Source organism: Parus major, chromosome 2 (genome assembly GCF_001522545.3).
Source record: "Parus major isolate Abel chromosome 2, Parus_major1.1, whole genome shotgun sequence".
NCBI classification, from domain to species: Eukaryota; Metazoa; Chordata; class Aves; order Passeriformes; family Paridae; genus Parus; species Parus major.
The window spans coordinates 108,120,592-108,246,876 of NC_031769.1; the positions used below are offsets into that span (position 1 = coordinate 108,120,592).

At 41.2% G+C, this 126,285-nt stretch overlaps 2 protein-coding genes across 2 annotated transcripts in view; one reads left to right on the forward strand and one right to left on the reverse strand.

Moving 5' to 3' along the window:
* MEP1B (meprin A subunit beta) overlaps positions 1 to 6,164 on the forward strand; it is a 26,394-nt gene extending 20,230 nt beyond the window's left edge. Inside the window, exon 15 of the mRNA XM_033519407.1 lies at positions 725 to 6,164. Coding sequence (XP_033375298.1) covers positions 725 to 742 — 18 coding nt within the window. The 3' untranslated portion in view covers positions 743 to 6,164. The remainder of the gene's footprint in view (positions 1 to 724) is intronic.
* Positions 6,165 to 18,539: 12,375 nt separating this feature from the next.
* On the reverse strand, positions 18,540 to 120,532 carry GAREM1 (GRB2 associated regulator of MAPK1 subtype 1). Its single transcript, XM_015618227.2, has 6 exons — positions 120,142 to 120,532; positions 97,353 to 97,493; positions 42,980 to 43,110; positions 32,508 to 33,686; positions 27,401 to 27,567; positions 18,540 to 24,043 (listed from the first exon to the last, which is right to left on the reverse strand). Exons 1-6 carry the CDS (start codon positions 120,260 to 120,262, stop codon positions 23,131 to 23,133), a joined length of 2,652 nt encoding a protein of 883 aa, XP_015473713.1. The 5' UTR covers positions 120,263 to 120,532; the 3' UTR covers positions 18,540 to 23,130.
* Positions 120,533 to 126,285: the final 5,753 nt, after the last annotated feature.

Sequence of the window (126,285 nt, forward strand, 5' to 3'; positions counted from 1 at the left end):
TGACAGCCCATATTGAGTTGGATAATGCGAACAAAGGGGTTCATTTTCAATTTGTAATTAAACCCATATTTTCTGCTTAGTAAACTTGTATTTCATCTTTTACTGCCTATTCTACTAGAGATCTCCCCTTAAAATACCTGGGTATGGTGCTAAAAAATGCATCCCAGGATGTCAAAACAAAAAGCAAATCTAAAAAATAATTTTCCCATTCAAAGGCCATTTTTTATGCAAGGCATGAAGTAGCCGTGGAAATATCGACATAAGGAAAGGTTAAGAAGACAGCAGGTTAAAACTGTCTAGATGACAGGATCAGAAATGCTGTGCACTGAATAGAAGCAGCATTTGGGCATGTTTTCACAGGAAATTTAATTCAGTCTGAGGCACAGGGACTCTTACTTTAAGTAGAGGCTTGTCTTAGAAATAGCAAGCGTGACATAGTTTAAAGGGACTCACAGGCCACAGGAGAAATTTTGTAAACAAACTGAAGAGGAATGTCCTTCCAGAAAACAGAGTTCCATTTTTAATTTTGTACTAATACTATGTGTGTGATACTCCACTGAGTTGCAGTACCTCTGTGCAGTGTCAGATACTTGACACTGCTACTTTATGACCTTCCAATAAATAGTTTTGGTTTCTTTGCAAGTAATGCTCTTACATTATACACATACTTCCTTTCCATATACACTTTTAAGATGTGGGTTTGGTTTTTTTTCCCCCCACTTAGACTAAAACATCCTTCTGAAGATAATGCAAACAAGCATCAAAGACACAAGATGAACATCACTGCAAAACCACAACGACGTCATCATTCTTTCTGTTCCTTTTATCTCAACTATCATGATAAAAGTTTGTGAAGTCTGGAAAATAATTCATCATCTGATAAAATAGTGTGCTAAAGTCAGTGGAGTGTCTGACAGTGCTGTGTATGGTCATGCAATGGAGAAAAATGGAAATACATTGTGTGACGTGTCTGCCTTGCCCTTCAAATCTACATAAACATGAAGAAAACATGAAAATGGCATCCTGAATTTCAGTCAACACAGAAAAGTCTAAGTTTGCTATATTATCATTGTACAGTTGTCAATATTAAAGGGGAACTGGACCCTGTATTCACAGGGTACCCAGCAGTTCTCAGTCCTGCTGCAGCTGTCAGTCAGTAGTGTGAGAGTTTGTGGAGTGTGGGAATGTCTGGTTCATTATGTTATTTGGTTGTGATCTACTCACTATAAAAAAAATAACAAGTAATGAGGAAAGTAATAAATGAACCTCACAGACACACATTAATGAGGAAGTCACAGCAGAGATAATAATGAGGATCCAGAATGCTTCAGCCACTGATTGATGGTCCATTAGAGGAACTACTCAGGCAGAACCCTCAAGAATGTCAGCCTGAATAATTATTAACTGATAGGAAGGGGTAAATATGATTAACATGAGTGTTGTGGAAAAGTTGAAGGTGCTTGAGATATGGGCTATGAGAAAAGGCTTTTTGATTTATGTAAAAATGACTATAGGGTGTTTAGGAGAAGGACCAAAAGATCCAAAGAAAAGTGGGGGAAAATGGGGTCAGAAACTGGAGAGGCCCACCTGCAAAAGAGAGCTGTGTGCCAATGGCCAGGGGAGAACACAGGTCTTAGGGCTTATGGATCTAGGTACTAGCACATGGAGGGACTGTGTGCCAGGAACTGGAGGGACTGTGTGCCACAGGGCTTGTAGATCTAAAGACCAGCCACAGGAAGGACTGGTATATGTGTCATGTGTGTCTTGAAAGGCCAGCAGCAGTTGGAGGGATCAGGTTGTGTGTTGGTGTGTAAAAGGTCTAAGTGCTGGCAGCTGGAGAGATCTGTGTGTGTTAATATTTCTTCAGTGAATTTAATCCTGTGTGTGCGCATAATTCACTAGCAAACTTCAAGCTGGACTAGCTGGAGGGCTGGAGGAAACATTTGCACATCTGGAGGACTCGAAGAGCACACTGTCCTATCTGGCAAGCAATGGTGTGTACCACTGCCAGGACTCCCCAGCTTGGATATTTAACAGGTTTAGAGGCCATGCTAACATTTAAGGGGATTGTCCATGTTCTCTGGTGAAAATGAGGGCACATTTTTTCACCAGAGAACCTGTATTCTGATTTCCTGGAGGGGAGGAAGAGGACAGGGCTGTGTGCCCTTCTCTGGGTTTGGGAAGCATTACAGTGGGGTTGTGCTGCTGCCCTGTGTGTGTGTGTGTGTGTGTGTGTGTGTGTGTGTGTGTCTATGTGTTTGTGTGTGTGATCGTGTCTCAGACACAGCCGTGCTGCCATCCAGACCTGGAAGAGGAGCAGCAGCCACACCCTTAGGACTGGGATGTAGACACCAACTGGGACCATTCCTGGCTGGCCATGTTGGCTGGGGAGCTGGATCCTGAGTCTGGGAGATTTAGTGGCTCCCTTAACACCCCTGACAAACAGAGCTACAATGCAGTAGGATTTAGAGGAAAACATAAGCATGGAAATAAAAGGGCCAGAGAAAGCAAAACGTCCCTCCCCAAGGACACTTCGCAGAGGGAGATGGCAGCCTCCATGGGCAGAAATCATCACATTTGTGGTGTTTTGGAGGGGGACAGTGAGAGACAGGAGTGCCAGTAATGGAAATGTCAGGTCACACCAGATGGTTGGTAGACTGGTATGTGAATGTGTTCACATTTAAAGGTCAGCAACTACTTTGATTGCCTGGGATGGGTGTTGATGATTTTAACATTTGTCATGCAATTTACCCTAACTCTGGGCAAGAGCAGTCCAAATGTGTGGAAATTTGATGAGGGAGCAAGTCTTCCTCTGAATGCTACTGCACAGTACAAAGCAACAAAAGTGTATTCTTCTGTATCAATGCTATATATATAGTCCTTCTCTGATTCATATTCTCTGAAATGTAGTTGTATTTAAAGCATTCATAGCTGGATTTATTAGCTTTTGTTGGAATCCAAAGATTCATGAAAACAGCCAGACAAAATTAACAAAGATTTGTCAGAGCTAACAAACATCCTGGATAGGAAAATACCCTACTATAGCTGTCTTAAAATAACTTTCCTATTTCCACACATCTTCATCAGCAGTTTTCATGCAAATAATCTTCCAAATGCGCCTTCAATTAAGATATGCACATAGATTTACATGGAGTTAAGAAGACACAAATGAGACTGTTCATGAATTCAACCCTGGCTACAACCCTTAATATTTTAAAGTGTGAGCATTTGATAAATTCAGATGTGAGGTACCAGATTTGTGACTGTAGAGATCATTTACATTTTTGAAATCCAGATTACAAGAGATACTTACCTGTACTTTCATCAGAAGAGAGCTTAATACACAGAGTAGTATACACAATATAATACACAATATAATTTCAGTACATTGAGGAAGATACAAATGCCATAGGGTATATCCTGAAATGTTAAACTTTCATGGGAAAGTCTCAAGCTTCTGCTTAGTCCTTTCAAACAGGAATCAATGAAGAATGTGATTTAAAACTGAATCTCCCAGTCAGTGAGTTTTGGCTGTAGGGCCAAAAGAGAGGTTTCTTAATGTCCTTAACTGACTTAAAAATACTCAAGAGGAGTATTTTTTTCAATTTTACAATGCAGAAAAATTACTCAGGAAATGCAGAATGAGAGTCAAGATTCCACTTTATTGTGTGTCATGAAAGTTATGCTTACTGGCTCAAGTTCCTGAACAAATACATTTTTCTTATAAAGCTCTAGCACAAGTGACTTGATGATCTTAATTTTGGAGAGGTATATTTTACACATTTACAGATAATATGGTATTATCCCAGGTCACATACTGTGTTAGCTGGACAGAGAGCAGCCTGGGAGCTTACTTTATTTTCCTGGAGCAAGTTTATTCACAGAAAGTTTTACTAAAAATCTTTACTGTAAAGATCTCTCTGTAAAATCACTGAGATACTAATGTGATAGTAAACACCACCAGTGTTAAATCTGCACCAATCCATTTATTTTTCCTGTCCTTCTCACACTGTAGTGACTCAGGTTGATTTTCAACAAGGATTTACTCTGCCCACATGCCTGCTCAGGCACATTCCACTCTCTACACACCAGGACCAGTGTGAAAACCCTATTACTGTGTTCCCACAGTATGCAGCACAAGGGTTTGGGCTGTGGACATTGGCTCCTTGGGTTGCCTGCACTGCTCCTGTTCCTCATTCAAGAGCATCTCTAGCAAAGACCCTGATCTAAGTGAATGTTTTCTCCTCTGCTCCTCCTTTTCTGGGCTCCAGATTTGCTGTACAGCTGGACCCAGCCGAGTATGTGCACATTGTATCCAGAACTGTGTGCATGACTCATTCCCCACTGCTGAGTCTATCAGGAGTCACAGCATGGGCGTAAAAATAAACTAACTCCAATATTCAAGCCAGTGGCTCAGGTGTGGAATAACAAAACAACGTGGGTCATCATTCTAGCTACTTCTTGGTCTTTCTTCAAGAATCTCAGCCCTGTAGAAAATTTTTTAGTCATGCCACCTACAATCTATATTAAACAGCGTATGCAGCCTCCTATTCCTGATACAGGCAAACCAAGCCATTGCTGTTTGCATCACACAGATCAGCTCTGCTCAGTTTAGCTTTTGCACAAGTTACAAATTACTGAGTCATAATGTCAGTCTGGCAGGCGTAGCATTGTCTAAATGCAAGAAAGGGACTGATCCTAGACACCAGCCCTCCTGCTTCAGCTGAGTGTGTCAGGTGTCTCGTGCCACCCATGCCAGGCAGACACGGTCCCAGGGTGTAGGGCAGGGGTCATGACTTTTCATTTTCTTTAGGCACAATTCAGAACAGAGATGTACCTTTTTTCCTTTTTATTTTCCCCACAGCTCTCCTTATCCACTGCTATTACAGCTCAGGGTCTTTTGCAAAGACACAGATGCTGTCAGCTGAACTACCTTTGACTTTGATAAATAGGATCTTAATTCTCCTCTCTTCTTGGAGTGCATTTTCAAGCTATCTTTGGGGCTGGTAGTACAGATAGTTAATTCTCAAAAGGAAAAGATAACCAAAAATTAAACTGCCTTTTCTGAAACAGCCAGTGCTTTTCTTCAAATCTAGAATTACTGCTTAGAGGCTTTTGTAGTATTGATGCAGTAATGGCACAACATCTGTATTTTGCTCTGTGTTTTGAAATAGTGAAGAAATATATGGTGATGTCATTTTCCAACTTCTTCCAATGACATATACTCTATTACAAAAGACAATTCTAAAGTTGAGATTTAAGGATTTGTTTCATGCAAAAAGATTATGAATTTTTTTGCAGCATACAGATTCATGTGGTTGCTTTCCTTGTCTTCTCCCTTTTTTGAGCATCAACAGAAATATCTGGGAAAAACAATGACCACAACAGCTCAGGCTGATTACTACTTACACCAGATGCACTCTAACTGGTATCATAAAAGCTGCAGACAGGTTTACATTGGAGTTCTTTTGCTCATTAATTCCTAAACTTCTACTGGAGATGAAAATTTCCATGCTTGATCTATGCCTTTGACTTCACCTATGGTGAAAACAAAATGGCATCGAAGAAGTTTAACTGGAATGTCAAGAACTTAAAAGAACAAAACTGAACCTCATTGTTTCCCAAGGCTGCGCTGCTTAATCCTACAATACATAAACATAGTCACTCTTCCAATGCAATACCCATGGGAAAAAAGACCTGTGTGCTCTTTATGAGATTTGAATCTTATCTCTAAACAATTTGGTGGAATATTTTGATTAACTTCTTAATGATAGCCTTTCTACTTCACAATTACTAATATGTAACTAGAACCAGCTACCTTGTTCTGCTAGAGCTCTGTGTATGTGCACTTGCCCTTGATTTTTTATTTTAACTCCATTTGGATCTATGAGGTCTATGCTACAAAAAGCCAGATCAAAACTTCCCAGAGACACATCTCTCTCTTCATCTCTACTTTTTTTTCCCCCATACTTCTCATTGTGTTGTAAACACTTGGCTTTGGAGGCAGCTTTCATTCATGTAAATGATATTTGCTTCTTTAAAACAGAGCATTATAAATGACATAAAAGTATCATTGCAACTCCAGTTTCACTTGTTAATAAAGCTATTAGTTTATTGAATTTGGTAGTTATTAAGTTGTTTAATAAAATTTGTTTATTAACTGTCGAAGAAGTCTCTGTTGCTCCTTAGAAGAGGCAGGTTTCATTTTGGCAGCTACTGTCATGCTTTCATCACTAGAAAAGACTTGTCAGTGTAAGCTGGAGGTAAGAAGAGAAGAAGCAAATTAAAAGGTTGCCTTGACCAATAGAAAAATGATCATGCTTAAGCCTTAACAGGTGCAGCTGGGAGAAATGGGGGGGAAAAAAAGCTGCTGGGATAACATAGTATGAATTTTCTTAGGGGAAAAAAAAGCCCTAAGGAAAAGAAATTAACTTAAACTGAGACAGTGAATACCTACTGTGGGCCACTGTATGATAGTCTGTCTACAGGCCATGTCTCCCAAGCAGATTCCTCCTACTCAGCAGCCCACCCATTTGCTCTGCTTCTCACAGGTTGCCAGCTCACAGCAAGATCAATTGCCACTACATGTGTCCTTGTTGAATGATTTCCATCAGCTTACAGCAATGCCCACGTCTCTCAGAAGCAAGGCCTCCAGCTGCCCAAATCCCAGGGCTGCAAAGCCTCTTCAGGCAGCTCTCTCCCTTGGGAAGGTCTGAGAAGCTGACAGCCAGGAAGATGCAGAGCTGGCATAAGCATCAGACAAAACAGACTTGGAAGCTGGAAGACTGAGGAAAATCCTGGAAATGTAGCCCTTTCCATGGACAAAGCCAGTGGTAGTAGCTTGCTGTGCCAGCTCTGCTGTGTCCGTGTGGAGGGCTCATCCCTGCATAAGCTGCAGCTGGGAGCAATAAATAAAAGTGGTTCTTGCCTTGCAGGATTTGCTGGAGGAACCGGTGGAAACCAAATCTCAGTTTCACACAGACACTGAAGATTGGATTTTGTCCTGCTCCCTTGAGGGGGAAGTCACCATCCCACATCCAGTGGCCCTTGCCAGGAAGCCAGGCTGGCCCTTCCCAGCACTCTGCCCCACACTGGCTTCCCTGGCCAGGTCCCCACAGGGTCACACAGTGGGGGCAACAGCAAATCAATTTGATTAACATCACACCTCCCCCACTGGCAACAGCCTGTCCATGGGAGATCTGTAGAGCTCTGTCTGGCAACAGCCTTCTCCCAGGAGTGTATCTTGAGCTTTGCAAGAAATTTGAGTTTCTGAGAAATACAGATAGCCACAGATGCATCCATTTTGAGTGCAGTCCTAGCAGTCTAAAAGACATTTTTGAAGTGAAATGTGGGGAAGAGAAAAATAGAGGTTTACTTACTATTTTTTCCCCCTGGGGGTTCAAATGAACAAGCCACTCCACCCTTTGTGCTAAGAAAGTAATAAAAACACTTTTCTTTATTTCATAATAATTCCTAGGTGCCTAGATCCGGTTGTGCTACTTCTTTTCCTAAAAGCAAGTCATCTTGGCTTCCACTTGCCTTGATTTATACCCATACTGCACAAACCACTTTGCAGGTGTGTCAGAGTGCTGTCAGATTGGCTGTGCTCAGGCTCACTTGTGTATTTGCTTTCTCACTTATTTCCCACAGCACCTCAATGACCTGGAGGACTAAGACAGGCTAGGTTAAAATTACTTTTTTTCTTTTCCATTCCAGAAATATTCTTCAACTATAAAACACTTTCCTACTTCTTATTAGATGTCTTCAAAACCATTTTGAGGCTTTGTTACTCAAGCCCTCATGGGCTGGGATACAGGAGCTCAGGTACAGTGGGTGCTGGCTGATGAAACATGAGTGCACAATGTGCAACGCCTTGCACCACAGGAGGGTTTTAAAGCTCAGAAGATGGAAAGTTTGATATCTTTGGAATGCAAGGCTGAGCATCAGTTTTTTAATCAGCAGTTACAGCTGCTGTCAACTGCCTTCCTGGCAACCCCCTGCTGGTGGTGGAGGTGGTTTTGGGAATGTTTTGCAATAAAAAGATCACCTCTTAAAGGGGAAAGCAGAGCGCTCTGCCATCTTCCAGCATTTTGCACACTGATTTTAGAACAATGGAAAAAAACTAAACAGCCTAATAAGCATTAGAGAAATCCTGACCTTTCTTTGCTACCATTTAATACAGCATACACGTGAATAATTAAATTGTACTGAATAACTGGTGCAGTATCTGTGAGTGCCCAATTTCCCTTAGTTTATTAAACAGGTGTGCATGAAGCTTTCCTTCCCTACCATATTGTCTTTTGTCACAAGAGGTGCTGAAAGCATTTGAAATTTCAGTAGCTACTGGTGAAGTAAAATTGTATCATTGATAAGACACTCCTTTCCTCTTGGCCCCCAAAGTCCCACAGCTGTTAGCAGACAGACCTCAGCAGCTGGATAAAGGCAGTGGCACCAGGAGTACCAGGAGTCCCTGATGATGTGTCAGGGGATGCTAACCCCCATCTTGATAAATCCAGGGAAGTGTGGGGATGTTGGTGTCAAAAAAATGCAGCTTTCCAGGCAGCTGAATGACATTTACAGCCATCTTTTATGTACTACCACTTGATCTTCATAGTCATTACTTTTTATTCAGTGTTTTCTGAGCTCCTTCACTGTGAAAAGAGGAAGATGCCTTTGACAGTGTTCCAGGAATGTTGAGAAGTGTCAAAGCTTTTCCTGCTTTCAAGTAATGAAGATCAAAACTTAAAAAGTTTAAAACATTCACTTAAGCCTTGTAAATACCTTGAAACATCTTTACTACATATTTATTCCTCCTTTTATTTCGTTTGTTATTCAAAAACACAGCTTCCATATAAATGTCATGAATGTCCCATCTGCTTCAGCTTAATGGAAGAAAATTGTGAGCAAATCAAATCAACATTTTTCGTTATTCCACATACAGGAGCCTGCCACGCTTCACCAGCATCTCCAAAAGCACAGGTCCAGGCAATGGGAAGAAGACAAAGCATTAGAGAAACATGTGCTCAAGCCTTAAAGTTCCCAAAGTTGAAAAAATCTGGTTAAAGGATTTAAATTTGCATTTTATTTTATTATTTTTTCAGCATTTCTTCTGTAGAATGCTACTGAGTCCCTGCAAACTTGGAAACCATGCAACACTAATTAGCTTCTAAACTGCTTAATAATTTGTAAGGTTATACCAGTATTGGTATATATACTGTATATAAATATACAGTATTGGTGTGTATTGTAATTGCAATTTTCATTTCAGTCTCAAACTGAAAGGAAAAAAAACAGAAGCTGGATTTTCTACAGTCAAGACTGTTAAAAAATATACAAAAGAAATAAATATATTTTCTTAAGGAAAGGTTTATATTACTACAGTGTTATTGCATATCTAACACTCCTCTAGACAATAGTGCAACACAGGTGGGTAATGAAGACATCCTCAGAAATTCTACTCTTTCAATAAATGAGATAAAAATGCTCAAAATGTACTTTCCTTTAATTAGAGTTCTTTCTTCAGAATTCTCCCAGAATAAATATTAAAAAAACCACCAAACTTAAAATCTCATTCCGTATTTCAAAGAAACTTGCCTATGTCCCACCTAGCTTTGCATTTCATTAAGGGACCAATTTCTGGCTTTATTAAAGCGTTAATAGACAGTCCTCTGGATTGCAAAGTGGTGCAGATCCATTAGCATGTCATTGAGTGCCATTAGACAACTGCTTTGAACTTTTGTGGCTCTACATTTGGGTACCCAGCAAGGCAATGCAGGTGGTGAGCTTTGGACAAGGGGTTATTGGGCAACAGATCCCATCTGTTCTGACATGGTTAAAATGCCATGGCATGGCCCTGGCATTTCAAGTTGCCCCCTTGAGGAGAGAAATGACATACTAAAAAGATTTGACAAGGATCATTGTTTTAGTCTAATCTATTTTTTAAAGCAAGTTATCAAATATTTGATTGAAACTCTGCAGAGAAACAAAGAGCTTGATTTATGTAAGGAAGATGACATCTCTCTCTGCCAGAAGCTGTTCTGGAGCAGGTTAGAGTTTGCAGCTAATGTAACTTAATTATGGGTACTGAAAACAAAGCATTTAGGAATGAAGTCACAACTGAACAGCTACCATGACTAAAAGTGACAGAAGTAGAATAGTTCCATCAACTTCAGCGATAAAGTGAAGCCCATTCGTGAAATCAGTGGGTGTCTCGCCCGAATGAGCAGCGCAGGATTAGACTCGATTGCACATCATGCCAGCACTAGTTAGAAACATAGAACAGATGTCAAGTAAATAGGGATGTGTGGGACAAAACAGAAATAATTGTAAAAATGTGCCCAAGGATAAAATAAATTGATCCTAAGACACTAACAAACACTCTTGTATAAGGCAAAATGAGTCTTTGTACTGGGTTGGCTTTTATTTTCTTGCTAATATTGCATAACAGAACTACGCTGGCATGATGAGGAGGGGGGATAATAAAATAACTTATCAATGCACTATTAACTCTACATGCTCTTACCTAATAATAAGATATTGATGTTTCCTTTAATGCATGCCCCATTGTTGAGAACTTTCTCATTACCCTGCAGTAGCATACACAAAATGGCTTTTTTAATATACTCATGGCCATGAACGTTAGGTGCTAAAGGCTTGCTTAAATGGTCAAAGATACCCTATTTAAGAAACAGCAAACACTTACATTGCACATTACCAACATTAAATGCAATCTCATTATCCATTAGCCAGTATTAGTGCAATTTATATCTTACTTTGGTTTGAGTTTTGCAGAATTTCTTGATCTTTGCCACATCATCAGTTGAGAATGTGGATGCTATTTCTTTGCTCATCAGTTTGATATTATTAGGAAGCATTATTGTCCTGGGTATTTTCCTGCAGATGCAGAGAAATGTCATGAGATTAACTATTAAATAAATACTGGACCATTGTTTACACAGTACAAAAAAAATATAAAGAAATCATTGGATTTATTCATTTTATTATGGCTTGGCAAGTGAAATCTACACTGTAAGAGGATTCAATGAAGCTCCAACATCAGCCCCTGCAAAGAGGGCTCAAGGAAGAGCAGGGACACAACTCAGGGGACATTGAGTCGTTCCTGGGGAGGGCCCAGGGCCAGGTAAAGGGAGAAAATTTGTCAAAGAGGAGATTGCATTAGGTGGAAAGGGTTGCTGTCAGCTCCAGTGGTGGTGTGGCAGCGATCTCCAGCAGGGAGCGACCCGCAGCAGCTGGCACAGGCCAGGCCAGCTCCTGGCTCTGAAACAGTGCGATCCTTCTACTGGAAGCATGCTGAGAAGAAATTTTTAACTGTTTGGTAAATGCCAGTCCCTGCCACGGGACACCAAGTTCCTACCAAACCAGTGCTGATGGCAGCCTCTCCTGCTGCCATGCCGAGTTTTATGACTGCCTTACTCCTCCTGTGCTCTGGCCAAAAGAAATTGATTTTACTGTAAATACCTTCCACATGATATCTGTAATATGGTAAACAGACCATTTGCTCTTGAGACATAGGGTATTTGGATATTTCCCCACGGAGGAGGAGGAGGATGGATGGCAACTCTGGCAGCTACACAATGGTATGTTGAGGAAAGGAGGATGCAATGGCTCACAAGTTGCCCATATTTTTGTTCCAGTGCCTGCCTCAACCTGAGCTGCAGCCAATACCTTAAAGGTAGGTATGGACACCAGGATCTGAAGAGACATCTGCCTGGGGATGCCTGCTGTCCACTGAGGGACAGCAGCTCCCCACTGCAGCCACAGGACCAGACCAGGCAGTGGGCACCCAGCGAGACCAGTGCTGCCAGCAGAGCAGGGGAAAATGCTGTATTAATTCTTGCCATTAATACTTTCTGGGTAAGGAAACCCAACAACCAGTGCATATTGCCTTTTATACAGTTGAGAGACGAAACACAGACCAAGTTACAACAAAGCTTAAATCCAAAATAATTACATTTTGTCACAATTCCTTCCACACAGTCCAAGCTACCAAGGAAGCCAGCTGCCAGCACCCAAGGAGAGACATGATTTGCTCCACAGCTCCCTTCAATCCCACTGCAAAAACTTCCAAATGTTTGAAACGGGGAGCAAGTAAATCTTTTAATGCTCTCTGAAAAGCAATCAGCTCACCAAACGCATCATTCAGCAGCCTCTAATATAAAGTAATTAAACCATGAAAAGCTGCTGCAGTAATCTTACTTAAAAATCCTAAATTCCTTTACATTTTGAGGATCTGATGGCACTGACTCCCAGTCAGACACATACAGGCAGGGCAGAGACCGCGGGAGCTTCTCAGAGCCTGAACAACCCCTTCCACTCCTTGAGCAGAGGCAGCTTAACTTTATGAAGATTTGTTGTTGCAGCACAACTATCCAAGAGATACAGCTAAATCCAAATTCATTTCATTTCCAGCCAAATTATATTTTGATGCAGGTCACTAGAACCTAATCTTTCATCTCTGGTTTTCATACATGAAAATGAAAAGGAAAAGAATTTCAGATTAAGCAGCATTTATCATACTAAATAGAATTAAATCAAATGGAAAATTGCATAAAGAAATTCAGTTAAAACAATTAAATTAAAAAGCCCTTTACCTGTTTGAATGTAATCTTTGATTTTCTCAGAAGAGAAGAGAACCTTATTATTAAGCAAACTTAAAAGAGATCCTGGATTACCCTTTCCCCACTTCCCTGCTCTTGAACTGTCAGTTTGTCTTCATGAGCAGACTTTGTTTCCTATCTGTCAGGCAAGTTCACTTGCTTGTTCTCACATGCCAGAAAAACTCGAGTTTTCAGTATTGCAGGAGCACTTAAGCTGTATAGTAAGCAGCAGATGAGTCTTTTATTAGTGAATTTTTTGTTAGTTACATGCATATATAGACAGACACACAGGTGCATATCTGCACTCAGGAATATATAACACAGCTTCAGCAGAAACCTGAGCTCACTGCAAACTAGCCTGCATTTAACAACCTTTTATTGATGCTCTGACAGCTCCCATCTGAAATAGCTTGTGGTAAGTACTAAAAATGAAGAAATAGAAAAGCTTTCTAGAAGACACCTATTTAAAATGATCTCACAAGTATTTCAGCTTAACTGAAGAAATTATAATTATTTTTTTTTCCCTCCAAAATCTGCAAGACTTACATTACATCAATTAAAAATACATTTATGATCTTGGCTTATGGCAAAAGGGAGAGCAATAAGCACTTGCTGTTTTGGAGAATAGCTCTCTGGGAAGAATTTTTCTGATATATAACAGAGGCCTAAGAGGCTCAATAATGCCTTGGGTCAAATTTTTGCTGATGAACATTACCTTAGTTTCTTGGCTGGAATCCCCTCTGGCTTCTAAAAAATCCAATTTCATTTCAAGGCAAGTTTTGTCTTAGAAATAAATGCAGAAAACCATGTAATAAGGTTGGTTTCATACAGAACTTGAGAAATGCTGAGATTTGGAGTCCCAGGCACCATTTTCTTCTATGATATGTGGCACTTTTCCTTTAGAACCCCATGAATGAGTTGGTGCAAACTGCATCCCTTGTCAGCTGGGAGGGTTTTCTTAACCAGTCAGAAACAAGCATCCCTAATTCCAAGTGCTCCACACGTTATTGCATGAATGTCAAGCTCTGTGAGTACCAACAGAAAGTTGTAACATCTCAGAAAAACATCCAGTGACAAAAATACCAGAAGCAGAGTCACATACTGTTTACAAAGCACTGGGGTCTTTGAATGCATCTGTTCCTATAACCTAGATTTTTGCTTGGTGCTTCTGAACAAAATCCAACATAAGCCACAGGTAAAAATTTGCATTTTAGCATGAGACTTCAAAACTCATTAGCAAAGTCAGTGACTTTTAAACACAAAATACCACTACTGTCTCTGAAAGCCCCTGAGATGTAAATCATTAGAGGTGGGGAAAGCAGTCACGAAAAACATTCTGGTGTTTCCTGTTCCCATTCCTTTGCCATGCCCTTTGCTTGGGGCTGCTGCAAGGGAGGTGATGCCAGGCTGCAACCTCAGGTTGAGGTGCCGTGGCTCAGCTTACATTTGCTCTTCTTCTGTGTGTTGGTCCTTCATGTTTGGAGATGAAAGGTGCAGTGTGACAGAGAGGCCTCTCCTGTCTCCTTTAGAAGCTGCCTCCTCGTCTCTGGTTTTGCACATTTCAAACGCAAGACTTTGAAAAAGATTTCAAAGCTGCATCTTCTGTATGGAAATTCATGGCTTTGGGCAGGTTCATGATCAGACCTAAAATTTCAAGCTTAAGAACCTGCTGCCTAAATGAAATTAATTTTACTTGTGCCTCGCCTTTCTCTGATTGTTAAACAAGACCGGGGTATTTTATAAGCATTACTTACCTGCTTTTATATGTGAGTATCACTGTACTTGATTCCTTCAGGATTTGCAGGCATGGTGGAAGCCAAGGTCATTGCAGTGGGTGCTCAGAGGTTAAAGATCTCAGAGGAGAAGGAGTGCAGACAGCAGGAACAGGTCAGGAAGAGGATGAGGTTTGCCTGGACATGGCAGTAGGAGTCCATGTGGGACCAGATTTGGGCAGCCACCCACCCCTGCAACCACACCATAATCCATGGCAAGAGGCACCTAGTCAGGCTCTGAAGACCAAAAGGTAGCAAAGGAGGGTGACAAAATGAAAGGGGTTGGGGCTGTAGGTGAAGTTGGGAAACATGGATTTGCACTATTTATTGCTTTTTCAATTTGTATGCTTTTTATCCTTGACCTGCCACATTCCTTCTGGAGCCTCAGTTTCCAAGTCCTAGTTTTTAGCATTGTACAAGGAGCTCAGACTGAACTGTATAAAATTAAAATGAACATTGTGGAATCTGTGAAATGACACTTCATTTTTCAGTGAACCAACTGTAGCAGAGAAGAATCAGAAGAAGAAACAATATGTACCCTTAGAATTTATTTTTTTTTTAATCAGGAAGGAAGGGTTATTGGAAGCCTTACTCAACAGGTAAGATAAAACTTTAAATATCACTGCCTTTTATTAAAGGAATCAGAAGAGAAAAATGTTTCAGCAATCAAGAGTAAGGCAAAAGTAACTGCAAACCTACAAAGATGCAGAGAGAGCACTATGCCCAGTTTCACTGATTTGTTACAAAAGGAGAAATTTCAGAGCCATGGAAATCAAACACCTCTCCTATTAAGACTGAGAGTTGTGGTTTCTTAGCCTGGAGAAGGCTCCAGGGTGACCTTAGTGCTGCCTTTTAACATAAATGTGGCTTACAGGAAAGATAGAGAGAGGCTTTTTATCAGGGTCTGTAGCAAGAGAACAAAAGGCAATGGTTTTAAACTGAAAGACAGTAGATTAAGTTTGGACATAAGGAAGAAATTTCTTATGATGGGACACTGGAACAAGTTGCCCAGAGAAGTTGTGGATCGCTTTAAGTGCGCAAGGCCAGGTTGGATGGGGCTTGCAGCTGCTTCATCTAGTGGGAGGCAGGGAGTTGGATGAGATGATCTTTAAAGGTCCCTTCCAACCCAAATGATTCTATCATTCAAGGAAATACTAATCCAGTGCAATTTTTCAGTCTTTTTTGTGGGATAAAAACACCCATGTTTTTCAGGAGGAAACTGGAGGGCCAGTTACCAGGATGGCCAAGGCTCCATTCACCAGGAGCAGAGGCTACCATCCAGGACTAGCACTTAGGATAGCTTCTAGCTCTCGTATCTTTCTCCCACTTGCAGAGCTGCAGTCAAATAAATAAGATTAGCCAAGATATATGCAGCTCTTCAGGGGTCTGCCAGACATTCTGGCACATCTCACACTGCTGACTTACTAGTTTCCTCCTGCTTTCTGTTTGCACTAATCCACTGGAAACCCAGCTCCAGGGACCTGCCTTGCTGACCCCCATTTTCATTAACAATGATTGTTGATAATGTACAATGGAACAGCACCAGCAGAATCAAAACAGCTCCTTCTCATGACAGAGCTTTTGTGGCACTGGTAGAGAATCCTAATGAGGTCCCTGAACCCATCCATCCCCCACTTTAGCCCCTCCAGCAGGTTCTGTCCTCTGGGGCTGTGTGCCAGTCTGACACTGTGTGGCATGTACAAGTACTACAGCAGCTGCTGCCACACACAGCCAGGGGACATGTTCCTCTGCTTCACTGCCAGCTCTCTAGGCTTGGCACCTTAGAAATGTTTTATCCTTCATCCCTATTTTTTTTCCCCCTTTTATTCTTTTTCCTCCTACCCCAGACTCCCTGCGAGGAGTGGTTTTCATTTATTCCAAGTGTGTTTGGCAAGAGATTCCTTTTGTCCTGCCCAGGAGTCAAGGGCATCTTGAGGTCTCGTTGAGCAATAAATAAATATTTGAGTTGTGTTTCTGTTGTCCCATTGTGGTGGCCTGGTTAACCACCTTGAGCTTTCCACCTCTGGAATCTGATGGAGAGAATGGTGAGAAGACACCTACTTCTCAAAGCCACTCTTCATATCAGCTCTCCATTATGCCAAGTAAGAATGCATATAAAATGATTTATCCTGGGGGGAAAAGAGAAATGCCAGATCCAGGCAAGTGAATAAAAATATAAATACTGCCAGCTTTCAACAAAAATTGATCTTCATTGAGTGTGACAATCACAGGCAAGAGAAAAGGATTCTATATACAGAATACAATTAATAGTGAGTTTTTGTGGAGCTACCAGAGCTGCCAACAGTTGCCCATACAGGCAGAGGTAGTGGCCAGCAAGGGGTGCCAAGGAAAACCTAAAAATAATGCTGCCATGGAAGTGAGGCTGCTAGGGAAATGGTCCAGCAGCACTGAGGGCCTAAGCAAAGTCACCAAGGGCCACTGCCCAAGCAGGACTGATTTTATGTTCATTCTGCAATGGCAAATCCCATCAGGCATCAAATGAGCTCACAGCACAGAAAAAGGGGAGAACATTCAAGCTTCACCCAGGTTTGCAGTCACTCAGTGCACAGGAGGAAGTGGTTACATGTGACGTGTGCATCTGGTGACATAAAATGTGTTTACACCTGGGCAGCAGAGCGTGGTGCAGAGTGCCCCAAGCCAGCGGCGACCTGAGCTAGCGGAGTCCTCTGCAACCAAGGACTTCAGGGACTGATCAGTGGTGACACGAGACAACACATCAGGCTCTGTCAGCACCCCAGGTCCCACACAGCAGCTCAAGGCCAGGAGCCCCAGCGAGAGCGAGGACAGGGGGTGTACACACCTAACAGACCCAGGAGAGCTCTAGCTGATTGTGTCACACCAAGAGGAGGAGCATGTCCAAGAGCATTAAGTTTGCACTTTCCAAAGAGGAGAGAGCTGTGTTTTCAAGTTCCAGCCCTGCCTCTAATCTTTATTCATGTTTATACATAGCCATAGTGACTAATCAGGAGATTTATGTCAGACTTGGTGACTACTATAATGTATATATTATAAATAATATACCTGCCTGGTTTAGAACAGCAGTTTCCTGACCAGGAGATGGACATGTTTTGCTCTGGACTACAGCCCTTCACTCCCCTTGCATGAAGTGAATGCTGTCCTGTAGATCTTTTTGCTCAGGCTGGAGCCAATTAACTGGAGCATTCAAACAATTAAATGTTTTTATTAATAAAATTATTTTTCTTCCCCTTCTTAGGAGAGGGGAGCAGAGATGTGTCCTAGACAGACCTGCTCATGGTGAATCTTTCTTGTGAAAGCAATTCTGCTTCTCTCTGTCCCTCCCCTCACCCCCCTGTGATGCACATCCTGCCTCCAGACACACTACTTTCCTCTCCCAGATGTGAGGGTTGGAGGCAAGTAAAGCCCATCTGTCTCAGATTCAACAGCAACTACTGTGTCAGATTCTGCCCTGCTTCATGTCTCATAAACATATATTAATGGTTCCTTCCATGAAACCCTTCCACAACTACTGTTGTGCTGTAGTAAACTTTCTCTTGGCCTGGTATCAGCGAATGAAGCTTCAGCCCAAAGGAATCTGGCACAGTAGCAACTTGTCTGCATAAGATGTTGGTGGCTGTAGAGTTGACATTTCCCTCCGTTGCCAGTATCGAAGGAAGTGAGAACAGGCAACCTGCAACCTACAGCACAACATTATTTTGTCTCTGATTTCCTCCCCATCCAATAAATGCACACGGTCTTGCACTTAAAAGCATATCCAAATTATAATTGAATGCTTTCCTCCAAAAACAAAGATAATGGGGCTTGGGACAATAGTGTTTTAGGTGAATGTCTGCTAGAGACAGGCAAGCTGCCTGGCAACAAATTCTTTGGGGAAACACAGCTCAATACTCTTGCTGAAGGGGAAGAAGCGAAATTAGAAGTCAGGGAAAAGTAACATGTCTTAAGAGGTTAAATGCAAAAGCCTGATTACTTCTCTCAATTATCCCAATCTTACTTTGCAAAGTTCACTATTTGAGAAGTGCTTATTTCCAAATTATACTGAAATGAGCAAGAGGGTAAGTCAGTGAAATTACCAAATGAAAACCAACCCTTTTATGTAATACATGCAACCCAACCAATTTAGTACAACAAATTCTGTACACATTTGAAGTATCATGAAAATAGTGTCTTTAATATACAGTTTATATACTTACAATACGCGGTTTAAATTTGTTCATATACATTACAGGGATATTTATTTGCACCTGGTTTAAATAACAATCTGCCTTCAGCCTTTTACATAAAAACCCAAAACAGCACAGAATTCCACAAAACCCATGCTTCGTTTTATAACGGAAATGTACTAAGCCAAAGTTTTGGGTCTTTTTCTTTTTTTTTCCCTAAGTGTTACTTTTTTGACATACCCAAAGTGAATCTAAAGAGCTAAGAACAAACATATTTCTAATACAATTCAGAAGATTGTCCAAGTCAAGAGAATCACTCTGCAGATTTTCACACCGAAAATTTGGTTATTACACACAAAAATTGTGAAGTCTGAACAACTCCTGGACTACTAGGAGTTTAAGACATAACAAAATGAAGAGTCATTTATTGCTAGGTCTCAGCAAGGGGCCTGCATTTCCCCACTGCCCTGCCATCCCTGTAAGTAAAAAGGATGATCCCTCTTGCTTATTAGGATTTCATCTGTACCTTCTGGCTTGTATACAGGAATGCTGCAATTTCAGAGCATCAGAAAGAGGAGCCAGGAGAGCTGGGCTAAGCTGTAGTCCTCTCACAGGGCTGATGTTTGGCTGTTAAGTACCACGGTGTAAAACCCTGCCTGGCCTGCAGGCAGGACTTGGCTGGCCTGTGTTACAGGCAGGCAACCCACTGGGAAGCACACAAGAAGCTGGTTCAAGCACAATTTGTTCTGTGGGGGGAACAATCAAGAAGTTGACTCAGGATGCAAACATAACAGAAAACAGTTATTTATAGACAGGTTTGAAACACGGTGCGTTTTCAGGTAGCTTCGCTGTTTATGCTGTTTCCCTTGAAGCTGTTGTTGTGGAACAAAGTTCTTTTAAGTGGCAAGTAAACCTGTTCTATTAAAAAATACACAGTAAATTCTAACCCTTGCTTCTAGCTGAAAAGAACACTTCAAAATGTATTTCCCTTCTAATTTTGCGTGGACCAAATGTTTTCCATCCAAGTTTCTAGCCGTAGGCAATTTTTACAATATGGCAAGAATAAGAATGCAAATATGCACTTTGAGTTGCTGTCAACACAGCTTTGGTTAGCCAGGCAGGCAGCAAGACAAAGAATCTTAATCCTAGGCACAATGAGCATTTGAAAGAAACTAGCATTTCCCCACAAGTTTCCTCTCCATCCCTCCCCTGCCCAATTCGGTGTCCACCTCCAGAACAGCCTCCATTCCAGAACCCAGCTTTCACTGCTGAAGGCAGCATCAGTCCTTGTGCCAACACATGACAGTTGCATAGAAAGGAAGTGTTTCCTGCTGCAGGACAGAGACAGCTCCATACACAATTACACGATGTGTGTTTTGCTACCAAAACCCCCAGACAAACAAAAACCCCAAGGATAACACACAGCTCAGACACCAATAACCAAGTAAGCACCAGAGGCCTTACATTTATTTAATCTGAGGAAAAAAATCCAAGGTTAGGACTGGCTATTTTAGTGGACTGCCTTGAAAATATAAGTGATTTTAGGCCCACTCTGGCACAATGTTCAATGGTTACAGCTCTCAGCCCCCAAAGACAACCAACACAACTCCCATCAGCATGGCTTCACTCCACTACTGTCCAAAACCAGATTGGTTTTCCCCAATGCTGACCTCCATGCTGTGCTTGGGAGTTGCCATAGCCTGGGTACCTATGGAAAGGTAGCCCTTTCCATAACCTAGGATCCAAAGGCTGTGCCACAACATTCCACATGCCCAGTCTGCTCATCATTCTACTGATTTCACCAGAGCAGACACTTCAGTCCAGCTTGTGTACCACAGCAGGTAGATGGACACCAGAGCAACATAATTCACAGAACACAAATGTTAGGAACACCTAAATCCCCCTAAATCTTTGTCTTTTTACAGGACATTAAAAATGGCTTGGAAAGTGAAGGCGATGAGTGGCTAAGGGTGAAGGAAAAAGCTAAATGCTAATACATTATGCATAAAAGTAAGTAAGCAGTGCCAAGGCAGAACGACACAACTGGAAGGTCATCAGAAGCATCATAAGAGGTTTTAGCTGTACTTTGGTGCACAGGCTCAGCTTCTGCAATCAATGCACATTTCTAGGCCTTTCTGTGGGCCAGTTCTATCTTGGCTTATGCACATAGGATGTTAATGCAGCACGGTCATGAATGCAAATTCCACCAGTCTCTTTGCAAGAATAACCACTTCAAGCAGGTAAGCAGAGATAACAGAATAGGTACGAATCCACAGTCAAAGAAAACTCAGGGACGTTAATATTCTGGGGAGTGTTAGTAATATTTAATGCTAATATTACCAAGACTGCAGTATTTTCTTTTTCCTTTTTTTTTTTTTTTGGATATTTTAGTTGTTTTTTTTTTTTACCTAGAATGAACAAGCTGAGTGAAACAAAGGCAAATACATGACATTAAAAATTTGGCCCTTTCGTATTTGAAGACTCATTTGACACAGTGAGGTTTTAAAGGCAGTTGGTTTCAACTTGCATGAGGTCTGCCAACAAGGATACACATCTGAACAGTATCTGAATTTTATCTACTCTTATTTGAAGCTAAAATATTTTAGAATGCTAATTAAAAAGCATCTGGAGAAAGCTATTGATCTGTTGCTTGAAGTCAATACATTACATAAAACAGGATTATGAACTCTTGGGGGTTTTTCTATTGGGATATTGGCTCTATAGTACCCACAACAAGTGGGCTTTGCTTTCTGGTTGGCAACTGGTGGTTTGCATTACTGGAAGACAAATAATGCATCTTGGCTTCAGCATGGTGACATGACATGAAATGTGTCCCAACAACAGAAAGCTCTATTTGCTAATAAATTCTTTTTAATGAGTCAATATGGTTGAGAAAACAGGCAAATCTAGCATTTTTGTCTCTGCTCTATATTTTCTCTTGATGCTCACACCATTGTGCCCTATGATGGAGATATTTTTTAATACATCAAAAAGGTAAGCAAGGCAGGTGATGGTGCTCTCCTGGGCAGGGCTCTTCTCAGCAGTAAGTGAAGGTGAAGTTGCATTCCTAGCTTTGATCACCTGAGGACCTGGGCATGCATTCTTGCTGATGAGGAAGGGATAACAGAGTGTTTTCTGACGACTTCCACAAATCCTCAAATCCTCAAATAAAGGCAGGGGGATCCTGGGGTTATTTAGACACATTTCAGAGAGCTCTGTCAACTACAAGAAATCCACAAAGGACTATCAAAAGTTAATCCTATTCCTAGCCTTTTGAGCAGTTAGCTTTGAGTGGTCTCCAGGGGCAGACTAATGCCCACTCACCATCTCTGTGCTCCCTTTCAACTGCTACTTCCGTGTGACATCTACTGCAGTGAGTTTTTGCAGCTGGGCAACTGAATTAGCACATCCTTTGATGCTACAGCTCCTCCCACTTTGACACCCACATCCTCCTAGCCCACTGCAAACGAGACAGGTGAAGTGAAAAGATCACAAGCATTTCCTGTGGCATGGCCCAAAACCTCCCTCAGCCCATTCTCAGCAGCATGCCATGCTCTGTTTCCGATCCCTCCCACCTTGCCAGCACTTTATTTCAAAGGCATGGCACGGGAGCACTATCACCTTCCCACACAGGTCTAACCACAGGACTAGGAGAGCAGACCAAGCGCATTTTCAGACAATCAGAACAGCAGCAGAAAAAACACAAGGAGTTGTTACCTTCCACCACAGCATGGTTCCTGCAAGGGCTGTGCTAGCAGGCTGCTGCAGCAGGCAGGATCTGCTGAGAAAAGAGCCTGTGCACTGAACTGCTTTTCCCATGAGAAAGCAGCACGACCAGAAGTCATGCTATTTACTCCAGTCATCCGACTACAAAAGCAACTTTTGAAATCTACAGGTCATAAACTTTTAATTGGCCAGGGCAGAGTGGCTCAGTAGAAAATCCCCCTTCTCCCTCCCCTCTGGGCAGCAAGCTAAGCATGACTCTTGGTTTAAAAACATTTAACTCTTTTTGCTCAAAGTAACATGGAAAATGCATCCACGTTACAGATAATCAGGAAGATACTGTTAATAAAAATAATGCTGCAAGAATAGTGTATTAGTGGCACTTCACAGCAATTCTTAACATTTTCAGATGTAGTGTCAAAACCAATGCTTTTGTTTATCTGCAAATCACAGCATGTTACCAAATATTATGTGAACAGAAATAATCCTGTAAGAAATACCTTTTTTTGCAGTTAACACAAAACTGTAAACTGGATTGGTGTGTGTCTTTCAGCATCAAATTGTTCAGTAATAAATATGACCAAGTCTTAACAGACTATGGAGTCAAAGTTCCCTTAGTGTCCAGTTTTTAGCAGCTGTTGAATGTTCAGGGATGCACAAAGGCACACCTCTGCAGATTCTCTATCTTTATTATTGACATAGAAAAAAAAGTCCATTCACCACTGAAAAATGCTTATCTGCATAGTAAGAATTTTTCTACTACTATTTACAAGAAGGACTTTTAGTGCAAAAAACCAGGAAGTGACGTATTAGCTCAAATGTATCGAGTACAGTTTCACTAAAAACTAGCCAGCATCACATCTTGGGCCGCCAGCCATTAATGAACTGTAATATTTTCTTAACCTGCAATTTGCTTAGCTTGAAGTCTTCTGATAGGATTTCTTCTGTAAGCTGAACCAGTAAATTGCCATCAATCTTCTCTGTGACAAAAAATGATATGACATCTTCTGACAGACCAATAAACCTCAACGATTTAGATACCTCCTCTATGGAGAGTCCAGAAAGGTCTGTGGGTGGCTGCCAGGGAGAGCCATCCCCACAAGACCTCGGTGCTAACTGGAGGTGGAGGGGAGATGAGAAGGGGTAAGACACAGAGAATGTATCCTGCATGCCCTTTTTAGTGAGATACTGATCTTCCAAGACGACTGGAGAGCCAGCTTTTGATTCCTCCTCGGCACCATCTATTTTCAGTGGCAAGGGACACGTGTCTGCAAGTGTCTTATCTTCACTTGGCTTCAGTGCCCGAGGAGGTAAGGCAGGACACGAATGGCTCTGCTTTGTGTTGCTGTCTCCCAGAGTTTTCTCATCAGTGCAGTCTAGAGAGTAACTTGCTGACTTTGGACAGCTGGAGATGGTGTTGGTGAACTCTGCTGGGGTCAGTGGGGAGTACCCTGTTGGGAGCTCACACCCATCAAAGTCAAAAGTCAAAGGTGCTGGACAGTTTCTCTTTGGCGTACCTGGAGTCTTCTGTCTGGGGTAACTGTAGCTCCTGCTTGGATCAAGCAGGAAATCACTCCTATTCAGGCCTTCAGCAGTTCCTGAAAAATGGTTTGGCCAAGATAACCTTGAAGGCAGAGCTTCAGCTGAGGGGCTTCCCAAAGGCATTGTGCTCTCAGGCTCTTTGGATTCAGTTTTCATCATGTTACAGGGGTAGCAGGAAACAGGTGTACTCTCAGTCAGGTTGGTGCTGTCGCTCTCTGAGACGTTACTTAAGGAACAAAGCAGAAAGGATGTTGTTAGTAAGAAAAAAAATTGCCATTTCAATAAACCCATATATCATCTGACAGAGTCAGAGGACGACCATCACAAGGAAAGAATTTTCATTCCTCCAGCAGAACTTTTCACATTTGAATTAACATGTTTGAATTAACGCATTGACAGTTCCTTCACCCCTTCTACAAGCCTGACAAGATGCTGATATACCCAAAAGCCTCATGTCTTGTTTTTTCAAGCTCATAAAAAGTAGATGTCTCTATTCAGTTCTGTGTCATCTCACAAATGCTCAGTTTTTCACTGTTGAATTCCTTGGGGATACCACCACAGATAAGAAACAGTCTCACATACACTAGAAAGATGTTCTAATCCAGTGCTTTTCTATATATAAACTACAGATGTGTCATGGTATGCAAAAGCTCATATGAGAGCAGGTCACCACTGCACTAGGGCCAGTGCACCAGGGCTGAGTGCAGAGCATGGAGTTAATGCTCACTGCCAAAGGAAGAGTTTCTGCTGGAAGGGCAAGCAGACCTAGCTGGACATGCTGAAGTGTCAGGCTTTAAGCTTACCCAGAGTAATTTGCTGGTGTGTCTGGGTCTCTAAAATGCTTTGATGTTAAACACTTGATTTAAAAGAGTGAAGAAAATTACCCTGGATCCACTTCCAGGTGGTGAACTAAGCTCAGCCTGTCCAAGGGAACTGATGGTTTACATCCAGAGACAGAGATGACAACAAAAGCATGCAACCTGTTACCAGAAGTAAATGCTTGCTGATTTTATGCCATGTTCTAAAAGAAAATCTGATAGACTATGCTGATCTTTGGAATTTTGGCCAACTAAACCAGAACACGGGAAAAACAATTAGGAGACTTATAAAATCCTTATTCAACACCACAGACAGAGACCAACAGCTGGGAAAAAAAAGGTGTAATCACTCGCCTCTCTCTCCTGAAAACTAACTACTCAAGAAAGAAATTCAATAGTCATCCCATGACAGCTCAGAGAAAACTGCTTGAGAATGGAGCAGCTATCAAAAATCCAGCACAGTTTTCAATGGATTGACACAAAATTACTTCCTTGTGTGCTTACAGTGGATCAGAGAGAAAGCCAATCTGGACTTGCCTAGATCAAATACAAAGTGCAGATGTGTAAAAACAGCCCTAATCTACATCACTGGAAAATATCTGTCCCAACAGATACGGTTTCTACAGTGTCTCTTTCCAACCATCTCTCAGTCTCCATTCTGTGCCTTACAAACTTTTCATCTGTTTATGCCACTAATACAAGTCTGACAGAAAAGCAGCTGGATGTTTACAATAGCAGACATGGGGTTTTTCCCCCTCAACAAGGGTACACCACCAACCAGTCACTTCTGGCTGCTAAAAGGCCAACTGGTGTATTACACACAGCGCAAACCATTTTTCACAAACCAAGCCATCAATCTGAGAAAACAGTCAGTGAGGTGCTGTAAAAAACCAACCATACAGACCAATTAAATTGATTGTTCCCATTTCTGTTCTCTTATTCCATACTAGAATTGGAAGATGTATTGATTTCAAAGATTAATGGAATTTCTGAAAACTGATAAAGTAACATTTTAACATTTTCTAAGTGCATCCTTATTCGTCCTCCACTGAAGTGAGCTGCCTGGGACAGTGTGAAAGGATGCAAGACAAGCCTCAAATACAGCTGAACTCAGGTATCAGGCATTTTTAGAGGCAGATTAGGACAAAATCACACTGACTTTTTTTCTGTTTAAAATATTGTCTGCAACCCTTCATGATCCAGAAAGCAAGATCATTGATATAAATGGCAATTTTCTAGCAGCTTCCTCTGCAACACCAAGTCAGCTCTACCAAAATGGGACATCTGGTCTGGACCCAGCTGGAGATGAATTTCATGCAAATACTGTGAAAGTCACAGCAAATAATAGAATCACAGAATTGTTTAGGTCAGAAGAGATCTCTAATATCATCAATCCAACCATTGATCCAGCACTGCCAAGTCCACACTAAACCCTGTCCCCAAGTGATACTTTTTTTGAACACTTCCAGGCATAATGACTCCAACCTTCCCTGAGCAGCCTGTTCCAATGCTTGATAGCCCTTTCCATGAAGAAATTTTTCTAACATCAAATCTAAACCTCCCCTGGTGCAACTTGGGGCCTTTTCCTCTCATTCTATTGCTTGTTAGTTGGTAGAAAAGACTGACCCCCACCTCACTGCAACCTTTTGCATTCCTGAGAAACTTCACTTCTGTTTTCCTAGGTTTTTTCCCTAGTTTTTTCGGAAGGCAGATGTATTCTTAGCTACAAAGAGAGAAAGCAGCATTTGGTGGGCCTCTAAAGCTGGGAGGTCTTGTGCTCAGCCTCCTGTGGAGTAGACCTTGACAGAACTACCCAACAGGCTTTCATAAAATAAGCAAGCAGCCTTGATCTAGAGTGATCATTGCCAGATTCACAACACTAAGCTGCAAATGTGCAGTACGACTTAGAAAGGCAATTCCAGCATAAGTTATTATACCAACTGCATCCAGGCTGAAATGAACTCAGTGATGTTTCAGATGAATTTGTAATATCCACACAGCTAGGTCTGTATCATTGAAGTGGTACCAAAAATAAATAAATAAAATGGCATGAAGACATCCAAGGCAAAAAGGAGGGGATGCTTCAGAAGGTGTATATACTTTCTGAAGCCAAAGGAAGGACACTGTATCACTAAGAAAAGCTATGCAGCCACATAATTCAGAATTTACTGTCAACTTTCAACTAGCCTGGGTGGATTTTCCAGTTTGTGGTTGGGTTTGTGCTGAAGTGTGTTTGATGTGGAAACTGTCTGGCCGCCTTCTGCTATACCTCACTTCACACTCAGTGGTGTCTGCTGGTCTTTCTGCCCTCCACCACATCTACCCTGTAGGTTCCCATATAGTTAGCATATTTGTAGATTACTACGCCCTTTTTGTGTCCCTGATTATCAGAGCTGGCTGCACGGCATGCAGCACTGAAATCCCACCCAAAAACTAGCTTTGAGGTGGTCTAGTTTGAAGATTCAAGCCTTTCAAGAAACATGATACACAATATTTTAGCTAGACAGCCTATGTCACCCAAGAATGATATTGCCTCTAGCACTGCATGCAGGTGTTGAAGATAAACTGCTACGTCCTATCTAGTAAAACATGGTTTCTGCTGAAGCTTTTCTTCCTTTTGAATCTTTATAAATAACTCGACAGGTTAGCCTGTTTTGCTAAAAGTCAGCAAGTGCCTTAGAAACAAGCGCCTTCAGAAAGAACCATGCTAAATGTAACTTTCTCAGAAAGCACTAGCACAGTGCTCCCACAGCTCAAACACATACATGTTGTGCAGTCCTGAAGAGTAGTAGGACAGAGTGGGGCTGGGAGAGCGGGTCTGCTGTCGAGCAGGTTTCACTGTGCGAGGAGGGATGGAAGGACTGGTGGAGGACGGCTTTGAACTCCGTGGTGGGACCGGGGGAGCGTTGAGGAGCCTGCATTCCTCTTTTACCTGTACAAAAGAAGAACATGTAAGTAAGCAGCAAGAAAATCTGGGCAACAGCAGCCTCAACCAGAGGAAGCACATCTGGTTCTGCCTTATTCTTTGAAAGGAAATAATTAAAAAGGGAGGAGAAGAGAGAAATGAAAAAGTATATACATTTGCTACACTACGTAGCTGTCAAAGAAGTCCAAAAAGAACGCTTTGCCACTGGTAGAACTACCAGCAATCTTTTCTAGGGCACATTTCAGCAGTTTGATATTCACTCATTTAAAAAGTAGCAGCAATGAAACAATGTAAAAGAACCTTTCAGTAGCACAGAAAATCAGACAGACTGTTTCTGATATTACACATTCTGTAAGGATCAATTCATTATGCCTAAATTTCATTAGTGTTGTCTATTTAGATGTAATAAACCAAGCTTATGTAATGAAAAGATCTCAACACACTTTGATGTTTCCTGACTTCACCAGTGATAGTCAGTCATCCAAGTCTAAGATAATTGCCAGCCTCTCTCCCTCAGGAACAGTACATTTATCTGATATATATACCAGCTTCTGGAGTCAAACTTGGAGCTTCAGTCCTTGTGTAGCTGCCAAAGCAGGGCAGGAAAATGCTGTCCAAAATGTACAAGTGGAAAGGTGCACAGAGCCGACAGGTCTGCTCTGTGCAGCCAGACAACCTCACAGCTTAAAACACACAGCTGTAGCCCTGATCACCTGAAATTTAGTGTGGTGTGCCTGTGTAGGAGAAAAATGTCAGGATCCATCCCCACAGAAAATATGATGGAATTAAGGACTTAATCTCATCAAGACCTATTTGGGAGAGCAACTTTATTTAGTAGGGCTAGAGGTGAGAAGGCTGCTGAGAATTTGGCTGCCAGGCAGGATTTTTAACGATTCACCACCTACCCCTGGGCAGGAGGAGACCTCTATGTTCTCCTTGTCTGAAACAGTCTTAGATGCAGCAGAAAAGGGAAATTATTTTTGTGTTTGAAAGTTGAAGTTTATTTTTGTATTTCACAACACTGCAGAGCTAAAAGTTATCTTAGCAATCCTGCAACACATAACTAATAATCAAAGTGATTTAATTTATTTAAAACCAAAATAAATGTGGAACCTTTTGCAATCCACTTTAGTGCTTTCAAAATGCAACAACATATTTAGTACTTTTGTGAAATGGAAAACTGGGGACTAGGACATGGTAGTACATTTTTTCCCTAATTCAAAACAAGTCAAAATTACAGGAAATGCCCGACAGCATAAAACACTGAAATAAATCTTGTTCTAAGGGCTCTTATTTGCTCTTTCAAGGAAAGGGAAAAAAAAAAGAATCAATTTTATTCATGTTTGTTATTGAATTCAGGCATAAAACTCTTCAACCATTTTAGTGCTGTGCCCCAAGGATGCCTGAAGACTTTTTTCCCCCCAAGTCAGAACAGACAAAGTTAATACTGAATGCTACTGAATCATATCCATGGGGTTAGAGAGACCATTCAGGGGAGCTCCTGGAGCACAGCAGATGGTCAAAGGCTTAAAGTGTTTCTTTCCTGGGAAGACTTGGGCATTCAAAGGTGCTGGCATAACAAACTATGCCAAACTCCCTTGCTGACCTAGACTGCAGATCTGAACGAAGCCATAAATAATACCTGTTTGCACTCCCAATTGGTCCCGGTCACAAAACCACAATCAGAGCTGCCACACACAGCCCCCAGGAAACCCAGCAGAGGAATAAAAAGGAGGGATTTTGCAGATTAAACTGACAAGTGCAAGGGGAAGCTTCAGGAAAGCCATGCTCACTAGGTCCAAGAGAATGGCAATGAAATAAATGGAGGAGATGAGCGGAACAGCCATGGTGTGACAGGACAATGAGCTCGCTGGCTGTTGCTCTTAGCTGGAAATACTCTTTGCCCCAGAAGCACTAGGTGTCACATGGCTGTCAGATAGATAAAACACATTTACACTGCACAACCTGAAACTTCTATTTGACACTGAGCTCTCTCATGCTCCAACCCTCCTTCCTGGAACCTAGGAATGGTGGCCCATTTCCAATGGCGTGAGGTGCTACGTTGATTTTCAGACTTCTGTTCCTTTTCCTTGCTGCCATCGCAAGCCCTGCCAGCACCACCTGGGCCCTGGGGTGTCACTGCTGAATCTGGGCATCATTGCAGTGACCAGCTATGAGGCTACCTGGATAAGACCTGCCCTGTTACCAGCTTGACTGCGAGTATAACAGAGAGCAGTCCCACACCCCTTGCTCACAGGAGCCTGAACTTCCAGCACACTCCATTAGGGATGTGTTTTGTATCAATCAGGTAAACAGCCTCTGATTTTACGCAAATTAGCATTTGAGGAATGAAGAAATTACTAATTTACAGGCCTTAATTCAGAGGTTATTCCCCCCTCCTCAGCCTTCACGCTACTTTGATTTTCTGAAAGGTATTTAGAAAATACTGTGTGTTTAGAAATTGCTTCATCCTGCCGGAGAGAAGAAAACCAGAACAGCTTCTGAAATACCCAGATGTCCTTTCCTGTCCTGCAAACAGCTCCTGGACACACATTTTAAATGTAGTGCAAAAATACAATTGCAAGCCAACCTTTACACAGAAATGCTATGGAATATCATTCTAGAGGGAGTGATGACTAAACCGCATGTTCACTGAGCTCCTGAGATCTACTTACTCTATAAATACCTACATGGAAACCCAGCCCACAGATGAATTCTGTAGGTCACTGATACTCACTCCAAAGCTGTTCCAGTAAGTCATAAAAGCAAGTCTAAATTATTAGAATCTATGGAAATGTAGGTTTTTAGTTTTGTTTTATTTTTAATGCCGCTACACCCCCTGCCCACCTCTAAATCCCAGCTAATATCTTTAGCAGAAGTTATTTCTCCAAAATGGCTAGAAAGCAACAGCAAAATTGCTGACAGCACTCACACATTACCTCAGTAATGTAAGACACACATGACAAAATTGCACGCTTTCCAAAATAACTCTAAAGGGCAACACAGACATCTACGCCAAGTGTCACCCTGCCGTCCCCAAAAGGGAGTCATGTGGACTCCCCAGGTATGAGGTCACACTGATGCTGTGTACGTGCTCCACAGCTCTCCCCCACTGCCCACACCTCAGGGATGCTGTAAGACCCTCATGTCTCAGGCATGACCCAGGCACCTAGCACCCCCATGCCACAAGGGCTGCCCTCACCTCGCTGTGGGGGCAGCCTACCTCCCCCACCACTCACTCCCCAACACTCCAGCACTCCTCTGACCCTGTGCAGAAGCAGTTCAGCTCACAGAAATCAGCAGGAAGCTAATAATTTTCCAGATCCAGAGCTGGCTGCCTGCCCAGGCACAGGAGTGCCAGAGCCAGCACAAAAGGGAAGCCAGGACTATGTGTCTGGGAAAGGAGGAGGAGGTGGAGGAGGGTGGGACCAGCCCCACACTGGTTAACGTCAGTGTAGGCTGCCAGGGAGCCTCATCCCGATATGGTGCTGCTGGGCACTTGTCCAAGAGCCTGGACAAAGTGTCAGTGCATACCTGACCTCAGAGGCAAGGAAGTGCTCTTGGGTTCCTGCGCTTAACACTGCACGAAAACACTTCGCTAAGAAGACGTAACGTCTTGCCTTTCCTCGCTTCTTAAACTGCTGCATTTGCTTTTCGGGGAAGTTTTGGTGGCAGAGTCCAAGGGTTGTAGTTGGGCATCCCCACGGAAATCCACTGCAGGCTAACCCAGCATGAATGAACACATCTTAGCTTTCAACCAGTTTGTGTGACCTGACTCACAAGGGCAAGGCTACAGCCAACACTGCTGGACTGTTAGACGGCAATAGGAGAGGTATGGAATCATCATGGTTTACTGCAGCCTGGTCTCAAATTAGTCTTAATTTACTGTGCAGCCATGCTCTTGAAATCACCATAGGGCTTGCAGGCAGAATGGCATTTTATTAATTCCAGAAAAATCCCTGCAAAACAGATTTGATCAATAATGATATACACCAAGATTCATGCCCTATATGTATCATCAACATTTTGCTAAAGACTTCTAGACACTCTTTCCTGGGGGAAACCTTCTTCCTTCCTTTCTTTTATTTATTTTTTTTTTTAAATAATGCTTAGGACTATGTCAGGAGACCACATAATGGATGGATTCTCCAGCTAGTCTACATAAGCTTCTGTTGGTAAAATAGATTTGCATTTTTCCCTCCAAAGTCTCCATGACATTTCAGGTTTAGAGAAGTGATTTCTCCCATGAGTTTTCATTAAAAACCTTAGGCCAGGAAACATGCTCTCTTTACAACTGAGTCCTCTAGAAGGCTCATTTATCAATTCTGCAGAGCTCCTATTTATTTTTTTTCAATACAGAGTGATTAGTTCAGGTCTAGTTTGATAAAGTTTCCTTGAGGACAATGACACAATAGTCTTCAAAATCTGCTATAGGCCCGTAATAGAGAAGACAATCTCCTATTAACAAACACTTCAAATCTGTAAAAATTCTAGCTGTTCTCATTATCAGAGCCTGTTAATTGAAGCCACACTAAGGCAATCTGAGGCATTTCCAAGTAGGGTCATGGCTCATACACTCTGGCCATAGAAAATATGAGAAAAAATGGAGATCACATGGAGAGATGATGTGGAAAGCAAGAGGATGAAGAGAGTCAGCAATTCTTAGACCTCATTGGCGTGAGCAAGGAGCCCCAAATAAATATCACCTGAGAGTATCAGGATTAAGCTGCTAGATCAGTAATATTAAATATACTCCTGTGATTTTTAAGACATGACTTACACATGGTAGGAAACTAGCTGAAGTGGAATATCTTGCAAAGTTTGCCTGTCCCCTTGCCCTGTATGTGCCCTTCCCGCCTCCGCCAACTATTCCCTAGAAAGATCTGCATGCAAACTCTTCACCACCTAAAAAAAGAAAGAAACAAACATAAATAACCCCGACTTACTGCTTCTGATTTGGGAGGCACTGGAGGTGGAGGTAGGGAAACATCTGAAGACTTTGTGGTTGTTCCGACAGTTGCAGGCACAGGAAGAGACGCAGTACCACACTTTGATCGGAAAGATCCTCTGTAGTTATCACACTTGTTCTTCTCACTTAGTGAGCAAGAGAGAAGCTGATCAGCACCCTTTCCAGACCCTTGGTCCAACCAGAGCTCTTCGTAGGGAAGCTCTGGTTTCGTAGGCAGAAACATAGATTCTTCACTAACTTCAGGGAAAAGGTAATCACTGCTACTGTCGCCGGACTCCTGGTACTGAAGAGCATCGTGGGAGAACAGGGCCCACTCGTTACACAAGTCCCTGCAGCCGTGGAGGTTCACCTCGCTATTCCCGTGCAAGTTGTTCCCATAGACGCACACGGAGAGCCGGTGGAAGGACTGCGTGAGCTCGTCCCGCGCGTAGCTGAGGGAGTTTGGCACGTGGCTGTGCCCTGTGCACCGGCTCTTCTTCGGGCTCTTGCAGTCATCGTTCCAGTCAGTCTTTACGTCTCGCACGGCACGGGAATACTCGTCTATGTCAAACTGTTCCTGGCATATACTAAACCAGTGCTGGATGAGGGGTTCGTGCCACAGCTCCCCCTTCACCACACTATCAGGTAGAAGAAATTTAGGAAGCGTCAAGTGCAAGGGAAAATGCATGGGAATGATTTTGTTTCCACGAAGCACGCAACAAACTACCACAGTCTTGGTCTGAATGTTGACAAACTTGTACCTGTGCCCCTCACGGATGAAATGCAGGTCGTAAGGGTTCCTTGGTGTAGGACTCGGCACAGTCACGTTAACGGGCAGCCTGGTTTTTTCTACTATATTGCGAATTGTGTGCTCACCTTCTTGCATCTGCACCTCCAGTGGGCTGCGGGTGCTGAACTTGCCCTTACACTGGAAAGGGAGACTGATGCTCTCATTGGTCCTGTGGTTCATGCAGATGAGGCAGGGCATTTTGCCTCTGCCCAGCTTACTAATTGAATTAAGCTTCCCAATTTTTTTGAAGATGGTGTTGAGCCGTGACTTCTCCTTAGAAGATTTTGCATAAAGGATTTCCGCTTGCCCCATTAAAGTGAGCTCATCCCCAGTACTAAGGGTAATGTTGTAAACTTCAGTATCTTCATTGCATTCACCTGAAGCTACCTGCAAAATAATAATAAAAAATTTGATTTCCCCCCATTGAAGACAATACTTCAAATCGCATCAAATCTCTTGAGACTGAACTTACAAGACTATGTACTGGAAAAAATGAAAGTAGCTTTATTTGAACAGCTGACTGGTCAAGTGCAAAGAGATTAACCTGAAGCTCAGCTAAGTAACCTTTTTAAATTGTTCAGCACTTTCCTGCATCTTACTTGAGAGGAAAGAGCCACCTGAAACTGCCAAAGAAGGCATGAGAACAAACATTACCATTTTTTAAAGAAAGGTTAAAGGGCAAATCCACATAATATCCCAGCAGTTCAAATAGCCGCTTGTGTCATACAGCTACGACAGACTGTGTCTGGATTCCCTTGTGTGTCTTTTCCCCACACCCTTGTTTTTGCTATTTGTTAGAACTTATTTGCCAGGCTCTTGAGAGAAACAAACTTCTTTTACCATCTTCAGCTCCCTGAGGAGCAGAAAAGGTGACTTCATCATTACAGATGAAGCATATCCCTTTGATAGAATCTTTTCCAGGCTAGGGGGAATGACAGATGACATCTATTCCCTGAAGGAGAAATCAAGAATATTGGTCTATCCCATATGCCTAACTCCCCCCCCCTCCTTTGCAATCCTAGTCATAGACTTCCTTCCTCATTTTTTGATCATAATTGCAATTTAAGAGATTAAACAACATATGCACAGCCATGTGTGAGCTTTTCTAGTATGGAAATTGTACTAGGAAAAAAACCCCAACAAAACAGATGTCCAAGGCTCATTTGCTCCCAAAGTTATTTCCTTGTGACTAAAATAACTCTTTATAGACAAGATTGCCTCATATTTGAGTGGTTTAACATGAAAAGCCCTTTTCAGGGACCTAACAGAACCCATCCAATTCTTTGGTGGCAGCAGATTTCTACTTATAAATGAAGGTGCACCAGATAAACACTACTGGTCTGTTATAGACCATTTTATTTGAGAAACTGAACATACTAAAGAAATTGCCAATGAAAACTTATGCTAAAATTGTATATCCCTTTCTCACCTCCAAAACCCCTAAAGACTTCATGGACTTGCATGAAATTCAAACTCCAGGCTTCAAACACTGGCATCATCACACAATAGCCACGGCATGAAATCAAAGCTGTAATTCCAGTAAGCCAATAACTGACAAGTGCTGTGAATAATGCTTCCTCTTGTAAGAGGTGACCTGCAATCCTCTGTATTTGCAGAACTGTGATTATCTTCTGCAAGCCTCTCAGAGCAATTGCACAGGCAGCTCAGGCGAGGTGTGCCGCCTTAGCACTTCAGGCTCGGGGCTTCCGGACAGGAAGTCATTCAAACCCTGAATTATCTACACAAACACTAATTGGTCTAATCCAGGAAACCACTAGGATTTATGGTACATAATACTCATTCACAGCTTGCACCACTGTCCTGGCAGCATTTTGAAACACCACGGTGTGAAAGAAAAGCACTGGGTGTTCTTTTGCTGATAACGCCCGTGTGACGTTCATTGCCGGTTTCTCCTCAGACTGTCACAGTGCTGCATTGGAGCTGCAGCCACATAACCCTGCCTTCGAGGGCTGATAAGGGCTGAGGACACACAGGGCTCTGTGCCATGCAATCTCCCCCTTTTCTTTCTGAGAGGAAGAATATTGGTTTCTAGAATCAGCAAGTCCCCACAAATGTCTGCTTTGACAATGGTGGATTTCTCACTGTTGGACTTTTCACTCGATGCTGCACGATCACAGCTTTTCCTCACTACTTGTGCGACACGGAGTGAGGGAGGCGTCACAACCTACAGCTGTGGGAGCTCCTCCTTGGCCAACTTACAGTTCCCTGGTGAGTCACAAACAAACAAGCCACTGCAGGAGGAAACGGTGGGTCAGATGTGAAACCACAGAGGTAACTAAACGGCCAAGCTTTACAATGAAGGTCTTGTGGAGCAGCTACTTACTGATGTCATCCACTTCAACCAGCCAAAGAGCAAATGGGCTTTTAGGGTCAACGGGCGTGTTCAAAGACAAAATTATTTTCAATTAAAAAACATTGGAAAATATATTTTCATTGTTAAAAAAATATAGTCACAGGATCATTACAGGTGAATTAAGGCTGATTTTAACCCTTGATGTGTGTACAGACTGGGGAACGAGATGCTGGAGAGCAGCAGTGTAGAAAGGGACCTGGGGGTCCTGATTGGTGGCAAGTTGAACATGAGTCAGCAGTGCTCTGGTAGCCAGGACTGACAACTGTCCTGGGGGGCATCAGGCACAGCATGGCCAGCTGGGCAAGGGAGGGGATTGTCCTGCTCTGCTCTGCACTGGGGCAGCCTCAGCTCGAGTGCTGGGGGCAGTTTTGGGCACCACAATTTAAAAAAGGCATTAAACTCTTACAGAACATCCAAAGGAGGGCCTTGAGGATGGTGAAGGGGCCTGGAGAAGAGGAGACTTAGGGGACACCTCATTGCAGGTACAACTTCCTCATGAGGGGTAGAACAGGAGTGGACACTGATCTCTTCTCTGTGTGACCAGTGACAGGACTCAAGGGAATGGTCTGAAGTTGTGTCAGGGGAGGTTTGGGTTGGCTATCAGGAAGGGTTTTTCACCCAGAGGTTAGCTGGGCATTGGAATAGGCTCCCCAGGGAAGTGGTCACAGCAACAAGCCTGACAGAAGTTCAAGAAACACTTGGACATTGCCCTCAGGCACATGGTGTGACTCTTGGGGTGTCCTGTGCAAGGCAAGGAGTTGGACTTGATGTTCCTCATGGGTCCCTTCCAACTCAGTATATTCTATGATATTCTCTGAAAAGAAAGATGATGCTGTAGGTATAGTTTAGTACTCTGAGAAAAATACTGTTCTGCATTCCTCCTTCTAAACAAAAATATAAGGTATTAGTTGCTGTTCAAAATTATAATAAAAACTGAAAACATGAAATTAAAACGTCTAAGACCAGAGAAATTTATCTCTATCCACCAAATTCTACTTGTGGTGATGTTAAGATTTTTGATACATCTCACCAGGCTACTTATATTTTAAAATTGGTAGGTAAATGGTAGGTAAATATGTGTTCCAGAATATTGGCAACAAAGATATACCATACATATCATATATATCTCTCTCAATACACATAACAGTGTCCAAATATTGCTCAGCTTTTGTTCTTCAGATTACAAAGGCTAAGGATCATTAGGCTAAGTGATCCTTATTTGTCCTTGTAGCAATGACATATGAAAATCAGACTTGCTCTGTCTTGTTCACTCAAACATTTCACTTTATCAATGGCCACAAAACCTACAGAAAAATCAACAAAGAGCCGTGGACTTTAGCTCAGCTTTACACTGCCTTTGGTGAGTTTCACAGGGCCTCCAGAAGCCCAAGATTTAGTCATGCAGAGCATTTCCTAAGAATAGATGGGACAAAAGGAAATGGCCTCAAGTTTCACCAGGGGAGGTTTAGACTGGATATCAGGAAAAATTTCTTTACCGAAAGGGCTGTCATTCACTGGAACAAGCTTCCCAGGAAAGTGGTTGTGTCACCATTCCTGGAAGCAGTGAAGACGTGGTACTTAGGGACATGGTTTACTGGTGGACTTGGCAGTGCTGGGTTAATGAATGGACTTGATGATCTCAAAGGTCTTTTCTGACCTAAATGATTCTGTGGTTCTGTGCCAAATAGTACACTTATAGACAACATGAAAGTGCATATCATAAATTATTCCTAGAAGGCAGAATTGGTAGCCCCGCACTAGTCCCATCTCCCTCTACCCTCTAAGCTTTCAGCACCGACCCAGCAGGATTTGCATCTTCACAGCCCTGTTGAGAGCATTCTCTGGGCACTCTCTGCTTCTTGCCATGCAGTTGCTGGTGGGATGTACCAGAGTCCTACACTATTTCAGAAACTTGGACCTGCTAGTGGCAGGTCCTAGCTGGTGAATGTGACACAGCGTATCATGATATATACAGATATATCTGTATATACACAAGACAGCAGCTCAGAGTGGCTGAGTTAAGGTGGTCCAGATCACAGACTAGTGCAGAAATAATCATATATTTTTGTAGTGAAATCCTAAATAAATAACTCATAGTAATTCTGGAAAAGCGGTAATGCTACAGTAGACAGAAAACACGCAAGAAGCTTTCACTCAGCTGTACCACATATCCAAGGAGGGCTGTTTATACATTTTAACAATAATGTTTCATGCACTGTAAGAACAACTCCTGCAGTTTTATTTTGCACTCACCCCTCATTTGCTCTTCCCAGCCAGTTTTCATTGGTAACAGGTGGGAATAACCAGCGCTCCCAGCTTTGTGAATGAGGCAGTGCTTGCCACACTACACTCCAAAGCCATCCAGGAATTGCTAGTAGATATTCAAGCCGAAGAATGAATACCAAAGACCCACAGAACCAGAACTTCCTCCCTGTTGTACTTGCCTTCTCCCTTCTGACTGCCAGCTGTTGATCCAAAGCCCCTGTTCACTACTGATGCCAGGATGCTGACCAGAAAGGATACAAAAATACACACAGCTTACCAAACACACTGCAAAACAGCAGTGGTCTAAGTCACTATAATACTTTATATTTTAAGACTCACACAATTTCAGTAACATTGAAAAGCCAACTGTAAGTCCTGCAGAAGACAAGCATCAGAAAAGCAATGAAGGATCATTTAGGAAAGGTTCCTTTGTAAAAGCTCAGGTATACTCTTCCTTTTGCTTAAGGAAAGGCTAACTTGGAATAATAGATTTTGGTAACACCTGAGTCAATATGCTGTCTTGGACTCCAATTGTTCTAATTTGTTATAGTTTGAAGCACAAATTTTTAATTGGACACATATGAAAACCTTTATAAAAATGATTTGTGGCTTTATATCGGTTGGTATACCTGCTAGATTTATCAGAGTAAAGCAAGCATTGCATTCACTTAAAAATAAAATTAAGATTTTTTTTATATTTTAAAAAAAAATTATTTTAGAGCTCTTGGTAACTGTGAGGTCTGATTCCTAGCTACACATATGGTTTTTACTATTAGAGCCAAGGGACCAATCGTAGATTTACACATATATTTAATAGATCACATATATAAGATATACATTTTTACAGGTCACAAAAATGGGAAAACTTTTTTTTAAATGTAAAACAGTGCCTTTGGAAGAGCTGTTAGCAGAAAAAAAGGAAAGAGCAAACCTTTTCAAGGAAGTTGGCTAAATTTGGTATCCCATTTTACTTTTATAAATGTCTGTTTTCCAAGACAGCATCGGCAAGTAAAAGTCTTCATGCTAGCATACATGTATTTCTCTCTGGGATAAGAGGGGCTTTGCCTAATTGCCACATTAACAGCTGGCTTCTGTGCTCTTTAAGGAGGTCTCAAATAAATCACTAGTCTAAAACTGCCCCAAAATGTGGCAGGTAACACTGCAGAGCTGTAACATGGAGCGTCTCTTTATGCGGGATGTCAGGAGACACCAAGGCAATGGTGCAGGAGCTGGACCCCTCCCACAGGTACCTCAACATAGGCATGTAGCAGCAGCTCTGCCTCCTCTGCTTCTCTCACTCAAGCCATCCACCTTTTTCCAGGAGGAAAAGAGGCTGGACATTGCACAGGACTGCAATGCCAACGCAAGACACCGAGGTGCTGAGCCTGTGTGCACCAGGGGCAAAGGGGACAAAGAAGAAAAAACCCAGACTGCTTGGAGCTGACTCTTGCTGCTTTGTAAGGCTGGCATCAAGCCACAAGGCCACTAAAGTACTAATTTTTGAGGTGAAGTATTATGAATTGCCTCAAAGCCTGGAGCTGAAATCTGCACACCACCTCATTTCAAGAAAGTCACTACTGCAGCACTTAAGAATGTCACTGTAAGTTACTACCTACTATACATGTGCTTTATGGCAACTCAGGGTGAGTTTATCAGAGGCACTAGAATTACAATCAGGAGATCAATTTTGCTCTACTGTACTGCATTAATATCTGCCAAAAAAAAGCAAAGTTTTTACTACAGATTTCTTTCTGCCAGAACGTACATTGTATGGGCCAACACAGTTAAATCACTGTGAAAAGAGGGTTACATTAAAAAAGATGAACAAATCAGGTATCAAAAGTTCCTGCCAGTCATACAATATCTTTGATAGGTAAGAGTAGGCTCTGTCATTATAAGGCTAATTCACTAACCCATTTCTCCATTCTAGAAAGTGTCTGCAAACAGCTTCACAGACTCTCCAGAGAGACCAAGTAATGTCTTCAGAACAAAAATGTCATTCTGGAAGACCTGAAGGGTCCTGCAACACTAAGTGGGCTGTTTTTTAGAGTGAAGGAACTCCTGGCTTGTCTCATGTTCATTCTATCAGACAATACCGTTGTATTTTTTAAGGGAAGATTTTGTGAATTGCCCTCAGAATGACTGGGGGAGGTGGGAGGGAAGGGGTTTTTCCTGGTTTTGTTTTTAAGTCTTAGCACAAATAACTTCCTGGGTGTTTGTACACACTGCCATCTGTATGAGACCAGAGCAGCTGAAAGCAGAAATCTACTCCTGTTGCTTCTGCAAAAGATAGGGTCCCAGGGTAGCTCAACATTCTGAGTATTTTGTTCCTAGCAATAGAGAATTAAAAAATTCTCATCTTTGTAGCATAATGCTGCAACATAAACAAAATCTTCTTCAGTTATGCACAGAATATTAATGCAAATAGGGTTCTTACTTCTCTGTTCAGTGAAGAAAGGACAGAATACCTCTAATTTTCAGGAACAGATTAAACTATTGACTGAGTGAAATTCCCTTATGGCCAGGATGTTGTGCCTGTAGATGCTGCTGGCCATCACTTGAAACAATCAACTGTTCCAAGTGCAGTACATACAGACAAAAAGGTTACTAAGCACTTTTAGCCATTACAAAAGTTTTATTTAATCTATAATTTTTGTTTGCAAAAATAATTAAAAAAATAATTTAATAATTTGCAAAAATACTTTCCAGGAAATTCTCTGAAAAGATACCATCTTTCCCTCCTAGTGGTGCTTGCTGGCATGTGTTACAGCTGTCCTTCAAACAGCCAGCAGGTCCTCAACCCCCTGCCTCAGGACACTGCCCAGAAAGCCTGTCCAGCTCCAAAACCACAGGGAAGGAAGGGAGAACCATCTCCCCTGCCTTGCCAGGATAAGGCGGTTGATTTTTCCCTTTAACAACTATTACAAGAAGCAAAAATAAAGGCAGCCCCCTGGAAATGATCTCGCAGCCCACCACAGCAAGAAAGCAATTTGGTGAACAGCAGCAGTAGCTGTGAAATCCTGCTGGAGCAGCCAAGGATTTACACTCAGGAGCAAGGTTCACACCAAATGGAATCATAACCATGATGTAGTGGCACATGCAGGCACACCTCAACAAGCACAGACAAAAGCACGCAGTGACTGTCTGGTCACCTTGTAACTCTAAGGCTCCTTCTTTAAAAATTATCCACTGAAGACTTGAGTGTTTGGAACAAGAAAGAATTCCCAGACTTCAGAGCTCCTTCTCATCTTAAGAGCTTCATCAGATATTTTAGGCAATTTTTTTTTCGTTTTATATCGGATTAGCTACCTTCTGATACTCTTCTGAATTTAAACAGGCATGCTGCATTGGACAGGAATCAACTGTACTTAGTATTCCTCCCTTTGCTCTAATCAGCTTGACAGAATCTCTCCCCAAATTAAAATTTTAGCGTACATAATTCTCTTGCATGTAAAGGGTTATTAAACACTTTAATAAATCCTGCTAAGTTCATTTATTTTTTGGAAGATGATAACCTTGGAATAGACTTCTATGAAACTGGAAAAACTGCCAAGAGGAATACTGCCAAGATAACTGTATAACTAGGTTAAACCTGGATTATTACTACTGTTATTTACATTAAGGAGTATCACTATAAAACCTTTTTAAAATGGATTTGATATCTAACAGTAAGCTATGCTTATTTCTCAGTTTGCTACATATGAAAAAGAGTTTTAAAAACACATTAAACTCAAGATATGGCATTTTATGTTTAAAGAAGTCTGTAGACAAATACGTTTTGCTCTAGAAAATCAAAGCTGCACATTCTACTGTGTCATTCTCTTGGTTTGGTCATTGATCAAAAGAGAAATAACAGCACAGCTCTGGATAAGGCTAGCAGTCAAGGATTTTTTCTGAGCAGAGATTAAATTTTCTTGTTCCCTTGCCTAAAGATACAGAAGCATTCCAACTTTCTCATGTAGCCTTCATTCATGGAAGCCTCTGTTTTACAGGCTCAGGTTAATGCAGAGCACAAATGAAAGTAACCTACTGTTCTGCAAGGTGTGAGTGTCACTGAGTAAATTAACTGATAAGCTCTTCCACTTACACCTATAAAATTATGAACTAGCTGGTATCTCCCAACTGTAGCAGTGCAAGAAAGAGGAAAGAGCCATTAAAAGGTTGTTATACAAAGCCCACCCTGATACACATGGGACCAGGAAATTCCAGATTGGTTTTGTACCAGCAGTATCAGCCGGTTTCCCCTGCATGGCAAAATGTGTATCTCCACTGTTGCACACCAGCTCTGGGATGTCCTTCTACTGGTCTGAGATGGTGCTGCTGTTCAAACCAACCAGATAAGCCTGAAGACCACTCTGCTCTCATGGCAGAACTGACCTACCTTGTGCAGTGTCTCACATGTAGGTAGGACAAAGAAGAAGTTGTGTCTTCACTCTTTCATGCCACTGCACTGCAGTGTGTTTGGTGATAGCAAACCCTCTTGTGGGATCAGTGACCCTTTCATGAGCCCAAGAGCTGTGCACAAGCAAACACACACATATGCACACAGAGAACAACTGTGTATTTTTTTTTTTTTTTTGTTATTTTATTCACAATGCTATTTAGCTATAGTAATTTTGAGACAAGCAACCCCATCATTTCACCCTGTGTGCTCTCTGAGAAAGAGGCTTTCTGGAGAGGGATTTGAGCAGCTGCTGTTTAGCAGAGAATGAAATTCAGACTGCTGGAGGGGGAGGAGAAAGGGGGCAACAAACAACATTTGTTTAAAATCTGGCAGGAGCATCCTAATTAGATGAATTATTGAATGGATCATCAGGATTGCTCCCCAAAGTGCCATAGGGCAGGAGAGCCCTTAGAGGACATGTTGATTTAAGACTGCAAAAACAATCCCAAAGAGCACCATCACCGAATGTGGAACACTAAAGGCTCGTTTGTCTCAAAAATCACACTTCCCACTCAGCGCCGCTGCTCATTTGCCATGTGTATAAAGGTTGCAACAGTTAATCATTTAGACAGGGATAAATATTTATTCAGGGACTACCTTAACGTTGAATGTTATTTCCTCCATGACGTAAACTCGTTCAGGAAATGCTTTAGCCACCTCCTCCACACTGTTAAAATACTGCACTGGCTCCTTAATATCTCGGTCTTGTTCCAGCAGCTTAAACTGCCCTGAAAACAGATGATAAACAGAAGAATAGTAAGATATTTATATTGGACAACTGTCACTGTGGCAACTGCTGGCTCAACTTCTTCACCATTTTGCTCAGTCAATTTTTCCAGTTATTAGCAACCAAACAAGACAACAAAAGATTGTAGAGTCTCCTGAACCTGCCATGAAAGACACCCACTTTCACTGGCTCTGAATGAAAAGAACATGTGGCAGCCAAAGTGAAATTAAAGCAGATTGGTTTATCACATGATCTTTAGAAATAGTAAATAATTATAGTGGTATTTGCATTTGTGTATTTAATTCAGTGTCACAGTATCTGTACAGATAGCACTTTTGGGCCTTTATTATTAGAAGTTTTACAGAAAGAGACCACACCCATTACTACAAAACCCCCAAACAATAAACATAAGGAGTTTGGGTTTGTTTTTAGCATCATCAAACAGCAGGCTAAAACTAAGCCCTTTTACCCCTGGGCTTCCCTAAGAATGGAACAGCATCTAACTTTCCTCAATGAGAAACTAAGCCCTTTGAGAACTTTAGCTAACATAAGATATTAAACCACGTACATCTAAAACTCTTTTGAAGGTGTCTGCCTTCAGAAGAGCATGAGAAAGAAGTGTTTCTTGCTAACTTTCCCTCCCCCCCAGCATGAAAACTTTGGCTATTTTCTATGTCTTGTAAAAGGCAAGAACTAACAGGGAGGGAGCCACTCCAGGCAGGCCTGCCAGGGACAGCCAGGCACATCAATCACCTGTGTGCACTCTGAACACAAAGTTAAAAAACTTTATTTTATAAATACAGAGATAAGAAAAGCTTAGACAGTTCACTGTTTGCATGACTTAAGCTTAACATCAGTGGCGCGATCTTTCCAAATTTAGATATGGTAACTATTACTAAGTTAAAGGCTGGTCTAAGCAAGACTTGATGTAAGAAATTACTCTAGAAAATGAGAAAAAGGTTGAATAAAATCTATGCTTGGTGCACCTCCTATAATCACATTTTAAAATTTGAAATGCATGCACTGGATTATTATTCCCAAATAATGTTCAACTTCATTAAAATACATCCAGAACATGAGGATGTCAGCCACCTACAGAAATATTTTGTCACTCCTTCAGCATTCTTGTGCTCAACACCCTGCTGCCCCTTTACATCCCATCAGGCTTGAGACTTCTGTGAATTGTTTGGAGAATTCACCCACACTGAACTATTTCAGGCCACACAACAGCAGAGGAGGAAACAAACACAAACTCAGTGAGCCCTCATGCCCATGAGAGCGAGCTGTTCCGCCCCTCTGCCAGGTGTGTGCACATGTGTACCCACCCATCCACTTTCCAGGAGAGCTGCCAGGGCAAGAGGCTCAGTGCTGCTGCCCAACCCCAGCAGGGGATGGGATGCCAGGGGCACGCCCTTTTAATCAGCATGTTCAGAGCTCTGTGGTTGTAACTCTGAATATCAACTTGCAAGGCAGAGGACTTCCTTTAATACCCTTCCATATGTTTTGTCTTTCTAAAGTGATCATGGTAACTTTGAAGTATTATCAGCAGGGTAACTACAGACGCTCATTTCTCATTTCAGAACTATTTTTCCAGTGTTTTAATAACCTTCATCAAGCTTCCAAAATCAGTTGAGTTTTCCCAACTTCACATCTGCTTCAGGATGATTTGACAGTCTATGATTCTATGATGATGCTACGATTTGACATTCAACCAAGGCAATTCACGTACTTTGGAGACCAGCACTGGGATAGAAACCACAGGACTTTTGGTCTGACCTGAGGAAGCCCTTCCTATGCTGCTTTCCACAGCAGCAAGGGCTTTTTTGGGTCAGGGCAAAGGTCTGCCTCGTGCAGCTTTCCACGTTAGACAGGAGTGAGCAACAGCTGTGTAAGGAGGTTGGACTTAATGCACAATTAGCAATACTACCCAGAATCTCCTTCACAGCTCTCAGAGGAACTCATAGCTGAAGGATGCCTAGAGCAGGGAAGAGGTTTTGGGCTTAGCAGCTCCAGAGGTCTTCTTTCCTGTATATTTGTTTAATTGCTTCCTGAAGGTATCTAAAACTTTCATTGTAGACATACATTCTTATCTTGAAAACTTTTGGCAGACTCTTTTTCCACTTAAAGAACCTTTTTAAAGCTTTAAAGAACCTCTGGGATTAAGACTACAAACTGTAGGAGCAATAAAGCTATACCTGGCAGATGTATGAGTAGCCACAGGAAACCTGACAGCAGACAAGCATTTGGAAAAATGCTTCTCATACTTAATAGAAAAATACCAGCATACTAAAGCTGAATTTCTCAGCCTGCCCACTTTGAACACATTTGGGTGCAAAGCAATAGAGAGGCCAAGGAGACAACTTCAGCACCTTTGGGCAAAGGGAATCTGAAAAATTAACAGGAAGGTGCTCAGTTAACTGATGCTGGAAAGTGTGTTATGACTGATGCCAAAGCACGCACATGGAGAGATGAAGAGAGAGCTGTGCTTTTTAATCCCCAGTCTGCCACAGACCATGAAAATCCTTTCTTCAGGATTTCCCTGTCAGCCACAGCCTAACCAAGAGGAAGATGCATTCCCCAACCGTACAGGTCCTTTCTCACAGAGACACTCCACTTTCCTGTAAAAGAAACTGAGGAGTGGGGAAGAGGAGTGAAGTCAGGTGCCCTTGTACATGGAGTCAGGACATGCCAGGACATTGTGCAGCAGCAGAGACTACGAGCTGCACCAGGGAGCATTTGACAGCACAGAAAAACCACCACTCTAAAGCACAGAGCCAGTAAATGGACTTCAGAGAGTCACTAAGGGCAGGATGCTCTTAAATTTAACAGATGTCATACAGTGTTCCTTCACCATGGGCTGACCTGAGGCTGTGCTTATTTTTGGTTGTTATTCTCTTTGACTACCGACACAGCCACTGGGATACAGCCCTGACTGATTGCCCAATTTGGGATCCACGGATCTGATTTGCAGGATTCCTGTCTGTGGCTACCATCTGAGGCAAGCTGTGATTAGAGTTTTTAATAACCAAAAAAACCCAAATTCAAACCACAGCAAGTTTAGGTCATCTCAGACAGATCTAAACTCAGTGGAGTTACTTCTGATTTGATATTCTGTGCTTATGCACAGAATGGAGATGAATAGGATATTGCATGGAAGCTACATAGTTTTTGAAAACTGCAGTATACTGCAGCGATAAAATTTTGCTAGCTCAGAAAGACATTGAGAACTCTCACTTCAGAGTGGGAAATGAGTTGGGCACAGTAACAAAGCATGAATTCACATGAATGAGGAAGGAAAACAAAATACTGAATAGTAATACACAATACGAACAATACTCATCCAGCCCTTTGAATGAGACAGTGGTCTTTAATTCTAGGTTTGCTAGTTACTCTGTTTGGAAGCATAATAATACTATTTTTTCTGTGACTGTTATATATTTAAAAACAGTCAGTCTGGTGGCAAGACAAGGCCACTTACTCCCTGCAACCCAAAGCTCTACAAAGAAAGTCCCAAATTCCTCAGCACAGAACAAACGCTTTAGGCTGTGTGCAACTGGGAGCAGAGTCTGCTCTTTACTGCAGAATTACACATTCCTGGAAAAAAAGAAAAGGGAAAAAAGAAAAAAAAAAACATCATTGGGAGCTTTGGTTTGGTACAAAGCGACGCTCAGAGCTGTCTGTGTCGCTATCTGTGCCATCCTTCTCGTCCTTCAGCTGAGCCTCACAAACACAAAGCCGTCTGTGCCCTCACTGCTAATAAGCAGCAGTTCATGAGGAGGTTGACGACAGAGGAGTACACACAGATCCCAAAGCACAGAATAGAAGGGCAGCATTAATCTCTGCCTGTTACGAAATCAAGAAGTATGCTGGGCATGGGAGCTGTCAGGGCTAGATGTTAAAATGCCTCTTCCTTGAAAAAGATGGGTTTATAATTTGAGATTTTCTATGGACAGTTTTAAAAAATTTATTGCCTCATTGAAAAAAGCATTTTTTTTACTGGAAGGACACAAAGAAGGGCTGAATAAGAGACTACAACACACATTTGAACCAGATGTCAGTAACTAACTAACTAACTAACTAAACTAACTAACTAAACTAACTAACTAAACTAATGGGGAGGAAGCAGACCATTTCTTACTATGTTTCTCCCTTGTCTCTATTCAAGCCTCCATAAAAAAAACCAAAGACAGCGTGGCTGAAACACAAGTTTGACTGACGTAAGTATGGCTTTACTGCATGTTAAAGTGGAAATTTATTACACTTTGCAAGGGGCACAATTTCATTGGGAGACTTAACAAATTTGACAGCAAGCCTGAACAAAACACAGGACAATTTCACTTCGTGTTAATTAGGAAGTGAACAAAAAAATAAGAAAACCAAATAGTAAGTTAAAAATATATCTTTATAGAAGCTCACCCCTCTGTCTCACTAGTACAAAAAGAATAATGAAATGTTTCTGTGGTAAATCAGTGAAGGTTCAGAAAGATCAAAGATTCATAATACCTGCACGGTCCACTGAGCAGGTATGGCTATTCCTCTGCAGCCAAACGCAAGGGAGAAATGAACAACTACCGCAAGCTTTATATCTCTTTATCTTTCTGTCTGGCCTCTGGCAGGCACAGTATGGGAACAGTTTCATCCTAGTATATGTTATCTCTGTAGATTATGAATTCTTATTTCTCTGTGAAGGTACTTACAGCAAAGACAGTAAATCTACTGCTGGTGGAAATGAGTCTGGAAAGCTAAAAAGGCAAGGAAGGACCTAAACCAGTGCTTATTCTCCAGTTTATGGAGGCATTTATTAAAACCCATTAGGAGCAGGAAGATCAGTCCATCTTCCTTCTTGTCAGATTGGCCCTGGAATGGCTGTGAGCAGGGGTATTAATCAGCCCTTTCTGTCCCAGCTTCTGCTGCTTCCACTGCTTAGGTTCTTGCAGGCTCACACAATCTCCAACTCCAACCCAGCTCACACAGGTTATTTCAGTGATGTAAGATCCCCTGGTTTTCACTGTGACTTACCCCTTACCCTCAAATAGTCCAGCAGTTTCCAACAGTCCAGAATGTTTCCAAAACAGAAACATTCATTCTGTACAGTGTCTGCACTGTCTCTAGACCCAGGCAGTCTTTATCTACGGCAGGTGCTCACTGACTGGAAAAACATTCAAATTTTCACTGATATAAAAGCATGAGAGCACTTTTATGCTCATACACCAAAAAGAAAAGCTAGAGAAAGAAACCTAAAAAAAACCCCAAAAACATGCCATCAATAGGAAACATGGAAGGTCATTGAAACATCTGCTCAGCTGTGTCAGCCACTAAATGTTTCTCCAAGGAGGCAGGAGCTGTATTGTCTTTCAGCAGCTTTGATTATTTACTAAGTCTCACAGCCCTCCATGAGACTGTGTGCAAGGCCCAGTGCTTCTCAAGAACACGCAGACAGCACAGCAGGGTAGCAAACATACTGCAGAGGTTTATGTTTCATATTATTTGTTAACTGCTGACTGCAGTTCAGTATTTCAAAGAACTGCAGAGCTACTCAAAAAGGAGAGGCCCTACCTGCCAGAATAACATCTTTTTAGAAAAACACAGTTCTTGCCTACATTTTTCAGCATTCCTATGCATAACACTGATAGCAAAGTGCTTTGTTTTTCTTCACAAAATAATGATCTTTGATATTACATGGGCAGAATTGAAGAGCATAAGCCAAAAGTATACTTCAGGACATCTGGCTCTTAGATGCACCTGTACAGTCTTTATCTGATTGTAATCTACAACACTGGTAGATTGCCTGATACAGATATAAATCCATTTTAGTGGGAGTAAATGGAAGGAAATCTCAGTTTATGGTCTCCCCTATCAGCCCATCAACTAGATCTTACAGTAGAGCTATTTCATCCCTAACTAATCCTTAGATAAGGCAGCCAGTCACGAGAGAGCATGGCAAAATAATGAATTTAAAATAATAGATAAAACTATAACCATAACATTTCAGCCTACCTGCAATTTTAAAAAAAGTCAACTTTTAATTTAAATTGACATTTTCCAATATGTCTTTGCATAGAATCTAAATGTGGCATTTTGTTGTTGCAAGAAGTGTTGCCCTAGCAGTGGCTGTAGCTGTTTAGACTTGAAAAAAGGAAGAGGAGCCCATCACAATCTTCGACAGAGCTATCATGTGGCTAACTGGGGCCACAGTGAAAAGTTAATACTGAAGCTCTTTCAGGGACCAATCACTAAGTCAACGTGAAAAGGTTTGGCAGACATGCAGAAGTTATGATGAGTGGGAAATAAATGCCTTGCTTCACTTTTGTCATCTTCCAGCTTGCCCAAAGTGAGCATTTATTCCCAGCTCTCCAGAGGAGAGAAGAGTGCAGGCACACTCAGCAGCAATGCCCCACTGCAAAGAGAGAAATTGCAGGTGTAAATGTAATTACAGAATACTGTTTTAACAGCAGGAGCGGACAGTAGTCCACAAATGGACTAGTGCAGGCAGGCTCACTGCTCACAGAGAAGAGAGGAAAGTGAATCACCTGCGTTGTTATCTCTCAGCTCTCCATTGAAGGAGCTGCTGATTTCATCTCAGGCTGGGATGTAGCAGCAGACTAACATGGATGCAGTGCCATGGTAAGTTCAACCTCTCAAAGAAAGAGCAAGATAACCCAGCGGCACAGGTTCATCCTTATCTGCCACACCAACAGCTTCTGAGAGCTATGGGAAAAATGGCTTGGGGTCAGAGAGGATATTTTTTGGAGTTATTAATGAAGACTTTTTTGTCTACTTTCATACTGTAGCCTGCTGAAGGCATACAGGAAACTATAAAAGGGTGGAGAATACAACAGGAAAATAAACAAGTATATCTTTGGAGCACAGCTTCCAAAGGATGACAACTGGGACACAAACTAGAAATGCTATGATTGATTTGTGAGGCATAATCACCTTGAAACAGCTGTAAGAAAGAAGAAATATTCCTTCTGTTTTTTTAGGAACTGTGTGTCAATTCTTTTTCTTGAGGAGACAGGTGAAGAAGAGGACCTCCTGTGTCCCAATCTATACCCAATCTTCCATAAATGTTGGGAATGTATTAAAAAAACAGATGGAACATGGAATAGAGACAGATCTAAATAAACATGACACAAGTAGAATTCATCAAGTGTACCGGAGCTAAACTTATGGCACTGCAAAGCAGAGGACAAGGCACAGAGGCACATTGAGTCAGCAGATATTGGGTAACGTTTCATGGGGAAGGAGCCCTTCAGAATGAATAGTTTTACTTTAGATGTATTAGCATTATGAAGATTTTTGAAGCCTTAAATGCCTTTATTCCTCACTGTGTCATGTCTGTGACACAAATACCCAATCAACCAAGAGAGAATGAGTCAGGCCTCACAACCTGGTGAGACATGTTGAAGCAGAGCATCAGCCCACTGACACATCACCTGTGCGTATGCACAGACACCATCTGAGAGATCAAGGAAGGGAATCCAAGTCTCCCACACAGCAACGCAATGCTTGCTAATCAAACCCTCTAATCCTGTGCTGGCAAAGCAAAGGGGATGGTACAGCCTAGCATTCTCTTTTGTCTTATCTTACTTTTATGATTCGTAAGTAGCATAACAAAAAAAGAGAAAGATTCTGTTGGCAGCATAACAAAGAAAAATCAGTTCAAATGGTGACTGATGATAGCTTAAAGCAGATTTAACTCACAGATATTGCAAGAGAGGGAATTTTAGGTTACAGATGATGTAAAAAGACAGACAGGGAAAACAAGCCTAACCTCCAACCTTTGTTTCATAAGTTATTATCATCACAAATACAAGATTACCACAATGAAATGTTCCATTTTACAGGGTCACATGTTTTGAGTGTCTGGACTGTAAGTTAACTAGATGTAACTTACTGAGTTATCATCAATCTAACCTGTAATTTTCTTCCTTTCCTATATGCTCCCAACAGACATGAAGAGTGTGTTCCATAAGCATCACTCAATTGACCACGCTGAGCACTTTGGTGAGTTCCACACTGTCTGACTTTCCTAATTACTGTTACAAAAGCTGTGGTAAGTTTCCTGTTGAAGAGTAAGAATATAAAGACATACGCATAAAGATGGGATGCTCTCCTGGTGAGACCAGCACTTACCCTGATCATGGCTCACAAAGGGATCAAGAGAAAGAGAGAAAAGTTACAGAAAGCCCAACTAAACCAACCCAGAGCTTGCATGGAACAGTACTGAGGTGATTACATTTTACAGCAGTTGCCCAATGACAAAAGCTTTCCTTGTACGAGTATGAGCATCATTCCCTTGGTACTGGAGTGGATAATATCCATGCAGATCTCAGTTATGGCAATGTTTAATAGTCACTGGAAGCTTGTGGCTCCAACCTACTGCAGCAGCATCCAGGATCCTTATGAGAACTATCAAGTCTTCCTCCCTGCCACCAGGGGGTGGCACGTATAAGACGGTAAAGACAACTTAATCCGTCATTTAGAAGCCTCTAGAAAAAACTACCAGAAAAGAAAATAAGGCAGAATCAAAGGTGAGAATGTACGTGGTTACAGTTCTTACTATACTTTGAAACACTTGCCTTGCTAAGTAAATGCATTGCTTTTACTCATACATTAACACTTATTTGGGGCTAAAAATCAATCCTAAGGAGCAGAGACTGAGTTTAGATATGTCAGTGCAAGCTGAACATCAAACCTTGCACTGGGTGGCAGATAAGACCCGTAACAGAACCTTACACTGCTGTGTCTATGGATTTTTCTATTTTAGTGAAAGACATCACATACCTTTAAATGTAAGAAGCAACACAGACCTAATGTGCCTTTGGATCCAGACATAGCTAGGTGATCTCCTCCCAGATCATCAGTATACATCCATCCCAAGACATACATACCTTAAATGAACAGGGTTGTCTATAACAGATTAACATTTAATTAAAGCACAGAAGAAAGTTGAGATGAGAGTAACAGAATAAACTCCTGGTTAACATTTGAAATTAATATTACTAGTTTCAAGCAGGCTCAAACAGACTATGTTAGAACACGTGTTAAAGGTTAGCCAAGCATGCTGGGATTTTCTATCACAGCTGCATCTAAGTGTTTTGCCTTTATACCACAGATTACTCACCTCATTAAAACTGACTTCAGAAGAAATTATGAATGTGTAAGGTTTCCTCCTCAATGTTGACAGAGAAAATCCCATTTCCTTTTATTCCACAACAGATTTGTAATTAATAATTTGGAGAAAAAACTATAACAAAATCTGTTCCTGTGGACTGAAGCCCACACCAGCAACAGTGCAGCTGTAGTCCATAATCTGCATGGGGATTATGCACTACCACCTAATGAGTGCAGAAACCCATCCTTCCCTTGCCTCAGCAGATGCCTCCTCACAGAAAATCCACCTTTCACTCTTGCCATTTTGGTTGCTAAACAGTGAACTTCAGTTCCTTGTGCAAATGAAGTGTCAACGAGGAAAGTGGAGTATTTTCTGAGGGTAGCAATATTTCAGGACCTGAGTTCAGTGCAGTTCTAGTAGAACAGTTTCATTTACTTCCAGTGCCTAAATTTGCTCAAAAAGATGAAAATGATTTTTTGCACTGACAGAAAGATAAAAACCAGCGACATTCAACAAAGAAGCTGTGTTCACCTGTGGCAACAGAAAAATGCTATAGCGACAGACAGAAGAGGTTAGAGAAACAGATGAGTTTACAAACAGGGCTAATAATTTAAGGGGACCAAAATGTGATTGCATTGAAGAGAGCCAACTTCTGCAAATTAGAAACAAGCAGATTCCAGACTCTGTGTCAGGCCTGCTCTGAATCCGATCATTTCACTTTGCTTTAAAAAATTGAGAGATTGCAATTATAGGGAGAGATTTAAGATGTGCAGAAGTGCATTTTTACCATGATATGGATTCCAGGGATCCTAACCACAAGCAAGTTGTGTATTTACACCAGAAAACTTTTTGGATTTGGTATCCATCTCTTAAAAAATAAACTTGCAAAGTGAAAGCAGCTCTCCTAAACAAGTTCATACATATTCTTCTATTTCTTGGTAAGTCAAAACTTTCACTAAAATAACAGCAGCAACCTCTGAGCTTAATCATTAACTTTGCCTTACTGAGTAACAGCTTTTATTTATTTATTTGGCAAAAGCTTCAAAGCCAGCAGTAACCAAAACTCAAGCTCTTAATGTTTCTGCCACAGTGCAAAGACATTTTCTTCAACTGCAAACTCACCATCCTTTATGCTTTCTTCTCTTTTGCTGACAGATCTTTTTCCTCCTGCTACTCCCACATGAGTATCCCCATTTCTGTGACCTGACTCGAGCACCATTCTTTGCCCTCTTGCTCACTGAGAGTCTTTTGTGCCTTTCAGGTTCTGACCCCATCCCGTGGGCAACACACTCTGGCCCAAGTGTAGGACGGTGTGTCCTCCACCCAGGGAGGGCAGTCACATCCACAGCACTGCCCCTGGCAGCCACTTGTGCTCCTGTAAACAAAGCTAAAGAAAAAGTGCATTCACAAAGCAGAAATCTTTAAAATGCACATAGATCAATTCTGCATAAAAAGTGCTTTTGTTTCCTGCTCAGGAACAGGTTTTTTAATTAACTGAATGGGAGGAGTTGTAAAAAACAGGAACAATGACTGAGTCAGAAGCTCAGTCAGTTCTCAGTAGCTTAACAGGGCTTTAACATGAGACAGAATAAACTTATTTCATTCAGTTAGACATTTTTATCAATGTGTAGAGAGACTTCAGAGCTGAGACTTGGTATTCTGAAAGACCGTCTGTGCATTATAGAGCAGCTTATTGTTTCAAAGCTCGTATCTCATTTGCTTGCTGAATATATATGTAGTTTCTAGCAGAGCCTATATTTTTTCCCCTTCTTCCCTCCCCCTCAACATAAATCTACTAAAGTATTGTACTCAAATTACTGCAGAACCTGTCACTCAAACAAGTTCCCAACATTTGTGTATCTGAAATGGAAAGAAGTAGTTGTTGTTTTTCTATGTCATTAAAAAGACAATTTTCTTTGGAAAGGTACTATCATTTTGTATTGTCAATAGCTTAAGTTTACATATTTACAACTTGTTTAAATTAGGAAGGAATTCAATTTATTAGGAAGGAATTCAATTATTTATAACTCTGACCACCAGCAATCATGACCAAGTTCTGAAAAAACAAGTTCACTTTACTTCTGGAACAAATTAAACAACATTTTAAAAACTGAAATGAAGCCAATTTCCAAAGAAACTCTTTAATTACACAATAGGTCTGGTTTATTCATCTGAGGTTTCCTGTCAAGGAGAGTATTCAGTTTTAAGTACATTCATGCTACAGCTAAAATTACATTAAGGAGAATTTAAAACGAGTGTAGAGCCAAAATAATACATGATCTGAAAATCACCTTGATGAAGTACACATAGGAGCTTATGCTCCAAAAACTGTCATCTGTAATTCTGGAATATCTATCAAGCATACAAAGTAACTTGCAGTAAGCAAATATTTCTAATTTTTTTTGGTCTAGGATCAGCAGTCACGTTTGTATCACCGCCTCAGTTGAGAGGCAGAAGGTGTTTTGATCTCTGCATTCTGCATGAGCTAAGCCATCTCTTCACTCACTCCCTGCGAATGCAACAGAGTTTGTCAGAATTGTCTGGTTTCCAGTACAAGAGGACATTGATTCAGCGCTGTGCAATTTACCCACGAAGCAGACAAAGCTCTTGATAACAGCTCAAGATGAATGAAGGCAGCCTTTAAGAATGAGCATTTTGGCATATGTTCACAGCATGTGCTGAAGTGTCACCAGGAAAAAAAAAAAGGGGGGAAAAAAAAGGGAAAGAAGAGATGAGCTGAAAAGGTGGGTGAATAGAGATGATGAGTAAGAGCACATTGCTTCAGCACTGCCACTTCATTTAATTTTCACTGCTACTCAAGAAGGCAACAAAGATGATAAATCTAAAATGCAGATCTAAGCAAGATATGCATCTGCCTCAGTTCTCTTGAACGCATTCCGTCACACACGTTTTGTTTCACTACCTTAAATAAGGAGGGTACCATCTAAACCTCTCTCTGGCAGTTCAACTTACCATAGCTGAATCCAAAAGGTATAAAGAAACAGAATGCCCCGCCAATTTTTCCCTCTTGTAAGATGCCTGCCAGCTTGCTGAGAGCCAAATGGAACCCGTTACTACAAGCTGCCAGCCTAGCCTAAAACAGCTTGACAGAAAAAAAACGCTACAGACTACACATGGGGTGGTTTAATTCCAAAAATGTTTTCAGACCACCACGTACAGGATTTTGTTTCCTTCATCTAAATGATAATTCATGAGTTAAAGAGTTGCGCTAGTGAATATTTTTCCTCTAGGTATTTCTAGTGAAAACTTCTCACTAATACTGGGCATCTCCTGCTGAAAGGCATTTTTGCACCAATCCCACTTTGTAGCCTTTCACTGAAAGGGCTGTGAAGTGGTAATTATCAGAGTGGCTGGCCGCCTGTTTGTCTTTGAGTGCACATGGACTTCCCCAGCTGCTAGATTATCATGAGATATATTATTACGTACTGATTTCTAAGTATAAAAGCCAACATTAGCAGCTACAAGTATTCCAGGGAAATTCTGTACTTTAAATTTCTGCAAAACGACTTTGGCTGTAAAAAAAGGTGATCTTAAATCTGCCTCTGAGATAAGGAAAAATATTAAAACTTTCATTTAAAAAAAACAGTTATTCCTTGAATAATGAAGCTAAATCAATACTCGGTAGTTTGCCTTAGCACATAGAGTCGTAAAGATGCCGTGGATGGGGAAAAAAGGGTATTAGGGTTTCAGACAATGAGAATTGGTTATGGTAGGTATTTAGAAAGGGAGGCAGATGGTGCCTGGAGACCAGAAAAACTGGGACATCACATGCTAAAAGTAACTCAAAACCAGAACCCATCATAAGATCAGTCTGCTTAGAGTTGTTACAAAGTTTTCCTGACAGCTTAATATTCCTTTCAGGAAAATGACTATTTCAGTTGAGATTTCTGAACATAGGAAACAGAAAGGCAAACACACTTTAAAACTCCTGCCTTTGGAATGACCAATTATGCTCTTTTGAAGCACATTTTTCCTCAAAAAAGCCCAGTCCTTCCTTTTTTCCAACTGCACTCCGGCATAGCCAGCGAAACAAAACCCAACAGCACTCAAGGCCTTGACAGACACACAGTGGCACAGTCATCACTGTGCCACAGAAGGTCACTTGGTGAAGGGTCACCTGCCCCAAGGAAGCAGACCAACACTTATTTTACCTCTTCTGCCACCTCCTCCTACCATGCCAAGCTGCCTTGAGGGGACAGTGTCCCTGCCACCAAAACCCTGCCACCGAAAGGGTTTCAGCTTGGCCAGAAGTGGGTGCAGAGTTCACAGAAAGAAGGTTCAGTGCCTGCCTACATAAATCAGTAGAAAACACATTTAGTTAGAAGACTGTGACTACCTCAGAATAGCCAGATACCACCTGGTTTACAATTTTTGTATGCTGGGCACTTACTGATTGAGGGATATCAAAGCTGGCAATTCACTTTTCCTCCCTGCAGTCACTCTCCATGCTTTGACCATGTATTATTTTGGCCTCCCCAGTGACTCTTCAAGTTAGAATTGCCCAAGGACTGAGATTCTAAATACATACAGCAGTTACTTGGTGTCTTACCTGCGTATTACCCTGCACCATGCCATGCCCCAGTGATGCACCCTTGCTTGCTGCAGGCTCCTCATGGCTGAACAGGCAGCTCATTTGCCAGCTCTAGCAAGACTCAGCTGAGCCAGCTCTCAGAAAGCTATATATATGCCAGCTGACCCAAGGTTTTCCTTGGACAAGAGTCAGAAAACCACTCTGCACACTTTCCATCTGATCCACATTAAACAAGCCTTACACCACGAAGCGACAAACATCTGCACTATGGGAAAAAGGTGACTATTTTCATTCTCCACAGTGGAGAACACGAGTGGTACATCCAAACAGGACGAAGGCACACGAGTGTCACATCACACACTCCTGCTCCCCTGGGCCAGCAGTAAGCAGTACTGGGACAGCAGTAAGGCACACATGGCTAAATCACCATGTGGCTAAGCACCACATTCCACCCTCAGCAGCACAGGATGCCTCCCTTCCAGCGACTCCCAGAACACAGACCTTGGTTGCCATCACTTGTCAGGCTGCTGCTCTGCTCTTGCTGCTGCTGAACAGGCAAGGAGATGTTCTTACAAATCTGTGGGGGTATGTGGGCACACCCTATGTGCTTCACTTCCAGGGTTTCTAGAGAAAGTTTCAGGCCTTAAGGGCAGCTGATCTGCAAAGCCTGAACACATCTTTAAGCAGAGCTGAAGGCTTAGCATGGCGCTTTGTATTTTATTTACTTTTTCCCTGACAAACGTGTCCACCAATGCCTCTCTACTCCCCTTCTCCCTCATCCACAATTAGTTCCCTTTGAAGAAAAGGAAAAACAAGCAAAAGAGTATGTTTGAAATTATCTTCTGAGATTCTCCTCTAGGAAGTGGCAGGAACCAGTATGACCCAAGTTTCATAGTAAACTTATGAAAACGTACAGTAAAGAAATCTATGCTACACAAAATAATTTTAGCTTCACAGCTAGTATTAATATTTAGAGAAATCAAAGTTTAAAAGCATTCTACCCAGAGTAACAACAGAGGATAAGTTTATCTCTGACCACATAGCACACCAAGCCTGACAATCAGTGAAAAAAGTTAGTTAATTAGTAAATAAATTGAGCCAAATACCAATCCTTCACAACAAAAAAAAAAAGCTTATGTATACCAGAAATATCAAATCCACACACTTAAGATCTTCATGCAAGATTACAGCATGAAGCGCTATTTATGCTATGGGCTAATCCAGGAACACCAGACAATTTAATTACATTTTCTACTGAAAAAAATTAAACCATATGCATAGCTCATCAGATCAAGCTTTCTAACATGTGTCTGGTTTTGATATCCAACATCTGTCTGAAAATGAGATTTTCATTTCCCTTATGAAATCTGATTCGACCTGCATGGTCAAACTCAAGAAGCATTGATGGAAATAAGTGAGTGAAAAAGAACAAGTGTTGGGTCATCTGATTTAGTCTTATAGCTGAGAGTTCAATCTCTAAATACTAAAAATCTTAGAATACAATATTTCTTTCTTCACAGGTGAAGGCAATAGGGAAATGCAAGAATACTCAGATTTTTTTTCCATCAAAAAATATATCCTAAATTGTCTTCATTTTCTTTCTCTAGAACTACAGGTAATAAGGGTCTCAGCCATTATTGAACAATTTCTCCCACACTATAGTGCTCTCTCACTAGTTTTGGCTGTCTCCTTGAGAAAACCTTGCAGGAAGACTGCACATGTGCAATGTACAAAGAAATGACACAGTGCTTCTGCTGGATCAGCTCATCTGTCACCTTCATCACCTGTCCCCTGCTGTTACTGAGCAACACAAAGCATGCTGAGCTTTAGAAACCTGCCCATTGTGAGGATCCAGAAATACTCAGTGCTCCAGCTCCTGTCAGCTGAACATCTATACAAAGGAGAACCATGGAGGTGGTGATTTAACTCCAAAGAACAGTTGCTGTAGGTGCTAATTTACCAAGTCGTAACACCCCCCCCCAAAAGAAAGTGCTTTTCTGATGGAAGAACACAAGCCTGCATATTCCATCTGTATTTTACCTTATGCTAGAAATTTGCCTGCCATGTTTTTCAGCAGCACCCTTCCAAAGGATCTTGAAGCTCCTCTGAAAATTTTATTTCACTAAGTGTACAGACGAATTCTGTGTTCAGAAACTTGGCTAAACTTTTCTGGCCCTCATATTGATCTGAAGTTTTAGAGTTGTTTCTTTTTTTTCTGCAACAGTATGGTTCTGAGATACTTTCCCAGTGCTTTGAAGCCTGCATGTACTCAGTGCCACCAACTAGGCTTAGAAAACCCTACATCTTAGTGGGCAGCTGGAGTTCAATCTACCCCTCTTCTGTTTCATTTGAGCAATCAACTTGAATTTATTACATCCCTGGTACAATCTTCAATCTTTCTGCCACAGTAAAAAATGTCAGAAGAATAAAAAAAAAAAAAAAAAAAAAAAAAAAAAAACTTTAAGAAGCATCACTTTTCCTTGTCCTTTCCAGCCTGAATTGTTTTGTGATAAGGAACATGGAAAAAAAAAAAAAAAAAAAAGAAAATAACTGCTCCAAATACATTCCTTGGGTCAGGGAAGCTGATTATACATCCTTATGGTCAAGGACCTGTGAACATGGAAAGCAAATTTCAAGTCACTGCTCCACATCCAGCAGGACAGGAAATGCAAGAGTAAACATATCTTATATGTTACTTGCAAAAATTTTAAATCACTAGTTATTGTAGGGAACTATTTTCTATTTCCATTGCAGATCTGAGAAGCTTTTCAATTAAGAAAAAAAACCAACAAAACCAAAACACAAGCCTACTTTCAGACTGAACTCAGCATGCTACAAAAGTGTGAACAGTTCAGCACCCCCAGGAAAAAATAGTATAGCTAAAAATTAATTCTGCCATCTCTAATTTCAAACCTCTACGAAGAAATCATTATGAATGTTCACTCACACCATTCACCCACACTTACATTAATAGCCTGCAATTGACTATAAATTTCCTGTGATGGAAACACAATGCAGCAGCAGCAAAATATTTTGCCCCTGCCACTGTCAATTTAGCAGAAAAAAATTAACCTGCATCCTCCTGGTTCAGGAAAAGTTTCATCAATACACATTGGACAGCAGGGTCTGGAGCTGAGAATATGTTCTTTTAATGATTTCCAAGCAGCATTTGATCATTACATTACTTAAAATAATAGCCTAACTCTTTCAGGGTTGATAGTTTTCTAAAGATTAAACTGCTTTATTTCAGCTTCCATCCAGCAAGAAGAGTAGGAAATCACTCTTGCACCAGAAGGGGGTTCCTTCTGACGAAGCAGTTAGAAAGATAATCCAAGATGCTGCAGCATTTTGGAGAAGCCAGCCAGCACAAGGGGCACATTGTTAGAAACCCCCTGCCTTGCAGGGGCACCCTGGCTCCCCTTAGGGCAAGAGTTCAAAGGCTTTATACAAATCTGTGGAAGGGGCAAGCTGCAATTCACCCTCTGCTCTGTTTTCTCTTCTTGCCTGGGGTGCCAGAGGTGATGCCTTGGAGACAGGTTTCAAGGATCAGGTCTCCACCTTGACTTTCTGAACTCCTCTGGCTTAACTCTCCTGGAAGGCTGGTGGCAGAGAAAGGGTTGGGGCTGCCTTCCCTTCCCTGTCAGGACTAGTCCCACAGGAGCACACAGCTCAGGATTACACAGAAGGGAGTTTTGTTTCCTCTTGGCATCAGAACTGATACAGAGAGTCAAAGGGAGGATCAGTACTGAAGATTCATTTGTATATCAAGGGGAAATCCAGAAGCCATTGAAATTGTTTACAGCAGGTTGAAAGAATAATACAAAGAATAAACATTGTGCTGACAGATATCCAGATGGCTTTTGCAGGCAAATATCAACGCCTTTAGCCCAGCTAAGGCTCATTAACATTTACGTATCATCTAAGGATTTTATTTATAAAACTTATAAAGCACCAAATCATGAAGGCTTCAGATAAATGGGAGTCATCATGCCTTCTCCCACCCCCTCCTGACTCTGCTTTGTGACTGAATTGAATTTACATGGCAGAGCAAAATGGTTCAAACAACTGGTGCAGATGACAAAGGGAGGAATGGGGAAGAAGGTGTAATACGCTGGGGAACTAAAAGATGCTGATCATGCAGCTCTGCGGACAGGGCTTTTCTGTGTCAGAATTTCTCAGAATTCCTGCAGTTTCACACTGTCAGAACAGGCTCCTGAAAGTTTGGAAAAGGCAAATCACATCTATGGTAGGAGAAGGCAGGTCCATTACCTTGTATCCAAACACTTAATTCTTCCTACATAAACTCACCTGGTGATTTCTATTGTTACTTGAAATCCCTGTATCTAAGAGGATGATGGAAAAGTATAGAAGGAGATGTTTCCCTACCAGACACAAGAGCAAGCCAGGAGTGATGTGTCAAGGAATTGCCCACAGAGACCGCTCTCCTCAGTGGGAATCAGGCACAAGTATCCAGACTTAAGACAAAGAGCCATGAAAGTTGAAAATATTCATCACTATTCATCCACACCCAGTTTGTATAAAAAAGTTTACCAAGCAACCCCCTTTTTTCCATGGCTCCCCCATTTTGTTACACCAAAGTTCCCTGAGTTCTGTACCAGTGCATTCCTGGCCACGCCACTGACCACTGTTCAATGCACTGGGTACAGGGACTAAACACTTAACATTTTTCAGCCTATCCAAATAAATCATTCCAGTATGCTGCTAGAGGTAAGAAAGGGTGAAAAAGTAGCACTGAATCCTTCACCTTTATGCAATGGCACTAAAGCTAAAAATAGATTTACAAAATATTTGTCATCCTTAATCTGCCTTCAAATCAAAGTGATGTTGAGATCCACCAGTGTTTAGAGACCCCGAGAGATTTATTTGTAAATGGTTGGCTCAGACTCAGCTAAACCCTCCTTCTTTGTATTTAGCCAGTTTGGTGACCTGGTAACTGTTCAAAACATAAATTTTAATGAGAAAAATATCCAACAACCTCCAGCACATGAAGGTTCTGTAACAGACATTATAAAAGAAAAGAAAAGAATAAGGTGTTGGTTCACAGAAGCTTGGGGGAGGGGAGACCTTTTCAGCAGCAGATGAATTCAGTGTTCAGAAGAGGCCTGAATCTTCCACCCATGCAATGTGTTTTGTGTGGTTCCCTGCACAACTAATCTGTTGTTACTTATTCTTTTTTCCTGCAGTATAGATGGACCCTGTGTAGCAGGGAACAGGGTTTTGGAGAACAGCCCTCATTTTGTTCAGTACAATACAGCCTTCTCAACCCCTAACGCTGCCACTTGAACCCTCAAACCGTACACAGGCGAGAGGAGAACAACTTTGAAATGAATAAAGCAAATAACTGATTTGAGCCTCTTTTGGGTGTAATGTCACATCCCAGCTTAAGGGCTAGTACAAACTTTTATGGAATACTTTTCACACCTGGTAGTTCATACAGACGCTCCCTATGGGTATTTCTCAACCTTCCAAAGGAAAGAGACAATTGCAATTGTACTGAACAGATTTCCAATCAGATGTTTGGTGAAGATCAGTGAGGAAAGGCATTACATGTCTGCTTCCACATGTTTAATTGGCATCACTGCAGACTAGTGGATACCTTCATTTATGTTAGGAAAAGGTTTTAGGCTTTATCAGTGACATTTTAGATCACAGCCAAAGAACCTTTGCTACCATGATCATGCAGACCTACCATGACTCATCCAGATTAATACTTCCCATAACAATTTTTTTAATACTGAAAGAAGTAAGTATAAAATGCCCACAATAAACCAGAAAAAAAAGCCAACCACTGAAAGCCGTTTTTGGTGAATGCTGTATTTTTATATCGCAGCACCCGAGAACACAATTCACACGCTAAAGCTGTTCCATGTAGATAAAGTTCAACAGAATTTTATCCATAAAGGCATAGAGACATGCAAGCACAGTTCCCAAAAGATGAAGGAATTCCCATTCTTATAGCTAGAAATGAAAGGAGTGGGCTGGAGAGGGAAATGACTGTAGTTAAAACTGACAAGGAGTCTCAAGGAATCCATACACATTGCCTGACCTGAATCTATTCCAGTTTCCCATGGTATGAGAACGGAACATTTGTTTCCATATGAAAAACAAAAAATAAATGTGTCTCCATGGCTTTCCTGGGTAAAGCTGCATCTGAATCTGTTTTGATATAGCACTTTTTGTAAAATGGTTTGGTTACTATTAGATTATTAGTTCAGAGCACTTCAGGCTGGTAAAGGATAAAATAGCTGGCTCACTAAAACAATATTACTCTAAAGTATTGTAAAAATAAACAGAGACATCATTAATTTCAAGAAAAAACCCAACCAAACATGATCAGCAGGAGACCTCTGTTCGTACTTCATTAAACAGGATGGAATTTATTGCTCAAGTAAGGAAGTTCAGGATGTCAAATTTTTGCCATTTGGTGCAAAGCTGGACGTTGGTGTGCAAAGCAGGTGTGACAGAGAGCAGAATTGTTCAAGCATGCTAAAGCAAGAACGTCCTGTGAACTCCTCCAGAACACTAAGGCTTCGTTTACTCATTTGTCATCTTAAAGTCATTCTTGTCAGCTTCAGGTCTCTGAACCCAAACGCTCCCAAACACAGTACTGGCACTTCATGCACTTGCCCCTGAGGAGAATGTATGACTAACCTACCTTTTAAGGATACCTAAGCTGAGCTATGAGACATGGAATTCACTCTTGTACAAAATTCTGCACTGAGACGTATTTAATTTTATCTTTTATTAGCAACTCTTGGCAAGTGTCATTATCGGTACTGCAACAAAGAAATTGTAGAAGATAGAAAAGGAAAAAGAAAAGGAAAGATCTGTGATATTAATGGTTATAACTACCAAGAAACTAAATTCACATAAAATTATGAAGCTTAGAAATCATGGTCTTTCATCTACAAAAAGAAAATTCTACCATATTTAGCACAGGGAATCTATTCTATTCCAAGAAATGAGGGGAAAAGAGAGTTGAGGTGAGGATTCAGAGGAAGTTATTTGGCATTGATCCCAGAGAACTGCTAAGCCCTCTCCTTCCATCTCTGCCTGAAGCCCCAACCCACCAGAACACAAAGAAGAGTTTCCAAGGAACTAACTTATGCCCCAGTTAAGAGGGAAATCTGGACCCACACATATAAAACAGGAAACAGTGAGGCTCAAGGATATCGGGGTCATTACATCTGATGGCAAGAAAGTATGAGCGTACAGGAGGTGATATAAAAAATAGGCAAAAGGCTGTTTATTCCCAAAATATTTTTCCCTAAAAGATTTTTCCCTAAAAATCCCAAAATCCTAAAATACAAAGCTTAGTTTCTGCTTTGTGAAAACCACCCAGTCGCTTTGTGAAAAACTGTGGATGTTTGAGTAGCCAAAGAGGCAACCTGGAAGGGTGGGGAACGTTTTGTGGGTGGAAGCAGGAAAACCAAGTGGTCGAAAAATAAAGAAAACTGTACATCAGCACAACTACTCAGATGAACATGAGTATTCCTGGCTTGGATGCATAAGGGCTTAAAGCAGTAGAATCCAGTTTTCACAAGTTCACAGCCATGAGCAGAGAGACCTTCTCTCTCCAGAGAAGGGGAGAGAGGGGGAGGAGAACAAGTAAGTTAGCCAAGGAAGGCCATCTGTTAAGTGAACTTCAGCTATGAACTCAAGACCTGCCCTTACTAGGCTCAAACATTAATAGAAGTGTCCAGAAAACACTAACAGCTAAGCAGAAAAATTCCTTTAAATCAACAAAACTGAAAAAAAAAACAACCAAAAAACATGGAGATGTCCTAGATTAAAATAAATGCTATAGCCACTTAGTCACAAATTAGATACAAAATAAACCTTACAACCAACTCCAAAGCAAAGTATTCTTCATAATTTCAAAGGTGTATTCTCATCAATTATGAATAAGTGAACAGTTTAATGGTGTGCACATGCCAAAATTTCTCCTGGCAGCATTTGTAAACTTTAGGAAGTATTTTGGAGAGATACAAGAAGAAAAGGGAGTGGGACAAAAAGCCGCCTACACACATCCCCAGCTCCTAGCAGAAAGGGAGAAAACGGCAAATCCTGACATCAGCTCCAGATTTCAGGCAGTAATTCAGAAGGTTGGGAAACATGAGAAACTATGATGGCTATAACCCTTACCACTACACCTTGTGGTACACCATCAAAATTCCTTTCCCACAGAAAGAAATGTCACCTGTGTACTGCAGGTGGTAAAGACAGGTTCATTCCTCTCCTCATCTTGCTGTCCAACTCTTAAGAGCAACTCATAAAACAAGACAAACACCAGAATAAAACTGTCCATTTTGAAGTAAGGTTTCAGTACTACAGACTCAGCATTTAGTAATAAGCAGGAAATAAAGGAGAGGGATGTCTGTCCTTACAAGACAAAACCTGGAATGTCCTTAATCAGGCAGGTTCCTCTGCAGGTCATGAACTGCTCCAAGAATGACTAACTTGAAAGGTGGAGCACAACAGCCAGTTCCATCAGCCACAATGATGGTGACAAAGCTTTTCCTTACACCCAAGTGTAAGTTTCCCTGTTGGACATGGCATGCATAGCTCTTTCATTGTGCAGCTCTAAGTGTTTCGCTTGTCTTCTCTCAAAACTCCCTGTGGCTGGTGGACACTGTCACACCCCATGTTTCTCTTCTCCAGGCTGAAGAAGCCTGACTTCCTCCAGCTTTTCTCATAACATCACATGCTACAGTGCCCAGCTATCCCAATGACATTTTCCTATTGATTATTTATTCAAGATACATACTAAAATTTGTAGAGAGCTCTTCAGAGCTAAATAAGCTTGTCAGTAAGATCATTTAGAAGTTAGCAACCTTCCTTCTTTGACATTCCCTTTATATAGTATGTTACTGCCACTTCCCTCAACATGAAGTATGTATAGTTTCATAGTTTTATCTAAGAATGGTTAAATACCGGAAATATAAACCAAGCCTCTTCTACCCCCTCAAAAAATTCATTATATATTTAACATGTACAATATACACACCACCAACTACTTGGGTTTGTCTTTTTGTCAGATTTTACAGTTTTCAGGACATATTTCTATAGTAGTTTCTTTAATACAAAGGAAGCTTGCACCAGTTATTATGTGACTCCAGAAACTATGGTGTCCAACAAAATAACAAATGAAACAATTACTAAAAAAAACAATTAAAATCAAGAATTGAGCTGAATTCCCTTGATAGCAAATGAACAGTGTCCTCCCTGCTATAAGAAGAATAAAAGCTAAAATATACTTCTCTGATATGAATATTGGTAGAAATATTAATGACCTAAAAAGAAGAGGCAGAAAGACTGAAAACACCTCTTTCAGAGAGAGACTACAGAATGCCAGTCATGGGAAAACCCTCCTTCCACTCCCACCAGAGCTGCTAATCTCCCATTTAATCCTCCCCCTTTCCCTCATTTTGCAAAATAAATTACAAAGCCAGAAGGAGCCAATGTAATCATCTAAGTCTTTATCTCTTTGATAGAACAAGCCAGAGGATTGCAGTGAATTATTTCTTTTGAGTTAAGGCTTATGGGTTTTTGCTTTTTCCAAAAGGGAAGAAAAAAATTCTCCCGTCAATCTTGACTGAAATATTTCCAGGGAAGGAAGTTTTACCCTCAAATTAATGTTTTTGTCCTTATGCTGATTGCTACCATTTTGTTTACTTTCAATTCCAGTTCTGATGTGACTTGGCCTGGCAGGCTCTTCTAGCTTTAACATTATACAGCTTAATTTCACTGCTTCGATAAGGGAAAGCTTTTCAAGACCACAGCTGAATAAAACTTTCCTTCTATGCCCCCAGAGTTCACAATTGATATTACTGTCCAGCCCATCATGTTAACATGCCTCTTCTAGGAATCCTGCTTTCCCCCTAGTATCTGCTCCACTGTGAAAACTAGACATAAATATTCTGGCTGCAGCCACATCAGTCCCAAAGAGAGATCTGTATATGCCTGTGTTTTCTCAACCCATTGGTTGCCATGAGGCCCATTTACCACAGAAATCAGATTAAAAATCTCACAGTGGATAATCAAGACTTTTTCAGAAATTATACTTCTTAAAATAGCGTTTCTTGATCCTGTAAATGTAACTTACACGCCTTGGTCCCTACATATATAATTTTTGTATCTGTCTATAATGAAATAAATACTGTTTTAATATGGAATAATATTTAACCTAAATTAATTTTCTACCCGTGCCTGATCTTTTGTTTCCCAGACAATTTGTTAATAGAAACTAAAAAACACACACACATTTGGGAAAGACTGGGTATGGATAGAGCTTTATAATAGCTCAGTTCTTAAATCACAGGAAACAAGAGCAGCTGTCCAAAAGCTCTCTCTTCCTTCCCTTCTCTCACTTCCAATGCAGAATTTGTTATCTCTAAAACAATTCTGGCAAATATCTGACTTGTTTTTAAAGCTTCTAACATAGGAGATGTCTGAAACTGTCAAGGCACTTTAAGCCAATGTGTAGCATCTTCACATGAAGAGAAGTTTTTCTGGGTTACTTGGAATAACTCATTTTAATCTCCCTTGCAAGGACTCTTCCCTTCAGAGGCTGTGTCTTCCAGCCCTTGATTATTCTTGCTGCTGTCATCTGGATTTCCAGTTGCCTGCACTTTTCTTGATATTTGGTGTCAGAAGTGAACATGCTGCTCAGCTCCTGCCTTACCAACAGCTGAGAGAGCAGAACCATATCATCCTACAGACTAAGTTCCATCTCAGACACTTCACCCCTCCTCTTTCCTTGAGGCAACAGCATGACACAGTTGACTCATATTCAGATTTATAAACAGAAGTAAACTATTACTAAATTTGTTTTCCATCCCTAAATATCCAGCTGAAAATAAAATCTTTGATGTCTGTTGCCAGCAATGTGCTTGATGCCTGCCTTTAACCTTCCTTTATTCATGCTCTTGTTCTAAAGCGGATTCCATTTCAGCTGTCAAAGAATTCCAAAACTGGAACAATCAGGAGCTTGGATGGCTGATTTTCAGACATATCAAAAGACCACTTTCTTAATAAATAATAATAAAAAAACAGAGCAGAGCAGTAGATGCAGACCACAAACACTTCTTGCTTGAATCTCAATTGTCTGTATTGGTGAAAGGGCATTTCATTTTGTTTGCCACCAAGCACCCTCCAACATACCCAGTCCGCATGGACAATATCTCCTATTTCGTCAGGAGAAAGAAAATCTATCATTAAAGTAAACAACAAAGAAAGAAGAGGGTAAAAGAGCTACTGATGGCAAATACAGTGTTTTTTTTAAAAAAAAAACACTTGTGTCGAACAGAACAGCAAAAGAAACACTTTCTTTATCTGCCTTCCTCTTTAGCCCTTCAGTGAGGTAGAACATCTTGGGAACTGACCCACAATTAGATAAAAGAGGCACCAGCAGTGATCACTGAGGTAAACAAGCAAAGTGTTCAGCAGCACACAGAGGTTTCTGTCTTAGACTATACAAACCCAGCAAGGGAGCACTCAGGCTACAGCCCTCTAAAACATTCCTGACTTGTGCTCCTTACATGTAACAACAACTGTTGTCATCTTAGATACACTCCCCATGTTTTAGAAATGTTTGTAAATAACATGCACTATAAACTGTACTGCATTACTACTTCACAGAATATATTATGTTTGTATTAAACATCACTATAATTTTCCAAAAGGGATGCTGGTGTGCAAGAGCAGTGAAACGGCCAGAGAGTTGAGGAAGAGTCAAAAGAAGCATTTTAAATACATGAAGCATTGGGTAGGAGATACGCATGTGTGTGTCTTAAGTCTCAACAGTTCCTAAAGGAAGAGATGAAAAAACACTGAAGGAGTTGTAAAAGCCTTCATTTTGATAAAAATACTCTATTTTTTTCTAAATGCTGTTGGACAGACAGATAGTGACAGGCACAATCTGCTGCTTGAAGCAATTGAATTTGTATCTTTGTTCATCACCCAGTAAGGTGGTGTTAAGATGTTCCTAAAGTTCTGACATGGGCTTCAAATGCCTCAAAGTTAATTAGTCCAAGAAACAAACAAAAAACCCAACAGAGAAGCTTCTGTTGAAATGTGTTTCTCCTTCCGAAATGTGTCAGGCAAACGTTCTATTTTTTTCCCTCCTAAGGAAAGTAGTCACAAGAAGCATTAAGAATACGTAAGAATTTACAGAAATAACTGCTGAACTAATACCATAAAAGGCAGAAATGAGCCATAAAATTAAGAGCTACAAAATGTGACATCTCCATGGTGCCTCCCAAGTAATGATTAATATTTTCCTTGCCTCATATACCCATACAAATTCTAGAAGCTGCTACAGGCCTAGCAATATCCTTCTTTCCAGAAAGAAATAAAAATCTCTGGATTTTTCTTTCAACTGTTTTAAACCAGAGTAGCATGAAGGAGTTTAAGTGAGCCACCTCCTGTCCTTTGTACATGGAGTTCAGAGGCCATCCTTAAAACAGCTTGAATTTCAAAGCTGCTTTCAACAGTTAGCAGCTACACAGTGCAAGTCCTCCTGGTTCTAGAAGGGAACATCATTTAAGAAACAGTTCTGCCTGGCTCATTTCTGAATTGTTAATTAAGGCAGATTTTATTGAATATGTCCAAACACAGCATTGTGCAACACTCAAATCTGACAGGAAAGGGAAGTACTTTTAAACTGTAGTAAATATTATTAAAACCACAGTCATTTATAATGAAAGAAGCTACTGACTTACATGAGACCAACAGACATCAATTGCATTTTCTGTCAATGAGCACAGTTCAGCCTTTTTTACAGCTTTATTTTTCACATTTTACTAAACAGTTTTCTATTAAAACGTAACTTTACCAGATTTCCTGATGTGAGCTCCTTTCCAGCTGTAGGGTGAAACTGACTTAACCACAGCCAACATTTCAAAGTCTTTTATGGAAGTGGTGTTATTTTTACCAAGATAAACACTATATAAATTTCCACAACAGTCTTGTCTGGAAACAGCATAGGAAAGTGTTCTGAGTTCTAGAAATTATTTCTAGATGTTCAGTGAATATTCTTTCAAATCAAGTTATTAGATCCCTCTGCTCCCTAACCATCAACAACAAGAGTCTTTTAGAACTCCTTGGCTCATCTAACTTCTAAGAATGCTGTTAGCTTAAATACTACTTAGCCAACTACTCCCAACAAAGACTAACAAAAAAATCTAGCACTCTATATGCATGTAAGACATCTTAACACACTTATCTTTCTGTTATATGCCTCCCACACAATGTTTATAGTGATTCTAATATTTAGGGTGCAAAGTAAAATGGTGCTAGGATGTTATTTAGAGAACCAAAATTTTCTTAAAATCACTCTGAGTTCTGTCCTGTTAGAAAACACCAGTTAGGTTTTTTCACATGGTTAAAGTGCCTAGATTAAAATCTTGCATGTGTGACCTCTTTAATCCAGATTAATCACAGATGGTGAACACATGCAGTATAAAACATTCACCCAGCTCACTCTCTGAACCCTTCTTATATTGGTAGCTGGTACATGAATGCTTTTGAGGAGGACTTACAGAAATCCCCTTCAATCCATTCTCAATCAAGTAAGTGTAAAACTACACAGTAAGCAACCATCTTCAGTCTTCTGAAGGAGAGCTGGTTGAGACTAGAGGATAGGAAGGCACGTGCAGTTAGTGACATATTACAGCACAGAGATACATTATTGGGTTTTTTGTTTGCTTTCGTTTGCTTTATTTCTAAGAAATCTTCACTGGATTTTTCTACTACAACATCCTTTATCATGGTTAATTTCTTAGATTTGGAAGTACAGGCAGCATCTCTCTTTCGTGCCTCAAAAACCAGGCAGTCATCAGCAATTCTCCTGCAACACAAGAAGTCTGTATTTCCACACAGCTAGACCAGGTGTTGAAGTGGAGATGACTCATGTTAAGGTAAGCACTGCTGGCTACTTGTGTGAAGGTCTCCAACACAGCTATTTATCTTCTTCCTGTATAACAAGAAAGCATCCTCTCCTCACTTGCACCTTCCCGCAGAATGCAAATTTCCCAGATGCTGAAGAACCAAGAATCAGAACTAGTCTCAGCTGAAAGCACCACTTTCCATCCAGGCTGGACTGGGCTTCGAGCAACCTTGTCTAGTGGAAGGTGTCCCTGTCCAAGGCAGAAGGGTTGAAACTGGATGGATGTTTAAAGTCCCTTCCAAGCCAAAGCACCCTGTGCATAAAAAACAATGCGGTGCCCACAGAGTACTAAACTGGGTGCTTTTCACACTGCTATCTGCTAATAATAACAGTGCCTAGTCACAGAGAAAAGAAAGTGTAAAATCTCACCCTGTAAAGATGAAATTAGAGGCTGAGAACATTTTCTGCTCTACATCAAACTGTTTTGTCCTCCTGCTTCAATACTCAAATCCTCCATTTATTCTTCCCGCCAAGGAAGAATAAATGTGTCTCATCCCTCCCATGCAGTGCAAAAATAGCTGTTCCTCCCTAGGAGCCATGTGCCCAAAAGTCTGCCTGCCTCTTCCAAATGTATCTTGTGAAATTCCAGCTGGTCTAACAAAAATATTATGCCTCTCTATATAACTTGTTGTCACAGTGAGACAACATACCTACAAACACTACGGGTACTGCCCCTCTCTGCCTGTGTTTTCCCTTCCTTCCTCCTCACTTCTTCCATAGAGAAAGAAATAGGACATCCCAGGGAAGCCAGGTTTTAAAATTTTAGCTAAGAGTTAGAGATTAGACAGTTACTTAAAAAGCTGACAGTTATTTGATTTACAGGGAAAAGCCAGAAACTGCTCAGACTGCTTGCCAAAGGCCTTCTGTTTTCTGATACCCCAAATATCAGCTGGCATTTTGGTACCAGCAAGATGTAGAATCCACAGAAATGTGGGACTGCAAAGTCCCCATGGCCATTAAGTTCAGGTTTCTGATCAATCACAAACCATCACAGTAACAGCTCTGTAGTCCACCAAAATTGCCAGCATAATCAACTACGACTGATTGTCTCATTATGGACACACAAACAGAGGGATTTTGCACTGGCCTTGCTGCAAGTAGCAAAGGAAGACTATGCTGGAGCAAGTTCAGAGGAAGCCACAAAGGTGATCAGAGGGCTGAAGCACAGGCTGAGAGAGCTGGGGTTTCTCAGCCTGGAGAAGACTCTGCGTAGACCACAGAGCAGCCTTCCAGCACCTGAGGGGGGCCTGCAAGAGGGCTGGAGAGGGACTTTTTACCAGGGCATGTGTGGTGACAGATAAGGGGGAAGAGCTTTAAACTGAAAGAGAGAAGGTTTGGATTAGATTTTAGGAAGAATTTGTTCCTGCGAGACACTGGAACAGGTTGCCCAGAGAATCCCTGGAAGTGTTAAAGGCTAGACTGGATGGGCCTCTGGTCTAATGGAAGATGTCTCTGCCCATGGCAGTGGAGTTGGAACTAGAGGATCTCTAAGGTGCCTTCTATGATTCTCTGACGTAGCTCTCCAACAGCCTCAGCAGAAAAGCAGCTCAGGTTTGTGTACACAGATTATAAAAGTGCAGGCCTCCATCTTCTCCCAAGCAACCCATTCACATCCCAAGGTAGACAGCGCACTCCCTGCAGAGCCAGGCTGGCTTCTCAACCCCCTGCACTGCCCTTTGGAAGAGGTGGTTGGCAGCTGGAGCTCCAAGTAGGGTCTCTACCACTGATAACAAGCAAGAGCCACTCCAGGAAAATTGTAATCCTGAACTCCCTCCCCATCTCCAGCTAGGCCACGTACTAGTAATCTGTCCAAGTCTCAGACCTGGGCCTACGGCTGAGTTTCTGCTCTGATCACAGAAGGTCAAAATCACCTCAAGTCTCCCAAGGACAGAGTGGCCACCCATCAAAAGCTAGTTTTCCTGTTAATACAGGCGGGGAAGAAAAAAAAATAAAAATTAATAATACTATGGGAAGTATTCCTCAGTTTTGGCTCATCTGTGCAGGATTTACAGCCTCTAAATGTGAACTGATGCATCACATATAAGTCATGAACCTCTAGTTTCAATTCAGACAGAGGACAAGCAGAGACTTTAAGCTTCAATTGGATGCTTTCATCAGTTTACTTACATTTATTTGCCCGTGCAAAACTGTCAGGCAGATTTTTAAGTTGCTGCAAGACAGCCATAATTACCCATAAACCTTAAGTCCTTATATAGATTTTAATTAAATGTGTTTATAAACTGCTTTATAAGATTACAGACAACATCTGAATCTCCAGGAAAGCCCTTAGGAAGCATTTAGTAAAGTAAGAGAATTCACAAACAAAAACACACCTGGAAAAAGCCAGATAACTGAATGCTTTGGCAGGCCCCCAACAATTCTTTTACTGGTAGCAATCAACATCCAGTACAGATTCTGATTTGTCATCTACTACTTTTAAGATAATAGGGCAAATCCATTAGCCCCAAATAACATCGTAAGCAAAAATTTCCAATCAAGTTTCCAGGAAAACTGCACTAGGAAATCTACTCTTCTCCATTCTTGTCACTATTGAAAGTTTATGTTTCAGAGTAATGATGTGACAAAATCAAGCATTTTGTAGTTATAGTTATTCTTGATTACTCCAGAGGTAATATGCAAATTAATTCAATTTAACAAGGTACAGTGTCATCACAATCAGCTAGGCATAACTGAGTCAATATTCAATCAAGAGTCCTCATAAACAGAAGTTTCATCACCTAAGTTAGACCAGCTTGTCCTTTCATTTATGTAAGCACACATCAGCCTGCAAAGGAACTACAGTTTTTATGTATAACATAACCTACAGAGCAGCAAGCCCTGCACATCCTACTCATCCACTGGGGAAGAATTAGAGTAGCACAGACCTGACAGCAATCACCGTATTTAGTAACCAAAGCTGGGTTCTGCCCTCCTACTCTGCTGCACTTCCTGTTCCTACCATCACATGAAAGATGTCATCATTCAGTATTGCCAGGCTTGCTCCATCACTATTTCCACTCTGTTTTCATTCATGTTCTTACTTTGATACACCACTTCAGTAAAAATGTACCCAGTGTACTTTTGCAGAAGATTTCCAGGTCTGTGCAACACCAAGTAGCTCACACCTACAACAGCAGAACATTGTGAGAAGCACCATACATACGCCTTTTACTTGGCTTGACAAATAGTTGATGATCATCATGTTACTTGAAAGAGAAAGTACTTTTTTTGGGTATGTTTAATCAGTGAGGCATGACCCTTAATTTTTGCTTTGCATTTGATTTTCTACCACTTGCCTTATATTTTCCCGCAGAGGCTTAGAGAAGATATGTTAAGAATACACACAGTTCATACACAAGAGGCTTTTGAGGGAAGAGGAAGACTTCCAAGTTTGTTACCCCTGCAGTAATGGCTTTTAATGTTTTATTGACTATACTTAATTCAATTGTGAAAAGCAAAGAGTTCTTATGTTGTTGTTCTTAGTCAGCGTGTACTGGCCATAGAAATATCAGGATCTTTACAGGAAAAATAAAAAATCAAATGGGTCAAAGACATAACTGTAAAAAGAGAACCCTGAACAACTTCAACAGCAGGTAAGTGGTCCAACCTCTTCAGCAAAGTTACAATGACTGTCTCCAACTACACAAGCCTGCATGAATCTGCTGTACTAAAATAGCCTCCAGGGTAGTCCTGGTTTTTAACTTTCAACTGTCAGGTGAAAGCTGGAAACAAGGAGCAGCACGGCGTCACCACTGCTCGGCTAGTTCACCGATGAGCAGCTAGCAGGTGGTCCCACAGAGCACAACCTAAAGGCCTTCTGCTGGAACCAAACACCTCTAGGAACCAGTTAACTTGGCAAGATTTGTGAAGAGCAGCAATGAATGAATGAATGAACTCTAAGACGCTCAGTTCCACATAAGCATAATTAATGTATCCAACTATGAAGCACAAGACTGACATTAACTTGGAAAAACTCCAAGGGTCACAGGCACGATACAGGAAAGGAAGCTACAGAAGGAGCTACTGTATTTGCTTAATAAATCTATTGCACAGACTGCTGTCAGTGGATTTTGTTCCAAAGAACTACACAAACAAAACAGTCTTTACAGACAGAAGAGAGGGAAGGGGTGGGAGAGAGGCGAGAAGGATTCAATCTCATGATCTCTAACAACACTGAACAGCTGAAACAGTCATGGACAATGTCTGTGCAACACATGAATTTTCTGGATTATTGTGACAATTCTCAATTTTATAACCTGAAGGAGAAAATAAGCACTTTAAGAAACCAAGAAAGGTCACAGTTTGTCATTGAATCATGAGGTTGCATTTAAACAGATAACCTTTTTTTTTGTTTTTTTGTTGAGACATTTGCATTCTTTAAAACATTTCTCATCATTTTCAAAGATGGGAGTCATTCCCATGTTGTCTACAATTGCTTTTCTAGTAAAATAAATGGGTCAAATTGTATACAATCTGCTTTCCTATAAGAGCACTGGAGAAGTCTAAATATACACTGAAGTCTGATTTTTCACATTACCTTCTCAAACCACTTTAGCTTAGCTAATAGGCTTTAATTGTACTGTCTCTGCATAGTAGCATAAATGTTAAGAATAAAAAAAAGATGTCTTTAGCAGAAATTGTCCTAAATTTAAGACTGTATACACTGCAAGTGTAAGGATGCCTTAAAATTACATAAAAAATAATGTTTTTTCATTCAGATTTAAGAATATGAAAAATACCAAAGGATAATCAATTCTTCTTATATCCTTCAGCTACACTGCTTTTCAATTGAATTTAATTAATATACCCCAAAGGCATTACTTTCATATCAGGCTTTCTGGACAGTAATCACAGAAACAGAGCATTAGGAAAGGTATTTATGCAGGGTACTACTGACTCTTTCAACGTTGTCCTGAGGAGACATTTTAGACAGGACTCTCAGATGACTCAGTAGATGGCAAAATTCCTTGTACTACCAATTATTAATTAAAGCTTATTCTAGAGAATTAAGCTCATATCCAAAGGTCTCTTGTAACTCAGAAACTTCTTGCAACTTGGCATGTGAGTCTGGAGCTCATTACCTTCCAAACAGGCTTAATTATTTTGCAGAAGTATTTTTTTTCTTTCACTTACTGCTGTTAAGGGAGCTTGGTATTACTACCCCATTATTCTTCTGTTTGCAACAAGAACTTGGCCTTCAGGAAGAACATCGTGCAACTCTGAATTGCTAACAGGCACTAAAACAAGGTGGCAGTAGCAATTATCACAGTTTCAGACAGGCAGACAGATGTGTGTGTGTATTTAGATACATCTAATTTTATTGTATTTAGATATATCTAAATACATATGATATATATGTATCATATGATACATATATATCATATATGTAGACAATACATACATATAAATTTTAAAACATGGACCTTACCTATTAAACCCCTGCAAAAATTAAAACCAAAAATCCCACTTCATAAACTCTGTGAGATCATACATTCAGCTTTCCCTTTTCCACATCTACCATGATACACTTAAAACATCTGTAGATGTCAGAATAGATGTCAGAACAGCACACCGCTTTCTCCTTCAGCACGTAACCCTGACACACTTCACTGCGGACAGCTAGTGAAACAGGCTCCAAATATTTTACTCTGCAGCTGGTCTTTAAGCCCTAATAACCAAGGGAGGTTGAAGTCACTCTCTAATCTCCTAATGTGTAAGAATCAACAGAGCTCCCCTTTGAGCAGCCAGCCTACGCTGGAGCAGAGAACAGATTGTGTCAAGTGACAGCTGCTTTCTGGCAGAACATGCAGGCTCCCTACCAAGAAAGGGAGGCAGGAAGCATCACTCAGCTGAGGAAGAGGTTGCCAGATTTAAAAAAAAAAAAAAAGAAAGAAAAAAAAAAAAAGAAAGAAAAAGTTACACAGCCATTTGAAGAAGATCCATGCAACTCTAAAGAGTTGCCTGCATATACCCTGAATGTATATACTCTGTTGCCATCTCCTCTTCATCTCTCCTCTGTTCCTTGCCTTTAGCAGGAACAAAGTTTCCCACCACAAGGACGATTTTCTTATGTATCTGAATGGTGCTTCGGGTATTACGGCTGCTCTACAGAGAGAAATCAAGAAAGACTGTCAAGCTCTCTAACTGGTTAAACCAAGTTTGAAATTGAACATGTCATACAGATACTCACTTTTCTTCAGGAAAGAATTAGGTGTAAGAAAATGAGCTGTAGTCTGGTGATTGATCATGGATATTACTGTGTGCATATATACATATACAAACACATTTATTGCTACTGTGTCAGCATGTAAGAGCAAGACATAGAATAAAAAAATGGTTTCATGGCTCCATGTTCTGACCAGCTTGTGCAAGTATTGTTTTAATTTCCAAGTACCCACTAAATACAGCTTAAGACCAGTCACAGCTCAGCTCAAGTAAGAAGCTTCTGAAGTTTCAGTAGCATTTTTTCGGGGTGCCTACAATGTTCTGCAGCACAAACAATTTTTTTTTTTTAAATGCTACATTTTTGAAAACAAATTCTTAGAAGTACACATTTGTACTTCTGGATGTATTACCTTCCAAGATGAGGGGAAAAAATAAAACCAGTTTGTAAAAAAAAAAAAAAAAAAAAGCACCTTTTCCATCTCTGTTAAAGAAATAGAAACAAAAAAACCTCCCCAAGAAAATCTTGGCAACAAAGCAGCAATTTTTTTTTTTTAGAGGATGATTTAGATATTAACACTTGGCAAATTTGCATTCATATCCTTTAGCTGTATGATTTAAGCCCTTGTTAGCTTGATTTCAGTCCTACTTAAAACCTTAGCCAGTATGTTAGACATACAGCAGACTAACAACTAACTGCTTTGTGAAATTCACATTTATGTGCAAGCAGTCAACATATAGAACTTATGAAGGGATTTTTACCAGTTAGTTTCAGCAGGATGAAGAAAGGACTAGAAAACACTATGGAATTAAGCATTTTTAGAGGAAATGCACCATACAGATTCACAAATCACAGGATATTCTGAGCTGAAAGAGACCCACACGGATCATCAAGTCCAACTCTTAAGTGACTGACACATACAGGAATCAAATCCATAACCCTGGTGTTGTTAGCACCATGCTCTAATTAACTGAACTAGGCTGGCTGTTCCTTTGAAAGGTCATATAAATCAGACTCAAGAAAGTTCCAATACTATATGGTCAGTGAAGAATGTTAAACTGCAGACAGCAATCTTTCAAGAACTCAAAATGGCAAATGGGTGTAACGTAAATACCCCAGACATTAACAGTTCAATTTGTGGATGAAAGAGAAGTCCCAGCCCCTAAGAATAAACATACCCACAAACTGATCTGACAATAGGAAGAGTTTTGCAATTCAAGATAATACTAATAAAACAGGAAAGATGATTACAAAATCTGTCCTTGCAAGGGTCCTGATTACATCATGAATTTAAAAGATTATAAATTATCATCTTTACTACTTCCTCTAGTGCTTTACATTCTGTTTACCAAACAGAAATAGCATGCAAGGAGCATGTAGCAGGTGTTCCACTTTGCTGTGCTGCAGCAGTGTCCCACTTGGCCACCACAGGCATGCACATGCCAGCAGTGGGGCACCTCTGCAGAGCCGATGGAGGACAACTCCAGAGCTGAGGCACAGCTGGGGCACGTGAACAGATTCCTGCACTATGTAACCAAAAGCTGCTGCCGCTTCTGAAATCTTAGTGGTTAGGCAGACACATCGGAATTACATGATGCTCTCCTAGTTTTGCATCTGTGTTCACAAATATACTTCAACTCAGTGCCAAATTGCAACTGTTCTCACAAATATTCCTTTCTAGCCAGAGACCAAGTACTTTTAAAGCTGTTCTCTGGTCAGGATCAGGCTAGTTCAGTTACTATTCTTAATTCTCTGTCTCTATTACACAAGCCCACACAAATACTTAAGCCCAGAGCCAGGAATTCCCCTTCATTTTCCATCACCTCAGCCTGTAGCATCTAGTAAATAAAAATACAGAGTCTCATCTAAGAGGAGTAGTTTATCTACATATGGGTTTTAACACCTTCTTGCTATGTGTCCAGCCTGTGGAACTTCAGTCTCATCCTGTTTCACCTGGGAAGTTCTCTTTTTTCCTGGCTGAGCCTAAATGTTGAGATGCCTCCAGACCAAGACTTTCAACAGCACGTTCATAGCCAAAAATGCAGTTCATCTCACAGAGAACCACAGGAATAGACTCTCTGTCCTGTCCTTGCAAAACTACAGCAATAAGTAGCCTCTTACTTGAAGGTTTACAGAACTTAAAAACCATAGAAAACCTACTGCCACCATTCTGGACCTGAGAAGGATTTATGCTAACACAAAGCACCCTTTAAGGCCATACACCAGTAACTTTTTAAGAAATTAATAATGGCCTTTGCCAAATAATATGACGGTCTTGCTAACTGCACAGTGAAATAGGGGAATGTTCAGGGATTTTTTAAATGGCCCAAAATCTACTCTTACAGTTAACAACTATTCAAAAATATTACAAATTTCTCATAGTCAAGTACAGCATAAAGGTATTTTTTCCACTACTGCTTTTCACAGATCTCAGGATCACAAAGCTTTTACTCAAAAGTTAAATGCTAAGTAATTGAACTTGCAGGACAGTAGTGCTCAACAGATTAACATGTATCTTTGAACAACTGCAAAACAAGAGGGAGAGAGCAGTCTAAAAGTGACTTTGCTATATTTAGGAATAGCACAATCAATACAATACAAACATCAACTCCACAAATATAACTTGGGTTAGTTGCCAATGCCTGGAGCCAGTACATCTGCAGAGGAAAAAAAAAACCCAGTAAATAATTAAATAAACAAACAGTTAAATCAGTCTGATAACATAAGGGGAAAAATTCCAGTAAAAGAATTTGCCAGGCACAGAAGAAGTTCTTTCTTTCATTTGGGGGAATTTACTAAATCTCTACACCAGTTTAGCAATCTCTTAGCTGTTCTTCACATGTTTACTTTGATTTTGCTTCAGTTACTGTGAGACTATTAAGTAGCCAAGAACATTAAGGTGATACCACACACAGGCACAAAATAACAGGAAAAAAATAGTAGAGGTTGTTAGATTGCTACTACTTTGACAAAGTAACTGACTTTGCAGCTCAGAGGGAAATGTTGCATTATAATCTGGATGCAATCAAATCTCTGGTGGGTTTGTTAATCATTGCTAAGAATAATCTGTCTGGTTGTTTACACTATTTAGAAGAATACTTGTGTCGACACCCAAAGTCTGATTAACATGTTGGCCTGAACTCTTTATTCTGTAACTGTTCGCAGTTACAATTTTCATCTCTATTAGTCAGTCCTTCTGGAATAGTCAAACACTGAAGTTAATAGTTCTCTACAAATCTTAAGTGATAACCCATAAAGAAAAGGAAGAAAGAAAATATCTACCACTGGACTGAAAGACATCCATGAAAACAGTACTGTGGGGTTTTACATTTACTGTGTTACTGACTTCTGCACAGTATACACTCCATTTACAATTAAAAGTCCTACAAATGTACATGGCCACAAAAACAAAAAGATTTGCTACAGTTCGGATGTGTGGGGTTTTATTTTGTTCTTTTTCTTTTTCAAACTCAAAAGTTATCCTACAGTATTAACCTCTACCAGCTAGTTTTAATGTATGCAATTGTATGCACTGGAAGGAAAGAGAGAGGAAACAACAGCCAAAAGCCTCTGTTTCCAAATGCTTGCTTGGACATGGTTCAAAGAGTCTGCAGTCCAACTCTTCAGGAAGAGGTGCTCACATTAAATAATAAAAATCCTTTGTATATGATCTTGCACCTGTTCTTTTCAGTGGAAACCATGTTGATACTGTTCACCCCTCAGTGTTTCTTCTGAGCCACAGCAGTCAAGAGTAAGGAACCTAAAAGGTGCTCCCAAGACACAACACACATAAATCCATTGCTGTGGGTGGTTGGGAGCGACTTATTCAGTGCATTTAAAATTAATAATTGTACTTACATCCGAGTTTGTAAGGATACATTTCTTCGTTGCTGCTATTACAAAGTAAATTTAATATGGAATCACATTTTTGTTGTTGCTGTCACTACATATGAACTACATTTCATATGAAATCAGCTAAACAAATATATGCACCCTCCTATCTGCATTATCTCCATTCATCCCTAGGTATTAAACTGATATTGCTATCGTTTATTTCTGTATACAGAGGGATGTTCTTTTATAACCACTGGATCAAGCTTCCATGTTTAAGGCAAAAGGCTTTTGAATCTTAGCTGTTCCTGAGTAAGGTTTGGAAGCCTTGCCATCTGTAGCTTCCCCCTCCTCTCACTGAGGTGAACCCATAGATCCAAGGCACTGTGTTCAAATAATCAAAAGCCACCCACATTGCTTCCTTTTATTTATCACTTTTTGAACGATAGTAGTATGAGCAGACTACCAAAGAGAGAATACAAGTATTTCCAAATACTCAGAAATAGGGTCTTCTCAAGAGCCCTTATTAGTAATCCAGCTCTGCTCCCATTGAAATTATTGTGATTTTTATCACTGTCTTGAAAAAAGACAAAGATGAAAAAAAAAATAATTCAATGGCTCAATTAAGGAAATGTTACATATATCCATGAAAGTTTTCCTGAGAGGCCAATGAAGAGTTTCATCAAATCCTTCCCTGCTGTTTGCTTTTTCTCTTACTCCAAACATTACCCAAAAGTTCTGACATCACCCACTTGCTACAGCCACGTCCTTCTTAAGGCAGAGAAAAAAGAAATTTTCCTCCAGTGAGGAATTACCAGCAGAAACAATTTGATGAGCATTTCAAATGAAGACAATACTTTTTAAGAGTTACCTGATGAGAGTTACTAAGTCCTAGAACAACAAAACAAATCACTCAAGACAAATTTCAGAGTTATAGCATTTGTTAATTTTAAGCATAATTAACTTGTGAAACTCATCTGGCCTAAGAAGCCATGATATGACATGCTGTAGCGTACAACAACATGGACTTGTGGCTGCAGAACAAACAGAACCTAAGTGTAAAAAGACAACACACAAAGTTATTTTAAAATCTATTTCAGAGAAACTGTTTGAGGACATAGGTAAGAGGGTGTTTGTGCTCATTTTAATGGTTCCTCACATGTAAGAACAAACTTCTAAAACAGTTTTGTTTATTTGTTTAGTACAGAGAATTCCTACAGGGAAGGCTAATATTTATAACAATGCTAGTCAAAGTATTCAGTCTCCATTCCCAAGATTATCCCTCCAACTGAGGAAAGCAAGAAACAAAAAGCCTCATCTGCCAAAACCAGCCCAAATAGTTTCTATTGTTGATTTCTTTTGAAGTCAATGATACTGAAGCCTTGGGCAAATGCTTACCAACCAGGTCCCCCATTTTAGTTTTCCAAACAGCCATCCAAACAAGGTTTTGAGCTTTATAAACAACTAAGCCTTTACAAAAAGAGTATGTTTTAAACTGATCCAACTAAATTATGAACAAGATCAAGTATTATTCAAGTGCTGCCTTTCAAAATGCAACAGCTGAAACTTTTGATTCAGATTTGGACGAGCAGGGCTTACTTGTACTCAAGGGGAGGCCCCAGGCAGTAAATGCTTATCTTTATTTTAATTTAAATGCTTTAAATGCTCCTCCACTTTATTTTATGAATGAATCTAAGTATCACTGTGACCAGATCAACAACTGTGGAAAACAATCAATACCCATCATCACCACACACAATGCAAACACTAGAAATATGCATATAAATCAAGCATATGGCTCCTATGACACAGGCCCTTCAAAGTGAGGGTCTCTGTTTACATGCAGTACAGCTCCTATCCATCAGAGCAGCTTATGAGCGCAACAGGCATTTAAAGCTGAAAATGTTCTTACCCTGAAAAAGTAGCCTTGTGTTAAGCAAGACAGCAGATAACTCTGCTAGTGATTTGGGCAGAGCAATCCTCTCAGAAGCATTCATACAGTAGCTTGGTTTTCAAAACTTGGGGAAGAGATATGTAATTTTCTTAGTCCTTAAATACTTACTTAAGTAAGTTAAGTTACTTAAGAAACTTAAGTTTCTAATTCAAGGACTTAACCTTCCTTCCCCACTCCCTTAAGAGCTTTTTCCAAAATGGAAAGTGGGGACTTTGAATTTCTTTTGCAGAAACTTTCTAATAGAAACACCAGCTTCCTTACACACCCACTCAGATGTATACAAGTTGCGGCAACATGCCATAGAGGAATTTCACAGCATCAAATACATCTTTCACCATCTCCCTCAAACAGATCAGTTAACTTCATTTTGTGCTCTTAAGATTTGTGACATTAGATACCTGAAGCTAGATGAAATACTGAAATACATTAAAGTACTAGATTATTGTTAAAACCTGCACATGAAAGAATTCTTCTGGCTTTTTTTGAGAAACAGAGATGGAAAGTGCAAAAGCCTGATTTTGAGTTGCATTAAATTTTCTTTAAATTTTTTAAAATTTATATTTTCTTTTTCAGATGAATTCAAGACAATGGAAATAAAACTAGACACTTTATGAGTTTACTCCCAGATAGGAAACCAGCAGCTATTTACTGTACAGTCAGCAGGACCTACCAGCTTCTCATTGATCCTATTTAATTCATCACGCTAAAGGAGTGTACATAGCCTTTACGCTTTACAATGGAAAACCTAAATTAAAAAAATAAATGAAATCCCCCACAAGTATCCCAACAGCAAAAAAAACAGTTTAGCTCAGCCAAATTGGTAAAATTAGGTAGGCAATTTTGTTGCATTGCTTTTTTAGTTATTTGCCTATAAGAGCATACCCTTCTTAAAATATATTTACATTTTCCCCCTGAAAGGTTCAACCCACTCACAATGAATGATTTTTACTGCTTACACACAAAGAATAAGTGTCTGGGAGTAGTCTGCCTTCAGGTATACAGATACTTTGGAAATCAAATCAAGGTGAGATCTAATATTGAGAGTGTATATATACATATATATCTATAAAAAGAGAGAGAAAGAGAGAGGCTATTACTCACACCTTGCTATGATAATACGACTTGGCAAATACAGAGGGTCAAATGCCTCTGCTCTCCCCCTCTCCATATTGTGCTGCTATAATTGGTCACCAGCAATGTGACATAAAAAAGGTTCGCACTCAGCTGGCACGTGTCCAGGCAAGGCCTGGGGAGGGAGAGCTCCCCAAGAATCCCTGCTGGACACACAGTTGGAAGAAAGCCTGCAAGACTGAAGATTAACAGTCTGCAAAAAGACCTCCAACACCCAGGCTGCATTGGCCAGCTGAAAAGCTCATCCCCAGATTTCGAACCAGTCTGTCAGACACCAGACCTGGCAGCGCCTGAGGCCAGCAGCACAGCTCTGTTTCCAGGCTGCTTAGATAACAACTGTGCAGGCAAGGGATGGACTGGGAGAAGTTATTTTAAGTTCCAATTAAGAGTTCATACATTATCAAAAGAGCTGGATGAACACAGTCAGTGCTGCTAATAGCTTCCTTTTCTCTTCTGAAAGAGCCACAAGGATTTTAGTCATGGCAACTAAAGACAAAGTAAATAGCACCAGGTGAAGGGTTAGGTGCACATTGCGGCTGCTACCATCCCAGTGAACGCCAGTAATTCCCATTCTTTTTTCAGGCAATCCTACTGACACAGGTCTGAAACATCTCTATTTTTCTTGTAGAAGTACATAACCAGCCTCTTTCCTACAGAGGATCCAACAAACCCACCGTGTAGTGGCAGTGCTTGAGATAAAGGACTGCACAAGCAGCCCTCACTCTTCAGCTGAGGGCTGGGTAGCCACAAATGCACACGGAGGGTGGAAAAGTACTTCACACTTTCAGAACAATCACTGAGTGGCCTGGAAAAGTGTTAGAAATCAGAGCAAGAAGGAAAAGCAGCACTACTGGACAAGAGGAACTTCAGAAGGGTTTAGCAGCAGGACGATGGAGCACAAGGTATTCTCCCTTTGCTACACACAAGCTAATTCCAACATGAGAACAATGACTAATGTCAGAGCCAATACTAAAAGTCATTGCCACAACACAGAATATTCTTCACCAGGCAAGGTTAAATGTTGAATGACAGCCTGACCTTGCCACAAGTTCATCTGAAGTCATAAGGCTGAATGAGGAAGTTGGGCATAAATAAGTTTTTACTTGCCTGAATCCTTACACAGCTGCACCTTGGCAATGGATTTCTCTTAGATCAGTCACACAGCCATTACTAACAGCAGAGACTGATCATCATAAATTTTATGCTCCCATGGATTACAAACAATGGTCCCACCAATCCTCTAGACCTACTACTGGCTACCAAACACAGTATATTCTGACAAGTATTTATTGAAATTCATTTTAATAGGATTTTATAGACCAGCTGCAATCATTTACTACAGCCTTTCAGACTACTGTGCCTTTCAGAAGGCAGACATTATGTTACTTCATTTTATTTGTCATTGAAAATTTCACGTGCTCAAAAAAAGTATATATGGTACCCAGCCACCACTGAGAGGTAAAGAACTGTGTGCTTTCCAGTTTGCTAAACCAGGTTCTGCAATATTTTCTTACAGCTTAGGTAAAAAATTGTTGAGGAAGCTACAGTGAAGTTCTGTCTTTCTTTAATACTTACATTAAGATGTTTCCCACCCCCCTTCCTGAAAAGAAACTCACCAAAAAGTTGCAGGATTTGATTTTTTTTTAAAATCTGGCAAGAAGATGCTGCTCTAAGACTGTGCCACACACAAACTGGATGAGCAGCCAACTGCTGAGTGGGAGGCTCATTAAAAAAGGCCATTTGCTTGCCATATGTCTCTTTCTTCTAGACAGACTAATTCTAGTCATTAGAATTTTAACCAGAAGTGCAGATTAGCACAGCAACTTTTTGCTAAAATGGCACCAGAAATTTTCCTAGGCAAAGTATTGAATGCTACCTGGTGCTCAGAGCAAGTTAGCAGTCTGACAGGGGAGCCCCGATCCCAAAGCAGGATTGGCAGAACGCCTCATCCTTGCAGGGCTGGTGTTTCCTGACCTCCCAGTGGGGAGCCCTTGTCCCTCCATCTCTCCCTCCTGCTGACATCCACCACCACCCATGCTGCTGCTACTGTCCCCTACCTCCCCCTCACACCTCTCCCCGCCTACTACTGCCCTAACACTCCCACAGCCAGCAGGATGCCAAAAGTCAGCACAAGCACATCTGGTCCCAGCCATCTACCTAGAGATCTTTGGATTCACTAGCTCTATCAGATCCTTTGACACCTTTGTGTGCCTTTGATGGTGTGTGTACTGACACACCAGTAGACAAACAGGTAACCCATAGGCAGCCACATACTTCCTGAAGTGGGACAGTGGTCAGACGGCAGCAATCAAACTAAAAAAAAAAAAAAAAAGAAAAAAAAAAAAAAAAGAGAGAAAAAGACCAGTGTTTGATAACCTTTTCCCCCTATAAATGAAACAAGTAAAAAAAAAGAACCACCCCAACCCTTAGGATTTCGAGTCCATCTCAGCCTTTTTTTAGACGCAGATAAAGCAGCTTTGCAGATAGGAACACATGCATACTAGATCTTATTATAAATGTCACTTCTTTTTACATGCTGTTTTAAGACACTACCAGTCTGAACTCAAATTCAGGTTTTCTATTGATTTTATTTAGAAAGTTTGTCTAAATTCATGTGTTATGTTTCTATAGCAACTTTTCTCATGGATGGTACAACAGCACTGCATAGAAAAAAATCTGATACCATGAATGGTTACAGAACAGTTACTGACCATTTCCCAAAATCCTAAGTCCCACAGTGTCTAGTGAAGCCTAGGGCTGATTTAGTATCATAGAGCAACTTCATTCCTACACAGAGTATTTCTCACCCAGACCCCAGGACATGCTTTAGCTCTTCTCCTACAGTGACTCTGAGAGACACATCCTTCTCAGCAATTGGTTCTGGGTTTCTAAGCCATATTTGTAAGAATCTCTCAACTCAGATCCACGAATCTAATGCAGCACTACTACTTTTTTTTTGTTCTATTTTTGGCAATGCTATTTGTGTAGCCAATGTCTTAATTTTTCCATATATTTTGAGCCATAGTATTTAATATATCAGTGACATAGTAGCTAAAGAACTGGATTATTCAAGTCACCCTGCCCATCCACCTCATCCCTGTTTCACTTTCCCATCAAGGTTCACAGTGATCCCACGTGGCCTACACAGACTTTACTTTTTGAGTAAAAGGGGCCCACACAGCATTTTAACAGCTTTCCCATGTCAGTACTTTTTGCTGAATGCTTTGTCCTCCACAGACACACACCTCACACTTGCCTATGCTCAAAAGGTTATACATAATTTTAAAAATTAAATAAAATACACAGACCAATTATTCTGGCAGAACACAACGAATGTACTTCCCATCATTTTGATGAAGACTTTCAGATGGGATTTTTCATCCTACTCACACATCCCTCTTTCTTTTTGAAGATGTGTGCAGCCATCATAACAAAAATGAGACCCTTCACATGATGAGCTGATCCACACACAGCAAAAGAGGGATCAGGTGAATGCCATGGAAAAGGCAACAATGACCAGATGCAGCTGGCTTGATTTATTTCAGTCACTCAAATGCAGCCAGCCAGACTTGGCTGGCTAGTCCCAGTCCACTGCAATATAGAATCCACGTGAGATGAACCAGAAAGGTTGAACTGGTGACAAATATTTAAAGAGCGTGACGTCAAGGTGCCTCCCCTGAAAAACATAACCTTAACATATGGATTTAAAAGGTCTTTCTTACTCTACATAGGCTATCAACCACCCAAGATGACAGTAGCTTCTGTCAGCATTGTAGATTTTGTGACAGCTGGCTCAGCAGCCTGGCATTCCTTGTTTGAGGGCATTTATGAAAGCCTTCTTACAACAGATTTCCTTTTATGCCCCTGCTCTACCTAGCTTTGGACTCAAACTGCACACTTGGGTTTGACAGGAGAATGGAGGCTCACCTGAAGTAAAGGGGATGGAAGACAGAACCTCACATCTGTACATAAAGCTGCAAGAAAGTAAGTACAGGCTCTCAGTTTCTCTCTGTTGCACAGGTCCTTCAGAGCAAGAAGTTAAATACCCATGTTCCTCCTCTGCAGGTAATAATGGTCACCTTTGCTATTAGTGTTAATAGCTTCCCCCCCCACTCCCTGCTACTGAAACAAGTTCATCTCTGCCAACTGAGAATAGAAAACCTCTGTACAACAGCCCACGACAGAGGAAAATGCCAGTTTTTCCACTTCTTTAACTTTCAAAGCTCACAGAAGTGCCTTTCCCTGACACAGCAGAATCACTGCATTGGATCACAGGCTAAATTAAACACACAAATTACATTCTCCATATAAACAGTTATACATGACTTAAATAGCATGGTTTTATTTTCCTATTGGCACCAATTGGTACAGTAGTTCAGTCAAAGCTTAGGACATCAGTGATGTCAGCTGCTTTAATTGGCAGCACTGACGTGACCAGCTCTCGTTCCCAGACGTGAAGAGTGCCGGTTTCCATAGGGAGGATGCTGACTGAAGAATTCCTACCACACTTCCTATCAGTTGTTTTCAGCAGCAAATATTGGCTCCAGCAGGGAAAAAAAAAAATCAAAAAGAAAAAAAAAAAGAAATCATCTGTTTGGGCATTCAAAAATTCACAGGATGACGTCATCCTGTGAGACAAGATTTCTCTGCAGCTCCCTCCCTAACCACACATGATCTATCAAAATTCCTGCTCTACATTCCTGCCAGCTGGGTTCTGTATTTACTGAAGGGAAAGACATCAATAATTTTTGCCTTGCTTGTTTGCCATGTTAGCTCAGTTGTAACAGTTCCCCCTCCAGCCCTCAGAAGGAAAAGAGACAGTCTGTCTGAAAGAGATTTCATAGACTAATTATAGAAAGCTCATGGCAATTTCTTCCCTCACAAATTCCCATGCAGATTTAGTCCATGTAACAAGTCATCAGTAAAGGAAAAAGTGGGGATGAACTTGAAACAAAGTGAAACCAAAAGCAGAAGAATCAACCAAATGAAATGTGCAATAGCTCCTTACCAAAATCCCCAAGCATTAAAGGCTGTACTTCTTTGCAAGAGTCTTCATCCACTATTAGCATGAACTGTGATCTAGGTAAGAGTCATGGGGTAGCTGCATTGGTGATTGCTTCATTCTTAGCAGTCACATGTGCTTGCTTTCTTTTCCACCTGGTACTCCATATGAAAATTCATGCAGTGTTGCATGACACATTAACAAAAGGCATCACTGCCCATACAAACCACCAACTCAAAAGACACCATTTCTCAGAATTTAATAAAAATTCTTCCCCCAAGTTTGCACAGAAGGGAAAGCATATTTTTTTCAACTGATTAAATATAGTCTTTACCTTTCTTTTCTCTTTACTCTTTATCACATCAAGTGATAACTTCAAGACCAGATGGGTGGTGTTGAAACTGTAAAATTCCTACTTAAGGAAAATTGGTGTGATGTTCCAGATTGCAATTACGGACTATAGGCTAAGAGACCCTCTTTGACCATCTCAATTATCCTTAGAGACTTGTAACTGAATGCTTTTCTGTCAGGGAAGGCAAGGGGTGAAGCAGCTTCTCACTTTATTCATGCCTTGCTCAGTGCCTAGAAACAGGCACTGTTTCCCTGCCTCAACCCTGCTTGCAGGAGCTCACCAGCTGGGTAGTCTGTAGCGTTCATGTAACTCCTCCCTTTTGAATTCTGAAGTTAGACCTCATGAAAGAGGAGAATAGCTGTCTCTTGAGAACTCAGGAGCCACATTTCCAATTTCCTTGTGCCTAGTGCTTAGGGTAGCTTCAAATCAATAGAAATGCGGGATCAAACCAGAACCTCAAGTGCAGCACTGAATACACCTCAGATTCCCAGTGGGGATCAGCCTTTTTCTCTCAGCTTCCCAGTGGTTAAGTTAGGCAGCTTTTAAGACCCTCTCCCAAGCACTTAAGTCTTTCCAGCATCATGCAAATGAGCCCAGCACTCCCTTGTTCCAGCCAAGAGCTAAGGCAAAGTAATTCAAGCAATGCCAAGCAAATCCTGTGTGATTCAGGCCATCTCCCAGTCTTCTGGGAACCAGTTTCCTGGCTGCTATTCTACCCTTCCCTCAACTGCAATCTTTCAAAAAGTCATCCTCCCCAGTTAATTTCTTTTGTACGAGCCTCTAGAACTTTTTCCTAATTGATGCAGCTCTAATCGGCTTTTTTGCTGCCCATGGAGATCTGAAACAAGCAAACAAAATGAAACAAAAAACCCCACCAACCACCTTACAGTGAGCACTTGTAAGGTCACAGCCGAATTTCAGCAAGTTTCAAGTCCGCAGATTTTGAGAAACAGCCAAGAACTGTGGAAGTCTAAGAGGAACATGTGATACTAGGAGTCATCAGTTGTAAATGATGCAGGTTTTCCCTCTCTTCCTACTTCCCTCCTCACAAATAAAACACAAAGTTAAACACTGAGCCAAATCTTAGGGTGTTTTGTTTTTTTAATACAAGGATAAGATTATACTTGTGCTGAAATCAAAGCTGAGGAGAACAAGAGATCAAGACTAGTGTATCTGAAAGTATCTTCCCACCTAGTACCTCACTGCAAAAGGATTGAAAAATATCCCTGTCATCACAAGCTTTTGGTCCCTTTGTGCTTAAGGCATCAAGCAAATTCCACAAAACCAAGCACATTTTATAGTGGAACTGGTGTCTACAAACCAAAGACTCTTATTCCAGGCTAGAAAGCAAGAGAGAAAATGCAAGTATTTTATTTCCATTAACTTCTGGAACATAATCAGACTTTTCCTCCACTGCTTGAAATATTATTACCCTGTGAACTAATCCTACTTTTCTCATTACATCAAAGAGCAACAGTCTTTGAGGGCTGCAGACTCTTACAGCAGTTCCAGTTTTGCTGTCTGGCCCATCTGAAATATCTGAAAGGTAAATTGGAACTAAAAGAGTGTTGAATGTGGTATCATTAAAAAGCTGGATACAAACTTTGATATACCCACCCGCCAAACTGAACATCAAGCAAATTCTACAGGTTCTGTAGGGATACCAAGAATCTCACAGACATAAGGCTGTAGATACACAAAGAAAGAAACTGTTTCACAGTCTGCTGATTTTAATTTATGAAGATGGTAACTTTAGGGAAACTAGACACTGCAAAAAAAGTTTGGCTGGGTCCAGAGAGATGAAGTCAAAAGTGAAAGATTCTCAGCTGTGCAACCTGATGAAGAATTGCACAGCATCATTTCACTTGACACGAAATTTGAATAATTTCTCCACACTGAAGAGGTATTGCTGATCCATAGCTTCCATCCTGGGAAGCTGCCAGCACATGACTCTAGAAGAAAAGGGTGAGGGGGGCAGGGGGAAAGAAGGAAAACACATGTGTACTTTCCTTAGCAGTTACAAAACAAAAGGCAAAGTGAATTTGATTCTCCAACACAGGTGATCTGACAAAAGGGGAATATTTCATTAAAATTGGGTAAAAAGCTGCTGCTTCACCAGACTGCCTAATAGGGGGAGATGAAAGAACAGGAAGAACAAGTGCACCCACAGATCCAAAAAGAAATAAGTAATTTTTGCCAGCAATCTCATTGAATGCATTTTGATTCTGCAATTTGACATTGCACTGCAGATCAATGGAGAAGTGTTTTCAAAATGTAAATGGGCACAGAAAGTGAAATAACAGACAGGACCATGGGAAAGTCTGACAACTTGAATGAAAGTCTCTGAGGAAAAAAAGAAGAGGAATATGGATATTTGCTTGTATATAAGAGTCCATCCAGTTTTTCAAGGGGACAGGTTTGAGAAGTCAGAAATATGAAGAATTTCCAGACTACAACGCAGTGATTTCCTAGAATAAAAAACTAAGCCTTTGTGGGGAAAATGAGGTAGCAACAAACTAAAATCAAGTCAATAACTGTATTTTAAAGCATAAACATTTCCAGAAAAGCATATAACAAAGCTATATGGGCAATTACAAGTGTTATGGACATTACTGATCTCAGAGTTGAGGAGGCACAAACTGTTCAATAAAATGAATGACCTCTCTCTCTCTCTCTGCAATATTCAGGCACTACTTTAAATCAGACTTTTAAATTAATATTAAATGCACTTTTTTCTATATGTTTATGGGGAGAGAAAGGCTGCTGTTCTCAAGAAACATAACACAGTCAAGTATTCAGAACTACAGAAGTCATATTTCTCTTTTAAAAGCATCAAGGGTATATGCTGGTGGCAATGCTCTTTTATTAGAAGTATTTGTGAAAAGTTTTCAAACCTCCAATTGCTTTTCAGGTACACAACCCTTTTCAAGAAAAAAATAAAAAAACAACACAAACTTGAGTACTGGGGGGATTAAATGTGTGGGTAGGTTTATTTTTTGGTTTTCTTCTGAGGATATCCATTCATTAATCATTTACCAGCCCACGTACACATGGCAGCCTGCCTCTCTCAGGAGTACTGCATGTGAGCCCTGTTCTCTAGAAAGTGATATTCTGCTGCAGAGCACAAAAGCCTCGGGAGAACTATGTGATAGCTCAGTGCCAGGTCAAGTTCAAAGCAAAACACAAATTAAAGTGCAAAACATTTCATATCAGGGAGTGGTGTGCCTGTTGGCTGGAAAGGACTCACCTAAGTTCTTTTCTCAGTTTTCTCTCTAAGGCAGTGTCCCTCCCTGTCTTAGATCTCACCCAGCTCTTTGAACTTAAAATTACCCCATCAGAGCTGTGCTGCTCAACTCACTCAGAAGAACAAGCACAGCTTTCCCTGGCAGCACCTGCTTTTCCCAGGGAGGCAAAGCACCGGACAAAGCACTCTTTGTCCAGCACCACCTTCCTTGATCAGCAGACAGCATTAAATTGCATCTGAGGGAGTGGAGAGTCTGAACTGAACTTAAGCAGGCTCTGTCCCCAAAGTAACACAAGCTGGCAGCAGATACCATAAAGCTGAGGAGCAAAGGATGTGTGTCCAATCTATTGTTTGCTCTTCTCCCCAGGACCAGGAAGAGAGCTCAACAGCAAACTTACAGAAGACCCAACATACCGTAAACATCTAAGAGTGCTCAGTATCACCCAACGAAAAATCTGAGCTCTTCCACACCTTCCAAACCAGGATGCAGGAGGTCAGGGTGGCTAAAGGGGAACAGCATCTGCTGTCTCTGTCACCATCTCAAGACAACTGGGAGATGCCTAACTCACACCATGCTCTCCTCCCTCAGTGTGCAAGGGATGGCTCTTCCAGGGAGGCCTATCGGAATGGTCTTGGAGGCAGCCATGCCTTTGGACCTTTGGAGACACAAACTTTGGCATGTTTCCAAATCTCAGGGAGCTGTCCTGCTCTCCTGTTGCCAAGGCAAGTTCACTCTTGAGAAGACCTGCAGAGAGTCTTCCTCTGCTCTGTGCTAGCAGGACACGGGGAGGAGCAGGCCCATGAGGCACCGCTCCGTGATTAACAAATCAAACCAGTAGAAACAGGTTTCAGTGGGGTGTTTGTACACCAGTTCCAACACCAGAGAAGGGCTTTCTGACTCATTCCCATCCAACACCCCACCTGGGAAAGGTTCACATGACAGGGTTTTATATTTCCTCATTTAAAAGACATTAAGAAAGCTATCAGTACACTTGGGAAAGCAATCAGAGCAGGGCACCAGTGATTAATCTGTATTAGCAATTGCACACCTTCACTCTGGTGGGGAGGTGTGAGCTCACAGGAGTATTTTCAACATCCCGGATGTGTCACAGTGTGGCACACCCTGGAGTAGGGTGTTACTTTCTAATATCATTATAGAAGTATTTTTGTTAATAGTTGCCTCCTGTGTGGGCACAGATGGCACCAGATACTTAAGAGGCATTCCCTCCAAACTCTGGGCAAAGCTGAGTAGAATACTACAGAAAAAGAAAAGGATTTTTACATTTGTGTGTTTGTTTTTTTGTTTTTTTTTTTAAACATCATCTCAAAGGAACAGCTTTCCTCTCAGAATGAAAAAAACAAACAGTTGAGAAAATGATCCATCAGTTGCAACAACAGAAATAAGGCCCTAAAAAACCCTAGCTTTAAAAGTCCTGTTACGATTTGATTAAACATGGGAGTGAGTATTTGGGGCAAAATTACCTAGATGCTGCCAACTCATCCTAAATTATTTTTTTCTTTCATTGCATGCACTCACCAACACTAGCATGGCCTTTCAAAGAAAAGACTGCACAGTGTAGGTGGGGGTATGCACACACTCCACAGCCTTCTGTGCCACTTTTCCTGTGTAGCAGGTTTTAAGCAACCACATCCAACTTGATCATCCACTTTCACATCAATTATCTGTACACATAAACAGCTGTGACCACGTAGCACAGGCATTTACAACAGACTGAACCTAAGCCATTTACAGCCAGAGTAGAACACCTCTGCGGCTTGAGCTGATGAATCCTCAGAAACACTTTTAATAGTTTTGAGCTGTAGAGCTCAGGAAGGTAATGCAAGAAGAACCAGACAACACCCAAGGGCCACAGTATTAAAACTCTGAGAGAGTCTCTTCAGTGCCTTTCAGTTATCACAGAACACATCTGAGATGTGGTCACCAGCATATCCCTGGGACACATCTTGCTATGCAGAACTTCAGCAGAAGAATGAAAAATATCCTTCTTGGCAAGCAGCAGCACAGCAAAGAGTAATTCTGCAAGGTATCAGCATGCCCTGTATCATCCAAATTGAGATCATAAACCAGTATTTTCCAGCGACTACCAGGGGAGACATTTATCAAGGTAAAGGTTACTGTGCTGCCTAAGGAAAATGTAACCAGTAATATTTATCATCAGCTGGAGGGTATTGGTAACACACACTTGCTTTTAGAGTAGAAATTAAGGATATCAGAGTACCAGGAACAACACAAAACTAGTTCAGCCAGAGAGCTGATAAGACCTTCCTGTAAATATCAAGTGTGAATTGTGTACCTGAAGAAAGCAATTGACACAAAAGGAATGTCCATCTGCTGTGACTGGACTCCTGTGAAACCCATTCTTTCACACCAATACAGGGCACTATCAGGACACTAATTTTGATATGCTCTCCATTCTATATGCATGTGAAAACTTCTGTTGTTTTAAGTGCCAGAAACACATTAGTTATTTGGTTTTAATTACATAAAAACTCAATTTGATGCTACATTAATATCTACTCTAAAGAGAAGCATGCTGAAGAGAATAAGAGAGAATGGTTACACTAACAGCTGCTATATATGATCTTTAACATAAAAAATTATCCATGTCTGCCACTACCAAAAGAAACAACCAGGGTAGCACTTTCATTTTAGGGAAATCACCAGCAGCAAGACTGCACAACTCAAGTTCTAGTAATAAAATTTAACTTAAATGTAAAATACAGCATTCCCCTTCTTTAGTAAAGCTTTATTGTATTTGTTTTATTGTATTTTTTAATAAGTGTATCAAAACCTGTTTTAACAAGTAGCAAAATAAGATTTACTTTATGCTCATATTTATATATATATGAGTGATGACTGTGGTACTTAAACTGTAATCTCAGGAAAATAAAATCAGTTTCAGTGTATCCTCCTGCTCAACTGTTACAACCAAAATCATGTTGCAATTTGTGACATTGAAATTCTTGTAGGGTTTAAAAAAAAAAAAAAAAAGTATTCTATTAAAGTCAAAACAAACCTAGAAAGTCATTTCAATGAACTCTTCTGTTCCATCTCTAAGGGTCATTCTGGTAGGCAGTACATCTTATCTGGCACCTCTGTCTGGTCCTCCACAGCAGCACAAGTTAATCTTTAGGGTAGGGAGAACACCTCTAACTGCATTTATAGATCCAAGTGCCAAACTGCAGTGCTTCACTATCCTTCACACATCCTTCAAACACGTAGATTCATCTCTCGTGTAGGCAAGTCCATCAGACATGCTCTGGTTCTGCACACTAGCACAGACAATTTTTGTGAAGTTCCTTTGGCAACAATGGAACTCATCATGTGTTCACTAAGTGCCCTCACTAGGTGGAAGCTTCTGAACTTTCAGGTATTTTCATCTCATTAATGAGAGTTTTGTGGCAGGGAACTTTCTTAGACAGCAAAATGTATTTTGCTAACTAAACACACCCTCTTTTCCTGCATTAACACAAGCCATGAAGAAAAGCACATTGACACTTTCGCAGTATCTCGGGATAAATTTTGATTTTGCTGGTGTCTGTGTAAATTTAAGACATGAATGAATGGAAACATGAAGAGTCAGGAAACCCTGCTTAGCATATCTTTGCTAACTTTAAAAATAAAGAACCAAACCAAGCCTTCAGTAAACCCCTTTCATACCAATAACCATTTTATTTTCCGTTCTCCTTTTTCCAGGAATCAATGTAAGGATTTTAAAACACGGAATTCATATTGAAGGAAGTGAAGTGTTTATCTGTCCACACCACTGAAGCTTATGTATCCAGGAGGTGTAAAAAAAAACCCAACAAATCAATATTACTAAGCATAAGCACTAGAAAATATTTACTATAAGAAAGTTAACTTCAGAGAGTTTCAAAGCTGCATACATTATGACACTATATGCCATCAGACCAAAGCCTTTAACTGTATCTTAGAAAAATTAAAGTTCCAGCAGTGAACTCCAAGGAGAAACAGTACCTAAGAAGGCAACTGGTGTAATTTTCATCACTGGAATTGGCTGCATTGCAGCAGTACTGGTGTGACAGACACAAAGCAATTCAGCCAGGTCTTGTCCATCTCAGCCCACCCTCAGTGCAGTGTTTTAAAGGAGACTGTAGCAGAGCCAAGTACATTATTCAATTGATAACTGGTTATACAGAAGACTAATTAAAACACTGAGCCCACATCTTTATTTTGTAGCCATGGCTCTTTCAGCTCCCATTTTCCAGCTTTTATAAGTTTTCTATCTATTGCTGTAAGATAAGCACTTCCCACTCACATTGTATTGTTCTGTTCAGCTTGTGAATAAGGACACTAAGCAGCAGGAAAAAGTATTAAAAATAATTTCCTAGGAAAGTAAAAATAATTTGAAATCATAAAATAAATATGGATTAGTTGGATCATAGCTACTTGGAACAACAGTGTTTCTCTATCACCCAAGAAGGCAGACAAAGACAAGGCACTAGTGAAGAGCACTAATTTAAAACTGCAGCATTATTATGAAGAGTCCCTGATGTTTAACATGGAAATATCAGAAAATCCCCTCCAGCTTGAATGTAAAATCTATTCCATCTTTGACCAAACATTTCAAGGCAATTTCAAACTTTCACACTTGTGTGTCTCCACATTCACACATGAGAAGTGCTGGCAGCTCATTATGCTCAAATGGAAACCAATTCCTCTACACAGCTATGTCTTCTGTCAATGTGCTGCTCAATGAAATACATCTATTTAGCAGCCCTGCGAGCAAGTCAGTATCTCTTGCTCTGTAACATTACTGAAAAGCTAATTCACTGACAATGGCATGAGGGGCTTAGCCTCACTCTCTCAAATATAATGATCAGTGTTAAGTGGTAGGCAATTAATTAATTTTGAATTTGTATTTCAGGTCAACAATAGTTTTACCTGCATAATGTACAGGGATTTCTATCTTTGGCCCGATGACGTAGTGACCCTCCTCCAGACTGTGAGCTGTAATTGTTGTCCACTGCCGACACGAATGAATCAGAAGATAATCGCTCTCCCGAAGACCTTCTACAGTTTCTCCTGCAAAACAGATGTAGGGTTTCTTTAAAAAAATAAAACAAAATGCACTTACTGCATGATGAATTAGGAAAATATCACAACAAATATTTCATTATTATTGGTGTTTATTTTTTTCCAGACTTTTTAATAATTAAAAATTCAATTAAACAAATTTCAACTCCAGTATTCACTTTTGCAACTTAAGCACCTTACCTTCCAGAAAAGAAACATGAAGCAAAATACCTCAGTGCACACATACATTGTCACAGAGATGCAATCCAGATTACTGAGTAGTGGCTTTGGGGCTCCTTTTTCAACTTTATGCATCAACACATTTTTCATATTTCTATTTTGGTCTGCCTATCTCACTCAATACAAATACTTGAGACGTCCTTTAGTTTTTAAATAAAGGGGGAAAAAAGCTCCAACACATTTTTGTATTTGAAAAGAGAAGCATCACACTATCATACAGTAGTAACTGGATATCACACTTTCAGATAGAGATTTCATCTTTGTCATTCTATCCTTTTGCAAGCCACTGCTTAGTTAGCTATTCAGATGTCTACAAACTTAATCCTATCCCTTAAGGAAGATAAATAAATAAATAAATAATTTTTTTAAAAATACAAACACCTGAGTCCCCTCTCAGACTAAAATTTAACCAGAAGCCTACCCAGACGATGTGTAGCTCACCTTTCTAAGGCATTCTCTCATACTCTTGTACTCTGGTGTCTGTCAAACCCATCCCAAACACAGCCAAAGATCCAGCTCTCCTTCCTTCCTTCCCTTGTCCCTAAAAACTTTGCATTTCTGCAGAGTATCCTCCCCTGTTCTACAGTTTGCAGTGTGTGATCAGGTCTAGAGTGCTTTGCTAGGTTTTCCAGCAATTCCAACAGCCATATTAAACAGACCATTTAAAGCGCCAGCTACACATCTCAAGCATGATATGATATTGATATATCAACAAAATTCCACAAGGAATTTTTTCCAACAGGAAGCTGTTCTGCATATCATCAGAGAACTGCTCTCACACACCCACAGTCCTGTACAGTACACTTCTGCGTTAAGCACACAAAAAGCCAGCCTTTCTCCAGGTGTCTTTGAAGCAGTCACTTGGACTTCCAGGAGCACTCAGTAGACACTAAACATGGGCCAAGAATAATGAAACTTTAAATTTAATTTTCCTTCTCTCCCACCAGCCCTCTGCAGTTACAGCCAAAAATAACGCAAATAGTTTAGCCCTGGAATCAAGTTTGGACAAAACCCATTCCCTTCAGCTACTACAACAAACTGAACTTTCTCCCCACTGTCCTGATATTCCTAAAAGTCAGTGGAAGAATGAGAATTTCCTCAGCCTGGGGCAGCAGACATTTCCTCTGTTCAATCTCTGCAGAGGAGAGCTACTTCCCATTGAGCTTTTTTTTTGCCTGGAACAGGCACTCTTCCACCGTAGGCAACAGCTTCTACACACCCCATTCCTGCCTGATTTCATGCTCCCATTCTATCAGAAAGCACCCTCCTACACAATTTAAAACAGAGCAACTGGTGTGTGTGAGAATTGTTAACATTTTAAATCAGGAGAGACCATTACAACCATCTGCTCTGTCACCCTTTGGCCACAGAATTATGCTTATTTCCTCCAGAAACTCAGATCTGGCTAAACAAGGGACATGGCACCACCTGCAGAGTCCAAGAGATGGACTTGCATGGGTCTGCTATTCCATGGCCTGTTAAACCTTAAAAACATTCCTGTTTTGCCCAACTCTGTCTTTAACTTATAACCATGGGTAAACTGCTATGATAGGGGTGTAGAGGAAAAACAAAAAAATAAAGATTAGGAAGTCAGAAGGTAGACAAAGATCCTTAGCACCAGTTATTCTTGCTCCTATAGAAGTACATTTCTAGGTTTCCTTCTTTTCCACAGAAAAAGCTACAGAAAGTAGCTTCCAGGTAAACAGGCCATTTCATGAACTGGCTTCCAGGTTTTCCTTGGACCACATTCCTTGGCAGCCCAGACAGAAAGGCTGCTTAACACCAGTTCCTGATCTCCTCCACCCACAGCACACTGGGATGAGGAATCTCATAAAGCCTAGAGAAGAGTGGAAAAATTACCATGCAGCACCAGGGAACTCTTTTCCCATCCATATCTTGAAAGAAATACAGATATATTGGCTGAAGGAATTATGCATCTGCTAAGTTTTAGCAAATTATCAGACCTTGAGCATCTCCTGGTTTCTGCTCACAGGGCAGCCTCTAATATGTGTAAAAATTACCTTCATCCAGCTGCAAAGCTTTACTATTTTAAGGGAAATAATAATAATAATAATAATAATAATAATAATAATAATAATAATAATAATAATAATAATAATAATAAATGGTGTTATTTGAAACTCATGTTTCAGTTTTGAGACTTACACTCATGCTTCCTATAATCTGACACAGCAAGTAATTATTCTGTCCCACAACAAAATCCAACCAACAATACCTAAGGGAAGACCTAGTATTTTGCTAGTTTCACTGACAGTGGTGAACAAATTTGGAATACAACACAAAGCATCTCTGGTATACTTTTTCTCTGCCTTACAATTTGTAGGTATAATTTCAGAATATTACCTAAAAGGAGCCTGGACTCTACATCCAGGATTGAAGGGAAATAATTACAGTATGGATCACCCTCGATGAATCTGAGGAAGATATTCTCAGGAAAATAAAGAGACCCATTATGAAAAGGTGCTGCCAGCCATGGCTCACATGCTGTGATCTGTTTAAGTGGTTGCTCCACTAAAACTGGGTGGGACAGGTGAGTGTAAAAAGATTAGTAAGGCAGGCCCAAGAGCAACTACGCAATTGAGTCTGCAGCTGGAAGTAGCTGTATTTTTTTAAACAGAACCTTGGAAACCACAATTCTCATTACACCAATTATTTGCTCCAACTGATTACATCGGAAATTAATTTTGTGCTTTGCCACAGGAGACTGGAGGAGACAAGGTGAAGCAGATGTGACAGGGAGTTGACACTCCTCTTGGCTCCTTAACAAAGGGCAGGTATGTCCTTACCAAGCCCTGATCTTTCCTAACCATAGGTGAGACAGATTCCTGGGATTTGCTTTGTAGGAAGAGGCTCCTTGTCACCAAGGGATTAAAGGACTCTCAAAAACACCTGCCTAATCATGGTCTCCAAGGTATGCAAGGAAAATGTGACTGAGGACAACAAAGCAACTCATTTCTTTCTTGCCTTTTCTTCTACTCTGTCTCCCCTCCATAAGACTTGCTCACTGATTTTCAAGTGGTTTCTTCCTGGAGAGGAGGACCTTCCAGGCTGGAGACACCTCTGACCCTTGCTACACGACTCCTGTCCCAGCCCAACCCAGCCCAGACTCAGCCAACCATACCTTGCAAAACAGACACACACATTCAATTTGATTTCCCCCCCGCCACAGTGGCATAAGTTATGCAAGCCTTCCATTAATCACATTTTAGCTGTGTGGGAGAGAACTCAGCAACCCTCACATTCACCAGCTACGCAACTCGGTTCTCACCTATTCAACACACTCCTACACTGCTGCTTTCATAAAAATAAGATGCCAAGAGAAAACAGAGAACACAGGCCACTCATCTTTAGTAACAGTTTTGTCTCTTATGATCCAGTATGGATTGGCTGTTCTATCTTTTCACCCTCTCCTCCCCACCCCACATGCCTGCAATATAATTAAACCACTACAAAGACTCTACAGGCAAACACTTGTGCTGGTCTTTTACCCCCCCCAAATAAAAGTCAAGAGAAGCAATGAACTTACCACATGCAATTCCCCACCTTTCCCCAAGTTGTCTATCTCTTTCCAAAATATGAGTCAAGTTTATTCATAATAATGCCGGAGACTAACACCCATGATTTGCTAGCAGCTCCTAAACCCTAAATCAAGTGTCAACACCCATCCTTGCCTGAGATTAAAAGCCTCACACCTCTGAACAGAAAACTTAGCCAGTATGCTCCAAAAGAAGCCGATCTCCCACAAGCACTTTGACCACAATCAGTGTTTGGGTACTTCACCCAGCACCACCAAGGCAGCACTGCAACAGGTCTTCATCAGGTGCTCACTGCAAAGAAGATTCACTATCATTTTTTAATTGCATGACACATTACTGTACAATTCCTAAAACCCTCCAATACTGCCAACACCACCTCTGTTGAAGGGTATTTGCAAGGGAAACACTGATCAGGAAAGAAAAATAATTCATATGTTGATACAGCCATTAAAAAAAAAAAAAGGTAATTGCTTAATCAAGAGTCCCATGCTTATTAAATACTATCTACATTAAATGCCAATGCTACTTTAATAATTCTTTCCAGTTCCAGAACTGGATCATCCACATTTGGCAAATCTTGACTCTGTCATTGTAAACACTCCGATTTCAAATTAACAGCTAACAACTGTAGCAAGATTGATGGAAGAGGAACAGGATCACTCCATCTACAAATTCCGAGAAGAAATTCTGTTTTCAGCTGCATTTTTTAAGAACTAGGTGAGAAAACAGAGGTCAACTACATGCAGGGACTGAGCTTATATATGTCTATGCTGCAACACAGAAAGACACTAATTTCTTTTGAAAAGAGACCTCTCTGCAAGTTGTTGACACTGCTTACTTTCTAAAGACACACACATTTTTATTTAGTCTAGCATTTCACAATTCCAAAATGTCTGGGAATTCCTCAAAGCCTCAGGAGCAGAACTGAAGACCACTTCAGGTTTGAAGGATCTGAGCACTCCTGTCTCCTCTTTGCCTCCTCCTGGATCATTGAATATCTCAAGCTGGAAGGGACCCATAAGGATCATCAAGCCAAACTGCTCATTTCTCACAGGACTGCCTAAAACTAAACCATATGAGTAAGTATCATCAAGATGCTCCTTGAACTCTGACAAGTTTGGTGCCTTGACCACTTCCACAGAAAATCTGTTCCAGTGACTAACCACTTTCTCAGAGAAGAGTCTTTTCCTAATGTCTCATTACAGTCCACTAAAGAAAATTCACACAGGTCCCATGTACTCTGTTTGCCAAAGACAACAACAACTTTTCAACACCAAACACTAAAGAAAATTTATGAAAAAAATGAAAAGAACCAACAACAAGCCAACAACAAAACTTTTAAGGTTCTCCTAATATCAAAAAAGTAACATTCAAGTCACTGCAAAATGTTCAGGCCAATATGACTCACTTACTCACACACTGAAACTACGCTGCCAAAAATAGGCAGTGATGTACAGGACTATAAATGCTTTATAATGCCACACACTTTGTCATTGTGGCTAAGAGTTTGCATCACTGCCTTAAAGCACAAGCTTTGCGTCTGGAGACATTAAAATAGCAGGTAACAAGGTAATTCAGAGAAAAAGAAGTCGTTGCATGCAAGGTTCCAGTAACGCAACAGATTCCATTTACACACACCAGATGAGCTAGACACCATTTCCTCCTGCCAGGAAGATGGTTACGGATGCATTCCACTCATCTCATTCATCACACAAGACTGCAAATTGAGCTTAATGCTGTCCCTTGCACATCAGTCCAAGCACGCTGAATTTGCTCTTTCTGGAACAAAGAAGCTTACGGAAAAGGACTGGGAGCTCACAAGAAACTTAAGATGGCTTTTGTGAAATAACTGATGAAAAAGGTGCCTGTGAATACCCCAGGGAAAACCCAGCAAGACTTAGGGCCATGTGTTTTCATTAAGCCTGAACACCATCTGTGTGCAAGGTAACAGATGCCGTACAATTAAGTGCATCACCCGGACTGTCTTGGTCAGTTAAGTAGGTGGTGAGTTTAATTATTCCATCTAATGTTCCATAATCACATTACATATCATTACATAGAAAAATCTCAGCTATATTAAAATCGTGACTGGGTGCTCAGCCAGGTACCTACCAAACCACACAAAAGAATAACGTCAACCTTTTTCCCCCTAGACTTTGAACTAACATTTGCTAGGACTAAAGTGCTAACTGGAAAAAGAAGTGGCTGGCTGGTCAGGTGAGCACCTATGCTATGAAATAATTAGGCAGAATTCTCAACATGTGGCTAGTGTTACAAGGGAAGGAGGTTTATCTGGAACAACTGAAAGCTAAGAGAAAGAAAAAGTATTAGAAGCCAGAAAAAAGAAAGACTTGAGGTTCTAACTTACTCATCAAGCTCCTGTTGCAGCGAGGAGCTCTACTCACACACTATCTGCTTCACTGGGCATGCAGATTCCCTGGGCTTTCCCTAGCTGAGGACCAAACAAGCCATGCAGTAAGATAAACCTTAACATTACCCTACCCCATCATGAAAACAAAAGGACAGCCCCACATAGTATCGAATGCAATGCTAATCTAGCTCTTCTTTAAAAAAAAGAAAAAGAAAAAGATAGTATTACAGACTTGCATGGCTCTGTGCAAAGAGATGTTTTGTGTCAGAGGGAGGTCACACTGCTAGCACAAATATAAATGCCAGTGCTGCTTTTTCATGGCAAAAGATGGAACCTACAAAACCTGGCACTAGTAAGCTAATAAAAGCTGTCATGTTTTTGGAAAGACAAGTCTGTGTTTCTACAGACATGGCTAGTCACATAGCTCCCACACAAGGTAACACCTTAAAATTAATTCAACTTCTTTTCATCTTATTGGGAGATCCACAGAAGGTAAAAGATGAAGCCAAGGCCTCCTCCCATCACAAAAGCTTGGGGGGGACCCCATCTAAAAATGGGAAGCCCAGGGCCGAGCACTGATGAGACAGCACACCTGAGGAGACCACACACAGGTCAGAAACACCCAGCACCTGTGAGCAGCTGTGAACTGCAGGCATCACACACACGTCAGTCTTCTTGGCAATGAGGGTCTGGGAGCACCACAGCTACCTGCAAGCCTTTCCAAGGTATGCTTTGCACTACCACCAGGTGTTAAAACAAGGCTGGGTGCCACAACATTCTTTTGTCATTAAAAAAATTAAAATAAGAAAGAAAAGATCAATCATAAGAGCCATTCTTATCTGAGAGTCTTTGTTTCCTCTCACTGGTGGGCTAATCCTTTGCACAATCTTCAAAGAGGTCTCAGCATTCTGGTTGTTGTTTAGCCAGTTATTTGTTTGAGCTTCTGATCTCTTAAAATACAACACAACAAAACACAAGGCATAATATCCACAACAAAACAGCAGACGGCAACTCCTTGTCCCACACAAACCAAGTGAGCCAAAACAAGAAGATGTACACCAGGCCACATCACAAAGAACATTCACTGTTAATTTGAATTTGTAATTTATTTTTAATTTATTTGATTCAGAGACACACAGAAGCACCACTAGTGCTCAAGCAGTACTGCACTGAGCTTGTTGCTTTCACAGTATTAAGAATACAAGTTCTCTGAAAAAACATACCAAAAAAACCCCTCAGAGTGTTAGCATGGGCAATAAGCTATTGAAAGAGAACTCCAAGTTCCTTGCAACAGTGCATGGGACAGCTTCCATCCCACTTGCACACTGCTGTCAACTTGTGATCCTTTACCACTTCCAGCACTCAGTTGTGTTACTGCCACAGAATTTCACTGGCACAACAGCTTCATCTTCTCCTACAGATCATTTCACTAATACTTAGAGCTTTCTTCTTTTATAATGATGAGTTTGGGATTTATGTTTTGTTCAAGAAAAAAAAAAAAAGTTTTTGCTAAGTCTGAATAATTAAATTAGGACAAATTATTTTATATTATTATTTAGCAGGCTATGCCACTTCTCCTTATAAGAACTCCAGCTGAACTCTGAGGGAAGGTGGAGGAAGAAACTCAAACCTTTTTGTTTTCTGCACACTGCATGATACTGCAGACTATCTGCTGGGTATTTTATCTATGGAGACGCACCTCAATGAATGTCAAAGACTAATAAATATTAAATCAGGGTGGTTTGCTTGCTTAAGCTTTGGCATGGTCCTTCGTTACTGAGTCAAATCTCCATTGAGCTGTTCACCCTGTCAGTGCTATTTCTTCAGAAAAAGCACTGGTCTATGATGTAGGTCAACAGAAAAAGTTCATTAGGTAGAGAACAACACCTGAATTTTTCAGTCTGACGTAGCAAAGGAAATTTGTAGGGAAAAAATTCACATCATTGTAATGTTCCTTAAAGGAAGAGTAAGAAAACCCCAGAAATATTGTGCTACATGATCAAGCCTACTTGTAGAAACATTAAACCTACAAAAATTGAATATTTTTTTTTAATGTCACTATGACTGAACAGATGCTTGTAAGAGTTACTCTTGCATAAAATGCCTAATGGCAGAGAAGTAGAAAGAGCATACAGTTGTAGAAAACACTACTACTACTGAAGAAAAACCTTCTCTGAAAGCCACTTTATGTCATCAGTCTGACTCTCTGATTCCATGCAGACACAAAAAAAGGTTGATTAAAAAATTAAAATCAAGCTGATCAGAGAAACTTCCTTGTTTAAAAGAAAGCATAATGACTTGCGTGGGAGTGTATCATGCAAAGTCTAAATACAGACTGCCAGTAAGTTAAAAGGGTAAATGTTGTAATTTCTAGGAGCAAATATTGTCGTTTCTAGGAGTAAGATAAAAAAAAAAACCAGCAACCCAACCAAAACAAACCACATTAAAATTTAAACATCTCAGGGCTATATAATGTAGTGTACTAAATTTTTAATTTAAAGTGGGTAGATTCATTAGGAAAGCCTGACAGTGGTCTCAACTGACTTTCCATGTCTGAGCCTAGTGGAAAAGATGAAAGCTCTGTACCCAGATACACAATCTTTTGAACTTGCAACACAAGGATCTAGAAAAAAATTCCAGTCATATCTAGGGCTATTGATAATCAGCCTCACTTTTCAGTTTCCCTTCTTCCTTCTCAAATTCCCAAGTAGTTTTCAATATGTGCTTCAGTTAAATACTTCCATTCCTGCAGCACATTCATTTGTGCTGCTTCCCATTATCACTGAGCATTTCTGTCATGATCCAAACTGCAACTCAGCACTCCTCTCTCCAAAAAAAATAAAGCCAAAGTAATACTGACTTGACCTTCCATCAGCAGCACAGACTTCATGTCTTTGAAAAGATTCCTTTGACAGCATAAGGATTCATACTTATTTTGATTTTAAGATGACTTATATTCTTCCTTCTTTTGCCAAAAACAAGGAGTGGGGAAAAGTTGCAAGCATGGAAGTTCAGGCAAAATTAGTTGAAATTCTTGTGTGCTGTCTGTCAGATTAAGATTCAATCTACTGCTGTTCAGAGTTGCTTTTTAATTACAAAAGAGGTTAAAAAAAAAGAGGTTTTAAAATATTTTTATTTGAGAGCTAGGCATCAAAGCCAGCTCAGGTTGTGCCTCACAAACTCAACAACAGTTTCACATCATCTCTTCATTAATATGCTGCTGAAACAATGCAGGAAATGTCCATGAGACTTGTCCAACCTCATCCAGCCCAGAGTGCTGCCCAAAAGCTGCTCATCTGCAGCAAGGTCTGCCACCAGCAATTACACTTGTCTCTACCTTGGATGGTGGAAGGAGGGACAGTGAATCTTCCTGAGATGCACCTACCCAAGCAATAGTTTGTCCCAGATGAAGCTTCTTGCCACTGTACACCTCGGCTAAGCCGCAACTGCTGTTGGCTGCACTGCAACAATTTTCAGCTGTCTGAACAGGGAATCCAGTTTGCTTCACTGACCCTATCTGCTCAGCAAGGAAGGAGCAAGGACAGCAACACCTTCAGAGCGCCCTATATTACTACCTGGGGTACTTTGTGCATTGATGCAATCCTTCAGCCCCACAGTACTGTGATCAATCAGACTTTGCTCTGGGCAACCATTAAATATTTCACAATCAAGAGAAAAGAGATAAGGCTTTGTTTCTGCAATTTCCAATCCCTCTGCAAAAGCCTGATAAAATCAAACTGTTTCAATCCAACTGATGCTGAACTTAAGGTATCACCCACTAATTCCTAACAAGAGAGCAGAGACTCCCAACCACCTATTCTTTTTATGCCTGCCAGCAAGAAGACAGATTTATTTCTCTAGGATTAGCATTTTGCTATTGGAATGACTGGATATACCAGTACTGTTGCAACAAATCAGCATAAACCATAATCTCATTACAAAGCTATGGGACAGATTAATCCACTGAAAAATCCAGTTTGTTCCAAGGCAAGCTTTTCCCTAGCTGCAAATATAAAGAGACGGCATCTCAGCGAGTCCTAAAAAAAGCCCGTCTGACCTACTGCAGGGAAGAGAAGAACAAATATTTTAAATAAGCAGTAAGTGGAATTTTGGTGCCACTGCCACTGATGGTAAACTCCCTGCTGACTTCAGCAATCTCACAGTTTGAACCTTGGCATCTTGCTTTCTTTGTGTTCATACGAAAGCTAGTGAGGAAAAAAAAAAAGAGTAGTAACAACACAGATTTCATTGAGCTTTGTTTGTGTTTACTTCAAGCCTTCAGAACTAACATCCCAGAATGAAAAACCTTACTTTTTTATGAATTCAAGCCAAACAAGCCAAAACATATCTTTCAACACAGACTGCTTTTCACTCCCACACAGGGGGGAAAAAAACACTCAGTACAACAACATCTTAACACTCGCATTACAAAACAGAGTAACTTGCTGTTACTACCATAATTACTCTTCTTATTAATACTGAGCTTCATCAGATGTAACTGCAGATTTGCCATATCCTCATGATAGATTTAGTTCTATGATTGATCAAACAAAACAGTCAAACACCGTGGTTACTTACAACAGCATAGAAAATATCAGCAATTCTTTAAACTATTCTGATTCTCTGCAACATGTTGAATATGTGCCAACTATTAGTAGCAACTATTTGTCAGGGTAAAAAAAGGAAAGAAAAAAAAATCTTACAACCACTCAATTCCTTAAAAAATTAGATTCTTACAGAAGAAAGCTCTCTGGTTTTCATGTGTGCTAAGAAAAATAGCAAGGAATGGTAAGTTTAACTGCACTTAAAATGGTCACAGGTTAGAAATATTGAGAAGAAAGCTAAGTAACTTTTCAATGCATGCAAGAGAGGTTCCAGCCTAGTTTATTGTTACCATAGCAAGTGAGAGAAAGGAATTATGTTCATCTCATCTGTAGTTAATTTTGCATTTTGAATTCTCATGGCCAAAACTGAGGGGGTAAAAAAGTTAAATATTTATCTGTTCTTTGCAATCAAGACACCAGGCCTGGAAATGAAGAATGCAAAGAATAGCTTTCAAAAGCAGTCTGATAGGTAAAGAGAACAACAGCATTACATGACCAAAGGAAAAACAGCAGTAATGAGACCTCTGAGCTGCCATACAAATCAGCTCCTTTAAATACTTCATTAAGAGAACCAAGGTTCTCTTTCACTAGAGGCAAGCATTCCCCATTCTAGAGAGCTCCTGCTCAGATGTGTCTATAAATACTGTGAGGTCCACTGGACAACACACTTCCAAGTGCCTGTTTAGCATCAGGTGCCCAGCTGGGGAAGTTTAATACTTAAGAGGTGGGAAGTCAGCATTTAGCATTGCACTTAAAACACTGTTACTGGCTTCCTATTTATGTCCAAGCACAGATACAGAGTGGTTGCTTCAGCTGATCAAGCCAGAGGCAGCTGCACACCTTTGCTGCTGAACAAGTCTGAGGCACTGTGGTCAAGGAAGGCTGGGCAAAGCCCCCCAGAGTTTGGATGCCAATGAAAAATATTTTAACCCTCCGATCTCATTGATTTAAGAGTTAGAATTTGATTCCAGATTGCCCTGGCAGACAGAGAAACAGTCTATTCATTCAGACTTTTCCTGGGCACAGCATGAGAGCTGGGGAGCTCTCATTGACAGTTATTTATAATTAGATGATATTTTAAAATAGCATCCAAGTAAACATGCTCTATCCTCTCATTATCTATCCCAAGTCCTAAAGGGACACTATGGCACTTTGTGCTGCACAGCAGTGATCCCTGCTTGAACTTAGGGCATCTTGGATAAGCTCCCAATCAAAAAATAAAGTAGCCCAAATGCAGGAGCTGCTCAAGCATGGTTTTCTTTGGCTTTCACTACAACTCATCATTACAATTTAATTTGTCGCTCATCTTTCTTGCAGCCTGGGTTAAGAATGAAATAAAAACAGCTGGAAGTGAACAAAAGTTCAGCTCTGCTCTGAAGTGGGGTCACCACCTGGCTGCTTGCCCAGTGGCCTGGCCCACCTCCCCGTGCCCTCGGAGTCTGAGCAGGCACTAATGGATTGTACACACATGGCACTCGACTGCTGGAGCTGCCATTGCCTCTGCATTTTAGCTACATCCACCCTACCCCTTCTGCTCAACCTGGAAAAATTCAATTAATAATAGGCATGCCTCTTCCAGCATGGGCTGACTGCATACAGGGACACAAGTATGGATGTTCAGCTCTAATGAGGCACCTCTTTGGTCTGCTCACATCCTGGAACAGTACCTGAGTAATACGGGAATACTAACAGGAGGAACACATCTAAAGCAGCCCCATCATCTTCTCTGATAAGAACAATCTAATCCTGAATGTAGTTTATTTCCATTGCTTCAGAGAAATCTATACTTAAGCTGTAAAGTATAAAAAGAATGGATTTGCTTTTAATAAAACATAAGGGACAACTGAATAACAGCTGATAACAGCTCTTTGATAATATTTCTATCACCTTAAGAAAGCACACATGAAAGGAAAAAACCAACCCCAAAAGAACACACCCTCCTGTGGAAAGGAAAGCTTCTCTTTTGGTAAGCAACATGCAGAACACAGAGTGAATAAAAAAGCCCATCATTCCTCACTCTCCCCTTGAGGGCACATTTATCTTTGCCCACAGGCAATTTGGTCTTAAGATATTTTGTTATGTACTGACAGGAATCCAAATGATATTTGACATTGCAACCTATAAGACATGCAACAGAAAAATCTTCTCCTCCAGCTCGCCCTACATTTGGCTGCAGTGCTGTTACAGCTTTGCTGCTGGTCTGCAGCCACATCCTGGGTCCAGGGGCTGCAGCAACACGTGTGTGTCACTACATTTTGTATTTTGAGCCCTCTCACCTCTCTGAGTCACACATGTGCTGATGCTTTTTATATTTTCCTGCTATGGGTTTTCTGCTTTACATTCAGAGATTAAGACAGGGGAAAAAATTGTCTGACCATAATGAAATTACGTAAGTGCAGCTTGGGTGAGATCTCAGATTTAACACTATGGTGTGCCTGTGGCCCCTTCAAAAAGGAAACAGGGCAGTTTGTCCTCTGAATACATAGAAGCCTAAAAAAAAACTGTTAAGAAAGAAGAATTAAATGTTTTGGAAAACAGTCTTTCAGCAAGGATACACACCTAAGGTTCTCCTTTTGGCTCATCACATCATGTCACAAATGGGCAAGGATTACTATTATTCTTCCAAATACACAGCATGCCCACTCTCATTCTCTAGGTCAAGCCAGCAATCAGTGTGGGCTAAGAAAAGGAAGAATTACATGCAAAGCCTATCAATTCACATTTAAGTCCTGCCAGCAAAACTCCCTTCACTGAAGTTAAACAAAATATCATGTCAGCAGCAAAGCGTAGGACTCCTGAGAGGGAGATCCACGTTTTCTGCACTGATATCAGCCATCCTCTGCAGCAGGGAAGGAATTGCAGCTCCTTCTAACAGCAATGAGCTGCAATTCCAGCTTCTGCTCCCAGTGACCAGAAACGTTGAAGTCTCTAGAAATGCCTAAAATAACTTTGCCTTCTTGCTTTCTTACGTCTGGTAGCACATACACAGCTATCCCTCCTGAAGCACACACAGCCAAAACACCACACTGCTCTCTGGTCCAAGAAACATCCTGACTTCCTCCACACTGAGGGAAAAAGAAGAGGGCAGAGCAAAAAGAGGAGGGTATGGAGAGATGGAGAAGCAGAGTTTGCACAGGTGCTGGAAGAAGACAGCACAACAGATGGAAGAGGTGAAAGGAAGGACTACCCTATGTGAAGACAAAAAAAATGATAAGAGAAGCAGCTCCTGCTCCATTCTGCCACTGCTGGACAGTGCTGGGAGTTTTACCTGACAGAGACCTTGCAGAAAACCTTTTAACACCTCCTGGAAGCCCACAAGTGCAGGACAATAGCCTGGGGCATGGAAAAAATGACACAGGTTGAGCCAAAGGTTCCTTGAACCCACCATATTCTGAAGGGACACACTGAAAGATGCAACAGGAAAGCTGGACAAGAAGAGATCTGTGCACAAATGCCTTTTTCCTCCCCCTCCTTTAAGAAAAAGTTTCCTTCATTTTCCCACCCCAGTCTTCCCTCCTTCATCTCCAAAATGGTGAGGTGCCAGGAAGCAACAAGAATAGCTTTTAGTGGGGCAAATAAGCAAAACTGCCAGCTGGAACCACAACAACAGAAAAGCTGCAAACTGAAAAACAAACACAGGAGAAGGGGTATCCAAGCATTTGTGGGCTACTTGGAAATAGCTCCTGGAAGTTAGTAACTTGAGTATCTAGACTGCATAGCTCTTACAAACCCAGCTGCAAGGCAAACATGCTCTGCTTCAGTCTGGCCAGCTCACGCAGGGCTGAGCAACAGCCCTGGCAGTGCAACACGGAGTGGGGGCACTTCTGAAATGACTGCTTATGCTGCAGGGACCTTCCTCCACTTGTGCCCTTGGGTCAGCCCTGGGCACACAGCCTGTCCTTTCAGGACAGAGTGAAGGCTTATGCACTCTATTTAGGGTGGTTAATCTCTGTACTCTGTGCAACTAGCCCATATCCTCCTTGCAGAGCAGAACAGTGTCCCCACACAGCCTGTAGCCCAGAACATCACCTTTGGAGGATGCACACCCCCACACAGTATCCTAGCCAGTGGCTGGTGCTCCCCTAAAGAGAGGCTGCAGTCCCCCAGCCTGTCCCTGGAAACCTGTCACCCATGGAGCCACATCCTTACCCATGCCAGGTAGACATTTTGTCATGAAGGCACCAAGACAGAGGGCAAAGCAGCACACTGCACATAATGGCCCATCAGAAGGGGCATTTACTTCTTTACTTAGCTTTTCTTCTCACTCCCCCAGATCTGACTGTAAGGAGAAATGCCCCAACTTCCTTGTCGCCACCACAATGTTTTCCCAGCTCATTTCAAACAGAATTGCAGCATGTTGTATTTTATATAACATTTGAGTCACTAGGGCTCAGCCCTGGTATGAAGCAACTCCAGTATCAACTTCATCAGGTTGAGCTCTTGGGCATCTTCCAGCCTCTGAGACCATGTTTAAATCTTTATTCTTGGTTCCCTTAGAAGCCCAGACATTCTCACAGAATAAGGAAATCCACACATATCCAAGTTCTCTGTGATTACAAGACTATAACATCCTGAAAGAAAAACCCCAAAACCAAAATTACTTTTCATGTAATTTTGCATTTCTTCAACGTTTGCACTTCCAGGAAGCTCCAAGTGACCCTCCCCACTGCAACAAGATTTGCTGCTTTTCCTGGGAAAATCACTATCCACTCCTCTGCTGAGAGCACATCAGCTCTTGCCTGGGTGTGCAGATGCTGCAATCCCTGGCACAGGGCTCCCCATGCCCCCCAAACACACAGTTCTGGCAGCTATTGCTTGGCATTTCACATCTTCCTTGTGGCTTGATCTGCTCAGTGTGCACCTGGCAGTCTCAGGAGCGTCTCCCTCCACATAAGAGGCATCCTGAAGGATGAGGAGGCTCGACTCCACAGCCTCCCCAGCCCCAGGAAGACCCTTCTCCCCCCACCAGCACACAGCACCAACATAACACAGCAGCAGAACAGGAGATACCGAGGCACAGCACCTATTCTAGCTGGTGCAAAGCCTCAGCCGAGCACGCAGGTGCCCTGGCAAAGCTGCGATTTATTAGCATTATGCCGATTTGCACACTGTCTCAGACACTGCAGTGCAGATGTGGCTCTAATCCTCAGCAAAGACACTCTTCAATCTGCTTATACACCTCAATTTTACATTTCTGTGCTAAGCCCTTTAGATGAGCAGACGTGGCTTACAGGTGGAGCCGCAGTGAAGTTCACAAGTTTTTCATACTGCAAATGGTATGAAAATCGCAAACCACAAATGCTAGGTAAAACTCTTTCCAAAGAGAAGCACCATTAAAAGCAAAAAAATTCAGACTTGAAATATTGGCTCACTGAATTTTATGAAGGTTGGTTTTGAGTCATATGCAATCCACATTAAGATGATGAATACTTTCCTATAGGAGAGAGACTTAAGCTGCCCTAATCCAACCAACTTGTTACTCCTAATGCCAAAAGGAAATACAGGAACACCCATGCCCTTTGCTTCTGACAAACCACCACTGGAATGACTGGAACACAACACAGCTCTTCCCATAACTTCCATCAAATCCTGTTGCACCAGACCATGCTGTCCAATATCCTCCAGCACTTCATCTTGGCATAGTTGCCTTTGCTGGGGCATTACAGGGAGTGCCAGTTCTCATAATCACCAAAGCCAGGAACACCTAGTTCCAGAACAGCACTTACAGACAAAGCAGAAAACAACGAAGCCCTTCTTTCCTATGCTAGACTTGTACCATTCCTTGCAACAGCAGCATATGATTCATCACACCACATTTGTTTTAAGATTAGGGGTTTGACTAACTGTTTGAAGCACCTTAATACCTTAGATTTTATGTGTATCTTGTGCTTTATTTGAAAGCTAGATGTAATTTAAATGGGGCGGGGGGAAGAACTTAAAAGTTATAGCACTTGAATTCCAGTTAAGAAAAGACTAATGGTATTTCACCTTCCAATACCTGAACTACATAATGATCCAGTAGGTGTTTATCCAGTTACGTACATGAAGGCTTCTCCTCACAAAGTCAAAATTTGAGAAATTGAAACATAGAGCTAGTATTTTCACGCCTTGAATAACAGGAATATGAATATTTATTAAGCACACAAGAAATAAGAGTTACAAGAATGTAACTATTTTCCTCTCTAGCAGCCCTAACACACTACCAAGGGTTCAAATGTCTGGTTAAGAACACACAATACACACTACTAAAATGGGTATGATGCTGAACTCTATATATCCCTCACTGGAAGTCTAGGATACTCCTGGAACAGGTTTTGCCAAGGTACCGGGATGTGTATAAGAGACAGGATGATGCTGAACTCTATATATCCCTCACTGGAAGTCTAGGATACTCCTGGAACAGGTTTTGCCAAGGTACCGGTCTCCATCTCCAGAAAGGCATGATAATCTTCACAGACACCATTCGGTAGCTGCAGGTTTTAAATGAATTGAAAGCTTTTTCACTGAAATGTTTCTCTGCCAGCAGGGGAAAGGAAAACACACCTCTGCCAGCAGGGGAAAATGAAAAAAACAATCCAACCAAAACAAAAAACCTAGGACCAGTGGTTAGTGGCAACCTGTCAATTGGTTTTTTCAATCAATTGACTTGATGGAAACAGCAGACCACACAGTGAAGGTAGAAAGAAGAGGAAGCAAGCAGGAGATGCTATTGGGATTGTTCTTTAATGTAGAAAGAAGAGGAAGCAAGCAGGAGATGCTACTGGGATTGTTCTTTAATGGCAGAACACACAGTATAAACAGTCAGTTTCCAAGCTGTTCAGCACCTAAGGAAGAAATCAAACCATGTGGATACAAGATATCTTGAGGTTATTTGCTGTCAATTCAAACACTTGTCAGCCCCATACATAAGAACTATCACCTACCACACCTCATTGTACAAGGCAGCCACACCTACAGTGGGCAATCAGATCACAGCCATTGCCCAGGGTCTGAGCATATCTGAAACCTCTTTCTTGGTCTGTTCAAAACTTTGCCCTACTCCCACTTGATGCCTTTTAAAGATTTATTCAATAGCAGACTACTGAGACACGCTGCACTAGCTTCTGAAAAGAAGGAGGTCATTCAAGATAATTAAAGCACGGATAGCAGCATTCAGACCTTTAAAGAATAAGTCTCTTTGTAGTTTCAAAGTATTGTTCAGCTGGACAGATAACCTGCATTTGTGGAGTGACGCAATGCAAAATTGTCATTATGTACATGGCCATGCTGTTCTATTGAGTACGATCTTCTTTGATAAGATGTGAGGGTGTAAAGTTTCCAGAACTGGAATCAGCTCTACAGTAATGTGCTGAGCAGAACAATAGTCCCCTGAACATGACTAGGGTGGACAGTTGTCACCATGAGAAAGTTTTGAAATGGAAGAGGAGAACCTGAAATAAAACTAAATAAAATCCCTTTGTCCCCAGGAGCAACAACAGTACAAACTCGCTATTCACTCACTACTTATATGCACAGGAGTTCACCTAAGGGTAAGAAAGTAGAAAACCACCTTTTAAATCTGTTACCCATTTTACAGATTTTTCCTTTCTTTACAGCCACCAATCCTGCCATTTCATCTTACAGCACATTTACAGTGCATAAGGAAGAATTTCCTTTACTGTCTCCGTGGCTCCGAGATCCACCATCTCCTTTGCAGGAAAGTTCAGCATGTTTCCCCTGCTATGCACAGTAGGGAGTCACTTCTCTGTGAGCTGAGGTCAAGTGCCACTATATTTGATCCCAACAGTACCACCACATTTTTTTTTGACCCTAGATATCTCTTAGGAAAAAAAAAATACATCAGAGAACCACATTGCCTTTTAATCCCATAAACTTTAGTCTTTGTGCACAAACTGGGAATTTCTGTGAACTCTTCCAGTTCATATCCATTATATGGGTAAAAAAAATATCTACAAGCGAAGGCTGATCTCTACTTGTGAAAACACAGCACAACTGCCTGGGAAAAAGGGAGTTCCACTATGAAAAAGAATGACAGGCTCTTGGGAGTCTGAAGGGAGCAGTGAGCTTACAAAAAAAAGCTTGGCCTAAAGCTCAGCTCTATGCAAAGCAATATTTTCTAGATCTTAACCTTGATACCATTTCTCTTTTACCCTCCAAAATTATCCTTAGAAAAATAATTACCAGAAATTTAAAGCTCTGAGATCACCACGCATATCATTTCCGCACTAGCAACAAGACACAGGCACAAGTTTCGCCAGCAGCTTTTTGTCCTGAAGGTCTGAGGAGAGCCAAGGCCAGCCTCACACAGCCCTGGTTCTCACAGGCCAGCCATGCTCACCTTTTGCCCCATTGCAACAACCACACCGTGATAAAATCTCCTTCTGCCGCCGCTTCCCAGAGCAAAATCCTTTCCCCACTGCACCCACCCACAAGTCTCTCACTGGGGTGGGATTCAGCTGGGACAATGCAAATGGGGACCAGGGGGCGGAAGGGGGGAGGACAGGAAAAACACAGCACAAAGCTCATTCCTCTCTTGTTCTTCAAGTCTTGCTTCTTTTCATCTGAAAGAGCCCACTCAGTGAATTCCACAGTGTGAGACCAACTCCATGCATTTTTTGCTGGTAGGGTATTTAGCACTTTTTTATCAGTTTTGTATTTGAGTTATCATCTAGAAATACTTAGGTTGTTATGGAGGTTGGGAAAAAAAGCCGAACACACAAAACCCATGTGCTCTCTTCATGAGCGACAGGTTTGGAGTTTTTTCAGTCTATTTGTTCAATTAATATAACAATATTTACCAGCAAAACAATAAAACACACAAACATATTGAAACAAACAAAATTTGATTTATAACTTAACAGCATCCAAAAGCATAACCTGAAACACTACCAGTCTTAAAAAAACCCCAAAAACCTGAAAAGTTTCTCAGGTTTTCAAACTCTGAAAAACCCAGAAGCTGACGTATTTATCACTTTTAGATTGATAAGGTAGGCATGAATGCCTAACTACTTCCAACTATATCTTGATGTAACAAAAGACTACTTCCTCCCATACCATCAAGATAAACCTTCCCTTCTTAGCAGAGGACCAAATTTAGTGCACATAAATATTTCATAACTTCATCCTGTCAAGAAATCAAACTGAATTACTTAAGGGCAATTTTCCAGGATCTGCACATCCAAGCTCGAAGAATAAAACGGAACTGATCATACTCATTCTTCTGCTTCATACTGAAAGGCCAGAAGCTGAAGAAATAGCACAAAACTGGACAACTCGTGTGGGTGTCATCTAAGAACATTATCCACCAAGTACTAAACCCCATTAAGAAATGTAGAAACAACACATTAAGACTGGCATCTTCCAAAGAGAATACAACTCCAGCTTTACAATCCTCTCCAACATCCTCGTCTGCCAGAAGAAACAATTCTGGCTTTCACAAAACTTCATGAAAATGGAAACAACAGCCAAGAAACAACTTGCTGCTACAGACAGAGGCCAAGCACAGAATCAAAAGGTGACTGAAGACAGACATCTACAGGTGGTTCGATTTCCAACAGCATGGAACATATGCAGCATCCACTGACCTGGAGAGGAATTCAGCACCTGAAGAAGACATCAGGCCATTTCTGTGCAAACAAACCCTGACCCAAAGATAAGAGCCACACCCTGATAAAACTAGCATAAGACACTACCTTGCTAACAGAGGTAACCTTAAACTTCCTGAGACCCAGATGACACACATTTGGATTGGACTCTGCATTTATTTTCTTCAGTGTTGCATCAAGAAATTTTCTGGCAGAGCTCCATTTGTTAACTTTGCAAGACAAGAAGTGGGATGCAGAGCAACCACCAAGCAACAGCCCGTGCTCCAGTCAATTCCAAAAGCATTGCACATTCCCAGCTTTTCTCTTTTAGACGGCTTTGCGCCGATTCATGGTTGCTTCCTCTTATCGCAAGACAACCTCCTCTGGAAAAAGGAGAGGCATTCTCTTCATATCCCCGAGACCATGGCGTCTGTATTCTTTATAAAATATTGATTTGTCTGCTGTCTGTAGTGCCTGAAGTTAAAAGTACATGCATTTGAGTAGGCAAAACCAGACCCACGAGCTGCTGAACTGGGCAGACCTAAATGAGCTCCAACCCAAAGCCCTTCACACTGAGCTCCACCTGAGCCTGCCTCCTGGCAGGGCTTAGTGTGGGGTTGAACCACTAGTGCAGGACACCTACACCAACAGCTGCCTCATGTCTGGCCATCTCAGGACATGGGCTGAAGAGCTCAGGTCTGTTGACATCCATGTGCCCGTGCACGTGCTCTTAAATGCAGCGCATGGGACAAAAAAGCCTTTGCACAAAAGCCACAACATCTTTGTCTCCCCAACATTATGGGATATTCCCATCAACAGCTCCAACACAAGACACCCCCCCCCCAGAAAAACCCCAACAGCTGCTTGCTCCAAAAGCCATAAACCTTCTCTATGCACAACGCTTTTTCAGGTACCTTCCAACAAAGAAGGACAAAAGGAGAGAGACAAGGGAGATTGGGAGGTATAACACAGAGAGGGAAATTAATCAGTCATCAATATATACATCCTGTTAAAGCCTGAATCAGTGCCAGGAGCCTCAAGTAAATTAACAGCCTTAAGTGCAGTGACTGGAGGCCATCTTAGTAGCAGTTCCTAGTGACAGAAGGTATTACTACGAGGAACTCCTTAACATACCCGGGACAACATACATTTGACAGTATGATGAACAGGCAGATGCAGTTAAAAAAGCCAAACCCCCCCTTTCTTTAACCTGCTCCTGAGTGCCAGTTCTGAGGAAGCACTACGAGTGAAAGGGAATGCAGTGCATAATCCAGGGGCAAAGTTAAAAATCATCACTGCATTATGGAAACTACTGCTAAGTAATAAAACAGTCTTGGTCTTGACCTGTACAGTGGGAAGAAAGAGAGGATGATGCCTGTGCTCACTTTCAACTTTTCAAATCAATACCAAACTTGATAAATCAAGAACTGCTCTATTACATCATAAAAATACATGATGACTTTGTAAACTAATGAATTAAAAAACCTAGATTTTTTTTCCCTAGTTTGTGAGTTATCTTCTGCATTCCTTTAGAGAGGTGGACAGTTTTCATGAAGCTACCATGCAATGCACATACACACTATTACAAAGCAACTGTCTGAGCCGTTATAGAAAATTTCCCATATTTCCCTAGCTCTCTCTGCCGACACGTTACTTTCCAAGACATGGATCTAGGAAAGGTAAGACGGTGCTGTCATAGCTGTTCTGTCAGACCTGATTCATATTTCCTGGAGTAAACAAAAAGCTGCAGACTTGGAAACGGCAGGTGAGCACCCAAGTGAACTGTCATAAAAAGTTATCTAGAGACTGCAAAGGCTTCTTATGTTACTCTTTTTTTTTTCTTTTTTTTTTTACGGGTCCGTGCCTTTCTTAGGGAAATGTAACAAAAGGGATTTAGCCCACATGGCTATTTCGTATCCCTTCTTATTTGGCCTTGTTGTAGCATCACTTCACCAAAACACCGGATCTCCAGTGCTGAAGATGCCCTTCCACGCTTAATTTGTGACTGCGAGGACCTCTCTCAGCGGGGCAGGCTGCTGAGAGCAAACAGGCTCCACCGAGCTGTCCTCCGCACACACCGAGGGAGCGCGGGGGCACCTTATCCAGATATTTTGGTGCAAAGCAACGCGGGGACTCCGCGGCGAGCGGGAGCCTCTCAGCGAGCCCCGGCAGATGCCAGTTCAAGGACCGCCGGGAGAGCGCTCCCGGGAGCCGCGGGAGGCACGGGGCGCTCCCGGGACGGTGTCCGGCAGCCCGCCCGCAGCCCGGCGCCCGCCCGGCCCCGCTCCCCGCCCCACGCACCGCTGTCCAGCCGGGCGATCTGGGGCAGCCGGTAGGTGCTGACGAGCAGGTCCAGGGGCACGGCCACCGCGCTCCACTTCACGTCCTTGAGGTTGCAGCCCAGCGGCGGGCCGGGGTCCATCTTCCCGGCCCGGGAGGGAAGGGAGCAGCCAGACAGGCAGCGCCGGAGGGGTGCTCCCACCCGGCGGGGCGGCTGCCGGCGGGGCGGGCGGCGGAGGGGGGCGGCGGGAGGGAGGGAAGGAGGGAGGCTCGCTCCGCGCCAGGCGCCCGGGACACGCGGGGCTAGGCAGAGAGGGAGGCCCGCCGGGCGCCCGCTGCTGCTGCTGCGGCTGCTGCTGATGCCTCTGCGGCTGCTGCTGCTGCTCCCGCCGCCCCCCGGGACCGGCTGGGGCCGCCCGCCGCCGCCGCCGCCGCGCCTGGCCCAGGAAGCGCCATCCCAGCACTGACTAATCAACAGGGTGCGAGCAACGCCTGCGCAGCTGCCGCTCCTCCCCGCCGAAAAGGAAAGTGCCGGGCTGCCCGCCCGGCGCGGAGAGCCAGAGCCGGAGCCAGAGCCGCCCAGCCCGTCCCTCTCACTCCACCCTCCGACCGCTCGCCCGACGTGCAGCCCGCGCTCGGGCTATGTATCTGTCATTTTAGCTTTCACCTGTGAGTCATGTATATACGTGTGAGTTCATGTATACAGGCTGTGCACTGTTACTGCACACGCAGGTATTACATATATTGCGTATTCAAAGGTCTTCACACCATGGGAACGTCTGTAGACATTCGTTCTTTAAAGTGGTTTATGTGATGAAGTCTTTTATGATCTTCGTAAGATAATTTATTTAACGTTATCTATCCTTTATTTTACGCATTTTGATTTCCAGGCTGCCAGACTGCAGAAACTTGGAAATTGAACCAGAAAAACTCCTGGGTGGCTGCACTGTACTGGGCTCATGTTTATTTTGTTCACTTCTGTGTCAAAACTGTTTATTTTACTGCAGCAAACTTGGCTACATTTAAGCCTTTACTGTTATAAGAGATACAAAGATAAATATATAAGAGATATAAAGATACATAAGAGATATAAAAGTGCCTTGCAGTGATTGGCGGAATGACATCCACAGCCAACATCTCTCTCCAGGCTCCAGCTTCTCCATCTATCCTTTTGACACCACGGATGGCAGAGCTCTGGGAAGAGCTGTGGTTCCAAGAGCACTCCAGCCACTCACCCTTCCTCGTGGCCTGGGTAAAGGGCCAGACACTGCTGCATGCCTTTGTCACTGCTGGTGCCACAGCACTGCCAGCACGAGGAGGGCTGAGACAGACACGCTCTTGTTCTGCTCTGCTGCAAACAGAGACCGGGACTTTATCCATGGTCTCCGAGATGAAACAAAGACTGTGGAAACTAGTCGATCTAGAAGATTACAGAAAATTCAAGTTACCTTGCTTTAAGTGGGTCAAGGTTGTCTTGAAGCTCATCTTGCTGTGGGTCCATGCTTTAGCTATACAGTGTGGCACTGGGTTTTCCCAACACTCTGAAAAACCTCTATTCTTTATGAAGAAGGTTTTTCTGCTGTTAGATCCTACCTACCAGAATAGTTAGCTTAAAAAACGTTAAAAATTTACCTTGGAAAGATACTTATTTTCAAAGTAGTTTTCCTTTTACTAAGTTCACCAAATGCTTTTCATTACCAGTGAATTAAGGTCTTGAAGGGCAAAATAGTACCACAGACTGGGTCAGGCTGGGAGGGACAACATTGGGTCATCTGGTCCAACCTCCACGCTCAAGCAGGGTCATCCCAGAGCACATGGGATGGGATTGCATCCAGACAGTTCTAGAATATCTTCATTGAGGGAGGCTCCACAACTTCTCTGAGAAATCTGTTCCAGTCCATGGTCACCAGCACAGTAAAACTCTTCCTCATATTCAGGTGGAACTTCCTGTGTCTCAGTTTCTGCCTGATGCATCTTGTCCTACAGCTTGGCATCACCAAGAGGAGCCTGGCCCCATCCTCTTGACACCCTCTCTTCAGGTACTTATGAACAATGATGAAGTCTTCTCAGTCATCTCTTCTCAATGCTGAACAGTCCTGGCTCCCTCAGCCTGTCCTCATAAGATAGATGCTCCAGCCCCTTAATCATCTTTGTTGCTTTCCACTGGACCCACTCCAGGAGTTCCATGTCTCCCTTGTATTGAGAACTGGACACAGCACCCCAGAGGTGGCCTCACCAGCACTGAGGGGCAGGATCACCTCCCTGGATCAGCTGGCAGTGCTGTTCCTGATGCACCCCAGGATACCATTGGCCTTCCTGGCCACCAGGGCACCCTGGCTGGCTCATGGACAGCTCGTCCACCAGGACCCTCAAGTCCTTCTCCACAGACCTGCTTCCCAACAGGTCAGCCCACTGGGGTATCAGCCACTCCTCACAGCTTTGTGTCATCAGTGAACCTGAGCACTGTTGCTAAGAGCATTATTGCTGAAATATGGAATGCATGGGTTTAGCTCATTCAGGCTTGATGAGGTTTCCAGGTGCAGTATGTGAAGCAAAGCAGATTAGATCAGACTGAGATTCACCAGGACTTGAAGCACTAGTCTGTCAGGAATTGTTCTTAAGCACTGTCTTGGGTACCATTAATTCGAGGAGAGATACCATCTCACAGCATATGTCTCTCTCAGGCATCATGCACTTCTGCTGTCTAGGAAGCATCTTTCACACAGAAATGGTTACTGTTGATTTTTCTTAAAACATTTTTTCAGTCTTCTGTACTAGATGACCTATGGCCTTTAAATCTGCCTTCTCATAACCATATTTGTGTTCTCTCCAACCAGTGAAAACCCAGCCCACTCTTAATCATTTTACTGGAACAATGTGCATTTTAAAAAAATGTAACTTCTAGATACTATCTAAATTGCATTCAGTTGTCTCCAGGCAGAGAGTTCACAATACTTACTAGTATTTAAATGCCTTGCTTTTGCTGTTGGAGTCACTTTGTTATGTGTCCTAACTGTACTCCAGCTCCACCTCCTTGGAATATATTCTAATAATACATAAATGGCATTCAAATCACCAGCACATAACAGAAATTTCTTGTTTTAACTGCACCTGATGTATAATTAACACTTTAGATAATTTCCCTGATGTCTAGCAATGCCTTAGTGTGATCTCTTACCTGTCTCTTACTTGTGTAAAATGCTAATGAAGCCACCAGACCTGAAGAACAAATCCACCCTAGGACCAGGGCCTCAGTTTCACAATGCATTAGTTTTTGTCTGTGTGCCTTTCAGGTGGTGTTCAGGGACAGTCTTTATGAATCCACAGAAAATTCTTCTCATAAAACCATAAGCAGTGCAAAAGAACTTTCTGAAACTATTCTTAAATGCATTTTGAATTGACTTGCACATTGACTTCACAACACATTTATGCAGTAGTCTGTAAAATCTGTAGTATATATGTATTCCATTGCCAATAGCATTATTTTTAAAACATTCCAGATCATCCCCAGTTCATATATGTGCTAACATTTGAAAAGGATACAACAAATTCATTTTAGTATGTGTCTGGTAACATGCTTTACAGTTTTCTGTGGATATATCAAATAAAACTGAGCTTCAAACAGTAAGTTTCATGGGAAACAATAATATTTGGCATTTCTTTAAAAAAAACCCTAGTAATTTTCTTTCCTTGTTCCTATATCGTTTTTTTTTAATACCAAAGGCCCAATTTTCCTAATATTTACAGATTCAGTGGGATATAAAAGAAGATACAATGATCATTTCAGAATCAGATCCTAAATTTCTTCCTCTGAATCTCAGAATTACGGAATTATTTAGGTTGGAACAGAACAGCAAGATCACTGAGCACAACCTTTGACCAAACACCACCTTGCCAACTAAACCACAGCACTAAGTACCACATCCAGTTATTTTGGAACACTTTCAGGGATGGTGTCTCTACCCCCACCCTGGGCAGCCTGTTCCAATGCTTAACAACCCTTTCCATGAAGAAATTTTTTCTGATGTCCAACCTGAACCTTTGTTGGCATTTCTAGTGCGATTGGTGTTTATTCCCCACTGGCACACACCTGTAATCTACAATAAGTATGTTTGGAAAAAGGCAGTTGTTTTGCCCCAGAAGATGTGAGGAGAGCACTCATGGTGCTCATGGAGTGTTAGGTGAAGCAGGAGTTAGCATCCTGCAAAAACTGCTGTGGGAACCTGAATATCTGCATCTCCTTCAGGTGGGACTGGATCATACCTAAGCACAAGTAGTAGGAAACTGTGCATGAAGGAAAATGTATAGAAGAAATTCCTTACTTGAAATTCTCATTAGCTATAAAGAGAAGAAATCAAAATTACAAATTACTCTAACCCTTTAATAGATTATCTATTTTCTTTGTTAGAAAAAGGAGGAATTACATGGAGGCTTAAACCTGAGAACTAGTAGATGAACTGTGAGTTCAGGACAGCTGAAAGTTCATCAGAGATCCACTGCTGAAAGGCAGAGCTGCAGAATTTGATCTGTACAGAGGAGGGGAAGGAAGTGAGATGAAGATTAAGTTGGATGAATCATGAGAACTTCAATGACCTGAAATAAAATAGAAAGTAGGTCAACTTACTAAATTATTAATAAATATATAGACTATGTATGGACAAAACCTGAAAGATAAGCTTCCAAAAAGTTAGAAAATTGGACTTTAATGAAAGCAAGCCTGTTGATAAGATGCACAGTGATAATACTAAGGAAAAAATTGGTCTGTTATTCCACAGAGGGGAAACTCTATTTAATCATCACTGCTGATGCTGATGCTTTCAACATCAGCTTTCAACTTTAGAAGGCAAATGTGATTTCACTCCAGCACCACTGACAAAAGTCCAAGGCTAGAAAAAGGAATAAATAAACTGGAAAATGCGTAGGCAAGTTAAAAGATTTTTGGACAGACTGGACCTAGTGAAACTCCCTTATGGTTCAAACTATGCTAAAATTGCTACTGATTATCTCCAAGAATCAACAGAATGAGTTTCCAGAAAAACCAAAAGGGATTGCATCTCTCTCAAAGGAGGGAAGGAAATACCTACAGAAACTGATCAAGTGGATTTCTACTAAATTAAGAGGTTTTAACAGCCTTTGTGGATGGGGGAGAAAGATTGAGGATCATTAGAGTTTCTTAGAATGTGCTCTTAACAGAAAACCCCCAAACAAACAGTCTAGGCAATATAAATACAAAATTATTTGGAAATTATTAGTACTCCAGAACTGAAAGAAGACATTGAACAGGATTTCACTTAGATCCAGAACTACCCAGGACTCAACATCATTGATGACTGAACAGAGTACACTTCTATTTGGAGACTGTACCTGTAGGAAGAGGCTCCAACTATGTTGGAGCACAACATTAAAATTAAGAGTGATCTTGGCAGACTGAAGCAACTGGAAAAAAAAGCCTGCAAACAAGGATAAACAGAAGGTTTTACACATCCAAAGGAATAATCAACTGCACAAGTATGTAGCAGGATAAAAAAAGCAGTTCTATGGATCACAAGCAGTGCTAGACTACCTCACATTGTCTTGGTGCTGGAATGCATAAATAGGAGTATCACAAGTAAGATAAAGAAAAAATAATTTCAATCTATCCAGCTGTTTTTATGTAAACTGGAACAGTCTGCTCTGTTTTCAGGACTACAGTCCAGGATAATTAAAACCAACTCAGGAACTTTAAGAGGAGGGAGACAAAAAGGGCAAAATATTCTGAAAACCCAAACTACAAGGGGAAGGTTGGGAGTTCTCTTGAGAGAGAAAAGAAAGAGAGGAGAGGCAGAGGTGTTCACCTACATCAAGAGGAAAGGGAGAACCTACTTTCCATGTGTACCAGTTAGGTCAGGTATTAGGAAATTTCCTGCTTACCAGACCAGTTAAGTAAGGACTGTTGCCACGCAGAGACACTGAAATCTCTACTACTGCAGGTCTCTGATCATTTTCTTGCATTACATCAGGGGCAGCTGATCAGAGGCTGAGATAGGATGAAAACCTAGACTCTTAAAATCCCTTTCAGCACTATTTCCTTCCTCTACTACGGTTTTAGTGAAGGCAGTTCCTTGTTTTTAGACCTTGTGAAAAGCACTAGCTTCAGTGACTGGCCATGATGAATAGTCAGGAGCA

Coding starts and splice junctions, on each gene's coding strand:
- GAREM1 (XM_015618227.2), bottom strand. CDS start 120,262: ATGGACCCCGGCCCGCCGCTGGGCTGCAACCTCAAGGACGTGAAGTGG. Junction 97,494..120,141: donor GATCGCCCGGCTGGACAGCG/GTGCGTGGGGCG, acceptor TCTGTTTTGCAG/GAGAAACTGTAGAAGGTCTT. Junction 24,044..27,400: donor TCTTCAGGACTGCACAACAT/GTATGTGTTTGA, acceptor TTGTTCCTTAAG/TAACGTCTCAGAGAGCGACA.